The following is a 113133-nucleotide window of genomic DNA, read 5'->3' as shown; positions in this document are numbered from 1 at the left end:
TTAATCATCTCAAGAGAAAGGACCTAATGAAACTGACAATGAAAGCCTTCCAATGAAAGGTCCCCTCCCCACTTCATCCTTCTACAGGAAGTCCTCCAGTCACGAGCTCTTCCCACACAGCAGTTTCCTGGACTTTGTAGTGCTTTATCCTTAAATATAAACAGAAAGTCAAGGATAATCTCACAGGAAGTCTAATTCAAAAGTAGATACCACAATAAAACAAACAGGAGACAGGAGAGAGAAGACAGTCCAGGCATCAGAAAAGAGGGAAAGAAATCCTATAATTAATAATCCCAGAGAGATGAGATGCAAATGCACTCTTGAAATGTTATTTAAAAATGAATATTCAAAAAAAATAAAAACCTCTGGGGAATTAAAAATATAATGTGTGTGGGGGGATCAATAGGTGAGTTGGAAGATAAAGTTGAGGAAATTTCTCAGGAGCTAGAGCAAAAAGACAGATGAAAAATAAAAAAGAATGGTAGAACCAATCAGAAATTAAGAAACAAAAAACGGAGCCAAAGGAATTCTAGGGAGAACCAATAAAAATGGAGGGGAGGAAAATGGCAAAGAAATAACACAGAAAAGTTTCCACCCCTGAAGTACAGGAGTTTCTAGATGGAACGTCTCCTGCTATACGCCCAACACGCAGTTGCTAAGAGTAAGCAATACAGTGTAGTTGCTAAGACTCTTTAAGGAGTCATAGATCTCAGGTTTGTCCAGGGATTTTCAGTGTGTTTGTTAGTCAGAGATTTCCACTATTAAGAGGCAGAAGAAAAGTAGTTTCTCTCTCCCTGAACAAAGATTCCTCCTTCAAAAATTTCCCATTACAAACGAGAGTGAATCACTGGAAATCCTTTGAATCTTAGCATCATGCCGTGGAGAACATCAAACACTCATCCTAAGCACCTCTATTCAACATGTATTCTAGAAGCAGTGGGTTTATGTCCTTCCCTTCCCAAAAAACAGGATGCTAGCACTGTGGTTTAAAAGACTACACTGACTTTCAGATTCTTGGGGAAGTTCCACTGTGCATCAAATAAGCACTTGACTACGCTGCTGATGTTTAGTTGCTAAGTTGTGTCAGGCTCTATTGTGACCCCATAGACTGCAGCCCTCCAGTCTCCTGGGTCGGTGCTTTAAGATAATTCTCTCAGGATCAGCAAAGTAAATGCTTTCACAGATACACACACACAGTGGTTGATCTCAATTGATTTGGTGTGTGTAAGTTCTATTGTTATTATCTACAAGGTAATTCATCACAGTTAAACTGGTCTTTCGGGAATAAATTAATGCATGAAAACTGGGTATCTGATGTGCTTATTTACAACTTACACTTTTCTACCAAGATCACCCATTACAGAAACTGCTAAGATTAAGTGTCTTCATTGGCTAACGGGTTTTGCTTCCAACAGTGCAGCCCAATTTCTGATAATGGAGCTCCAGGTACATAACCCTCTAAAGCTTCTTGCTAACCTCTCTGTTAATCCCTTGTACCACCTGATCACTCGATACTATTATTGTCCACTTATTATGTGTGTGTTTAGTCATAAGTCATGTCCTACTCTTCTCGACCCCATGGACTATAGCCCGCCAGGCTCCTCTGTCCATGGGATTTTCCAGGCAAGAATACTGGAGTGAGTTGACATTTCCTTCTCCAGGGGATTTTCCCGTTCCAGGGATCGAACCTGAGTCTCCTGCATTGCAGATAGATTATTCTTTACTGCTGAGCCACCAGGGAAGCCCTTGTCTGCTTAATAAAAAGCCCTTAAAAAGTGGGTTACTGATCATTACATCTAAGGGGAGAATATTATTCAGATTCTAGAGTTAGTGCTTCAGTGAAGGGAGAAAAAGTTGAAATTAAATCATCATAGAAACATTCTTGAGAAGTTTAATTTTATGTGATTATTTTCCAGGTTGAAAACAAAACAAAGTTTGAGGTCACTGCTTCCAGGAAATCTAAATTCTTGAGTTTTTCTTCTTTACAGAAACAGTTTGAAAAAGTACGTAAACCTCTGCAGTTTTTCTTTAAGGCTGGCTGAGTGTATCACAGGCAGAGAGTCCTAAGCTGTGATAAGTCTTTGTTAAACACACTATGTGGTCATTCCCTGGGCTTCTGTTTAGAGACGCTTTAGTGGTCGGTAGAACTGAATGAGATTCGTGAGGCATCTTAACGCTGGTCTGAATTTCAGCTCTCTGTGTGGTCCTCCTTCCCAGTTAAATCTTGCCTGTTCATCTTCAGCTTCATGCTAAAGAAAACAATGACTAAATAACAATCACTCCGGGACGCCTCTTACTTCCCAAGGGCATCATAATAACCCATGAACACCCATGTGGATAAAATGAGCTTATAGCTTTAGTAGACACCTTTAAACACATGGCTATTTCAGGACATTCTATATAAAATAATGACGGTAAAACTTTGGCTTCCGATTTATTTTTTAATTAACAACAAAGATGCCCCAATTATAATTTTTCAGAGTATTTAAAAATTGTTTTGTAAAGGACTCGTCTAGAGTCGGGACTTACTGAAAGTATGCACTTTTAAACAATAAGATGATGAAAAAGAATCTTCTCTTTTTCACCCACACTATTTGCAAATCCGCTTACAGGACTCACCTCCCCTGATTATAATAAAAATTGGGCAGCCCTGTGTGTACTGGACATGCACGGACTCCATCTGCAGTCACAAAGGAAACCAAACTCCTTTTTATTGGCCTTTTCTATATTTTGTTCATAAAAGAGCTACTGACCCCAGGTCATAGTCAAGCTCACAAAATCCAAACAAGTAGAAAGTTTCTCAAAACCCAATACCTGAGTGTTTGATTGAGGAAGGAAATTGGACCTGTTGGAATGGAACGATGCGGACTGGGGGGTGCAGCTCTGAACCGGTCATGGAAATGACAGTTCTAATCTGCTTTTCTTGTTAACACCCAGATGGAGAGGGAGAGAGAGAGGAAGGACAGGCTGTGACCAGATTCGTGAAAGAGTGGGGGCCAAGGATGGACTGAATTTGTGCTTGTGTGGGGGGAGCAGTGCCATCCTCTCTCGGCCTGGGAGGCGGGTGTCCCAGCAGGACTCGGCACGCCAGCATCTGCAGAGAGGCTGCGTCTCTTAGCATCACTCTCAGCCCTTCGCTTTCTTCAGCAATCGACATCTTTACTTAGAAAGCTGAGTGCCTCGAAGAGTCCTCCACCGGATTGGAGACAGCTGGGAGGCCACAGGTAGAGAAAGAGGCTTCCTACAGCGCTCCCTGCTTCTCCCTGCCTGACTTCGGGGTCATGGTGTTCTCAGAGCAGCTGAGGACCCAGTGGGTGGAGGTCTTCCCCTAACCAGCCCTTAGCCCTTAGGTCAAGGGCCTGCCCTCTCTGTTGGGGTGGGGGTGGGCACAGGTTTATGAGTGGCTATGGGAGGTGCCTGCATGGTCTTTCTGGCCCCGCCCCGATTTCCTCTTTCATCTCATCTCCCCAAGGGGCAGGAAAGTCCAAAATATTTCCTCTCTTCTCTTTCTCATCTTTGTTTGGCAGGAATTCTGTGCTTTGTAGGGCCTCCCCTTCATTTCACAAATCTTTACTGAGCTCCTTCCACGTGCCAGGCTCAGTCCAACTGCCCAAGATATGCTAGCAAATAAAACAGAGAAAGGGCTTCACCTGGTAGGACGTTGTCTCACAGAGCAGCGGTCCCCAACCTTTTTGGCATGAGGGACTGGTTTTGTGGAAGACAATTTTTCTACAGACCAGGGGTGGGAAATGGTTCGGGATGATTCAAGAGCATTACGTTTATTGCGCCCTTTATTTCTATTATTATCGCATCAGCTCCACCTCAGGTCATCAGGCATTAGATCCCAGAGGCTGGGGACCCCTGTCACAGAGGAAAACATATCATGAGCAGCAGGCCCAATGCAGAAGTGCATCATTTAGTGGTTCAGGAGTGTTAAGTGCTGTGAAAGAACAGAGGAAAACCAGAGCGCATAGGGACGGCAGGAGATCTGGGGGCAGAGGTGGAAGACAAGGGACAAGCTGGCACCTTCAATAAGGTCAGGGTGAGCCTCCTTGAGAAGACATCTGAGAAGATGGGAAAGCAGGGAGGGAGGAAGCTAGGTGGATAATTTCCATGGGGAAAGAGTATCAGGCAGAGGAAACACATCAGGCTTGTGCAAAGGCCCTGGGGGGTGCCTGGTGGATTTCAGGAGGACTGAATTTCAGGATTTCAGGAGGACTGGGGAGTAGTGAGGACTTGGAGCAGAGAGGTCTTGCTTTTCCTTGGAGTGTTATGAGAGCCACTGAAGACTCTGAGCAGGAGGTGATAAGATTCGACTTTAATTTTAACATGGCCAGTAGCTCTGCTGTTGAGTTGAGGAGTGACAATAACACGTTAAGGGCTGGAGCTGGGAAACCGATCAGAGCCTTGCAGGAGCTCAGACAGAGATGGTGGGCGCAGTAGAGGTGGGGAGAAACGGTCAGGTTCTGGATGATATTTGAAGGTGGGACTGCCCGGAGCTGTAACTGAGAGGCTATGGGGTGTGAAAGAGCATGAAAGTCCAGGACACCTGCAGTTTCCACTTGGGTCCCTGGAAGAAGGTGATTGTTCTTAGCTGGGCTGGGAAGACTGGGGAATGAAGCAGGATTTTGAAAAGATGAAAACTAAGGTTCCGTTCTGGACATCCTGCATTCCCACTTGAATGTTGGGAACCTAATTTACTTTATTTTTGCTCCCCCTGCTCTAGAATTCTAAGTCTTTTCAAGACCGAATGGACCACAGAGGAGAGGCACTGGGTAGAAAACTCAACAGGTGATATTTGAAGACCTCTGCTTATAGCCTGGGTCATCCCCCTGGAAGCTGAAGATCCTGTTCTCAAAGCCTTTTAATTGCTTGGCTAAAGACTGAACGCCTACCTTGTTCCCCACCAAAGCCGCTGCCTGGCAGAACATTCCAGGGCACAGGCTCTTGCATTCTCCAGTCTGGAAGGTTCTGCTTCCACGGCCTGACAGAGTGAGCCGGACCAGGCCATCATGTTCATGGTTCCAGCCCTACTAAGACTGGGCTCCAACAGCTGGGCCCTGCAGAGAGGGCGATGGAAGAAAGACCCTAGCACAGGCCAGAAGGAGGCCCTGGGCTGTCACGGGTGCCACTGGTCTGGCCCCTGCACTTCCAAAGGAGCTGTTCTTGCCAAACTCCAAGCCCCCTCCCTAGGAGGCATGCTGGCAATGGTGGGCCATGGCTTACAGGTAAGGAGCTGAGGGACCAGACCTTGCCCAGGGGCTCACATTGCTTTTAGATAAAGGAAAGAATCTTCTCCGAAAATGGAATATATGAATGTTTTCCTTCAAGTCCTGCAAACATGTCTGATGGTGCCAGATTTAGACTTTTCTAGTATCTTCTATATTCACAGAAGTTCTAGTAATGGATCAGATCTAACCCATAGAGTACTAGATTTTCCCTGTCTGAGTTCAGTAACCCAGTTCCAACACTTCCTGGTCATGGGACCTTGAGCAAGCCACTTAATTACTCTGGCTTAAGTTTTCTCATCTGTAAAGTAGGGTAATAAAACATAGTAATGAGGTAATGCATGCAAAGGGCATCACCAAGGGCCTTGTGGGCAGTAAATGCTCAATATGTGGTATTCACATTCTGTCTATAGTATAGTTGGATCTCTTTCAAGTGGTTTAGAATTAGCTGAAAATTCTTTTATTTAAGACATCTCAATTTGCCTGTGAGATAATTAGCCTTTGAAATTCTCACAGTTCCTTGCACACAGTAGATGCTGTGTGATACTTAGAGGAAGTTGAGTACCACTGTATGACCTGGTGATAGGATGCTGATTCTGCCCCATACTAGCTGAGTGACTTTGGACAAGTCACAAAATATCCCCTAACCTCAGTTTTTGGACTTAGTAAGGTGGGAATAATGGGCTATCCATCTCTCACTGGGTTGTCATGAGGATTAAAAAAAATGGTAGAGGTGAAGGAATTCAATAAAGGTTCACGTTTTTAGTATTGTTGAACTGTCTTATGGAATTGAATTATGAGATGGAATTGTTGAATTATTGTTGAACTGTTTTACTGTTTATTGCTATTGCTGTTTGTTCTTATTGCTGATAAAATGGTGGAGTCTGGGATGAGGGTTGATTCGTTTTGGGTGATTCTCGATTTGCTGCCCTGAGTCACGTTAATTATTTACAAGTTCGTTATCTAGCTTCCCTTGACTGATTGATTTCTTCACTCGATAAATATGTATTGAATGTTTGCTCAGTACCAGGGCCCATTCCAGGCCGTAAACAGGCTGACTGGATTCTCTGTCTTGGAGCTGGCATTCCTGGTAGGGGAGGCAGACAGGAAACCAGATGATTTCAGACATCGATAAGAGCCATGATGACAATAAAAGATAGCGAGAGGGTGAGTGGTGGGGGGCTAGGGGTGGTCAGAGAAGGCCTCTTGGAGGAAGTGACATCCTTAAGACCTAAGGATGGACAGAAACCAGTCTTGAGAGAAGGGGAAAGGGGCATGAAGTATGTGTGGAGTGGTGGATGGGGTGTCCCAGACAGGGGAGCACCCAGAGGAAAGACCCTGAAATAGGGCAGCACCTGGCTGGCATGGTGACAGACCCGAGAGATGGTGGCTGAAGAACAGAGGGCAGGACTTCCTTTGTGGTCCAGTGGTAAAGAATCTGCCTGCCAATGCAGGGAACACAGGCTCGATCTCTGGTCTGGGAGGATTCTACATGCCATGGGGCAACTAAGCCCGTGCACCACAGCTACTGAGCCCCTGCTCTACAAGAGGAAGCCCTGCAGTCGAAGCCTGCACAGAGTAGACCACACTGTCTGCCACTAGAGAAAGTCTGCGCACAGCAACAAAGATCCAGCACAGCCAAAACTAAATAAATTTCTAAAGGACTGGGGTTCTATTTTGGTGTAATAGGGAACCTTTGAAGGGTTGTAACTCTTCTCCCAGGTGTGGTATGGATAGCTCTCCCACCTCCTTCCGGTCTCATATTCCCCTTTCAGTGAGATTTCCCTGACCACCCTACGTAAAATGGCAACCCTCTGTTTAAAGGACTGGAATGAATTCAGCCAGTCACCACACTCTATGTCCTCCTGCCCCATTGTTATTTTTTGTCCACAGCTCTAACATTCTCTAACACACTGTACGTTTCCCTCTTTAATTTTGTTGGTTCTCCTCTTCCTGATGAGGATGCAATGTCTAGCAAGGTCTAGAAAGTGCTAGAACAGTGCTGGCCCAGAGGTGTGCAGATATTTGTTAAATGCAAGACTGGATAAAGTGCATGGTGTAGGTTCTGCTTTTACTAGGTCCCTCTGGCTGCCTCGTGGAGGGGGATTTGGAGAGCCTGGTGAAATGGTGTTCTTGGCCCCCGGATGAGGGTATGGGAGGTGGTTTGACATTGCCTTTCGGGTAGGGCCCACTGGACTTGCTAATGGCTGGAGTAAGTGTTTGAAGAATGAAAGGACTCACTTTAGGATTTTGACTGGAGCAACTTGGGCCATTTACTGGGACAGGTAGGGGGAGAACAGGAGAGGAAAGGGGACAACTTAGTTGGAAGAGTCAACTTGAGAAGTCTGTTAGACAGCAGAGTGGCATTGTCAATGGCAAAAAGATGGTGATTAAAAACATAGTGCTTAAAATAGTGGAGAAATTTTCAAACTGACAAATATGTGTTGCTCAAGTATTTTGAAATTTTAGATCCAGAAAAAAAAAAATCCAAAACCTAGATCTAAGTTTGGGTAAATAAACTTGATGCTTTGATTACATCCAAGCACAAAGCATCAGATAATAGTATTAGCCAGGGACTTCTCTGGCGGTCCAGTGGTATAGGACTCCATACTTCCACTCCAGGGGGCACCAGTTTGATCCCTGGTTAGGGAATTAAGATCCCACATGCTGTGAGTGCAGCCAATAACAATAATGATAATATTATTAGCCAAAATGCCTATATTTTAAGTCACAAGAAGTGCTCAAAAATAAATTTCAATAGAATTTAAAATGCAATGAAGAGAATTACCATGGGGGAGTCTCCAATATATAGGATTTCTTTTTAGCCTTTCAGTTACAATTAAAAATCGTTTTTAACCAAGTCACCATACCACCTAGGGTTTAGTGCATCTCCTGCAGTGGTGCCTTTTTGTCGTTTGGTTTTCACACACAGAGATGCAAAACTTGTGGTCACTATAAGATGCAGGAGTGGGACTTCCCTGGAGGTCTAGGAGTTAAGACTCTGAGCTCCCAATGCCAGGGACAGGAATTCAACCCCCTACCCCCACCCCCGGTAGAGAACTAAGATCCTGCATGCCGCACAGTGGAGCCTAAAAAAAAAAAAATCAGGAATGGTTCAGGAAGCCAACATGACAATACAAACCTGGGAAGAAATGGATTAAGCAAAGCTATGCTACAGTACAACATTGATGGGCTTTTGAAGGCATTTTGCTTTCTGGAAAATGGAAGCTCTAGCGCATAGCAATTTCAGCTGGTTCTTTCCTCTCGGGGAAATCATAAAAGCAGTATTTTCCACCCAGAGACTTTCCTGCCCCTGCCAAACGATGGGCTGACGGCTCATATTTTCCCACGCGGCGCGGTGCTTTTGGAACACCGTCTTGTCTATGGGTGCTTGGTAACAAACACACGTGAAGCCTCGCCTTTCAGAGAAATTGCTGCAGACAAGCTGGGGCAGGGCTGTAACCAGGTGGCTGCATCCGGAACTCAGGGTGTGTTTAGTATTCCGTACGCGTCGGGGCTTCGAGGACCCAGCCAGGGCTGCCTCTAGGATTGCTGTGCAGCTTGCAAAGCACGGGAGTTCAGAATCTTGAGGCTGCTTGGAGGAGGTTTGTAGCTAAAACATAAGCTGTTTTCAGGTACATCGGAGTTTAATTTCATCCTCGATCACTGAGCCTGGGGATGCTGCCACCCCCATCCCCAACCCCCATTTCTCTGTTCTTTGTCCTCTGGAGGAAGATTCGCTGGCCATGCATGGCTTAGTGCAGAAAACTACTGCTCTTTGAGAAGAGAAAAGATGACCGCGCTCTGTGGGTGGATTTAAGTTGTGCTGTGCTGCTGCCTTGCCTCATTCCCCATCACCACCCCCCTTCCTACTCGACCCTGGTTCAGCAAGTCAGTATGGAACGGCCACCAAGAGTCAGTGGACCTGTGTGTGAGCCGGGCTCTGCCATGGCCGCTCTGAATGACCCTCAGCCTGAGCCCCGTTGTCCCATCTTGCAGTGATGAAGTTTAGGAACATCATCATCTCCACCTCTGTTACACAGTAATGATGCTGTGCGTGGCGTGGATGCTCTGTGCACTGACTGTCCAAGACCCCCATTCCAAGGGTCTTACCTGGGGGGCAGTACCCTTCCCCAGTTGTGAACACTGACAGTGGCAAATGGGCTCACCCTCCTCTCATACATCCCGGAGGACAAGTATCTGCCCATACCTGCCCAGAACAAATGCTGGGAAAATGAAAATGTCAATTAAATGGTTGCTATGGCAACCCCATCTCATGTTTGAGGCTACATTTGCAGCGTTGTGATTATTTTTCTCCCATTGGGTTGATTGAATTCCTCAGTTGTTGCCTCTTGCCCCATCTCTGTCACCCTGTCAACACACCACACTCTCATGCTCACACACTCACAAGTACTCACACACTGTTCACAATGGTTTGTAACAGAGCATATGATGCATTTTAAAGGGCTAAGATAAAAGCCAGGAAAATTATTTTGGAGCAAGCGGGCACATTCCTGTGTTCTTTTTGTGACTTTTGGGGGTAGCTCAAAGAGATAGAATGTCCAGTCTGACACCAGAAAGACTCTCCTGTTATAATTTTCTTTTTGACCTTGCATGAGCTCTTCAACTCCTTGAGCAGGGGGTTTTAGCTCTTGATCAAGAGAACATAATGCTCTTAGCCCTACGAGGGGAGGGGAGAGGAGGGCAGCCTTATAAAGACTAACAAGAAAATGCCTGCAACCTTTGCACTCCCCTGAAGAGTGACCTGCATGCTGGTCATGGCTCAGCTTCACTGTGGAGTCCAGCTCAGCTTGGAGGAGGACCAAGGGCCTGGCGACAGATGCCTGGATTGGATCAAGTTTTATTAGCTACGAAACCCTGAGTTAGTTGTTTAATCCCTCTGTTTGTCTATGAAATGGGGCTGACAAAAGGAGTGCTACCTCATGGGGCTGTTCTGATAATTAAATGAAATGCCATTGAAATTGTTGGCATGGAGTAAGGACCCAATGGGCTTCCCTGGTGACTCAGTGGTAAAGAATCTGCCTGCCAGTGCAGGAGACATGGGTTCAATCCCTGGGTCCAGAATATCTCCTGGAGAAGAGAATAGCAACCCACTCCAGTATTCTTGCCCAGAGAATCCCGTGGACAGAGGAGCCTGGTGGGCTACAGTCGATGGGGTCTCAAAAGAGTCAGACACAACTGAGGGACTAAACCACCACCAAGGACCCATTAGATTAGGCCCATAGTCTATTCATGCCGATTGCTTCCAGAATCCACAAAGGAGAAGCGCATGGTCCAGCTGTCATCATTGGAAGACGTGTGCTTAAACCTTCCGTATGTGTGTCTTTGCTGTTTTTTAGAATACATTCCAGCTTCTTCTTTCAGAGCCAGTTGGGATGCAATAAGCAAACACTCATTTTTTTTCTCCCTCTTGATAAATGATTTGATTTGATTTAATAATTTTAAAATTTTGTTTTTGAAAGGTTTATTTTTTCCCTGATGCCAAAACTTCCTGATGATATAATCTCCTCTCACCAACTCAAATATCTCAAGGGCTGAAGTGCCTTGTGGGGCACAGGCAGTCTTTCTCCCATGACCGTGCCTGGAAAAAGACTGTGTTCGGTCTTACTCAGAGGGTGGAGAGGCCCTGCAGGAATCCAGTCTTAACAAAGAGGAAAGCCAAAGAAGGAAGTTTCTGGTGGTTGCTTTTTTTTTTTTTTTTTTTTTTAACCCTCCTGAACGTCACTATCAGAGGCAGGTATCTAACACCGTTTCCTAGATCTACTTCCTTGGGGAAGGACTGGGCTGCAGGGAGAGAGAAAGCCTGAGCATCACTAATTAACTGCTGCTTCTGCTGAAGGGAGTGAGGTAGAGACACCAAAAGATGCCATTGCAGGTATTTTTCTTTTACAGAAATTTCAAAATTCGAACACTTAAAAGAAAAAAATTCAAGGTGAATATTTTACTGAATAATAAATGAACTGTAGAATGTGTATAACCTTCGCAATATATTTTTTTTTAATTGCTTAAAAAACGTTAAGGGAGCACAGTTTACTCGGGAATGAACTGATGTTCCCTAGGCCTGGAAGAGTTGAAATGAGGAGAGCTCCACTAAGAAACAGCACTAAGATTATTTTAGCAGATGGTAACCTTTAGTGATTTTTAATCAAACAATGTATTTGATCATGTGTGCCTAAACCACCATACGTGTATTACTTTAAAAGTAAAATGGTAAATGCTTTCCTAAATACTGAATATCATTAAACTAAGTATATGCAGTGGGTATGGCATTGCTTTAAAACTTGCTATGGATGTGCTCTGGTGCTATTTCCAGGCTCCCCCGGGGAGCAGGGGGGTGGCCTCAAATTCCTTTTCAATGATGTTCAGTCCTCTTCTCCTCTCAGGTGTCATCATAGAGGCAAACTCAACCAAAGGTGGGGGGAAGGCCCCTGCCCATTGTTGTTCTGGTCTCTGATGCTGACACCAGGGGTGTCCTGGTCTTTGGGTCCTAAAGGGGTATCCCTGGGGGCCATTTCCATTTGGAACATGCTTGGAGCCAGGAGCCCAGGACATAGCTGGAAGTACCACTTTGAGGTCAATCCTGTATGGGTGCCTTAGTGGTTGCACAGTCCAGCTCCCCAGTGCCAGGCTTGTCCCCACTGGTGAGAAAGGCCCAGGGTGCTCGGACCCTCATCCCCAGAGTATCATAGCTAAGTGTCTATGTTCAAGAGTTAGGGGAGGGGGTCCTGGTGGAGCTGATGGGGAGGCTGACAACCCCCAAGCTTCACTATTCCTGCTACCACATCTCACGCAAGATGGGAAGAGGGAGCCACAGTCCCCTCCCCCATCATGGGTCCTTGGGCTGATATTTTTATAAAAGAAAAAGACAGTCCAAGATGATTCTGCAAAAATCTTTTCCATAAACATAAGCAGGGGAGTTCTAAGCAGGGAGGAGTTAGGAGAAGGGGTAATGGCAGAGGATTTGGCTTTATTGGAGCCTTCTGTTTTTAAAAGGAAAGCATCATATGGCTACAATTAACTGTCCTTTAAAATCCCAGTGGCAAGAGAGCGCAAGGTCTTGCTACCTGCCCGAAAAGGGAGTGGGTATGCTGGGAGAAAAGAAAATTAACTTTTCACAAATTATGCTGCCACAGATGCTTACATTTAATTCATTTTGTACCCCCCCCCCATAAAGAAATTGTGAGGGACCTCACTTTTGGTAATGCTACTGGCTCTTTGAATCCCAAGTTCTGGAGTGCAAACTGTTCAGGGCCCTGGTCCACCTGGTGAAGGGAAGCCTCAGGTGTCGATGGGACCAGAGGAACGACTAGGTCCTTCTCCTAGCAATCGCATCAGCATCACCTAGGAGCTTGTCAGAGATGCAGGATCTGAAGCCCCATGGAATCTTAATGTATGCATGTGTGCATGCTCAGTCATGTTTCTTTGCGACCCCATGGACTGTATGCCTGCCAGGCTCCTCTGTCCATGCGATTCTCCAGGCAAGAATACTGGAGTGGGTTGCCATGCCTTCCTCCAGGGGATCTTCCCAACCCAGGGATCGAACCCGCATCTCCTGCGCCTCCTGGCAGATTTATTACCACTGAGCCGCCACTGAATCTTAAGCTGCGTCTTAACATCCCAGGTGATTCGTGTGTGCAGTGCAGTTTGAGAAGTGCTGCTTTGTGGGAGGGGGCTGCCTCCTGCCACGGGTTTCTAGAACCTTGAGAAGCTCCGTGTTGCATTAGCAGGGTTCAGCCTCCCTGCCGTGAACAGCTGTGGTTCTAACTATAGCCCTGAGCCTTCGTGTAAGACAGGCTCACCTGCTAGGCAACAGCACTGCTCACCTGGAGGGAACCCTGGGTCTGCTCATTACTCATGCCTCTGTTCTAATTTCACGGTTTCTGCCTGCGGTTGTGTAATCCTGGGCTTGCAAGGCTCAAATGTGGCGAAAGTCACCAGGCTGATGAATTCCCCGCTCCGGTGACGCCTTCATCAGAGATGACACTCCCCTTTCATGGGTCAGGTTATCGGAGGGACAAGGGGGCCGACCTCATGTTATGTCCTCAGTTATGGTGATTTTGGCGGCTTCTCCAAATTGATCACATCTCAGGCAAGTGCACAGCACTGCAATTACCCAAGACTCTAGGGACGTTGGGATCAATTTTTTTTTTCTTTCCCAAACAAATGAGTATTCTTCTGTCTTTTGCTAATTTAAATGTCTATTTTATAGAAAGCATTTTTTTCCACCAATTCTCACAGCAACCCTATTGGAGGGGTATGAGAAGAGGAAGGGGTGTTGTTATTATTCCACTTTTCAGAAGGGAAAACAAAATCAGAGAAGTAAAGTAACTTTCTTAAGATCACACAGTAAATTAAATGACAGACTGTGGACCCAAATCCAGGCATGTGTGACTCCACCGGGCTCTCTGTCCGCCCGGGCTATAGTGAGTCTATCAAACACAGAATTCCTACAGTCCAGGGTACCTATCTATTCTTTTCTTCAGGTGAGGAGGAAAGCGGGAGTGTTTCTGAATGATCTTTGTCATTCTTCTGCTTCTCCCAGGTGGGCACCTCCAGGGGCTCACATTTTTCCTTAGTTTCTCCCCATGAACCAACCGGCCTCAGAGCTATGACTGCTCTGCTCCAATGGCTTCTTGGAGGCCAGGAATAAAGCCCGGGTGGCCTGCACACCAGCGGTAGCGGCAGGTAGCGTGAGCGCCAAGGCTGAGTGGCCATTCTGTTCTCAGGGACAGGTGCATACTGCAGTTCCCGGGAAGACCCTGGTGCTGTTCCTTTTCTTTTTTTGGCTACACCAGGATCTTAATTCCCTGACCAGGGATGGAACCCGGGGCCCTGGCAGTGAAAGGGTCAAGTCCTAACCACTGGACTGCCAGGGAATTCCTGGGTGGTGCTGTTCCTTTGACACCAGGGGAGAGGCCGGGCAGTTCTTTGACAGCTCTGACCTTCAGAGGGCATGGATCTAGGCTCAAGTTTTAGCATGACAAGTTTCAGAAGCCCTCTCAGCACTTTTGCCTTTGGGAAGCCCTTTCTCTTTTTCTTTAAAAAGAAAACTCTAAAAATATATTTACCACAATGTTGGCATTAAAGATAAATATTTTGTTATGTGTAAAGCCATTTTCTTCATCCTGAATTTTTTTACTTCTGCTTTTAAGTGATATTAAAATATTTTCATGGACCCCCCCCCCAAATACTATAGACCTTGAGCATTGTGTTTACTGTACCTACTGACTTTCCTAAGCCTCAGTTTCCTCATCTGTAAAATGGGTGTAGTGACAGCATCTGCTTTGGTCCATAGCAATCAGCTTGTGTAGAGGTGGCCTCCAGCCTCTGGCATCTAGTTAGTGCTCAGCTGGGAAGGCTGCTGTCACTGCCCTCTGCTGGGGGGTGATGGGCTTGCTGTTAGGGGGACTGGGTGGCTCCCCTGGGGGTGGGCTGCTTCTGAGGCACATAGTCAAAGGCCCGTATGGGTGAGGGTTTATGCCATCAGCTCTGCTTCCCACTCCTGCCTCACAAAGCATCATGGCCAGAAGAGCGAGCAGAGCCCGCCCTCTGCCCAGGCCTGTGGAGAGATTTGATCTGTCAGGGCAAAGCTGGGATGAGAAACCCAAGCTCGGACCCCAGCCCAGAGCCATCAGGCCCCACCCCAGGCTGTCTCTCAGGGAGACAATCACAAGCTCAACTAGACAAAGACGCAGACCAGACTTTGCTGAAAACATTGCTCCTGCCGCCCACGTTGCAAAGGCTTCACCCGCCCGCCACCCCCCACGCCCCGCTGCTGTTCCATTTCTTCAAGGCCACGTCCCCACGTGGGCCACCACAGGCAGCGCCCAGCGAGGGCCTGATCTTTGACGGCCCAGCCTGGGGCCAAATCCCCGCTCTGCCACTGAGTGAAGGGCAGGTTGCGTCACATCGGCTGGCTTACTTGAGAAAGGGATGTAAACACATGTCTTACCTCACGGGGCAATTGTAAAGGCGACACAGGTGACAGTGTGCACACACACACACACACACACACACACACACACACACACACGGGGCTCCATCCTGAGGAGCAGGGGGTCCTGGAGCTGCTCTCTCCTCCCATCTCCTTCAGGAAGCCGCTCATGGGAAAGCCCATGCCTGGGGGCAGGGTGCGGCCCAGGGTAGAGCCACTTGGGCTGCAGATCCAAGTGGAATAATCCTGGAATCACATCAAGGGGCCGCTGAAGGAATAAAAGTGAACACATTTGAAAACACTTACAATGCTACCTGGTCTGCAGTGACTGCTCAGTAGATGTTGGGTAATTTTTTTTCTCAATACACAAGCCACAGATGGCAAAGGGGCTTCCCAGGTGGCACAGTTGGTAAAGAATCCACCTGCAATGCAGGAGACATAAGAGACATGGGTTTGATCCCTAGGTTAGGAAGATTGCTTGGAGAAGGAAATGGCAACTCATTCCAACTGGAAAATTCCATGGACAGATGAATGTGGCAGGCTACAGTCCATGGGAGTCACAAAAAATCAGACACTACTAAGCGTGCTCACACGTCCACACACAAGCCACAGATGGCAAGGTGGTTACAGCCTCCAGGAGAGAACCTTCTAGAACTTACATGGGCTTCCAGAAATGAGAGTCCTCAGTTCCTTCCTCTCCAAATTGCCCACTGGAAGATTTGTCATTCAGGGAGTGTTCAGGAGTTTCCCCTAAATCTGTGGCCTCTTGGTTGCTGAGACCCAAGCTGTTGACTTCTCCACTTCAGGAAATGACCATGTACCGGAGGCGGGGGGGGGGTGGGTGCTGTCACCCTGATAATAACCACAGTGGGTTGTGTGGGCAGCAGGAGGGCCTGGAGAGTTTGAACTCCAGGAACTTTGAAGGAAAGGGAGAAGAAGGGGAGGGATAACAGGTCTTGAGTGCCTCCTCAGAGCCAGGCTCCAGGTGGCTCCTTCGCTCTGCTCCGGATTTGTGGAAACAGTCTTGCATGAAGCTCTGTCAGGGGAGTGGCCTGGGAGACAGTCAGTCAAGGCCCTTGGCTCTCTGGCTTCAGCTCTTTCTCTGTCCTCACTGTGGGCAGGGCCCTCGGTCTCAGGGCCAGCTGGACACCAGGATGGGCCCAAGGGGGGCTTCTGGCTTCTGAGGGCCCCAGACTCAGACTCTGAACTCATTGGTGCCAGACTGACCAGCCACAGGCTGCTCCCAGCTCTGTTTCCTTTTAGCTTTTCTCTAGTGGATTCCCTTTCTTTTCTTTTCTTTGCTATTGTTGTTGGCTGCATATCCCAGCATGTGGAATCCTAGTTCCCCCACCAGGGATCAAACCTGCACCCTCTGCAGTGGAAGGACAGAGCCTTAGCCACTGGACCACCAGGGCAGTCCCTCTTTAGTCCCGCGTGAATCCTGACTGAGAGATGACAAAGTCTGTACTCTCTCTGCATGGTGTTTTCCTGGAGAGACTGTTGTTAACCTGAGTGCTCATTGGCTACCGGCATAAAATATTAATACCTAAGTGAGTGTGCGAGCTCTGGAGCCTTCCAGGGGCAGGGTCTGGTTTCACATCCCGAGTCAAGACGACAGCTGCAGGCAGGGTCTGAGGGGCCTGGGGGCCCTGCGCCTGCCGGGAGGCGCAGCCCTGGCCCAGCGCAGCTGCTCCACAGCCAGGTTCCGGGGAGCCGAGGTCAAGAAGCACGACAGCCATGAGAGGTATGTGCCCTGGTGAACAAAGTGTGATAAGGAATCTGACTTCTGGAATCTGAACTGGAAATTTGCTGGCTGTTTCTGTGACTGTCAGTGCAACAAATTGGTTTCTTCCTATATCGTGATGAAATCTATATACATAGACACACACAGAAGTGATCGTCAGATGCAATTTTCTTACATATATTCTGTTCCCCTATGCAATGACTTCTTAATATGGTTTCTGTGAGTCTCCCTTCAGAAATCTGAATTTCTGTAAATCATTGCATAGGTTTTTTTTTTTTTTTTCTGGAGAGGAGGATTTTTTATTTTGCAGTAGATTCTCAAAGGAGTCGGTGGTCCCTACCCCAGAATTAAAAATGATAATGCTAACCATTCCACTTTTGGGGAATATCTACGACTACTTGTAAGTGACAGCAAAGATCCAGGGACTGAAACATTTCTGGAAGCATTGTTTGTGGTTGCAAAAGACTAAAAATAACTCAATTATCAGCCAACAGAGGTGGTTAATCATTTGGGTGTGTTCACCCTTTACACAACGGTTGGGGGCAAGTCTCTCTGTGATCTGGAGGGCTCTCTGGGAGGGTGAAGTAAGAAAAGCAAGGTGCCGGACAGAGTGTGCTGTGCAGACACTCGTGGGTGAGCCGGGCACTTCTGGTATGCAGGGACTATCTCTCAGAAGGATCCACCAGCCACTGGCCACAGTGATCGTCTCGGAGGAAGTGAATTCTGGGACAGAGTTCAGGCGTGAGAGGAAGGCTTGCTTTCATCCGAGTCTGTACTGTTTGAACTCGTCTGGTGTCAAAACAGTCCAACCAGAGAACAACGCCACAGGGCAATACGCCGACTTGACTTTCAAGAGGACCTGAGAGGAGAGGCCTGTGAATGGCAGAACTGGGGGCTGAGCAAGGAGCGGCTAATTTGGGTGGGCAGCTGCTACTCTTCTAAATTAAGAAGGTGGCCAAGGTCAAAGGCTGACTCACAGCTGGCCCCACAGCGGCCAAGGGAGCTCAGTGGAGGGGCGCCCTCTTTGCAGGGGGTCTGAGAGCCTGCCGCATGCAAGCTGGTATCCTCGTGGTAATCATGATACCTAGGCTTTCTTGACTGGGGCTCAAAGCACATGTGCAAACCCCATTTACTCTCCTCAGAGTCCTTCGAGGCTGGGGGGCTATAGCACAGACCCTCGACGTCTGTTGGGGAGGGATGGGAGGGAGGGAACTGGGCCATGATTCAGGACGTCTGGCAGGGGTGCCTTTGCTCCACCTCACCCGGGAAGGGAGTCCTATCAGGAGGTCATGAGCAGCCTGGACTGCCCATGGGCCTGCCCCAGGCAGCTGCCAACCTGCTAGGCCAGCCAGGCTGTGTGAGCTGTAGGTCACATTCCTCAGCCATGAAGCACCTGGTTGACAAGGCCAGAGGCCTGGTGTCCATCCATCCTTCACACAGATTTCCAATCACAGTGAGAGCTGAGTAGGCCTCAGATGCCGGTTAACTATTTGCCTGAGGCAGAGTGAGCAACCGGTCAAGAGGTGTCAGTGGGGTGGGACTGGCCTCACTAAGCTGCCTCATTCCACTCTTGGGGCCTCACGGCACAGAGCTTTGAAATCTTGTTCTCTGAGAACACCTCACTCGCCTGTAAATCTCTGGCCTGGCTCTTGTTCGGTGAGATGAGGTCTCCAGCCTGCACTCTGCCCACTCATGGCAAACCTGTCCCCCCACTGAAGAGACAACCCGGGGGGGCCTCCACCAAGGCAGGAAAGCTCACTGGACCCACAGGGGCCCACAGTATTCCTCCATACAGTTCACCTGGAAGTGGGTGGCCCACTATGCAAGTTCACATAGGACTGAGGGATTTCCCAGGATGGGTGACTTTCCGCGCTAAAACCAGGACAGTCCCAGGCAAACCCGGATGGCTGATCACCTTCCCTGGAAGTCTGCCACCAGAGGGACATGCCAGGGCTCTCTGCATCCTTTCAAGGGCAGGGATTATGCATTCCTTTCTTTTTTTCCCTTCTATAATTACAGACTTTGGACTTCCCTGGTGGCTCCATGGTAAAGAAACCACCTGCTAGTGTAGGAGACGTGGGTTTGATCCCTGGGTCAGGAAGATCCCCTGGAGAAGGAAATGGCAACCCAGTCCAGTATTCTTGCCTGGGAAATCCCATGGACAAAGAAGTCTGGCGGGCTACAGTCCCAGGGGTTGCAAAGAGTCGGACAGGAGTTAGCCACTAAACAACAGCAACTTGTAACAATGCCGGGATCTTTTCTTTGTATTTCATGATGTTGATGTTTTTGAAAAGGACAGGCCAGGTGTTTTGTAGATTGCAGGGCCCTCCAGCAGTGCCTGGGGTGTAACTGGCTGCGTATAACTGCTACCATGTTGCCCGCCATGTACCAAGATCGTCCCATGCAATATCTCATTCATCTCCTCGACCACCCTTGGAAAGACAAGTGATATAATTATGCTCATTGCGCACTCAAGGAAAATAGACTCAGAGAGGTTAAAGCGCTTGCCTGAAGTGCTTCAGCCAGAGAGAGAGGTAGGCCTGGATTTTAACTCAGGAGTCAAACCTCCTAACTGCTGGGCCATTGTGTCCCGGAGAGTTTTCTTGTTTTATTTGCAAGTGTTGTTTCTTTTAACTTCTGAAACTCTAACATCAGCAAATTGTCGTCAAGGTCACCAGCCATCCTCTACCCAGAGCTGCTCCCCATATACCGACTGAGATAAGGTGGCTGACCTGTGGACTTTCCCTTGTAAGAAAAGAGGAGGCAATTAACCATGAGAGCCTTGAGATTGTGAGCAGATGGGTGCAGAGGGTTATGGGGTGAAAGTTCACCTCTGAGTCTAAAAACCCTTGCCTTCTGATCTGAGTCCCTGTTCTTGGTTCTGATCTGAGTCCATGACATGAGTTCCTGTTCTGAGTTCTGATCTGAGTCACTGTCCTGTGTTCTGATCTGAGTCCCTGTTATGGGTTGGAACAGGATATGAACCAAGGAGCCCTCTCTGGTCTGGTCTCTCTGTGGCTGGAGTTGAAGTGGCAAAGAGTCACCTGGCTCCACTTTCTGCCTTTCCCCCACCCAGTGCCGCAGCCTGAGGTAGAGCATCTTCTCGCAGGGCCTGGTCACCCTCCTCCAGGAAGTCTTCCAGGCTGAAGGCCCAGCAACCCAAGGTAGCCCCTACGTCCTTTACTCTGACCCCATCCCTGACTCTGCCGTCTCCAGAACAGCCTTCCTCACTCACTGCACATGGTAAATATTCAGTACCTGTGAATGAATGAATGGATGTAGGATGCCTTGGGACCTACCTTTTGTTGTCACTCTGACAAATCACCCTTAAGTTCTCACTAGCCTTTCCATTGTGGCATGTGCCAGTTGGTTGGCATGAGTTCTGTCCGCATTGCTCTTAAGAAAACTACCTCTTTTCTGTGCATTTCTGCCCTTGTTTGTGGCCAGGCTGGCTCCTGTGGCTTATACTTCTCTCTTTTCCCAGAATTTCCCCAGCAGCTTCTACTTGGGCCTTGCTCTTTCCCAGGATTTCCCCAGCAGCTTCCACTTGGGCCTTGCTCTTTCCCAGGATTTCCCCAGCAGCTTCCACCTGGGCCTTACTCTTTCCCAGGATTTCCCCAGCAGCTTCCACTTGGGCCTTGCTCTTTCCCAGGATTTCACCAGCAGCTTCCACCTGGGCCTTGCTCTTTCCCAGGATTTCCCCAGCAGCTTCCACTTGGGCCTTGCTCTTTCCCAGGATTTCCCCAGCAGCTTCCACCTGGGCCTTGCTCTTGGGCTGCTCTTCTCATCCCATCACAACTGCAGGCCCAGTCTGTTCCCAGGTCTTTCTCTGGGTGATCCATCTATGACTCCATATTTCTAGTGAATTTATTCATTCAACAAATATCCACTGGGCACCTACTATGGGTGAAGCACTGTACTAGGTGCTGAGGTCAGCGGAGAACAAGAGAAAGTCCTTGGCTTCATGGGAGGAAGATTAAAGGGCAAACAATCAACAAACAGCAATTACAGAATGTAGTATGTGCTAAGAAGGAAAGAAAACAGGAGGGTTACTTGGAGAATAATGGGGGGCTACTGACTTCGGACTGGCGACCACGGAAAGCCACTCTGAAGAGGGGACAGCTGAGCTAAGAATCGAAGGACGAGGAGCCAGCATGCAGAGTACAGGGAACAGCATTCTAGGCAGAGGGAACAGCAAGTACTAAGGCTCAGTGTCATGCTTGGAAAATAAGAAGGAAGCCTGTGCAGCTAGAGCAGGACTGAGCTGGGGGATGCCACAGGGTTAGGGTCATCAGCCACAATAAGGAGTTTGGATTCTGTTGTAAGCTTCACAGGAAGCCACTGGTGTTTTCGTTGTTGTTTGTTTGTTTGTTTGATGTGGACCATTTTTAAAGTCTTTATTGACTTTGTTATAACATTGCCTCTGTTTTATGTTTTGGCTGTGAGGCACAGGGGATCTTAGTTCCTTGATCAGGGATTGAACCTGCACCCCCTGCATTGGAAGGTGAAGTCTTAACCACTGGACCACCAGAGAGGTCCCACCAATGGTGCTTTTAGAGTCAGAAGGTGATGTGGTCTCCTTTTCATGTTAAACCTCTCTGGCTATTGCAGTGGATCAGAGGGCGGTCCCGCAGGGTCCTACCCTCCTGCTTGTGCCTGTTTGCATCCCCTCACACCCTGCATGGCTCCATAGCACACTGGCTTGCTAGGCATTCTGGTCCTCAGGCCTGGCCTTCTTCCCTCAAAACCCCCTCTGGCCCACTCTGTCCCTTGCATGTTCTAAGGTGCTTCTATCACAGTGGTCACGCTTACAGGCTCCGGGCCTCCATGGATGTCCCTCCTTAGAGACCAAGACTGGGGTTCTGGACTCAAGCAGACCTGTGGCCCAGTCCTGGCGTAGCCACTCACCAGCAGAGCATGTACTTCTTCTGAGCCTGTTTCCTCCTCTGGAAAATAGGGGTAGCAATAGCACCTACTTCATGGATATGGCTTTCCAGATGGTGCTAGTGATAGAGAACATGCCTGCCAATGTTGGAGACATAAGAGAAGCGGCTTCAATCCCTGGATTGGGAAGATTCCCTGGAGGAGGGCATGGCAACCCACTCCAGTAATCTTGCCTGGAGAATTCCATGGATAAAGGAGTCTGGCGGGCTACAGTCCATAGGGTCGCACAGAGTTGGACACAGCTGAAGTGACTTAGCATGCACATACGCATGGGTACTTATGTGGCTTAGTGGAAAAAAACTGGATGGTGCTCGGAGCCATGCCTGGCACTGGGCTGATGGGCCTGTGTCTGAGTCTTGCCCTTCTGGGCCAGGAGTGACTGGACAAGCCGTGCCCGTTGGATCTCTTGCTGTGGCCCAAGCTCTGCGGCTCAAATATGAGCTGTGAGAGCCTCGTGGATTCTTGACCTGGTTTTTCTCTGCTTTGTAACCACTGAAACAGCTGGCCTTACTGCTGGCAGAGAACAGTCCTGGGCAACGGGCTGAAACCTGAGGAGGTGAATTTAAGCCACAGATTTAAAATACCTTCTATGAGCTTGGCAGGTGTAGCTGAAGTTGGTATTATCAGTAAACACAGCGCAGCCATTGATCACACCGGGGAGATAGCCTTGACTGACTTGACAAAGCCTTGAAATGTTCCTGTTAACTCCCCATTTGTAGTCTACATTGTGGACAGTGCTGGACCTGGGTTTGAGAGACTGCCACTTTTTGACCTTTGTGTTGCTATTTAGTCATTAAGTCGTGTCTGACTGTTTGCGACCCCAAGGACTGTATCCCGCCAGGCTCCTCTGTCCATGGGATTTCCCAGGCAAGAATACTGGAGTGGGTTGCCATTTCCTTTGCTCTTTCCAGATCAGGGATGGAACCTGCGTCTCCTACATGGGCAGGCGGATTCTTTACTGCTGAGCAACCAGGGAAACCTTGCTGCTGCTAAGTTGCTTCAGTCGTGTCCGACTCTGTGTGATCCCATAGACGGAAGCCCACCAGGCTCTCCCATCCCTGGGATTCTCTAAGCAAGAACACTGGAGTGGGTTGCCATTTCTTTCTCCAATGCGTGAAAGTGAAAAGTGAAAGGGAAGTCGCTCAGTCGTGTCCAACTCTTAGCGACCCCGTGGACTACAGCCTACCAGGCTCCTCCGTCCATGGGATTTTCCAGGCAAGAGTACTGGAGTGGGGTGCCATTGCCTTCTCCATGACCAGGTTAATTAATGGAGTCTCTGTTTCCTTTGTAAACTGAAAACAGGGTCCTTTGAGGTTGTGATGGCAGGAAGATGTAACAACGGCCAGGAAAAGCCTTGTGAACGTTGAACCACTGGGCCCCGGAGGAGGTGGTGATGAACATGATGCTTGGGACACCATAATGTGGGTTCTAGAATCAGTAAAACAGGGTTCTGGTCTCCCGGCTGTGTGACCTCAGGCAAGTTGCTTAACCTCCCTGAACCTCAGTCATGTTATCTGTAAGGTGGGGATAAGAGCAGTGCCAGGGTTATTGGGAGGATTATATGTGATACAGGAGGTAGAACAGTGTCTCCTACAGATTCATGTCCATTTGGCACCTGAGAGCATGACCTTGTTTGGAAATAGGGTCTTTGCAGAGATGGTCAAGTTAAGATGAGCTCATCCTGGATTAGAATGGGCCCTAATCCAATACAACTGATGTCCTTATAAGAGGAGGAAAGTTTGAATAGACACACAGAGAGGAAAGTATGATGTGGAGACAGAGATTGGAAGAATTCGCCTACAAACCAAGGAACACCAAGGACTGCCAGCAACCAGCAAAAGCTGGAAGAGGCAAAGGTTTCTTTCCTGGAGCCTGCAGAGGGAGTGTGGCTCTGCCGCACCTTGAATTCTGACCCCTAACCTCCAGAACTGGGCAACAATAAGCTTCTGTTGTTTAAGCCAGAGGTCCCCAACCCCCAGGTCACAGACTGGTACCCATTGCTCACATGGCCACCTGAGTTCCCCACCCCGACCCTATCCCCTGTCCACAGAAAAGTTGTCTTCCACGAAACCAGTCCCAGATGCCCAAAAGGTTGGGGACCGCTAGTTTAAGCCGTCCAGTCTGTGATCATTTGTTACAGCAGCCACAGGAAACTAATAAGTTTGAAGATCCAGAAAAAGTGCCCAGCGTGATCCCTGGCATGGTGCAAGTGCTTTAGAAAAGTTAGCCACTGTTATCATGCCTGTGCGTGCTCAGTCACTTCCATCGTGCCTGACTCTTTATGACCCTATGCACTATAGGCTGCCAGGCTCCTCTGTCCATGAAATTTTCCAGGCAAGAGTACTGGAGTGGGTTACCATTTCCTTCTCCAGGGGATCTTTCTGACCCAGGGACTGAACCCACATCTGTGTCTCCTGCACTGCAGGTGGATTCTTTTACCACTGAGCCACCGGAGAAACCCACTATTCCTGGAATTATCTTTATTAATGATTCAAGGTAGGTTGTCATGGCTACAGACTTGTTTGGAGGAAAGCCCTGTAGCCTTCCCACCTCAGACCTTGCTAGGAGTCAGGTGGGGTGGGGTGGCTGCCCCAGCTCTGGTCTCCGTGAGCCTTGCCTGGACAAGGTGGCTGCCCCTGGGGGCGATGACTGGCCCCCATGCATCTAGGGGGTCCTGTTGAAGTTTGCGGTGAATCTCCAGGGGCCCCTGTTGTGGGAAGGGTGGCAGCTGCCCCTGTGGCCTTGGCCTCCCAGGAGCCGCCTGGTGTGGCAACAGCCCAGGCCTGGTTTCTGGAGCCCGTCTTGGCAGACGCCTCGTCAACCTGTCTGGCAACAACATTCCTCCGACACTTGGGCAGCCGGCTGTCATTCCGCAGCTCGTTGTGGTTTTTTAACTTGTAGACGAAGAGCATCAGCTGCGATTCACTGGGCAGTTCCGAGCCCAGCGTTTCCCCCGTGGCGCTCAGATCCCTCGCCTTCTGCCTGGCTTCTGTTCAGCTCCTGGAGGCAGATCTTCCGAGGCCCTCCCTCAGCAGGCAGGCAGGGACGCGCGGGCCTCTGGAATCCTTCCGACACCCCAGGACAGACTGACTTCATCTCTTGCCTCCCTCAGGGGCCCATTGCTGCTTCTGGGTTTGTGGTAAGCGGTGTCGATGTATGGGTTCCAGGTAAGAGTGAGCAGTGGAGAGAAGTAGCCACAGAATGCCTGGTTCTGGCACTTTCCTTGGATGGACCACTTGATCTTTTAGAGCTTTGGTTTTCACTTCTGTAAATGGAGATACTGTGAGGGCTTGAGAAATAATCAGAAGTGGAGGTGCCTTCCCTCAAATGGGCCCCACAGTGCGTGACTGTGAGTAGCAGGTCGCATGGTGGGAAGGTTTAAACATGGTGTTTCCTGCTTCTTGTTGTTCAGTCACCCGGTCATGTCCAATTCCTTGTGACCCCATGGACTGCAGCACACCAGGCCTCCCTGTCCTTCACCATCTCCTGAAGTTAGTCCAAATTCATGTCCATTGCATCGATGATGCCATCCAATCTTCTCATCCTCTGACGCCCTCTTCTCCTTCTGCTTATGTCCACAAACTTACATTAGGGCCAAGGAGGCCTCAAGGGGAGAGGGGACAGGACTCCTGACTGCCCCAGCTGAAGGTCAAGGCTGTAAAAGCCTGTCTGTTGGACAGAGGGTAGCCCAGATGAGTCCACTGTATAAATGGATGCTGGGTCCCCTGGAGCAGAGCTTACCACAGGGCACGGATTTAATCGAGGTACCAAGGACTGCATGTGTGTCCAGGTGGAGCAGTGACCAGGAGAGGAGTCTGGTGTCTTAGAGGTGCTGGTGGTGAGTCAGAAGGACTCTGTGATACTACGAACCCAGGCATCTTTGCCATGGGATGAGCATTAGTTAGTGTTAGTCGCTCAGTCATGTCAGACTCTTTGCAACCCCATGGATTGTACACCACTAGGCTCCTTTGTCCATGGGATTCTCCAGGCAAGAGTACTGGAGTGGGTTGCCATTCCCTTTTCCAAGAGATCTTCCCGACCCAGGAATTGAACCTGGGTCTCCCACACAGTGGACAGATTCTTTACCATCTGAGCTGCATGTCTGAGCCTAATCAAGACAGTAGATATTTCTCCGTGAGTGGAGTGTTTCTCAGCTGTTTGCCCCTCACTTTCTCTGAGTCTATGTTTCCAGCATTGGGTGCAGCCTCCTGGGTGCTGTGGGGTCAGGGATCCGCGTTGGTCGTGGAGAGCATCCTGGTTGCACAGTTAGGCCAGATGCTGATGTGGTCCTTGGTCAGTCAGTGGGAGTGATGGGCAGAGACCTTGCAAGCAGCCCCTGAGGCTTTCAGGAAAGTGTGGAGTGGTGGAGAGGGCCCCTAGGAAACACTGCGGCATCTGGAGCTTGGCGCATGGACACACAGGGTACTCTGCACTTTTGGCTTTGAGCTTGGCAAAGTCAACTCTGAAGCTATTCTAGTTATGAATATGCACTAATTCTGCCCTCAGTCAATCACCTGGGACCCCCAGAGCCTCAGTCACCTTTTACCTAGGAGGCTTGTTTGCTGTGTGGGGATGGGTGGGGGCTTCCCAGGTGGCTCAGTGGTAGAGAATCCGCCTGCAATGCAAGACATGGCAGGTTTGATCCCTGGGTGGGAAAGATCCCCTGGAGAAGGAAATGACAATCCACTCCAGTATCCTTGCCTAGGAAATCCCATGGAGAGAGAAGCCTGGCAGGCTACAATCTATGGGGTCGCAAAGAGTCGGACACGACTTAGCAACTAAACAACAACAAAAAACCCCTGTTAACTGTGGGGCTCGGAGCACTGCAGGGCTGGTGTGGGCAGCGTCTTTCTATAGGTAAGGCTAGGCTGATGGGAGAATCCAAAGTGGGCCACCCAGTCCCCGGTCTCCCCTGTCAGCCAGCATCAGGCTCCAGAGATGGCATCATTTCAGCCAGGACAAGGCTAGACCTCAACATTCTGGAGCGTGTGCATGACCATGTTTCTGGAACTCTTTTCCTATCTAAGTCCCCTCCTATTTTTAACCACACTTGACTTTAACAAACAGGATTTGAGTATCTGCTACATGTTAAGCTTTGCGGCAGAAGAAAGAATAGCAATCGTGATAAAGGCAGTCGTCCTAACAAAAGTGATCATTTCTTTATCTGTAACAAGGGATACTAATAACATCCACCTCCTAGAGTGCTGAGAGGATTAAATGAGATCTTCCCCATAAGGTACTTAGCACATAGTGCCTGGCACATAGTAAGTGCACAGTAAATATTACCCATAAGAATAATAGCTATTATAATTAGGACAGCCATTTATGAGGGCATGGAGGCTCAGAGAGGTTGAGTTCCTTGCTTAAGATCACACAGCTTGGGAGCCTGAATGAGGGAGCTCCAGGGTAATGGGAGAGGGTGACTAGTTCTCCAGAAGCTCCAATTCAGTGTCCTGAGTGAGCTAAGGGAAGGGCAGATGGTCCTGGGGGCACTCTGACTAGGCAGTAGCAGGAGGGTCCCACGAGGAGGTGATATTTTTCCAGGGCCTCACTCGGTGAATGGGCTGTCATCATGGAAAGAACAGCGTGTGCGAATGCAGGGAGGCGCGGACGCATAGTAAAGTCAGAACAGGAGAGCGCCTTGGGTGGAACACTGGGAGGGAGGGCTGGGCAGCGAGGCTGCAGGCAGATGGCAAAGAGCCTTGAATGTATGCGGAGGACTGACACGGGGCGACAAGGACCCCACCAACTGTACCCTGGAGAGGCTGTATGGTACAATGCTTTAAGACCAGGCCTCTGGCACTTTCCTGGTGATCCAGTGGCGAGGACTCTGTGCTCCCAATGCAGGAGTCCCGGGTTCAGTCTCTGGTCAGGGAACTAAATCCCAAACACCACAACTATGGAGCCCGCATGCCACAGTGAAGATCGGAGCGCCCACGTGCCACCACAAGACCTAGTACAGCCAAATAAATAAACAAATAAATAAGGGACTCCCCTGGTGGTCCAGTGGTTAAGAATCCACCTGCCAATGCAGGGGGCACGGGTTTGATCCCTGATCTGAGAAGATCCCACATGCCTGTATGCCACAACTCCTGAGCCCACGTGCTGCAACGGAGACCCAGTGCAGCCATAAGAAACCAACCAAACAAACAAAAAAACCTGGGCCCTGGAGCCAGTCTGCCTGGGGTCACCTCCACAGAACAGGGCCAATAGCAGCACATGTACTCCAGGGCTGGAGGAATAAGCCAGGAGCCCCTAGCCTCGGGGTATGTCCCCTCAGCCTTTGTCAGCCTGGCTGCCAGGCACGTGGGTTTGACCCCAGTGCTGAGACGCTCAGAGGCAGTTACAATCTCCAGGATAGAGCTTCCTTTGTTCCCTTATGGCCAGACTGTCCACGGCCAGTTGCCCAAAGAGGTGGGTGCAAGAGGATGTGCCTATGTGGACGGGGGTTTGTCTGGGGGAAGGTGCTTTCTGGGTCGTCTGGCCTTGGAAATCTAGACAGGAAAGCTGTGCCTCTAAGACCCTCTGGGAATCTCCTCTTGCAGCAGTTAAGTTGCCCAAACAGCAGAAGTAGAATGAATTCCTGATTCCTATTGGCCAATTTTGCCTTCATTTTGGGTCGCCCTGAACCTGCACACCTGGCTTGGAGTCAAGTCTGGGTCGATGTTGCCTCTGGAGTGGCTGCATCTGTCTGGGACCCCACTAGTGCCAGACTGTACCAGTTTGAGGGGCCCTCAGCGGCAGAAGGTACTTTCTATGCTCACTTTGTGGGATGCTGCGATGTTTTTAGGCCACCAAGAGAGACCCTGGCCAGCCCAGGCTCTCTGTTTCCTGGGCCTTCCCATCAGAGCCACACTTCTGATGCTCAGGGTCTCCTCCTAGCCACGTGCCCTGACTTGGCCTCCATCTGTCTTCTTCCCCATCCCTTCAGGCCTGCACCTGCTGTTTGATTCATGGCTCCTTCTGCTTCCAAGGAGGTCAGAGGCTCCCATCACTACTGGTTGGAATCTGGAACCATCACCTGCCACTTGGGTGTCTTGGTACATACATTTCCCAGGCTCGGGGTGCTTGCAGGAGGGGGTGACTGGGAGGGGCTGGATGTGAGGCCTCCAGCAGGCAAATCTCAGAGGGAGCTCTGGTCCAACCTCTGTGTGGTCTCCCTCCCTCCCTTCCTACCTTCTTTTCTTCTTTCCTTTCTCTCTTAAACAGCTTTATTGAAATGTAATTAACATAGCATAAAATTTACTCATTTAAAGTGTACAATTCAGTGGTTTTCAGTATACTTGCGGAACTATGCAACCATTCCCCATAACCTAATTTGAGAACATTTCATCACCCCTTCAAAGAAGCCCATTAGCTGCACTCCCCATTTCCCCCTCCCTTCCCAGCCCCTGGCAATCACTCCTCTCCTTTCTTCTCCTGGCGTTCATTTGTCAAGCAACTGTCAACAGTGAGGCCAGAGCCCCAGGTTCGCAGCTGGAATTACCCCTCCCTCAGACCAGGACTTCAGGCAGCAGAACCTCAGAATCCCACAGTCATCCTTTCCAACTTGCCTATTCACTCCCTTGTGGTTTTAGTTCACCCACTCATCCTCCTCATTTATCCAGGGAGGTGACAGGAGACCCAGAGAAGGGAAGAAACCTGCCCAAAGTCATGCAGTGGTTGGGAACACAAACTCCTGGCCTGGAGTACCCCGCTTTCTCAGCTCTCCAAGCTGCCTTCCCCCAGCTGCCCTCTACACATTCCTGGGCCCAGTCACTCTTATAACATTGTACTCCAGTTTCTCCATCTTGTAAAATGAGAATTATAACACCTACCTCACATATCATTGTGAGGATTAAATGAAACCTAAAGCAATCCTGTATGTAGAGTTTAGCCCAGTGCTTGGCACATGGCGATCCCTGGGTAGAAGCAAGTTAAATCACATCGATTTAGCTTGGAATGCCAGGCCCTGGCATTCCAGGCCCTGCACACTCTGGTTGTTTGTGATGGGTGGCGGTCCTCCCCCACCCCGTGAAGATGACGATGGGAGCCACTGAAACTGCCCGGGTCCTAGTCACTGCTTCCCCGTCACCCGGGAGCTGGTGATGTCGGCAGGGCTGGCGGAAGGTTGAGACTTGTTGTGATGACTAACAGCCCAGAGCTGTGGGAGTCTGGTTAATCAGCAGCGTCAAAACTTCCCGTGGCTGTTTGCAAACAAGGGCCACCCCCAGAGGAGGAGGACCAGAGGCAGGGGAGAGGCCATGGGGCTGCTGAAGAAGCTGGGTGAGCCATGCTGGCAGCGCCAAGAGGCTGTCAGGTGGTCAGGAGCCGGGGCTGTGGTTGTCCGGAAAACATAGCTTCCCTCACCCGGCTGCTGCCTCTGTGTACCCACTCCTGCCCCCCGAGAAATGAAAAGTGATTGCAGATACCAGGGTCTCTTGAAGGATTTACTTTCCAGGAGTGACTGATAAGTGCTTCCCAAGTGGCGCAGTGGTAAAGAATCTGTCTGCCAATGCAGGAGATGCAGGAGACATGGGTTGGATCCCTGGGTTGGGAAGATCCCCTGAAGTAGGAAATGACAACCCATTCTAGTATTCTTGCCTGGGAAATCCCATGGACAGGGGAGCCTGGAGGGCTACAGTCCATGGGGTCGCACATGAGTTGGACACGACTGAGCACATCAGTGGCTCTCGAGAGAACACAGGATGAGGTTGCAGGCTGGGGTCAGAGCAGAGACAATCTTAGTAATGCTGATGGCCACCTGAGCAGTCTGCCAAAGTTGTGGGATGTTCCAGAACCCACCTGGGAAGGTGTCTGGGGGCTTGAAGAGCAGACAGGAAGGGGGTGCGCTGACTCAGCTCTCTCAGCCGGGCCTAGGCCAGCCCAGCAAACAGAAACCCAGCAAAGGAACCAGACACTCCCCTCCCTGACAGCCATCGCTCAGGCGTCTAATGTGCCTCTTGCCTCACGGGGGAACCAGCCCAGGCGAGAATTCCAGATCCAAGAGAAAAACTGTAAATTAGTACAAAAAGTAGCTCTTGTCTAAAATGCTGCCAGAGACAGCGTAAAGTGTAAATTTGGTACAGCCCATCTGATGGCAATCTGGAAACATGTTTAGAAAGTGTAAAAAAAAAAAATGATCAGACTCTTAATTCAGATTTTATGAAGTTAACAACCCCACTCCCCCTCTCCTGTCTCCTACCCTGTCCCCAGGGCATGAACAGGCTGCGTGTAGGGAGATGTCACAGCAATGCTGTTTATAAATGTGTAAAAATGGGAGCTACTCACATATCTGATCCCATGGAATGGCCAGCTCAGTGGTGGCAGAGCCGTTCAGAGGTATAGTATGCAGCCATTTAAAATGTTTATTCTTTTCAGTCATTTTTTACAGGGTGCTAGGTGTACCCCACACCGTGCAAGCCCAAGGTCGAATGGGCCCTGGGCCTCATCCTCAGTCTTGGTCCTGCAGTTCAGAAAAGGGGAGACCTTAGTAGGAAAAAGTCACTTGGAAAATCCCTTGTTCTATGATGTAACGTGAGAAAAAGGCAGAGTAGAAAATTGTCTCCAGGGTCTGCCTCCCACTATAACCACAGCTGGTGCACCAGATGCCGGGCTCTGGGTGTAACGTGTTTGCTCTTATTTACTTCTCACACCAGCCCAATGAGTTAGTTACCTTGTCACAGGAGGAAACTGAGGCACAGAGGAAGTGACGGAGCCAGAGTTCAGACCCCCAACCACCTGACCCTCAAACCTAGTTTTAACCATTGCTCTCTACTGTCTCCGTTTACTACAGAAATAATGTCTTTTGAAAGTTAACAGTGTTCTGAGCTTCCCTGGTGGCTCAGACAGTAAAGAATCTGCCTGCAATGTAGGAGACCCAGGTTTGACTCCTGGATCCAGAAGATCCCCTGGAGAAGGGAATGGCTACCCACTCCAGTATTCTTGCCTGGATACAAGAGCCTGGAGGGCTATGGTCCACAGGGTCATATAGAGTCAGACATGACTGAGCGTCTAACACTGTCACACTTTCACTAGAGAGAAAATCTGGGCCAATGACAATAAGTGAAGAGTGGCGGGGTTTGGGGGCACGGGTGATTTGTCCTCTCTTGATTTCTACTACATTTGTGCAGGAAAAAATAAAAATTGAAGTTAAAAAACAAACCCTGACCCCAGCAATCTAGAATTTGCAGCAGATGGGGAAAAATGAATGGGGAAGTTGAAAAAAAGCAGGGATGATGTGAATAATGCATGTCTTGGCTTAGAACAAGGAGAGAGAGAACGATTTAGGAGCAAGAAGAGAGCCAGGGAGGGAGCTTTTTGGGAAAGGAAGTCCAGAGCTTCTGGATGATCCCAGGAAAGGGCTGACTCAGAGGGAAGCCGTGGAGGCAGGGCTCATCTCCCTCGGTCACCCTTCCTCCATCTCTTTATTACCTGGTATACTTAAGTACATATCTCCTTAGTGTCTGCATTCCTCTCATTTTTTAGACTACAGGAAATGATAAGGGGAAAAAACTCTCTGTTTCCTTTCTGCCCTGGAATGCTAGGAGAGGGGTATCTGCCAAATTCTTCCTCAGATCATCAAGAAGCTTCAGGTTCCCCTCACCTAGGAGCTGGGAAGCACTGCTGAGCCCAACTTCCCTGGCAAATGCAGCAGGTCAGTCACTGTCTAAATATTTTAGAGCAAGAGTGGTCTGGGGGGAAGATTGCCTTGACTCCCAGCAGAGACCTTTGGAAGTGGGAGCAAGCTTTTCCTCGTTAATACAGCTTTTAGAAGGAGGGAGGGCCCAGAGGGGAGGGGAGAAGGGAGAGGCGGGGACCATTTGTTCAAATACCTGATGGGCACTGAGTACTAAGCTGAGCCTGTAACAGAGGAGAGTCAGGATTAACAGTCCAGCCCCGGGGTCATCTAAGAGCCCACACCTTCACGTCCACTGAGAAGCGTGACTTCCTCAGAGCTGGGAGGTGTGAATCAAAGGCCAGCACCCCCCTACCCCTGCAAAGGGCCAGCCCCCAAGTATGCTCAGAGATCAAAGGCTTGAGTCCTGCTGCTGGTGAGGAGTCAAACTCGTGCTTGCAGGGCTGGGTGCAGAGCCCTGCCTGTGCCCTCCTGGGATCGTCCAAGCTCTTTCTGCACTGTCCATGACGGGATGTATCAAGTCTACTGGAAAGGCTTCAAAACAGCAGCTAATTGAGTCAGAATTACTTACTGTGTGACTCAGCTCCGGGAGGTACCCTCTGACTTCAAGAAGCTGTTTGTTACAGGAACATGTACTGATCACACTTTTCACAGGGGCAGGGGGCTCCTAACTGACCACATTGGAATGATTCCCTAAGAATCCTTTCACTTACTTCTTTTTTTATTTAAATTTTTTCTTCTGTATTGGGGTGTAGCCAATTAACAAGTAGTGTTGTGACGGTTTCAGGTGAACAGCAAAGGGACCCAGCCATACATATACATGTATCCATTCTCCCCCAAACCCCTCTCCCATCCAGGCTGCCACATAACATTGAGCAGAGCTCCCTGTGCTGTACAGTAGGTCCTTGATTGTGTTGTACGATCACCAAGTCATGTTTAACTCTTCAAGACCCCATGGACTGCAGCATGCCAGGCTTCCCTGTCCCTCACCACCTCCTGGAGTCTGCTCAAACTGATGTCCATTGAATTGGTGATGCCATCCAACCATCTCATCCTCTATCATCCTTTTCTCCTTCTGCCTTCAATCTTTCGATCACTCTTGTTGGTTATCCATTTTTAATATAGCAGTGTACGTCTCATTAAGTCTTTTATGTTATTTACATGGGAAAAAAGTCTGTTCATACATGTTTAGCGCAGCCTGTTCTTTCCCTCTGTGATCCCTGTGTGATCTCGTTCTTTATTTACCTGATGTGATGCCAGGCACCTACTGCCTGTTGGAGCAGAGTCTGTAGCGGAGGCCTTCCCTGTAATCCAGTTAGGAATGAGTCCTGAGCTCAAGGAGCTGATGGTGTAGACAGGAGAGACCTTTACAATCCAGCATGGGGGTTGCTGCAGGGGAGTGAGCAGTCAGGAGACTGTAGTGCCTGGTAGGGTCAAAGAAGGTGAGCTCTAAGCTTGAAGGAGAAACAGGAGCTGCCCAGGTGAAGGTGGGTGGAGGCTGGTAGGAATGAGGTGAGAAGGGGGGCCTCTAGAGAACAGCATTACAAAGGCCTGAAGGTGACTGAGTCTCAACTTCAGTCGTTAGAACTGGAAAATCATGTAAATCTTAGGTGTGCTTAACTCTGATTGCTACAAGAATCAGATCAAACAAAACTGGCTTATTATCACCCCCTTTTTGCTGCCCTCTATGCAGAAGAACCCCTTGAGCCCTTGACTACCTCTCAGATGGGTGCCTGAAGTTAAGGGCTTTCAGACTCTTTGAACAACAATGGTGTTGCCCCCTTTCCTGGAGGATCGGTCAATGTGGATACGAGCCTGCAGCGTTCCATTGTTCAGGCACTCAGTCGTGTCCAACTCTTTGTGACCCCATGGACTCAGTATGCCAGGCTTCCTGTCCTTCACCGTCTCCTGGAGTTTGCTCAAACTCACGTCCCATTGAGTTGGTGATGCCATCCAACCATTTCATCCTCTGCTGCCCCCTTCTCCTTTTGCCTTCAATCATTCCCAGCATCAGGGTCTTTTCCAAAGAGTCAGCTCTTTGCATCAGGTGGCCAAAGTATTGGAGCTTCAGCTTCTGGCCACTGCATTCTTGTGGCCCTCCCAGGGGCATCTATGCCTCTGCCAGGGGGCAGGTAGGCTGAACCCAAGAGTCCTCACTCGTGGGCTCAGGACCTCAGCATCGGAGTGGCCAAGTTTCACTTTCCGTGTGGCTGGGGAGAATTGGCAGCCTCCATATCAAACCATCAGTGAAGTTTCTGGGATAGAAATATACCCCGAAGTCACTGATATGTAGTTTCTGACATTGTGCAACCTTAAACTAAATTCCAGCAATCATAAAGCAATTTGGTTTTGCATTTCAAGTCAGAGTTTTACTGGAATTTGGCAAATGCTTCCTCAACCATCTCAATTTTCTTTTTCCTTCACTGGTGCTTTGAACTTAGTAAACTCCAGCACCTATATACATATAGTTATACTGTATGTTTGTGTATATGTATATATACGCAGGCTTTCCTGGTGGTTCAGTGGTAAAGAATCCACCTGCCAATGCAGGAGACATGGGTTCAATCCCTGGGTCAGGAAGATCTCCTGGAGAAGGAAATGGCAACCCACTCCAGTATTCTTGCCTGGAGAATCCCATGGACAGAGAACCCTGGAAGGCTGCAGTCCGTGGGGTTGCAAAGAGTGAAACACAGCTTGGCGACCGAACAACAACAGCATGTATATACACGCGCGCACACACACACACACACACACACAGACCTATTGGGTTCATATCTCAGCAGTAGCATACACCGGGTTTGTCAATGAACTTTAGGAGGCTCAGTTTCCCCTCCTGAAAATGGGGGCTATGATGGTACCCACCTCATAGGTGCTTGGGGTTAAATGAGATCTTGTTTTTAAAGAGCTCAGCGCAGTGCCTGGCACAGTGATAACTGTGATAAATGGTAGCTATTATGTGCATAGAGGAAAAAAAACTGTACTAAAATGTTGGCAGCACTTATCTCTAGTGGGTGGGATTATGGTTACAATGAACATCTATTACTTTTGTAATCAGAGGAAATGAACAATAAATGTTATTATTAATTTAAAAATCTGGCTTTGGCTTTGTTGAAAGGAACCTGCAGTTAATGTCAACGTGCCGGCTGTAAGTAAGACAAGGCCTCTGGTTCTGTATCAGGACTTGGAAAGACAGATACTCCCACCCGATCCCTCTCCCCAGTCAAACATTAGGGTCTATAATGAAAGGAGATACTTGGTCAAGGATCTAGAGAAAATTTGTCCTCATCTGACCTTGCAGTCCCCCTGACCACTGCTGTCTGCGGGGCAGTCAAAGAGAAAGTGCCTCTCAAATTATGACCGGCTGTCCTATTGGGAGGGTTTTCTGGGGTTCTTAGTTAGAAATCCAATTCTATAGGAAACCATTCCACAAGAGCAACTCGGGACTTCCCTTGTGGTCCAGTGGTTAAGACTCTGCACTGCCAATGCAGGGGACGCTGGTTTGATCCTGGGTCTGGAAACTAGAATCCCCCATGCCTTGTGGCTTGGACAAAAATATAAAAACAAAAACCAGAAGAGTGACAGGCACCCTTTATTGGGCTTGCACTGGGACATCTCAGTGAGAAGATAAAACACATGAACCCATTTTCAGTAGGAGGTTGGGAGTGTCCTGGTCTAGCATCCAGGACCATCTGAGGCCCAGAATCTTGGCTCTGCCTCTGGTTGAGATTCTTGACCGCCAGCCCAGCGCCTGCTCAGCAACACAAGACAGAACCCACCTGGAGCTGCACGTCCCCCTCCAGTCAGTTCATCCTCCCCTCCTGTTAAACAGGAAGAGGCAGAGAGCACCCACCCTCCTGGGATTATCTGCAGGAACCATCAGCCTGCACTGGGCTGGCTCCTGAATTTCTTTGCTCTCTCCTCCTTCCGCACCCTGGAGGGGGAATATTGGTGCTGACTCTGGAATAAAATGCCTCCTCTGTTTGGGAGACAAAGAACAGAGTGGCTCCTCCGGGTCAGCTGGCTCTCCTTGGCTGGCAGGCTCCCTGCCTCCCCCAGGCTGCTTCTGGGATATCCTCTGAGGAAGGCCATCTGGGTCTACACCAGGAGCTGCTGTCTGCTCCGAGCCGGCATTCTGAATGTGTTTTCACTGGAGATTAAAGGAATATTTTACCTTAAAAAATCCCAAACAGCTTCCCTGCTCTGCAAGACATCTATCTCTTGAGGTGGGGTATGAGAGGGGAACAGGGCCAGGGAGGAGCAGGGGGCAGCAGGTGGTGCCCTGGCTAGGGAGGCAACCTGGCCTGTGTACTCCTACTAGAGCTAGTGAGAATGTACGTGTGAAAACGAGTGTGCTGATGTGTGACAGTGCATGCATGTGCACGTGTGCTCACTAAAGTGTATGTTGTTTAGTTGATAAGTCAAGTCCGACTCTTTCGCAACGCTGTGGAGTGTAACCTGCCAGGTTCCTCTGTCCATGGGGTTTCCCAGGCAAGAATACTGGAGTGGGTTGCCATTTCCTCCTCCAGGGGCTCTTCCTGGACCTGGGATCAAACCCAAGTTTCTTGCATTGGCAGGTGGATTCTTCACCAGCTGAGCCACCTGGGAAGCCCATGAAAGTCTGTACTGGGGATAGCAACATAGGAATGTTGCTCTGTGGAATGTGAGGAAGAGTTCAAGAGTATGTGAAGAAGCATGTACAGCATTTGTGGGAAAACAAGGGGGAAAGTCTGAACTCCATACGGAATGTGAGTGCACATTGGAAGTGTGTGAGAATGTGCAAGTGTGCACACATACTAGCTAGAGTGTGTGTGCTAGAAAGTTTAAAAAAAGTGTACTACAGTTTGTGAGAAACTGTGAAAGGTGGCGAAGGAGCACTTGTGAGAATTGTGTGTTAGTAGTAACTAGTGTGTGCAAAAGTGTTGTACTAGGGTATAAGAAGGTGTGGATGAGAATGTCAGTTTAAGTGCAAAAGCATGCACGTAGGAATGAACGTTGGGATGTGTGTGAGAACTGTGAATGTGTTCATGTGGACTCACTAGAGCGTGTGCGCAAACCTGTGAGAGCCGCCTGTATTGTATGTGAGCACGTAGGACGGCTCGTGTGCGTCTGGGGTGAGCGCGCACGTGTGCACGGGCTTGTGCGGAGCGCCGGGAGACCCAGAAGAAAGGTCTGAGCCGAGCGGGCGGCCCCGCGTGAGAGTGTGAGTCTCTGTGTGTGTGCACGCGGGAGCGCGCGCGCGTGCCGCCGCCCCCCGCCGGGGTCTGAGCCGGTTGCCATGGGAACGCGCCGCGGCCCGAGTTAATCATTTCCTGTGGAAAGTGTGCGGGAGGGGCCGGAGCGGGGCGGGAGCGGGGCGGGCCAAGGAGGCGGTGGCGTGGAGCTGCCTCCCGCCGGCGGGCCGGGCCGGGCCGAGCCCCGGGCGCTGCGGCGACGCCGGGATCCTGCCTCCGCCAGGCCGGTGAGTCCGGGGCTCGGGCGGGAAGAGGGAGGGCTGGGCGCTCGGGTTCCGCCCAGCCCGTCGTTCGGGGTGTCGCGTCCGGGATCCCCCTGCCCAATCCCGAGGTGGGGCGCGGGGAGGGCCGGGCCCGGGAGACCCAGACCTGCGCTATCCCGCCCCAACCCCCGCCCCCAGCGCTGTCCAGTCGGAGCCGATCAGAGCATGGGGGCGACACGTCCCCTGGAATGCGAGCAGCCTCGGGACCCCCTTTCCGATTTCAATGGCCCGGGAAAGCCGGAGATTGCCGGGGAACCGCGTGCCGGTCAGCGCCGCCCCCTCCCCGGGCCGAGGTCCCCGGGTCCGCAAGGCTCCCTTGAACGCTGCAGTTTCGAGCCCTCCCACCGCGTAGGTCCCTTGGGCAGTTGACTTTCCCCTTCGCAGGGCCGGGATGGGGTGGGCTAGCCGCAGGTTAGGAAGGAGGGCCTGGGCCGGCGTCCCCCTGGGCAGTGGAGAAATTGAGCCTTTGACAGCTGCAGCCTGGTGGGGAGGGGTTCCCAGCTGGGAGGGCCAGCCCAAGCCACCTCTGTCAGCACCCTGTTGTGAGTTAGAGCGGAACTCTGGCGCAGTGAAGGGCCTGGTCCTGGCAGATTTTAAAGAGGAAGCTGTATTTAAATTCTCAAGTACCATTTGTCACCAGCTCCCCCCCCCCCACACACATTTGTCTCAAGGTTGGGGGTCCTGGCCACACCTGGCCTTTCGCCTTCTCTGGCTTTCTGTCCGCCTGAGGCTGAGTGAGCAACTCTGCTGGCCCAGGCTGTTCCCCATGCCCTTGATAAAAGTAGCCCTCTCCTTGACCAGAGAGTCATTTGCGAGGAATGCAGTCTGAGAATGGGGCCCTGTATTTGCTGTGACTGGACTTGAGGGGATGTGGGGGTAATGAGTTCTGCTTTCCTTCTGGGCACCAAGGAACAGAGGCTTTGAAATCTGGGTTGACCTGCGAAACCCAGGACGTGTGACTGTGTGCAGGGGAGGTCCAGCCCCTGTCCACCCTCCCAGACCTTCTGCCCCCTCTCCCAGGAAGACGGAGACTATGTTTCCTGGGCAGTGGTCTCTGGGCAGTTGTCAAGTCTGTCCCCCAATCATTGCAGCAACCCTGGTCTGGGGGAAGGGGGCTGCACCTCTGCCACCCTGGCCTAAACAAGGAGAGGTCGATGGGGCTCTACTGCAGCCCGCCCCTGCGATCACCCACTGCTGGACATAGGTCACTGAAACATTACATTTGCGGGGGGGAGGGTTCTTTGTATATGTCAGTATTGTTCTTTATGTGTATGTGTATTGTCCAAACTTTACACCAACCCTATTAAGGTAGAGTTCTCCCATTTCAAAGATGGAGATACTGAGGCTTAGAGACAAAGTCATTCTCCCAGGGTTGCACATCTACTAAGTGGCGCAGCCGGGCTCTGAACTAGCTTTTGGTCGTAACCACGCTGTGCCCCCATCACCCCGTCCTATGACCTAGGTCTTTGAGTCTCCAGTCTTGGGCTGTTTGAAAGTCCTTGATGCTTTTGACTCTCACATCCCACAGACTGCTAAATTCAGCTACTTTTTCCTCTTCAGGATCTTGCACACACCCTTCCTCTTTCTTCCTGATATCTTCCGGCCTCCCAACTTCCCTTCCTGAAAGCCAAGAAATAATGTGTCCTTCTGTCCCTGCCGCTCAGGCTTAGCTGATCTCCTTAAAAGTCCTCTCGGGGCTTCCCTGATGGCTCAGCGCATATAGAATCTGCCTGCAATGCAGGAGACACAGGAGACGCAGGTTCGATCCCTGAGTTGGGATGAGCCCTGGGTAGGGTTGATCCCCTGGAGAAGGAAATGGTAACCCACTCCAGTATTCTTCCTTGGAGAATTCCCATGGACAGAGGAGCCTGGTGGGCTACAGTCCAAAGGGTCACAAAGAGTCCAACACAACTAAGCCCAGAGGCATGTGAAAGTCTCCCTCAACCTCGAAATCGACCTTCAGTGCCCTTTGCCATCTCACCTTCCAGCAGCTCAGCATGCATGTGGAGCCTGTCTCACTCCCTCCTTCTTTACCTACTGGACAGCTGATCCTCAGGGCAGATTGTGTGCCCAGCTCTGTACTGAGTAGCCTGGAGAAGGGGATGTCTGACTACGTCTCCACTCCACACTGGTCCATCTCCATTTCCTCAGCGGAGCTGCCCATAGGCAGCATTAACGTCCATTCTGCCCTTTGCGCCTGCAGTCCTGACCCCTGCCAGGGAGAGGGCATCCAGGAGACTCCTCCTCCAAGGTGTCTTCCTTAATCAAGGAAGGCAGAGACCAGGACTCTCTAGCCAAGAGCCTGGCAGTCTTCCAGGGCTCAGCTCTGCAAACCTCAGGCAACCCATCCTTGGGCTCTTCCTTCTCTTGCCTCTCAATGCTTCAGTCATTCCTGTTCCTCTGTTGACCCAGAATGTGCAGATCTCTCCTTTTCTAAATTCCACATCCTCTCTTTCCCGTCCTAGCCAAATTCTCCAAAAAGAAGGAAGTGGCAGCTTCCTCTAGCCACCCTCACCCTACCTTAGACCTTCCCAGGCCTGCCCTCTGCTCTGCTCCATTGACCTTTCTTCCAATTTGATCTACTCGTGGCATGGTTCCCTGGTAATTGACCATCCTCTCCTTCTCACTCCCGGTCACCTCTGAGGACTCTGCACCTGTCTGTTGCTTCTGCCACCTCTGACCTTCATTCTCCAGCTTTCCTTCCCACTCGGAGTCACCTCTGTCCTCCCTGGTTGCCTTTCATCTTGCGCTACCTTTGACGATTGGATCCTCACCTCTAGCACGATGACCCCCATCAGCCTCTCAACTCAGTGATTTCATCTCTAGCCCTGCTGTCTTCCAAGCTTTCAGTTCAGGCTTTCGTGTGCATTCCTATCAAGGCATTCACCCAGCAAGCCTTCACCAGCTGTTTGGTGTGGATGTAGCTGCTGCTCCAGGCTGGGTGCCGTGGGACTCACCCTGGGGAACCGTAGAAGGTCAGGGGGAATGGACACTGTTTAAATAGCTTTAAATAGCCTGGTAGAAGGAGAAGGCAATGGCACCCCACTCCAGTACTCTTGCCTGGAAAATTCCATGGATGGAGGAGCCTGGTAGGCTGCAGTCCATGGGGTCGATAAGAGTAGGACACGACTGAGCGACTTCACTTTCACTTTTCACTTTCATGCATTGGAGAAGGAAATGGCAACCCACTCCAGTGTTCTTGCCTGGAGAATCCCAGGGACGGGGGAGCCTGGTGGCTGCCGTCTATGGGGTCGCACAGAGTCGGACACGACTGAAGTGACTTAGCAGCAGTAGCAGCAGCCTGGTAGAAAGCAATCAGTGCAGTGAGGGATGGGGAGAGTGGTCTCTAGCCCAGGTGGCATCATTAGGAAATCCTTGGGTGCCTCCAATTCCATTTTAAACCCAAAGCAAACTCCACATTACCTCTCCGAGCTGACTTGGCTTCTTTCAAACATGGCATCACTTATTGTCTGAGTCTGGGACTGTAGCTTGATGTATCACCTTAAATGCCTTCAGAGTCGCTTTGCACACAATAGGTGTTCCATAAAGACTTGTAAAGTAAATTATGTCTGTCCTGTTCATTTGCTCAGTGCATAAGGGCCCTATGGGGCTTTCTACCCAGACCAGTGTTCCCCACCCCCAGCCCCATTCTCCATACCACCTGGAGCGTCCTTACCTCCTGTTCTGATTGTGAAGGGTTGTTGAAGTGTTTACCTCCCTCCTGACAGGGAGCTTTGAGGCCATGTCTCTGCTGATCAAAGAGGACCCCAGGCAGGTGCCTGGTACACAGCAGGTACTGGGTAAATAATTATTAAATGAAGAATGAATGAATCTTTGTATTCTAGAGTCCTAGCAGGGTGTCTGCCAGCCGTAGTACAGTGTGAGGGCTAGTTGAATACATGAATGAGCTGATTTAAAGAGAATTTTGATGTATATAAGCCTGACTTGTCAGGGCCACAGTCAGGGTCCCTTCATAATAGATTCATGGAGATGCTGTTGGAGGCCCTGGTGGTGCCTCCATGTGGGGCTGTGCCCTGTCTGTGCACTGCCAGGCTCGAGGGGAGGGCTGAGATGTGGGGTCTCCAACTGTGTTGCAGGTGCACCTGGTGGGCTCCTTGCCCACCTCTGAGCCTCCCTTCTCCTTAATGAGCACCCTGAAATGGTGCTAGGCCCTGTTTCATTGCGTGAGCCCAGGGGGGTCCCTGGGGGACACTGGAATTGGGACTTTGGGTTAACAGGTGACCCTTGGACCCTTGCAGATGGCAGTCTCCGATCTGCTTGGGGTTGAGGCGGGGGAAGGTGCCGGCCAGCGGGCTTCAATCTCGCTTTTCTTGCTCTCTCCGCAGGCTGCCCGGTGCCCGGAGGAGGCTACTAAGCCCCGCCGGGCCATGGTCCCGTCTCGCAGGACGTGGAACCTGGGAGCCACGCCCTCGCTGCGCGGCCTGTGGCGAGTGGGCCGGGCCGGGGAGCCCGACCCGGGGATGGCTCGCCCCGCCCCAGCCAGCCCGGCCGCCCGCCCTTTCCCACACACCGGCCCGGGGAGGTTGAGAACTGGTGAGTCCGCATTTTTAAAATGCCTCTTTATTTCCCTTCCTTCCTCCAGATACCAACGATGAGACTGGGGTTTCTCGCAAGTTCCTAGACTCAGTCAGAGCTGTCAGGTAATTACAGGGTACCGGCAGCCCGCGAGCCGGGCGTGGAGTCAGGGCGTCAATTTCTCTGGGCGCTCCTGCCCCGCGCCCGCCCGTCTGTAAAGACCGGCCCGGGACGCCGAGTTAAACGTTAACGCAGTCTGTAGCGCGGAGCGGGGAACGCGGCGGACAGCCACGCGCTCCCTGACCTGCCGGGTCGCTGTGGCTCTGTGATCCGCCCGTCCTCGGCCGAGCACTCGTGGTCTCGCCCCGGTTTCTGCCCGCAGCTGGTAAACAAGGTAGGTACAGAGCTGCCCGGCGCCCTGCGCGGTGCCGACACTTGATCCCGCCGGGGCTCTCCGGCGGATGGCGCGGAGTGGACGAAAGGCTGTTCCCCATCGTGGCCTGGCAGAGGGTGGGTGCCATGCGCTCCTTTTAGGTGCCAACCAAGGTGGCCCCGACAGCAGGTGGGTAGTGAGGGAGTCCCCGAGTCTGGGCCCTCCCTCCCCCTGGGGGAGCTGTCAACACGGGCTCTCCTTTCTGGGTCATGTCCCCTGGCGCTGCCAACATCAAGAAGTGGGCGGCTTCTGTGATTCCCGGTGGGGGCTAGATCATCAGGCCTGGGGAGCTGCCCTTGGGTGTCTGCCAGCCTTGGCTTGGGCAGGTCCTCCTGGAAGTGTGGGGGCAGAGGGTGTGTCTTCAGGCGGGGGGCCTTCAGGAGTTTGCTGTCTGACTGCTCCTGACCTACTGGGAGAGGGCTGTAGAGGGCCAGCCTGTCTGAGTTAGCAGATCCCTTCTGGGACATAAGGCCAAGCCCCTCCTTGTACAGAAGGGAAAACCAAGGCCCAGAGAGGGCACATAGCAAGCTCCAGTTCCCTGTCTCCCACCTCACTTGTACCATCAGTGGCAGCCAAAGCGCTGCCCTCCACGGTCTCTTCTTCGGGGACAGTGAGGCTGGGGTTCACCCTGGAGTCCTCCTGGGAAAGCTTGGGCTCTTGAATCAGGTGGCCCCAGTTGTCTGGAAGGAGCTGAAGATGGTCTCTACTCTGCAAGATTGTCCAAAGGATTAAGACTGTAATATGAATGAATAGTATTGCTTTTCTGGCTTAAGAAAAAAAAGAAAGCAAGAATTGAAAAACAAAAACATGTTATCTTGGAAAGCCAAAAAAAAAAAAAAAACACAGAAAGGTATAAAAAAGAAGACTCACCTAGAAGCTTGTCACTAAACATTTTATATAGTTCCTTCCAGTCCTGCATGTGCATATTGCTCTCTTAAATTAGTATTATGAAGCTTATATGACCATACAGACTTTTATCCACTTTAAAAATTTAAGACAAAGGTCCAATGAAATCCTGTGTGTGAAATGCCAAGCATGGTGCCTGCCACTGGGTAGAGTTTCAGCCAGTATGGGTGTCCCTAGGCCCCTCTACCCACCCCCCACCCACCCACATACTGCCACTTTGAGAAGGGACAGCAAGCAGAAGGTGGGTTAGCACATGGGATTGGAACACTGGCTTCAGGTGACCCTGGGCATATTATTAACCCTTCCGGGCCTCCGGTTCACACCTCTCTGGGTTGTTGTAAGGAGCTGTCGGTCTGCATTGATGACTACCTTCTGTGTGAGCACTTTGCATGTGTCACCCCATTTAATCCTCATCACATGACTGAAGTTGGGTCTTAATGCCCATGGTATTGACAAGGAAACTGAGGATCAGGAAGGGAAACAAGGCCTGGAAAGCACTTGGTCCAGGGCTGGCAGTCAGGATGTGATAGCACCCCAGGGTGGGGACTCTATAGTTTGCCCCTTGAGGCGAGTCCCCTCTCCCATCCCGTCCAGCTCCACAAGCTGCGGTGGAGGGCTGGGGATTAGGGGTGAATGGGGTATTGAAGCCACAGTCAGCCCTCTCCTGCCATCCGGTGAGGGAGGCGATGTGTCAGAGACTCGAGAGGATGTGCTTTAACTGGTCCTGGATGCACTTTTGAAGGCTGCGAGGACCAGGCCACCCACTGTGGGTTGCTCTTTATGAAGGCAGGGGAGAAATTGCCACCTAGAGGCGGCTTTGGTAATGAGGTCACGGCCCCGGGGTGTATCTCCTGTGAGGATTAGCACAGCTGGGGTGGCGTCGGCTTCCTTCTGCTGCTCTCTGTAGTGGGTTGCTGGTGGGCACGTGCCAGCCCTAAGGCCACCATGGAGGGAGAGGAAGCCGCAACCTCCGGGGGGAGGTCTTGGGTGACCTCCTGCAGAGGATCCCCTGGCGGTTTGTGGTGAAGAAAGAGCGCAGCCCCTGCTCAGCGCCAGGCCTTCTGTGCCCTCTGTGCCAGGCAGGCATGTAAGGGCGTGTGAGTCCCTCCTGGCGGTGCCTGGACAGCCCTGAGTGTGTGAAAGGGGAGCTAAGCCTCAGCCCTGGCCACTGATCCCTGGCCAGCAGCCTCCAACCAGCGTCTTGCATCTCACCTGTCTCCTCTTGTCCTGGGACAGGGCGTGGAAAAGATAGCCCGGCTGGCGGTGACGAGGACTCGGGCACCCGAAGTGCAGCTCGCCCGGCCCTGGCTCAGTGCCGAGCCCTCAGCGTGGACTGGGCTGGCCCCGGGAGCCCCCACAGGCTCTACCTGACCCTGCAGGTAAGTCCAGGGGCTGTCAGAAAAGCCAGGTGTCTAGCCGGGCAGGTGTGCCATGGCCCTTTGAATACCAGCCGCTGGGCTCCTCTGGGGAAGGAGGCCACAAAGGAGACGGGTCTCACACCTCCTGCCAAGCTCCTCATAGCACACCCACTGGGAGCCTGCCTACACGGGACAATTTGCTTTATTAGGTTATCTGGTGGGAAATCTCACAGGAGATGACAGGAGCTTCTCAGCCACGCCCTGACTGAAGTGTTAAAGTGGGAAATGTGGGGCCTTCAGTGAGAAGCTATTAGAAAGATGGGCAGGATTTTAGGGGAGCTGTATATTCCCACTGGGGCATAAGAATCCATGGGGGCAGTGATACTTAAATTTCCTCATTTAAAGTGAGGACTTTACCAAAACTTGATTTCTTTTCTCTTGCAGTCATCACTGCAAGTCAGTTATCATGGGACTTTCAAAACACTGACTTTACATTTATATGTATAGTATTTGGTTGTAGAATGAAGACGTCCTAATAGCAGTAATAATATTTACTGAATCCTGGCTTTATACCAGACATTGTGGCATATATTATATGTCTCACATCAGTCCAAGACATAGTTACTGTTTTATGAGTGAAGTAAAGGAGGCTCAGAGAGGTTAAGTGACTTGCTCCTGGTCACACAGCAAGCTGGGGTCTGAACATGATCAGCTTTAAAAATGGTATAAAGAACTCACACATGTGGCATGTAATATCTAGAAACTGAATGTCTCCTGTGGTCCTGTGTCTTTGAGAAATCCACTCTTAATTTATTTATCTTTTCTTTACAACTACTTGATTGCGTTTATACAGTTTTTATTCTTTATTTTTGCCTTCTATTCTGTGACTAGCTCTTTCCCTCAACAGTAAGTCTTGGTGATTTCTTCATGCCTGTCAATATATAGAGAACTGTGCCGCATAATATTCTACTTCAGGGCTTATCTCACTGATCTTCTGTATTGTTTCTGATTGCAAAGAGCTCCTTAAACAAATACTGATGCATTCGTGCACCTAAAACTTTGAGCAGTTTCAGGATAGCACAGGCTCTGCGGTTTTATTTTTGCTGCACCACACAGCATGTTGGATCTTAGTTCCCCAACCAGGGATTGAACCTGAGGCCTTTGCATTGGAAGTGCAGAGTCTTACCTACTGGACTGCCCGGGAAGTCCTTGTAATTTTTTAAATGGATGCGTCTGTTAACAGATATTTCTGCAAGTGCCTACTCTGTGTTAGAAGACTGCTGGCACACAGCCAAAAAGAAATGGACCCGGCAGCTAGCAGAGAGGCCAGGATGGGCAAACGTTGACATAATGGCTCAGGATGATGGATCAGAGTTATCTGGAGGTGTTGCCGAGGCCCCTCCCCATGAGAAAGATTGTGCGTGACAGGGGCTACCTTGAAGGGACCCATGCAGATGGAAGGCAGGGTGGGTGCGGGAGATGGGTGCCCTTTGAACGTGTGGCTTCAAGTCCTGATCTGAACATGAATCCCTTGCTTGTTGCTTCAGAAATAGTCTTGGGCTTCTTGGTTTTTCTCATCCCCTCTGGTGTGGTTCATCTGAAGATAGAACTGAATGGTCCGTTTTTTTTTTTTTGTTTGTTTGTTTTTTTAACTGTAAGTTCTGCTAGAAATGCAGGTCTGGTGCAGGAACAGTTAAAAAAACTGGAGAATCTTTTTTTTTTTTTTTTTTTTTACTCGAACTCAAGCCATTGGTAGTTAAATCGGGAGGTGGTCAGAAACAGGCAGCCTTGAGTTGGGTGGAGGCTCTGTTCTTGAATTTTGATTATGGGCTGTTGGGTTGTGGTTGCCGCTGAGTCCTGGGGTCAGCAGATCTACTGAGGATGTGAGACGCTGCCTCCAGGCACCAGTTTCCACATGCGTGTTCTTCTGGGCTTGTGAAGCTTCATTATGTTTACAGGAGCTTCGAGATGGGGGTTGTGAGGCTCAAACAGGGACCCAGACCCAGTGAAGTGACCTGGTGGGCGTGGTGACTTCCCCCACCAGCTTCTCAAGCAGTTAAAACCCGAGTCGCTTCGTTTGGAGGCTGCAGAAATTCCCAACCCCCAGGGGCCTGTCTGCCCTTCCTGTGGCTTGGCCAACAGGCCAGAAATAGTGTAACCTTTGCTCTGGACGGCAAATGGAAACTTCCAGCTGCCACTGTTGCCGCTGCCAGTGACAAGGCTGCTCGTGCTGGTGTGGCAGTTGGTCAGAGGGTGGGGATAAAATTAAGTCGGCGGGAATTTTCCTAAATACGAGACATGCTCACGACCATTCCTTCTGGAGTAGAAAGTGGAGTTTCTGTTTTAAGAATGGGACGATGAAGCTTCAGGGAGGATTAAGTAACTTGCCCATGGTCACACAGCTCACCTGAGTCAGGCTTCACACCCAGGCCTTTCCGACTCTAGATTTGGAATATTTTTTAAACATAGCAGTTGTCTTTTTGTTTTGAATAAGGTAGGCACAAAGACACACCAAAAAGTGCCTGTAATCTCCCATTCTGGATAGCTTCTGTTATCAAAGATAACAAAGCAGAACACCACAGATGCTTACAAGGTTAAAAATGCAAATGCCAGAAAGGTTCAGAATGAAACATAAAGCCTTTCCTTTCTCCCCACTTTATCTTGCAACAAGTTTTTTTTGATTTCCCCAGAGTTTGCATGTGTGTACAGTTGCTCAGTCATGTCCGACTCTTTGCTGTCAGGCTCCTCTCTCCATGGGATTCTCCAGGCAAGAATACTGGAGTGGGTTGCCATTTCCTCCTCCAGGGGATCTTCCCAACTCAGGGACTGAGCCCACATCTCCTGCATTGGCAGGTGGATTCTTTACCACTGAGCCGCCAAGGAAGCCCACCCCCCAAATTTAGATGATACCCCTGTAACATCACCCAGCCTCCAGAGGAAACCAGATTTGGAGAGGGAGGGGCAAGCCTCTTTTATTTCTGTTATCCTTAAATGGGATTACGCCTTACCTGTGGTTCTGTTCACACCTTACCTGTCGTCCTGTGTGAGTTGCACGTGATTTTCTCTGGTTGAAAGCCTCTTTCTGCCTCTCGCCTCATCTCCCTGCCAGTTCACTGGTCTCTTCTCCTCCAGCCTTCTTTGCCTTGATTCCTCCTTCCTGGAGACAAGGTCTCATGGTCCCGGATAGCCATGCCTGCACATGGACCATGGCCTTGCCCTGCTCATGTGGACCTGTGTGCCCGCTCCTTGGCAGTCCCAGGCTGGGTGCTATCTGCAGGGGGATGGAGGCAGCTGACGTCACGGGTGGAGGTTGTTGCCCTGAGACTGCCGTGTGCCTGTTGGGGCTGGACAGGCCTGCGAATGGTGGGTCGAGGGTTCACCTGAAGCAAGCAGGCCACTGCACTGGCGGCTCAGGGCTCACAGGCCGGCCAGCTGAACTTCACCTGAGGATTTCTATGTGCCCAAGAACCTTGTTTGCTGGTCCTGAGGGCCAGCTGCCGATGAGGGCCAGGGGAACTCACTGCTCCCTCTCGCTGTGAGATCTGGGCGCGTTTTCTTCCGGACTCCAGGCCTCCTTGTTCCCATCTACCCACACGGTGAGGGGTGGACTGGCTAGGTCTGGGGGCCTCACCAGCTCCGGGAGCATGCGCCATCCTCAGGCTCCACGGGGGTCCCCTCCCCACTGCGATCCCCCCTCTTCACGTGAGGATTCTGATTGTGTCTTGGCAGCAAGCCCTGCAGGACAAGGGGTGCGAGAGCAAGAGTCAGGGGACGAAAGAAGAGAAGCCCCTGAAGAGGCAGGCGCCGGCCCCCAGGAGGGACCGGGAGGCCCAGGAAGCTGGTGGCACCATGAATGTAGAGAAAACAGGTAAAGGAAGTCTGCCCACCCGCCTGGCACAGTCCTGGCTAACACTGGTGTCAGAGGGGAGGCTCTTGTCCCCAGACATTGTCCTCCTCGCCTGGAGTGGCCGCCTTGACATGGAACTTGGAGACCCCAGCCTGCCCATCCTGACTCCAGGGACACCCTCCTCCCGGTGCCGCTGGGCACCAGCCGGTGATAAGCAGCATTGGCCAGCACACGCTGGGGTTGAATTTCCCTGCTTTTTTGTCTTTTCCCCAGCGCCTGTCAAAAGGAGGGCAAGGGTGGCAGCCACGAAGACGCCACTGCCTGCAGAGAGAGGCCTGACCCCCTCCACTTGTGTATCTGTGGGTCCGTCAGGGACCCAGAGGCCCTAGGACGGGAATTCGCTCTGCTGTGTCGAGGCTGGGAAAGAGGAGCTGATGGCTCCAGTCTTTTCTGGCGAGACTGACAGTTCTGGAAGATTCTGTGGGCCCCCTTTGTGGAGTTCCCCAGCAGGAACCCAGAGCCCAGCAGCTCTTGGGGAAGGGCATTCTCAAGAAGCCCGAGGGGAAGGCCAAGAGTGAGTGGGGAAAGGAGCTGGCCTTTCTCTTGTTTGCCGCCTCCTGTCACCAGAGATTGATTTGTGTCTGAACTTGCAAGGTGGAAGGAGCCACCCCCTTCTCTGAGGTTGATCCAGGGCCTCCTTCACCCGTCTGGGCCCAGCACTCATTTGGGGCCGGGTGTTGGGGTCTGGCCAGGCTGTGGAATCGGGGCCATTGTCCAGCCAGTCCAGAGGTCTGACTCTTGTTTGTGGGTCCGGGGCTGAGCTTCCCCGAGCCTGGGTGCCCTTGAGAGGCAGTGTCCAGGCAGGGTCTCAGAGAAAGAAACTGTCTTCTGAGAATGCGGATGGACAGCTGACCTACTATGATGGTGCAGTGGTCCCTCAGCCCCCTTTTAAGTTCTCCTTTAATCGCATCTCTCCCTTCTCTGCTGTTCTCTGTTAGCTTCCTCAAGGTCTTTTCCTCCCCAGTAAATGCTCTCCAGGCCCCTTGCGGCTCCCTTGGCACATGGGCACCATGCCAAGGTTAGGATGAAGCCCCCTGGCTGTGAGCTGAGGGTGAGATGAGCCATGTTCCAGCAAGGAGGGCTATTCCAGTCTTGTTGGGCAACACACCCGCGCACCCCTCATGGGTTCCAGGTGCCTGCCCAAGGTTGCCTCTTTGGACAAGGACCATGGTCCCTGTTTCACAAGGGAAGCCCCAGAGGGATCCTCCCACCCGGCTCTGAAGTGGCAGTGCCAGCTCTTAGACCTAGAGCCGAGAGCGTTTCCTGCCACCCCATGGCAATCTGCAGAGAGCACAGGGCCGTGCTGGTCACATGCTGTCTATGGCAGCTCCGGGTGCTGGCCTGGAAGCATCCATCTGACCTCGCACTCTCTAGAACAGAGAGCAGAAGCCTGGCCAGCTGTGTGTGACATGCATGCTGTGTCACATGCAGGCCGCTTGGCCAGAGCCCCCTAGCCAACCAGTGTTGGCCCCCATTCCGGCTCTCCAGAAGGCCTTGAGTCAGAGCCAACCTTTGGGGTTGGAAGGAAGGGAAAGGGAGTCTGTGTGTGTAGGGCCTGCTCCTTCGAGAGTGGATGTCTTCTCACTGTCCACCCCTCCTGGGCCCAGTGCTGAGCTGTTCTGTCCAGCCTGGAATCAGTGCCATCTGTGCCCCACGTTCCCGCTTAGTCCAAGAGCCAGGCTGCCGTTTCAGCTTCTCTGCCGTCTCATTGAACACACCTGTCACCTTCCCGTGGGTTGAAGCTGGGCTGTGTGACTTCAGGTGCAGATGGCTTTGTTTCTGGAGTCTGGGGTCTCCCCGCCGTCCTGCCCACACAGGGCTGCAGCTTCTGGGACCTCATGTGGGGGAGCCCGGACGCTCTGGTGCTCCATGAGGGTGGAGGCTTGCAGCAACTCTTCACACCTCACTCTTGGACACTTCATCCTGCATTACAGACTTTGGCCAGGACCGGGATTAGGCTGCCCAAGGCGGGAGGCAGATCCCTGCCCTTCCAGCCTCTCCTCTGTCCACTGCCCCACCCCCTTGCCAGCTCCCCACCTGCAGAGACAGTGGTCCTTCTTAGTGCCATCAAAGCAGGCTGTGACGGGCATGCCAGGCCCCATTAGCAGGTCCCAGGCCTTGATTCTGTGTCTCTGTCCTTCTGTCCGTCTGTCTGTGTCTCTTCTGCTGGTGACAGGATGATGGAAGGCGGAGACCCCCTGCCCACCCCAGTATTTATCCCCCCGTTCTTGCCTGTGTTGTCCCTGTACTCAGTCCCACAGGGGTGTGCCTGGGAGCATGCTTGGTGATGTTCCTGCTTGTATGCTGCTGCCTTTGTTCCTGTGTCCTGGTCTGTCTGTCCCTTGTGCACACACACCTCCGCCTGCTCTCTCTCTCTCTGTGCAGTGATCACTCCCTGCGGAGGGCAGGGGCCAGGCTGGCGAGCCCCTACCTCTCTTCTCTACTCTGGAGAAGGTTTGGGGTGTAAAGAAATCATTTTCCACCAAGGATAGTGTTTTCTGGGGAGACAACAGCGGTTGCCAGAGGCCATCTTTCTCAACTGCAGGTCCCTGCAGGCTGGCCATGGAGAGGATATTGCCCATCAAACCTAGAACATAGGCTTTGGGGGAGTAATGAGTGGAAGTTGCTTTCCTGACTCCTGGTCCAGGCAGTTCTACCCACCAGAAGCTTCCCGCTAAAGCGGCTTCCTCCAAGACAGGCCCTGGATGCCCCCCCCCAACTAACCCACCGGCACCCGCTAACTCCTGCTGCTGCCCCAGCCCTTGCCCAGCTCCTTTGTCCCCTCTGCTTGCATCCACTCCCCATCCCCATGGTTCATCCTGCCATGACAGGCCCCCTGTCCTCAGCCAGGCTGGGGCCTCTGCTGCCCTGCTGATCAGCCGCTACTTTGCTCATAGGTGGGCGGCCCTTTGGCAGCGGGAGGTGCTCAAGCCTGTCGGGGTCACCCGGTGCCGCCCCCGTGGTACATAGGATGGTGGAGGCCATGTCCCAGCTGCGGGAGGAGAAAGCCCAGCTGCAGGAGGAGCTGGTGGCCCTGCAGGAGAGGCTGGCTGTCCGCGACAGTGAGCAGCAAGCCACGTCCACGCAGCTGCAGAACCAGGTATCTGGGGAGGGTGGGATGGGCTGAGGCCACTGCCCACTGTGGAACAGTTCGGAGGATGTTGCTCAGGGTACCGGGGCCCTCCAGGCCACCCGCACAATGGACAGATGGGGTCTCCTCCCCTGGCTTGGGAACACATGGAGGCCTGGGCCTCCCGTCCTGGTCTTCCACGTGCCGTTCCTCGTGGTTACCAGGGGGCCAGATCCGCATCTCCATGAGTGACAGGCAACATGTGTAGATGTGGGCAGAGCAGGAAGGCGCAGGGATGTTCCTGCTCTGAGGCTGGTGCTGAGTCCACTCCATCTTCCAAGGTGCCCTGGCTTGGGCAGCCCACATGGACCAAACTCATAGCAGAGGTCGCCCCATGGAAAACTGGCAGGAGAAGAGAGGCTGGGGTGTGTACCAGGGAGAGAAGGGAGCTCGCAAATCTCTGGGAGTCAGAGAAAGCAAAGGTTCATGCTGGCCAGTATTGTCTCCTGCATTAGCTGGCCAGGAGGATGCTGGGGACGCCACAGGCCCTTTGGGCTGACCCCTGGCCTTCCCCCAAGTGCCTGGCCAATTCACTCCTTCTCACCATCACGTGGGCCCCGAGGCCCCTTTCCTGGGGCTCAACTCTCCACTCTAATCATCAGTGTCTCTCAGGCCTGAGTCTGACCTTTCCCACTTCCCCAAGCTCCCCAGCCCTGTCTGCACACCATCTCCGTGTTGGAACCTGTGCCTGTGCTCCCAGGCCTGACTCTCTGTAGAACGCTCTGCCTTCAGGTGGACCAGCTTCTTTCTCTGTGATTGCCCAGCCTGTGGATCTTCTATTCCTCATTACTGGATGCCGTGACTTGTTCTCAGTTCCGGGGGCAGCGGATTATTTTCATGCACTTTTATTTATTTTTTATTTTTGGCCGTGCTAGGTCTTCGTTGCTGCATGTGGGCTTTCTCTAGTTGTGGCCAACGGGGGCTGTTCTTCGTTGCGCTGCACAGGCTTCTCATTGTGGTGGCTTCTCTCGTGGCGGAGCACAGGCTCTAGGTGCGCTGAGGTTCAGTAGTTGTGGCCCACGGGCTTAGTTACTCTGCGGCATGTGGGATCTTTCCCAGGCCAGGGATCGAACCCACGTCCCCTGCATTGGCAGGTGGATTCTTGTCCACTGCGCCACCAGGGAAGTCCTCATGCACTTCCCAGATGCAGCGTTTTGGAAAAATGCTTACAAGTGTATCCTCAGGCTCTCTCTGTCCTGACCACCCATCCTTTGCTGAGTTGGGTGGGCCTCCCTGGGGCCTCCCTGGTGCCCAGTCTGTCTGTCTCCTTGTACATTGACCCCACTGTTTGCTGCCCCTGGGCTGGTCTGCCCCACTCGTGGGAGCTCTTCACGGCAAGTATAACACACCAACTTTGTATCACTGTTGCCTCCTGCCTTCCTGCCTCAGATGGCTGCTGGGTGCCTGGTCTGTACAGGCACTCAGCTGAGCAGTGGGGGTGCCCATGTGGACAGGCATGCCCTGGCCTGTGGCGGCTGCAGTCTAGGGGAGGACAGACATTTGTCACTTGCATTTATGTAAAGTTGGGAGAGTAACAAAGTCTCTGCTGGCGGGTGTACACAGAGGGCATGCAGGCCCTTACCAGATGCCTTTGTCAGGGAGATCAGGACCTGTAGCGGGGAGAGCGCCTCCTTTCCCGACTTCCCTTGGTTTAGTTTGTCTGGGCACTTCACTTTTGAAACAAGTTTTGTTTTGTTTTTTGAAGAAGTTTACTGAGATAGAATTCATATTCCATAGAACTCATCCGTTTAAGGTATACAATGTATGGTCTTAAGTATATTAAGGTGATGATGCAGCCATCCCCACTGTCTAATTTTAGAACATTTTTGTCACCCTTCAAAGACCTATTAAGTCACTCCTCATGTCCCCTTTACCCCAACCCCTGGAAACCACTGCCCAGCTTTCTGGGTTTTTAAAAAATCTTTTGGCCTCATCGCATGGCATGTGGGATCTTAGTTCTCTGACCAGGGATCAAACTTGTGTCCCCTGCATTGGCAACATGGAATCTTAACCACTGGACCACCAGAGAAGTCCTGTGCCCTGCTTTCTGTTTATATGGATTGATATTTTCTGAACATTTCATATAAATGAAATAATATGTGGCCTATTGTGACTTTAAACAAATGTTTGCATGTGTGCATGCTAAGTCCCTTCTGTCATGTCTGATTCTTTGTGACCCCCATGGACTGTAACCCACCAGACTCCTCTGTCCTTGGGATTCTCCAGGCAAGAATACTGGAATGGGTTGCCATGCCCTTCTCCAGGAGATCTTCCCAACCCAGGGATCGAACCCACATCTCCTGTGGCTCCTGCATTGCAAGCAGATTCTTTACCACTGAGCCACCAGGGAAGCCCCTAAACGAATGTTTAAGAAACATTTTTTTTTTCCCTTTAATTAGCAAAATTGACTTACTTTTTAGACGGGAAGCTGAGTGTTAAGCATCTCAGCCTTTTTGGTGTCTTTGAGCTGCAGCTTTCCAGGCAGTCCTGACCCCTTCCCTTATCCCAGCCTCCACTCCTCTGGATGATCTGGAGAATTCAGAATGGTTCCCGGTCTTGGGTCATGTTTTATTCCTGCAAGCTCTTGTCTGAAAAAGTATCTCAGGAGATGCACCTGAAGGTTCAGGTCTCTGAACCACTCTTGGAAGGGTCTGACCCTGAGGAGCTGAGGGGCCCGGAGTCCCATCCACGTCCTGACTTTGGCACTACTCATCAGCTGTGTGACCTTGGGTTAGTTAATTACCACTCTGCACCTCAGTTTCCTCACCTTTAAAATGGACACAACAACAGTATCTGGCGAGAGGACCAGTGTTACTGTGTCACCACCGTCAGGACCCTCACTGTTGCTGGGAGGAGTGTTGGATTTGGAATCACGTGACAGGGTTTGAGTACTGGCTGTGCAGCTGTAGTAAGTCACTTCCTGTCTGAGTCTTCATTTACCCATCTCTAAACTGGGTCTAATAGATGTTGCTTCATGGTTTCTGAGCAGCTCAGTTGTGAAACTGGACAGAAGAGTGGATCATAAACTGTAAAATGCTGTGCCTCGTGAGGTGTCACGTGTGTGTGCTCTGGTTTCCTGTCAGCCTCACTGTGGTTTGACACAGATTGACCTTCTTGATTTTTCTATATGTTGCTTCTCTAAGAAAAGCCCACCATGGGGTACCCTCCACCTCATTCTCAGGATGCCTCCTGGTTCCCATTCTTGTCCAGACTTGTCTTTGAACTCAACTGGCTTTGCCATGTTGCTCTTCCTGAAAAGCCACGTGGCCTAGTAGTTAAGACTGAGGGCTCTGCAGGGGCTCCAATTCTAGCGCCAGCACTTAATAGTCCAGTGACCTTGAGCAAGATTAACCAAGGCTTAATCTCTTGGGACCTCAGTTTTTCCTCCTGTAAAATGGAGGTAATAATAGTATGTACCTCAGAGGATTGAGGGGTTCAAAGTAAAGATCTAATCAAGAAATCATTGCCAAATCTAATGTCATGAAGCTTTCTCCTTGTTTTCTTCTAAGAATTTTATATATAGTTTTAGCTTTTGTGTTTAGATCTTTGATCCATTTGAGTTAATTTTTGTATATGGTGTTAGTAAGTGTCCAGCTTCATTCTTTTGCATGTGGATATCATTTTCCCAGCACCAGTTGTTGAAAAGACTATCCTTTCCTCATTAGAAATCTTAACACCCTTGTCAAAAATCAGTTGACCAGATATATGAGGGTTTATTTCTAGGCTCTCTATCCTACTCTATTGGTCTATATATCTGTCTTTATGCCAATTCCACACTTTTTGGTTTATTGGAGCTTTGTTGTAAGTTTTGAAATCAAGGAGTATGGGTCCTCCAACTTTATTCTTCTTCAAAATTGGTTTTTTTTTTTTTTTTTTGGAATCTTCTGAGATTTCATATGAATTTTGGGATGGACTTTTCTATTTCTGCAAAAAATGTCATTGGGGTTTAAATAGAGATTGCATTGAATCTATAGATTGCTCTGGGTAGTGTTGACGTGTTAGCAATATTGTTTCCAAACTATGAATGCAGGATGTGTTTCCATTACCATTATCATCTTTAATTTCTTCCAGCAACGTTTTATAGTTTTTAGTGAACAAAGTTTTGCCTCCATCGTTGCTTTATTTCTACATATTTTATTCTTTTTAATGCTATTGTAAATGAAATTGTTTTCTTAATTTCCTTTTTGTATTGTCCAGTATTAGTGCATAGAAACACAACTGATCTTTAATGTGTTGTATCCTGCAACTTGGCTGAATTTATTAGTTCCAGTTGGCCTGATTTTTTTAATGCTCAAGTTAGTTGCCACCATTTAAATCTTAGTTAAGTTTGTATAAAAACCTCAGCTTCCTTTTTTTTTGTCATAAAATATTGGAAGATGTGGCACCTCTGGGCTGACATTCCCACATGGTAGCCACTGCCTGGAGCCCAGTAGCCACTCCTGCCTTTGGTGGAAGGGAGCATCCTTCAGTGAGCCCCAGCCTGTGCCACCTTTGCTGCCCCATGCCCTGCCTTACAGCTCACTCAGGCATTCAACACTCTTCCTATATGTGTTTACTGAGCACCTACTGTATACCAGGTGCCATTCTAGGCACTGGGAGTACACCGCTGACACAATAGACAAATATCTCTGCCTATCTGAACTTTCATTCTGTTAATAGAACTCATTACGGTGCTGGGCCCTGTCCTAAGCATTTTGCATATGTTATCTCTTGTAATCTCACTTAATCCTCCAGACCTTCTCGGTAAGGTAGCCTCACTCTACAGCCAAGGATATGGAGAGAGGCATGGTGGACTTGAGACATATCCAAGGTTGTCCGGCACATTAGGGCAATGTCTGTATTAGAAAGCTGGACAAGTCTGGCCTGAGAGTCCATGATCCCAGTGACCCTTGGTGACAGAGATCTCACATGTGGAAACCCAGCAGTAAAGGCAGGGTGGGTGGACGTAGCCAGACAGGCTTGGTCATTGGTCACACATGTGGGCAGCCAGGAGTCAGGTCTCCTGGGATGGGGAGTGTGTTGGGGGCAAGACAGCGTGCTTCCTGGGGCTGCCCCTCGGGCCTCTGGACTGTGTTTCCTTGGAGCTGTCTGGATCCCAGGCCCTCTCATTTTCCCAGCTCAGGAACCCCTTGGTCTCACCATTGGGACAGCCCCCTCCGTTCCTCCAAAGACAGCTGATGATGGAGGGCCAGGCTTGGTGGGAGGTCGAGGGTAGGTAATCAGTAGGTTGTCTGCATTGAGAGGAGCAGACAACTGGGAAAACGCAGACCAGCTTGAGCAGCCCCACCCTCTGCTGAGCCTGCTTCTGCTGGGAGATGTAACTATGGGTTGGCGTCAGGTCAGCAGACGGGCCCCATCTCCTAGGTCTCCCCCGAGGCTGCCGTGCACCAGGCCTGTGACTCAGTTTCTCTGGATGACGAGGAGACTGAGCTCAGGCAGTGTGTGTATGTTAAGTTGCTTCAGTTGTGTTCGACTCTTTGTGACCCATGGACTGTATTTCCTCTGGGATTCTCCAGGCAAGAATACTGGAATGGGTTGCCATACCCTCCTCCAGGGGATCTTCCCAACCCAGGGATCGAACCTGTGTCTTTTATGTCTCCTGCACTGGCAGGCAGGTTCTTTACCACTGGTGCCACCTGGGAAGCCCCAGGGAGAGTGTTGCACAAACTCAGCCTGGTCCCTTCTCAGCCTGGGGTTGCCTGCGTGCTGTTCTGGGAGTCGTCACGGCAGCCTGTTAGGAGCCTGCTTGGCCCTCTGGCTGACTCTTTGAACTCTCTTTGTGTACAGATGCCGGTATGGTCGCTGATTCAGAGCTGTGCTGGGTGGGCAGAGGCGGGGCCTGTGGGGCCCCCTCCAACAGGAAACTCTGCCCTCTGGTCAGGCTCACCCTCAGCTCCCTGTCTCTGCTCTGAGCCTGCCTCCTGTCTCTGTCTCCATTGCCCACTGTTTTCCCTGACTCTGAGGGAGTCACCCGTTCCCCGTCCCAGGCTTGGAGAAAGCTGCCATCTTCCCCGCAGCCCCCCGCCCCCCAAAGCTGAGCCCTGTGTGGGGGGCAGGGGTCCCGCACCTGGGCAGCACGTGTTCTTCACTCCCAGGCCCCTAGTGGAGCTGGCCAGCTGGGGCGCAGCCACCGCACGCCATGGGGTGGTTGCTGCCTGACCAGCGGTGTTGGTGTGTCCCCCACTGCCTGACACAAGCCGGGAGAAGACGAGGGTCTCACATCTCTGACAAGAGGGGCCTTTTACAGCCTCTTCCTCATGCCCCACCTCACCCCTAGCCTGGGTCCCCAGGGCAGCCTCCGCCTTTTGGGGGTACCCCTCTGAAATTCTAGACAGAGGCTTGGCGCTCCTAGAGTTCCGATTGTGATGTAAGAAGAGAATAGGAACTGGGCTGCAGGCAGGTGGCAGGTAAGCATCCTGACCACCCCCCTCAGGTAAACACTGGAAACCCCCACTTTCACTGCACTGGATCTGAGTGCCAGTGGCGTTGGGGACACATGAGGTCTGAGCACCCCCAGCCCGGCGCCAAGGAAGCAGTCTGTCGGGGCACCAACTCTGTGCAAGTGGATCTTACTGGGTGATTTCTGAGGAAGGGGAGGGAGGTGGGAGACCCCAACCTTTCAAAACGAGGTGGACTCCACCTATTTCAGGGTGGGAGGAGTGCAAGAGAAATGTATATTCTTTGAGACTTAAAAATTACTGCAAAGTGTTAAATGTCTGTCAAACATAATCCTGCTATCCAGCACCCTCTGCTTTCTTGTATTGCAAATCCAATTTTGTTTTTGGATTTTTCTTTGACTTAATACATTGAGGAGCCATTCCCTACATCATTTAAAATTCATGATAAGCATATAAGCAACAATTACACAGTAGTGTATGAGTGCATTTACTGTGACCCACCTAAGCAGTCCCCTGATGCTGGGCATCCAGGTTGTTGCCAGTTTCATGACTAAGGAAAGATAGGCTGCTTTATTCAAACTCCCCTCTAGGGCAAAGGGACTGAATGCTCTGTGTGTCAGGCTCTTAACAGAAGGGGGCGTTGGAGTGGGCAGAGAAGTGGCATAGGCTTTGCTGCCTGCCTTGGTCCATGTCCAGTGCATTGCTAGGAAGGAATTTGCTGGTGGAGCAGGTGACAGAGGTGACCTTCTCGGGTGCCTTCCCTTAAGTCACCTGCTTGCCCACCAGCAGGCTTTGGGCAGCCAGGTTGGTCCTCCCAACCCCTCTCTGGGTCTTGGGTCTTGTACTCCACCTCCTCAACTATAAGGGAGCAGCTCGCTGGTGTCACTGGTCTTTTCCTCGGAGGTGGGGTCACGCCTGTTACCCAGTTCCTCCCCCAACCCGCTCAGAGAAGCAGAGACCAACTTCTGAAAGCGGTTCAGCCGCTTTCTCCAGCCCCAGGAGATGGTTGGTTCTGAGCTTGTGCTCAACTGATTGTTGATGACATCTCAGCCATATGTAGTGGGGAGATTTAATATGCACAACCTGAAAATCCCAATGTCTGGCCTCGCTTGAAAGGTCAGAAGTTTGGCAACACTGAGCCTGTGTCCCCACCTCACGCCACACTCCTACCTTCTTCAGCTGGATCTTGGGCGTCTACTCCTGCACTGCCTTTCACCTGCTTTTCTGGCTGGTGGACCCTGTAGGCAGTAGGCTTTGTCTCCTGGTGTTTAGTAATAGCCAGCCCAAGGCTTCATGACCTGCTTGTGTAAACTGCACCTCCTTATCTCCGTGGAGGAAGCCTGACTCTCTCACGGTACCTTTCCCAAGGTTCCCTGTGGTCATCACAAAATGTTCTGCAAGGAAATCCCTACACATGCTCTGATGAATGCTGGTGCCAAAGTCCTCATCTGCATTTTGGGTTATTTCCGAGGGGAGAGTTCCTGGGAGTGGGCTGATGTGGAACCAGGGTCTAGGCCTGTGGGGAGAACAGGCAGCCCCCCTGTAAACCTGCTCTCTGGGGGCTGGTTTCTCCTCCTTGGGCTCTGGCTGAACCAGGTCACCCTCGCCTCCTGATGGAGTGCACACGCCATGGCTCTCCGGCAAGGCAGACTGGAAGCCAGGGTGGACGCAGATCCTAAAGATGTGCTGGTCACTGGTAGGCTGGTGTCTCCACAGACAGACTCCCCAGGAACCACTCAGAGTGGAAAATTCTAGGGGCCGGACAAGGACCAATCCACATTTTGTAGTACCTGGAGTTTATACAATTTGGAGGCCTTTTAAGAAAAAAAAAGATATAAAGTTACAAATACAAAAGTAGGTACAGGCCTGGGCAGGGGTCTGGGCAAGGCAGATGTCCTGAGGGTCAGCCCCTTGAGCCCCCTGTTGAGCTGTCTCTGGAGTGGGCCCAGGGGTCACCTCTCTGCGTTTGCTCCCTGGACTCCTGAGAGCCCAGGCTGGCCGGTCCTGTGATGGGACAGCGTGCTGAGAGCTGTCAGGACCAGGTCAGGTGCATCGCACCTGGAGTTCAGGTGTGGTCTGATGTATGAACACAGGGAAGGCTGGGGCCATGGGGTCGGGCGAAAGGCCTGGGAGTGAGGAACCAGGCTTACCACCCCGGCTTTGTGCTGGCAGGTGGAACACCTAAAGGAGAAGCTCATAAGCCAGGCCCAGGAAGTGAGCCGCCTTCGATCTGAGCTGGTGAGCCCAACAACGCCATCCTAACAGGGCTGAGGGGTGGGGAGAAGCTTCCAGGGTACTTATCACCACGAGGTTGCATGACCCATAATGGGAGGGAGGTTAATACTTGTTTGCTGATGTAAAGCAGGAGTGTGATCTCTGTGTATATAAATATGACTTTCCTTGTTACTTTCACACTCAGGAAAATAGAATGAGAGGGCTGGGGTGTAGCCAGGAGCCATTCCTATCTCACCACCCTCCTCCATCTCTCCTCTCCTCTGCCCTCATCTTTGTCTTTATCTTCTCTGGAGCCCCTTCTCTCTTCTTTCCGTCCATCACTGACCCTTCTTTCTCTTTTCTCCTTCTCTCTTCTTCCCCATCTTGGCCCTCTGCCCACCCCACCCTGTACTGTCTCTGCCTCCCCGCTACCCCGTCCTTCCCCCCACCTGCCCTGGCCACATGCCCCAACCTCGACTCTGGCTCTCTGCAGGGAGGCACTGACTTGGAGAAGCACCGGGACCTGCTGATAGTGGAGAATGAGCGACTGAGGCAGGAGATGCGGCGCTGCGAGGCGGAGCTGCAGGAGCTGAGGGCCAAGCCGGCGGCCCCCTGCACGGGCTGCGAGCACAGCCAGGTGGGCCCAGGCCCAGTGTGGTCGGGAGACAGGGGGCTTGATTCCCAGCAGTCACCCCAGCTCCTCACGCTGACTCTTGCCTGCTGGTCTCACACCTGACCCATCCCCACCTCCCATGCCTCTGTGGCTGTCCGTCTGCAGGAGAGTGCCCAGCTCCGCGACAGGCTGTCTCAGCTACAGCTGGAGGTGGCGGAGAACAAAGGCCTGCTGTCAGAGCTGAACCTGGAGGTGCAGCAGAAGACCGACCGGCTGGCCGAGGTGGAGCTGCGGCTCAAGGACTGCCTGGCCGAGAAGGCGCAGGAGGAGGAGAGGCTCAGCCGGCGCCTGCGAGACAGCCATGAGACCATCGCCAGCCTGCGCGCCCAGTCACCGCCCATCAAGGTGAGCCGGGGCTGGGTGGCTGCCTGCTGTATGCACCTGGGCTGTGCCTTGGCACTGGTCTCTGGAGCCCAGGACGGGCCAGATGTAGAACAGGCTTGTCTTGGTGAATAAGTAGGTGCAAGGGGTTGAAGGAATCCTTCCAGGTCTGCACTCAGCCTGGCCCCTTCCCCCTGTCCAGGGTCAGGCCATGTAGGCGTCCAGCAACCGAGTCTTGGGGTGCCAATGCTTCACTACATTCTGCTCTCGTCTTTGCCCTCCTTGTCTGTTCTGTGCCCAGTCTTGGGCCACAGCCAGGCTCCTCTTGGGTTCGTGAAAATGAGAAGATTCCAGGAGGCCCCTGCAGCATTCTGGAAAGCCAAGACCTCAGGGTTCCTCTAGTTTTTTTCTGCGGGATGTTAGTGGGATGCTCCTGAGGGTCCCCTCAGGGTCCTGGGGTGAGGGCAAGGCACCCACGCACCTCTGTGTACCCGCCCCTCCGCCCCTTCCTCGCAGTATGTCATCAAGACAGTGGAGGTAGAGTCGTCCAAGACCAAGCAGGCCCTCAGCGAGTCACAGGCCCGGAACCAGCACCTGCAGGAGCAGGTGGCCATGCAGAGGCAGGTGCTGAAGGAGATGGAGCAGCAGCTGCAGAGCTCGCACCAGCTGACCACACAGCTCCGGGCGCAGGTGCGTGGGTCATTGTGTGGCTGTCAGGGCGGCATGACGCTGGGGTCGCCCTCCGGCACAGTGCAGAGGCTGAGCACTTGGGGTCCCACAGACCCGTGTTCCAGTCCCCCTCTCCCAGCTGGCCGTCGTGACCAAGGGCAAGTTTCTGCTCATCTGTAAAATGGTCTGATCGCAGAACCCAGCTCCCAATGAGGCTTGACCTCATTGCAAGATTGACTCAGGGCCTGGCATACAATGCTCTTGGAAGGGTACCCTGGTCCATATCATAACTGACAAGAGATCCTCTCCCCTGCTTCCCAGGGCCTATGGGACCTTGGGTGGTGCTGGGCTGATGCTGGGAAGTAGCTACACGGAGCTGGCAGCCCTTTCGGGGAGAGAGATGGCCATCCTATCCCTCCCTTGTGCGTGTGTGTGTGTGAGGGGTGGGGCATCTCGCCTTCCCATGGGGCGTTGCACTGAGCTCCTGACCCTGGCTTCAGATCGCCATGTACGAGTCGGAGCTGGAGAGGGCCCACGGGCAGATGCTGGAAGAGATGCAGTCCCTGGAGGAGGACAAGAACCGGGCCATCGAGGAGGCCTTCGCCAGAGCCCAGGTGGAGATGAAGGCAGTACACGAGAACCTGGCAGGTAAGCCGGCCGGCTGAGCGCTAGCCTGCTCCCCACACCACGGCCCTTCACCCCATCTGCCTCTCACCCCTTTGTGTCCCCACAGGCGTCCGGACCAACCTGCTGACGCTGCAGCCAGCGCTGCGGACCCTGACCAATGACTACAATGGGCTCAAGCGTCAGGTGCGCGGCTTCCCGCTGCTGCTGCAGGAGGCCCTCAAGAGTGTCAAGGCCGAGGTGAGTGCAGGCCCTGGGTGGCGGGGCTGGGAGAGGCTCTGGAGCCCCTGGGTGGACACAGCATCCCCTACCATGCCCTTCTCAAACTCAGACAAACCCGCAGATGACAGCTCCCTTCCCTACCACACACACGGCTGTCCTCAGACCATTGGAAAAACAGTCTGATCAGGGGTAGGTATTTGGATATTTGTCTTGTTATGAGTCTGTAAAGCAAACACGTCACATATATCTTTATATTCCATATGGGCTACGCATATCTTTATATCTCAAACATGCTACACATATCTTTACATCTGTTAGGTTTAATTTAATTTTTTCAAGCTGTACTTGTGCAGTATGAGAATAACCAACGTCTCTAAAGTGCCTCCTACATGCCGAGCCTTTTATAGCCATCAGCTCCTTGAGTCTGTGTGACAGCTCCGCAGGATAGACATATATTTGGGGGCTCAAAAATAGTTCTTCTCCTTTAATAAAAAAAATCATGTCAATAATACATGGACATGTTGCAAGTACAGACTTCACAGATGGGCGTCGGATGAAAAGGAAAGGCCTCTCTCTGCCACCCAGCCCGCTCCCCAAAAGAAACCTCTCCCAGCATGTCCCCTAAAGGGTATCCTGAGCATGTTGAAAACTATTGACATGTATGTGCATGTACACGCACTTCCCTTTCTCCCAATAAAGGGGAACAGGTGTGAGTGTAGCCTGCATCTTGTTTCTTTTCCCTATGAATGGAACTTGAAATCTTTATCACCAGCTCCTATGAATTCCCATTTTACAGATGAGGAAATTGAGGCTCGAAGACATTGAGCCAGTTGCTTCTGGTCTCCCAGCTCTTCAGAGTAGAGCTGAGATTTGGGTCCAACTGAATCCTGTAGTCAAGGGCTGGTGCTGTGGAGTGAGGGCTGAGTCCCAGCTCTTTGCTCATCAGCAGGGCAACATTGAGATTGGCTTAGCTTCTTTGGGGCTCAGTTTCTTGCTCTGTAAAATGGGTCTGGTCACAGTACCTACCCAGAGGGGTTACTGGGAAAATCTGACATGTGACAGCTCAGCTTAGGTGCCCAGTCCAGGGCAGGCAGCGATGAGCAGGCTTTCAGTGGGGGGGGCAGCGGCCGGGCATGTGAGGTGGGTGGAACTGGCCCCCTGATGGCACTGCCCTTCCCCCACCAGATTGGCCAGGCCATCGAGGAGGTCAATAGCAACAACCAGGAGCTGCTTCGCAAGTACCGCCGGGAGCTGCAGCTGCGTAAAAAGTGCCACAATGAGCTAGTGCGGCTGAAAGGTGACTGCCGTGTGGGTTAGGGGGTGCCCAGCAGAGGGGGCCCTGACCTGCCTCAGGGGTGCTCCTGCCCTTCCCTTTGGGCCCCAGTGCCAGTCCTTGGAGCTGTGCCCTGTCATTTTGAGGGACTGTTGTGATGCCCTCTTTGTAAATAAGGGTACGGAGGCACAGAAATGTCACAGGGAATTTGCTCAAAACTTCATGGCGAGTAAACAAACGTTGCACCTTGGATCCATCCAACTCTGAAGCCTTTCCTCATGCCCATGGCAGCCTGCCAGGTGTTGGAGGAGCAGGGCATTGAAGTACTGGGTGGTGGGTGGCTAGAATGTCACTTATTCTGATGTAGGGCTTGGTCAAGCTTGAGAGAGCACTCGTTCACTGCCCAGCAGTCCAGAGAGCACCTGCCCTGTGCCACATGCTGTTCCAGACACTGAGGATATGTCTCTGGACCCCACAGAACCTGCCCTTGCCCTCATGGTGCTCCCTTCAGTGGCAGTGGGGGGGAGCAGACGGTGATCATTAATCACCCTGAGAACCCCATCAGTGCCCCTTTACCTGGGCTGGGGAGGGGTTCTCAGAGCTCCTGAATATCTGACAGTTGAGGGTGTCAAGGGGGCTTCTTGAAGGAGGTGGAACCAGGGTTGAGACCTGGACTGTGAGCTGGAGTGGACAGGTGAAGGGAGGTGGGGCCATGCTAGATGTGATGGGGAGTTTTCTCTTCATTCTCTTCATTCAAGCCTCTGGGATCCCCTCTAAGGGCTTGAAGCAAGGCGGGTGGCGTGATTGAATCTGTGCCCCAGTCAACCCCGGGGCTGCCCTGTTGCCTGTGCCCATCTTCTGCCTGGTCCCGTCAGCCCATCTGATTCCCAGACTCTGTCCTGGCATTCACAGTGCCCTTCTAGAATGAGAGAACAAGCTCCTTGGCTTAGTGGGATCCAAGCCCCTCATTGTGTGTGTGAGGAAACTGAAGTCCAGATGTGTAATGAGCTGTCCATTTTGGTATCCCACTCAAACTGGGTGCAAGGTGCAAAGTCTCAACTCTGAAAACTGACCTTTCCTCTATGTCCCCAAGGTGAGGCTGCCACCCTCAGTTGCTTTACTTAGCAAAAAATGTATTGATACATGAATTCACAGTATAGTGTGAATGACTAAGAACAGCTTTGTGGGCCACCTTGCCCTTGGGGGCCTTACTAAGAAGGTAGGATCTCTTGAGCCACTGGCCTGTTCCAGACACCAGTGGACACCAGTGTGGAGGCAGTCTGGTCTTGACCGGGCCTGTACCCATCTCTCCTGCCCCATCAAATCTAGGGAACATCCGGGTGATTGCCCGTGTCCGGCCAGTCACCAAAGAGGACGGGGAAGGACCTGAGGCGACCAATGCTGTGACCTTTGATCCCGACGACGACTCCATCATTCACTTGCTGCACAAAGGAAAGCCTGTCTCCTTCGAGCTGGACAAGGTCTTCTCCTCACAGGCCTCACAGCAGGACGTGAGTGTGGCCCCTGCCTGGAGAGGGACAGAGAGACACACCTCACATGAAGGGGGAGAGATGGGTGAGGGCTGGACGAAAATAAACGTAAGGGAGGGGAGACAGGATGGAGAAGCCTAGGCTACAAGGTCCCTCTCTTTACCTCTGGAGGAGAGAAGAGGGTGGGAAGGCAAAAAGGGCTTCGGAAGGGCAGATGCATGAATAAGCTAGAGCAACCCCCTCGTGGCTCCGCCCATCTCAGCCACACCCACTCTTGGGCCCATCCTCATAGCCCCTCCCACCCACACCGTCCCCGCCCATAATCAGCCACACCCACTCTCAGCCCCTCCCACTCACATGGCCCCGCCCACCCACTGGACCCTGGCTTGTGTGGAGGCAGGCCTCTCCAGCCAGGAGCACCACCTTTATCAGCCCCACGGGCCTTTCTAGGGATTCCATGCTGCTCGCGCAGACCCCAGGGAGGAGCCTGCAGCCTGTGTTAGCCAGGTGTTTTCAGCATCTGCTCTTCCCTCATCTCTGCCAGGGCCAACCTGAGAGGCCTGTTTTGCTTGTGCCCAGGCTAGGCTTTATCTTTGCCCCCGTCCTTTGTTGCTGACTGGCAGGCAAGCCAGTGGAGGTGCCAGGCACATGCTGCCTCTCCCTTGAGAGGGGGGAAAAGCTGGGGGAGGGCTCCTGAGCTCCTGGCCCAGGCTGCCCCTTCCTCAGGTGCCAGTGGGCAGTAATTACTACCCTGACTTCCTTTCAGTCTTTCGGCAACGAGGTTGCCCACTGCTGCCTAGTGTAAATGACTCATTAGTGACAGATTCCTCCACAGCGAGCTGGTTGCCCATGATAACACGTGCCATGTTGTTGCTGAAGGAGGGAAGTGGTCAGGAGGAGGTGGCTGGGGTGGGGGGCAGCCAGCAGCCTTGGAGGCTTCACATCCTCCATCCTACGTCTTCTCTGCAGGTGTTCCAGGAGGTGCAGGCCCTCATCACCTCCTGCATTGATGGCTTCAATGTCTGCATCTTCGCCTACGGCCAGACGGGTGCTGGCAAGACATACACAATGGAGGTGGGTACCCACTGGGTGGAGCAGGGGTTCAGAGTGAAGACTGCCCCCTTGCTGATTTTGATGGGGGTGCCCCTCATTGGTCTTGAGGTTCTGTGTGGGGCATGTTTTGCCTCACTTGGGCTTCACAGCCTTAGAGCTGAGCCCATAATTATTTGTGTTAACCCTAAGGCACCAGGCCTGAAGAGGGGGTGCCCTGCCTAAGCACACCTGCGTGGTCCCAGTAGGTACGGGGGAGGGGAAGGTGTGCTGACAACAACCTCTGGCCCCAGAGGTGTCTCGGCCTGGGCTAAGAGTCCAGGGCAGATTGCTGTGACGTATCTCAGGATTGCCCTCATTTCAACCACACACATGATTGGGCTCCTGTTGTATGGCTGCTCATGCTGGGCTCTGGGCGTGTCGGGATGAATGAGGGGGGACCTCGACCCTCAAGGAGATCCTTGGGCAGCGGGAGAGACTGGCCTATGGAGGCTGTTGTGGGGTGCCCAGCTCTTACCTGCAGCTTGCAGGGCCTCATCTCCGCACGTGTGCCACCCCTCCCCCCGCCATGCCCCATGCCTCCATGGACTGTGGCCTGGAATAGGGGAGTTGAGAGGAGGAAGAATTTTGACTGTAGACAAAAATGGAAAGCTGGTCCCAGGGCGTGTCTTTGGTTTGTTAGCATTTCCCTGGCTCTTGAGGGTTGCTACGGGATTCTCCAGGTAGAGGAGGAGGGCAGGTGACCTGGTGTCCCAACAAGGGCTGGGAGAGGGCCCTGCTGGCCCAGGCTGTTGGACACCCTTTGGGAAGGCTCCCGTGGTGGGCCTTTCTTCCCCAATCTGGACCTTCTTTTCCCTCAAGAAGGGATTGATTAGACTGTTTAGTGAGAGGCAGGCCAAAAGAAGATGGGAAGGGGGAGGGGGTGGTTGGGGGAGTGTGTGCAACACCCTTAGGCTCCCAGCTCTGTCTGGGGTGCCCAGAGTTGAGGTGACACCAGGGGCACCCATCCTCCAACTCATCCAGGCTGAGGCTCCACGTGCATCAGGCACCCTGCCTGGGGCTCAGCTGTGACCAGAGCGCCTGCCCGCGGAGCTGGCCCACCCACGGGGAGATGGCAGTGCCCACGGCAAGTCACCATGTGTCCTCCAGGTGCTAGAGAGGAAAATTCAGCCAGGAACGAGGAACCAACAGTGAGGGGGGGATCTGGTGTTTGGAGGGAAAGGAAGCTTCCCTGAGGAGGTGACATTGGTGCAGACACCGAAGCCAGTGACAGAGAGGAATGTGGGGCAGAGGGGACAGCGGGGCAGAGGCCACGGGGCTGGAGGGTGTGGGGAGGACACTGAGGCCCCAGTGGCAGAAGTGGAAGTGGGGGTGGAAGGTGCCATCCAAAGGGAGGCCCAGGTGAGGACTCCAGACTTGTTTGTAGAAAGGCCAGCCAGCCCGTCCGGCCCCAGTTCACTTGCCAGCTCTCCCCCAGAACCTGGCTCACGGCCCACCTGACACTGAGCCCCAACTCTGGGCAGCAGCAGGAAAGTCACACATTCCCAGTGGCTCCTCCCAGGGGGCCCAGCAGAGCCAGGTGTCCATCAGCAGCCCCTGTGTGCAGGGCCCAGACCAAGTTCCACCTGGTGCTCTGCTTTAAGTCTCAGGCCCAATCTTGGCAGGGTGGGGCCATTTTAAAGGTGAGAAAACTGAGGCCCAAGGAGGTGAAGCGGCTTGTAGCTGGTGGAGGGTGTTTAGGGGGCAGGCCGGCATGTGACAGTTTAAGTCGGGGAGGCCGGCCTGGGATGGGTAGCCAGCGCAGGTGGGGAGCATCTGCACAGGTCAGCCTTTGTGGGGAAAGGGGAGAGGCCTGGCTCACTGGGGCCTTGATTTTACCCCAGGGGACCCCTGAGAACCCAGGCATCAACCAGCGGGCCCTGCGGCTGCTCTTCTCTGAGGTGCAGGAGAAAGCGTCCGACTGGGAATACACCATCACCGTCAGTGCCGCGGAGATCTACAATGAGGTCCTCAGGTGAGGGGCCCTCAGGTGAAGGGCCCTCAGACGGGGGCCTCAGGTGGGAGTTGAATGCTGTGACTAGGCCCAGAGAATCCACCGGTTCCAGGCACTAGCAGGCGGGAGGGAGGAGGCCCACTGAGCCCACCTGGGACACCCAGACCAAGGCCCTCCTTTCCCTCTGGAAGTGCCCTCACCCTACCTGCAGGCTGCACTGGGTGGTGAAAAGTGAGAGTGGGGTCTTGGGGAACCCTGCCTCCAGGGGTTCAGTGCAGCATGGGGACTGGAGTTAACACCATCCCAGGACTTTTGGGGAACATTCCTGCCTCTGCCCTTCAGCAAACTCAGTGCCCGAGAGGAGCTGGGGCTGGGGAGGGAGAAGGGCTGAGCCCCTTGGTGTCCAGGAAGGCATCCTGAAGTGTGATGGTTGGGAGAACATTCCAGGCTGGTGGGGGGTGGGGGGGAATTGCAAGTGTAAGCAGAAGGCAGACTGGGAGGAGGGCGTGACTGTCCTTCCTGCCCTCAGGGACCTGCTGGGACAGGAGCCCCAGGAGAAACTGGAAATCCGGCTGTGTCCAGATGGCAGCGGGCAGCTATACGTGCCGGGGCTGACCGAGTTCCAGGTGCAGAGCGTGGAGGACATCAACAAGGTGAGGAGCTGGGCGGGCCAACGCTGGGAGGCTTCCGCCCACAGCGGAGCGGCTCTGCCCGAAGGGATAGGGCTCAGATGCAGGCTCTGCTGGGTCCGCAGGCCTCTGGGAGCCTGTTTCCTCCCGCGGAGGAGGTAGCGGGTGACGCCCCCTCATAGGGATGCCCCAGGACTGGGGATTTCGAAGACCCCACTCCAAAGCCGGTGCGTCGGCCTTCCCGCCTCCAGGTGTTCGAGTTCGGCCACACCAACCGCACCACGGAGTTCACCAACCTGAACGAGCACAGCTCGCGCTCGCACGCCCTGCTCATCGTGACGGTGCGCGGCGTGGACTGCAGCACCGGCCTCCGCACCACAGGTGAGCCAGGACCCCCAGCGCCCTGCCTGAGCACCCCCACCTCTGCCTCTCCCAGGGCGGCCCTGACCTGCCCGCGCCCTCCCCGCAGGGAAGCTGAACCTGGTGGACCTGGCCGGCTCAGAGCGCGTGGGCAAGTCGGGGGCGGAGGGCAGCCGCCTGCGGGAGGCGCAGCACATCAACAAGTCGCTGTCGGCCCTGGGCGATGTCATTGCTGCCTTGCGCTCCCGTCAGGGCCACGTGCCCTTCCGCAACTCCAAGCTCACCTACCTGCTGCAGGACTCGCTCAGTGGGGACAGCAAGACCCTCATGGTGGTGCAGGTGAGGGCCTCAGGTGGGCTGGACAGGGTGGCCATTAGTGTGTATGGACTTGGCCAGTTCCAAGAAGAGGGGTTCCCACCCCCTTCCTTCCCCTGCAGCCCAGGTACCCCGCAGGCAGTGCAGAGAAAAGCCTCTTGTCTTCAGCAGCTTCAGAGTCAGTGACATGTGCCCCCCACCCCATAGCCTTCCCAACAGACCTGGCCACAGTCACTCTTTGCTTGCAGCTTCCTCCACTTTAGCCACCTTGGTGAAGTTGCCCCCCCACCCCACCCCAGCTCCCCTCCTTCTCATCTTCTCCAGGGAGCCTTCTAGAATCCCCTGGTTGTGAGCTCCCTCTGATGCCCCTTCCAGTTCTGTGAGGACAGCTGGCCAGCCAGGTGGAGAGTGAGCTCTCGTGTGTCCCCTAGGTGTCCCCTGTGGAGAAGAACACCAGTGAGACGCTCTACTCCCTCAAGTTTGCTGAGAGGGTGCGCTCTGTGGAGCTGGGCCCTGGGTCCCGCAGGACAGAGCTCGGGTCATGGTCCAGCCAGGAGCACCTAGAGGTACAGGGACCCCCGCCGGTGCTGGGTCAAAGACTTCCGGTCATGGGCAGGAGGGAGGGTGTGGCGGGGAGGACAGCCTGGAGTGGGGAAGAGGGGAACATACCAGAGGGGGTGGAGCCAGAACTTGAACCCAAACCCAGTAGTCTCTTCAGTCCAGGCGTTTTTGTTGACCTCAGAGGTACCTAGGGGTCATCAGCTGGTTGGACGTGGGGCAGGGAGGTGCAGGCTGGCACACAGATGCTCAGTAGTAATGTTTACTTCTTTATTAATTCCGTCTTCCCATGGTTATTGTATCATCGTTATGTCCATTTTGCAGATGAGAAAACAGTTTTGGGTGGCTGGGGAGGGGAAACACATGGGTGGCGGGGGACCCACCCACCTGCCCTTCTCTGCCCAGTGGGAGTCAGCTTGCCAGACACCACAGCCCTCAGCGCGAGCCCATTCGGCCCCTGGCTCTGGGACCACTAGCCGCCCAGGCTCCATCAGAAGGAAGCTGCAGCCCTCAGGTGAGTCTTCAGGGAGTGAGCCAGGGTGGGGAGCCTCCCCCATAGGCTGATCACAGCCACTGGGCTGCCCTTATTGGAGTTGGCTTTAAATTTATAAAACTTCTGCAGACTACTTTCACAACCTTCCTTGGCCCTGGGAAGTAGTCAGGGCAGACAGTGCTGGGTCCATTTTATTGATGGGAAACTGAAGGCCCCTTGGATATGCAGTGTCAGGAGGGGAGGCCAGCCCTCTGGACTCCTAGCTAGGCCGCTAATGTGAGGCCCAGGACGCAATTCTCTGAGGCTGGGTTCATGAAAGACATGGCCTCCCAACTAGGCTGTGGATGGGTGATTAGAATCCGGGGCTCCAGTCCCCAGCTTGGCCCACTCACAGAAGGGCCTGGCAAATGTTTTGAGTCTAAAGGGGGTATGGGCAGCAGGGTCCTGGGGGGTGGGTCCCAGCCCAAGGCAAGCCTACCAGTGAGACACCTGTTGCTTTGATTTCAGCCTGACGGCTGGGGCTGCAGAGTCTCCAGGTGAGTGTGGGGGCCAGCAGCCCAGGGCTGCCCGCCCACCCGCCTGCCTGGCCGCCTCGGGTTGCAGGGCTGTGCCGGGAAGCTGGCTGGGTCTGGGGCTCGCTGCCTGCTGTCTGTGTGCTTCTGCCCGGCTGCCTCCTGCTCTAGGACAGAGGCTGACAGTTCTGGTGCTGACAAAACCTATCCCCTCCCATAGGGAAGTCCAGGCCATTGCCTGTGTGATGGACATGCCCACCCTGCCGGACCAGGGACCAGCGACTGGGTCTCCATGCATGGCTGGCCCACCCCTGTTGCAGCATCTGGAGCCTGTGAAGCAGAGGCCAGAGTGGAGGCGCCTCTTTGACCCCATCTCCCCTTAGAGATGAGAAACATGTTCAGAAGGAAACCATGTCTCTTGGCTGTGGCTCTGGGTGCAAGTGGCACAGGCTGGAAGGGCAGGCCCAGGCCATCAGTGTGGGCCCTTGCAGGGAGGGCAAGTGTGTTGTGTGGGAGGGTGGGCCCTCGCCTGGGCTGGCCCAACCCTCCCCAGCCCGCAGGGCCTCTCCAGAAGGCACAACTGTGGGAGCTGGGCGGTTGGTGGGCAGCCCTGTCCTGCTCTTCTCTGGGAGTAGAGCATCTCGCCAGGCGTGTATATAGTGTTCCTAGATGTACACAAGAGGCCCCCTCCCACGGCGGGTCAGGCTTTATTTATGGCCGGCAGGAGGTCAGTGGGTGGGGATCTTGCTGCTCCCCTCTTCTGCCTAGCACCAGGCTGTCTCCCTGCTCACTAGCCTCTTGACATTTTCCTCCCTCTGAAATCCTATTTAAGAACTTTTGGAAGCTTAGCCATTTTTACTTATTAAATAACCTTTTTACATAAGCACTGTCTGGAAGAGTTGGTCTTGTGAGCCCCTGATCAGACGCAGGGAGCAGGGTGTTGGCATGTTGTGGGTGGTTCCCCAGTGCTGGCTTGTCACCCACTAAGTCAGGATCAAGTGTCCTCCCCCCATCCTTATCATGGTTGACCCATACAAGTACTGGCACCTTCACCTAATAAACGGGAAACTCAAGCTCTCCAAAGGCTTGCCAAAAACCTAGCCACAGTGGTCCCTACTCCACTGCCTGCCCTCTGCCCTGGCCTTGCCCCCTTAGGTGAATGGCCATAGGTCAGTGCTACCCGCCTCCTCCCTCTGCCTACAGCGCCCCAACCATGGGTGCCATGCCCACCAGGCTCCCCACCATGGAAGTGGTGCTGCTCTGCACCTGGTCCCAGCCTTGGGGAAACACGTGCAGGGCTCTGTGGGGTCCTTGCACCAAATGAGCTGAAGCGGCCTCAGGAGGAGAAGCAGGGTGACCTCTGGGTCAGGGGAGCTGTTCTGGCCAGCCAGCACCGGGGGCTCCTGCAGGGAGGGGCAGCTGTTCAGAGCATGGGGTAGCTGCCTTTCTGGTCCCATCCCTGGAGGCCTCCGGGGGTGGGGAGAGGGCGGTGAGCTCTGGATCAGCCACCGCAGTAAGTGGCCCCACTGCAAGGCTGGGGTCCCAGCCCCCTGCAGGGTACAGTTGCCGAATGGCCTCAGAGGCATCCACTGGACAGGTGGGAGTGTGGCTGAGACAGAGGGGCTGGGCTGGAGAGCCTGAGCCCACCCCTCACCTGTTTCTTCTAGCCACGAAACAGGGAGTTGCTGTGCCCACCTTCCCCCAGATTAGTCTGAACTGACCCCTTCCCGCCGGCCCATCACTCTGCTGCCCCCTGCTGGCCACCCAGCGTGGCGCACCACCTCTGGGTCTTGGGAGAAGGAGCGGTCTGCTCTCTGAAGAAGCCATCAGGGGCCCAGGAGAACCTTGTGGCTGCTAGAGGATGCACCTCCCAGCAAGGAAAGCAGAGAATAGTTACAAATTTAATAAAATTCACCTTATAAATTACAGCAGCAGCCCCTTACAGCAGCAGCCCCAGGGCTCAGTTCACTGCCCCAGGAAGCAGGAGTTGGACAAAGCTGGGCAGCTGTTGCTGCAGAGAAGTTGTCAGAGTTCAGGGCTGAGGAGTAGCCAGTGGGCCAGCGCTGCCGCCGCCTCCAGGATGGCCACAGGGCAGCAGTGGGGGCCGGGCAGAGGCTCTATGGGCTGGTGGGCGCACAGGGAACAGGAGTGGGGGCCAAGGCCAGGCCTGAGGGTGCCCCCACTCTCTGGGCCCCTCAGTCCAAGCTGGCCATGAGCAGGTGCAGCTCGCGGAAGGCACTGCCGTGGCGGCCACTCAAGCCCGACTTGCTCTTGACGAGGCTGCTGATGCTCTTGAGCTGCTTGTAGCAGAGCCGGCACTTGAGCAGCCTGTGGGCATAGGGTCAGCGCTGGAGGTGGCCAGCCGGCACGGTCCCACGACCCCCGCCCAACCCCAGGGCCTTTCCTACTAACCACACCAGCCCTCCTCCCAGGGAAGGCTGAGGCCCAAAGAGCAGGGCCCAGGCCAGACCAGGCCATGGAGGAGCCCAGGCTCTGGTAACCCCACCCCGTGCCCTGAGCGACTGTCCCAGGCACAGTGATTGCCTCTGTTGGCTGTTTCACCAGGGCCATCAACAAGCAGGCTTGTGTGCTCTTGCCTGACATGGCGTGCACACACAGACACAGACAGACAGACACACCACACACCCCTCCCCACTGCCCGGGTTCCTCACCTCTCCTCCCGGCTGATGTCCACACCCACGGAGGGCGGGGCTGCCAGGATGTCTGTGATGAGGGGCAGAAACCGCTGCAGGATCAGCTTCAGGGAGGTGCAGCCCGTCTGGACGTAGCTGCAAGGGCAGAGGGATGGATAGAATCAAACACACAGAGCGCATGGCTCACGGAGACAAAGAGGGGCAGAGACGGGGCCAGAGGCAGCATGGACTTGTGGTCACTGGCCTTCCAACTTTGGAGGGGACAGCAGTGTGGTGCAGCCACCCCACACGTGCCCCAGCCCTGGGGGTCTTTCCTGTGGTCCACCTCCACCCCGCCCCGCTGTGAGGCGGGTGTGGCTTCCCCACGCGCACCTCTCATACTTGCTCTGCAGAAGCTTCTCGATCTGCGGCAGAACCGTGGTGCACAGATCCAGTTTCCACAGGGAGCTGGGGAGAGGGCCAAGGACACATGCTCTCAGCACCTGGCCCTGCCCACAACCCCCCACCTCCCATCCCCCGTCATGGCCACTCACGCCTTCTGGTTGACAATGTTAAGGAGGTCTACGACCACAGACAGGTCATTGATGGCCACGGCCGAGTCCACCGATGTCTGTGCAAACAGAGCGCCTGTTAGTGGGGACCAGGGACACAGTGGCCCTGCCTGGGTGTGATGTGATCACGGGCTTTACTGGGGTGTGTACATAAAACTGCAAGGTGTGGTGACCGGAGCCGCCTGCCACCCCTTCAACCCCACTCCAGGAAGCTCTATTCTCAGCTCAGCTCCAAGCCCAGGCAGAGGTGGCACTAGCCTTGATATCGCCTGTGGTCCACACGCCCCGCACAGTGTCCAGGTTCTTGTGGCGGCTGGTGAGCACGACACACATGGTGTCATGGCCTTTGCGAATCTGGGACATGGCATCCTCGTCGACCAGCTCTGCCTGCTGGGGGATCTTCACGGCCTGTGTGGGACAGGTGCCCGGATGCTGGCAGCCAAGTTCTGCCCTTGCCCCATGGGCCTCCACCCACTCTCAGCCTGGGCCCCCCACTCACGGGCAGGAAGTCGGAGGCCTTCAGTCCGATGGGCTCATTGCGGGTGGCAGGAAAGATGGCAGGCTCGGCCTTGGGTGCAGGGGTGGAAGTGACAACTGGGGGCCGGGATAGGACCTCAAGCTGGAAGGGTCTGGAGTTAGCAGGCAGCCAGCCAGCCCAAGGCCTCCCCCTCTGCCCCTCTCTCCAGCAAGGGTCACCCCAGCCCTGATTCAGGACACCAGGCCCTCTCTGAGCCTCATACCGTGCCCGCTCCGCCTGGACATATGTTTGGCACCGGGAACTGTGCGTCTGTGGCTGGGCTGGGCTTTGCTGCCTCCTTGGCTGTGGCCATGTCTGGAGATAGAAGGGAAAGATCACTGGGTCAGGTCAGGTCGGGAGAAGGGACAGGTGGGAAGGCAGGGCTCGGGATGAGACTCTGGGTGGCACCTCGCCTCTAACAGGGGAGGTCTGGCGGAGGGGGTGAGCCTGTCCCCTCCCTCTCCACCTACTCAACCACAGGTCTGGCAGAAAGCAGGAACCAAGTACCACATGTGGATGGGACCCAGGGAGTGGTGGCCCCGACACCTCACTAAGAATAGAGTGTGTTTTGCAGGGGGGATTGGTGCTGAGTGGATGGTGAATAGGAGTGTGGGAGAGAGAGGTGCTTCAGGAACCCAGCTTTAGGGGCTCAGGAAGATGGCCCCTTGAGGAGAAAGCTGATGGCGGGGGAGGGGTGAGGCTGGGCTGGAAGATGAGGGTGCCCCGTCTCACCTTCTTCAATCATAAAGCAGATCAGGTTTTTCTCCCTTCTTAAATCCTCCAGCAGCAAAAATCCTCCAGCAGCGAAACCCAACTCCCAGGGCCTGGGGACCTGGCCCCCCAAACCCCCGCCCTCTTCTTAGCTCCCTCCCACCTGAGGCTGTTCCCTCCCATCTCCTCACCTGGTCCCCAGCCCTGCCTGATGCACCGCCTCTGCAGAGTGGGCGGAATGCGCCCAGGCAGCAGAGCTTCACAGTTCCCCATCTACACGGGCCCTAGTGCCTCTCACCACGCCTGGCTCCTCCTCCCACACGGCTGTCTACAACCTGCCTTCTCACTGGGTGTGGGCACCTGCCTGCATTTTCACGCTGTTACCAGGGTCTAGCACAGCACCTGGCACACACTAGGTGCTTTCTGGGTGAATGGAGGGAAAAGACCCAAGGGGAGAGAGAGGCTGGGAACTGTCCTGTGGGAGGAGCAGCCTGGAAGAAGACTGGGGAGCCCAGGAGGCCAGGCTCTGCCCCGACTCACCATCTTCTGGGGGTGCAGGGAAGGGCTCACTTCTTCGGGGTGGCGTCCGACCTGCAGAGGTGAAGGGGGCTGGGGACTCACATGGGCCAGCCCAGGGCTGCTGTCTGAGCCCTCAGGGCCCAGTCGGCGGGGACCCCAGGGCCCCATAGGATGCAGGAGACGGGTAAGTGGTTCCAGGGTACACACACAGCTGTAGACCGTGATCTGTTCCTAGGGTCTGAACCCTCAGGCTTGCCCCTCCTCATGCCCTGGCCCCTGGCAGGCTGAGCACCGAGGGGCTGCTGGGCTTCTGCTGGGGCCTAGAGGACCTGGGGACAGAGCCAGGCCCAGATGTGGGTGAGAAATTAGGCTAAGGGGGGGCGCAGCAACGTGGACACCATCCTGGAAAGGACCATCTGCCTCTGCGTCCCAGAGGGGTATGGTGGGGCTAGGCGGGGATGGGAAGGGAGGGGAGGGGAGAGCCTCACTGATGCTGTTCTTGGGCTGGAAGATCTCATTGTAGTCCTCTGCGTTCTGGATCTCCGCCCGAGACTCCCGCTCGTCCCGGTCGTCCTCGCTGCTGGGGCTGCGGCGCTCGCTCTCCGAGTTCTGTTTCACCCTGGAGGGCCGGCCGAGCAAAGGGAGGCAGGGAGGGGGGGCGGTGAGGGCGGGGGGCTCACCTCTTGCACCCCCCAGTGCCCTCCAAGGCCCCGAGCACCCCACCTCTGAGGCTTGCTGCAGGCGGTGCTGGGCCGCTCGTAGATGCGGCGAAGCGGGGCACTGGGGTGGGGCGGCTGCTGCGTCGGTGGCCGGCTGTCTTGCACGGGGTCCCGGGCCACCGTGCCTGTCCTGGTGACCCGCGTCAGGTCCACGACGTAAGAGGAGACGTTGCTCTGGGAGAAGGCCACGCCTATCTGCAGGAAATGGAGGAGCTGGGGCGGGACCCTTCATGGGGCGCTGAGGGTAGGGTCCCCACAGGGCCAGGAGGGAGTTGGGGACCTGAGCGGGAGGAGGCCGGCGGCCCGGCAGAAAGATGCAAGGTGGGCGGTGGCTCTCTCACCAGCTGGTCGTTGCAGATGGCCAGGTCGGCCACCTTGCCCCAATGGACGAGGACCACATCAAAGCAGCGCTCGGGCTCCCAGCCGTAGACGCGCAGCGAGTCCTGGCAGCCACTGTACAGGCAGCAGCCATCGGGGTTGAAGAGGATGCTCCTGGGCCAGGCGAGAGCGGCCCGTGGGTCAGAAGCCTCTGGAGAGGCTCCGGGGAGCCCAGGACCAGAGCAGAAGTGGAGACAGGAAAGGGCCACCGCAGCCACGCCCCACGGCCAGGAGGAGGTCCCGCCCACCGCCCGCCTACCTGACAGGCCCCGGCTCCCCTTCTATACAGCTCACCACCTGGAATTTCTCCAGGTCCCAGAAACGGATGGTCCTGCAGAGAAAGCCAGGCCCCATGCTGGTTTATCCGCAGGCCGGTGGCTGGGAAAACCCCCTTTTCTGGAGACACTTGCCCACCCCCCCACCAGGTCAGGGCCACTCTTAAGCATGTGGGAGGTGGACATCTGCCTTAGACCCAGACACCCCAGCAAGGCCCAGGACACTGGGGCTGGGGAACTGGAGTCAGGAGAGAGATGTGACTGGGTCCCAGGCTGGCTTGGTTGGCAGTCAGTTCAGTCCAGGTAGGATGTGACACCCAGGACCCAAAGACAGACTGGGACAGAAACACACACAAAGGACAGAGGTGTGGTAGTCACAGGCCACAGGCCCTGTTCCTCCTCCTCACCTGTCAGAGCTGCCAGAAGCCAGGAGGTACTCGTTGGGGTGGAACTCCACCACGTTGACAGGCCCCGTGTGGCCAGGGAACTCGGACATCATCTTGCCAGCAGTCAGATCCCAGAGCTGGGGCAGGGTGGGCTGGAGGTCAGGACCAGCCTGGCCCTCAGCCTCCGGATCACCCTCTCATCCAGCCCGCACTCTTTATCCACGAACCGCCCACTCTGGACAGTCTTGGGGTAGGCGAGCCCAATGGGGAGGGAGGTGAAGACCCAACCTGGGTGTGATGGGCAGACCCCAGTCCCCAACCCTGGGCCCACGTCTGGCCAGGAGCTACCTTCACTGTGTGGTCATCTGCGGCCGATGCCAACCACTTCCCGTCGGGGCTGAACCGGAGACACCGCACAGCCTGGCTGTGCCCCTGAGGACAGGACAGAGCATGAGCGCTGGAGGGGCTGGGCCCTGTGGGCTTCCCTCCCCACCCCCTACTCCTCCCTGCCCTCCACAAGCAAGTGCTTTCCGGAAGCAGGCAGAGAGGTGACAGACGGCCACCTGTGGGAGATGCCACAGAGGAACGCCTCTCCACAGGTGGTCACGGACCCCCAGTCCTGCAGGACACTCCAGGAGATCAAGACCTCGTGGTCTTACAGGTTGAGGAGCAATGTGTCCTGTGCCTCTTTTTGGAGAGTTAAATGCCTCCTCTTATGTTAAAGGGTCTAACAACTTCAAAAAATAATTATTAAACTCAGTGCTTCAAAACTCATATGAACAGGAACCCGCTTCACTTAATAACATCTGTTACCAGCCTACAAACTGTGGAGCACAGTTGGGTGAACACGGTTCTGTGGGGAGGCATGGACAGCTGGGTGTCCAGGTGGACCACCCAGCGCACCCCTGCTCTGCTCCAGACGCACGTTTCTCATCTGGACTTCTTGTTTCTCACGTTCTCGCCCAGGCTGGATGAGCAGCTCTTCCAGCCCCTTCCAGGGTCTGGGCACCGCCCCAGGCTCCATGCCCTCAGGGTGCTTGTGGAATGATGGACAGAGGGGCCTCACTTACCCTGTATCGGAAGACACAGCCTTTCCTCCTGATGTCCCAGAGCTGTGAAGTGGGGAGTAGAAAGGGGCCGGGGTCAGGACAGGTCACAACCAAGTTGGGCTGCGCTGGGGAGGCCTAGCCAAGCTCAGTCCTGGAGCTTGGGTCAGAGGGCAGTAGATGGCCATGAGCAGAGAGGGGCTCTGAGCACCTCCAGGTCACTACACCCCAAAATGACAGGGGTCTGGAAACTGCTCAGTAAAGCTGGGCATTCCGAGTACAAATGTCTGGCCAGTGCTCCCGCATCTCCCTGCCTGGGTGGGGCTGGGGGGACATGGATGCTGCAGCACAAGTGGGAGGTGCCCCCGCGGAGCCGAAGCCCACCCCCTCGGGTGGGACTCAACAGCCTGGTTCCACTGGCGGCCCAGTCCTGGGAGAGCCAGGGTGCTGAGTGGTGTCTCACCTTGATGTTTGTGTCCTGGGAACCCGAGGCTACAAACTCGCCATATGGGTGGAAATCCAGGCTGCAGATGTTGGCTTTGTGTCCCATAAGTGTGCGAAGGACTAACAAGGGAGAGAGCAGAGACAGTGGTGTGAGAGGCGAACAGGACAGCGAGCAGAGAAAGAGCTTCAGTGTTCGTTTTTGTGTGTGCTTTCGTACTGACAGCACAGAAAAACACAACAGTTACACAGACTTTCAAGATGGGGAGGAAGCTCAACTAGAGTCCTACCACCCTAACAACTAACTTTTCTTATTTTCCTCCCGAGAGATGCCAGCCATTTCTGCCATTACATAAGCCCCCAGAAAACTCCCCGCAAGTGCCATGTGGCTTGTGCCACTGGGCTTGTGCCAACGTGTTCTCACAAGAGTGAAGCCCCGAGTCAGCAGAGTCGAGCAGCTGCTGCACTTGGTTTAGGCCCTGTGGACACGGAGCTTATGACCTGCCAGGCATCCCATCATACCCGAGACAGTGTGAGGAGAGGGATGCAGGAGCGGTCCAAGGTGGGGGAGAAGCTGCTAGGTTGAAAAGAGAAATCCAGGGGGGCTTTTTGGAGGAGGTGGTATCTGAGCAGGATGTCAGTGGGTGGTGGATGAGGGAGGCTTGCGTTTCTGTATCAGAGCTTTCTCTGGTACCACTCAAATTTGCCTCTTCTCTCTGGCCTCATATGCCTTGCTTTTTAGAAGATTTATAATTCTGCTGTTTGAATGAAACTGATCATGCCAAGGGTGCTGGCGCAAAGAAGTGTGGCAGTCCAGTGATCCTCAGGTTTGAGCCAAGGTGGAACATGCTGCCTTGTGAGGTAGTGAGCGCTCTGTTGGAGCAGGTGTTCAAGCAGACTCCAGACATAACGCTTTAAGGACAAAATTCGAAGACACTGAAGTCTGAGCAGCTGCCCTCCCCACACTGTAGCTGTCGCACGCCACCGGGCGCCCAGCACTGCCTTTTTGGCCTAAGGGTCTTCGGGCACATGCAGCCCAGTCCAGGCCCTGGAGGGCGCACACTCCTCTCGCACATGCTCCAGTCCACGCCGCCCCTGCCAGCCCACCTGCTTTGCATCCCAGAGCCAGGCTTCCAAAATCCTGCCCCACCCCAGAGGATGCGGCAGGTCCCACCCCTGCGTAGGCCGGCTTCATGAAGCCTGGACCGCCTTCCTGTGGGATCCTGGGCTGACTCGCCCTCGCCCTCTGGCTCTCCATGGAAAGCAGGCAGGACCACATTCTTCTGATGTGATTTCTGCCCTCGCTCTTCGGTCCTGGGAGGACTCTTGGAGCCTCCTGATGCCCCACTTGGTCACGGGATCCAGGAGCTGCAGAGAGGAGGGGCCTCCAGGGCCTGTCTACCCGACATGGGAACTTCCAAACCCTCCAGCCGAGCAGCTGGACCCTACAGTGATGGGCAACTGAAGCCACAGCCAGGCAACCCTTTACCAACCCCTTTCTGCGCGTGAGGTGCCAGTTTGCCTCTGTATCATTCCCACCCACACTGTGATGGGTGGGGGTGGAGGTGGGCCCAAGGTCCTCTTCCTGCCGAGAATGCTGAGGGCAAGTTTCTCTTCTGTCACTGAAACCCACCCACCCCTGCCAAATGGCAGGGCAGACAGCACTGGGATGGGAGTCCTGACACCAGGATTCGAGGTCAGACACCCCAGCCATGGAGTCTTTACCAAGCTCAGGGCCCTCCTTGGGCCTGTCTGCCCATCTGTCAAAAAAGGAGACAGTGCCAACCTGGTTTTGCATCAGAACCAGCTAGAAGCTTATGAAAGCCAGATCCTGGGCCCATCCCTCTCCTGAGTCAGTTTCTCTGGGAGTGGGGTCTGGGATGTGTTACAAGTTGCTTGTAGAACAGCCAGCCCTGGGAGCCCAGGGCTCAGGAATTCCAGACGTCTTTAGTTTCCATTCTTTGCCTACCTCAAGAAATTCCTCACACTCCCTTGTGCATGAAAGTCACGGCTGTGAAATCACAACTCTTGCCTTCTCTTGATGTCTTGCTCCTCTGTGAATGGCGAATGCTGGTACCCTCCACTGGGATCTGGGTCCAGGCAGAGGCTTCCCAGAGGTTAACCACCTGCTGCCTGAGCCTTTCTGCTTTCTTGGCTGGAGCCCAGCCTCCCTGGCCCCTTGTCCAGCGATGCCCCCGCCTTGTGGGTCCTATGTGTGGCCAGGCAGTGGGACTGCATGCTGAGATGCTAAGCTCGCAGCCCCTGTTTATTATCTAAGAGGTCCTGGGGCTCTGTCTTTCTGAAACAGTCTGCCACTGGGTGGGCAAGTATCACCCAAGAGGCTCAAGTGAGGTCCTAACTTGAGGAACACCTATACGAGAGCAGAATGAACCTGGCCACTGGGCATGCGTGGCCACTGGGCATATGTGGCCACTGGCCACCATCCTGCAGCAGAGCATCCTGCAGAGGAGAGGCCAGAATGACCTTTAAGTCTCAGCCAAGCAAAGAGGGCATTGTTTCTGGGAGAGGCAGACTTGGCAAAAAACCATGCAACCCCTTCCTCTCCCATCCTTCAGGGAGCAGATGGCCTCCCACCTGGCATGCTGCAAGGTCCAGACTAGAGGCTGGCAAAAGCAGTGAGCAAACAGGTTTTACTTGGACCTCTGAGTGTCAGCCTGCACAGTGTTCTGAGAAGTATGTTGAGTTAGCTGTCAACCTTTAGAAATGGGAGGATTCCACATAAACGCCCAGATTCCCAGCTTCTCTTAAAAAAATCTGTAGAGCTGGCAACACTGCGCCCACATTCCCGTGTGGCAACAGCCAGTGAGGCTGAGAGGCAGCTCCCATTCTAGGGAAAGTGGGACTCCCTATTTGGCCCAGAACTGAGGGCATGAGTCTACAGACCAAGACCCCAGTGAGGACCCAGTACAGGGACGAGAACATGCCCACGAAGGCCTTCACTGTGAAACCTGAGGACACTGGGAGGAAAATCCTACAAGCCTGCAGAGAGAGAGAGAGGCAAGGGAGGAAAGAAGCAGGTCCCACGTGAGGGATCTAGGATGACCTCCCAAAGCAGCCCTGGAACCTAAAACACACCATCTGGTCACTGAACCAGGAGAGAAGCACCCAACCTAGTCAGCACAGGCCTCCTGGAGAAAGTGGCTGGACGGGAAAGCTGGGGACAAGCACAACCGCAGGCATGCGTTGGGGGAAGCAGGCGTGGACACCTACTTTTGGCAGCTTCCAGGTCCCAGACACGGATGGAGCCCGACTGGGAGCCGGCCACAATGAGCTCCTCAGGGGTGTTGAGACGGACGCTCTCCACGGGGGACGTGTGACCTGTCAGGCTCTGAGGAGAGAAGGTAGCAGCTTTGGTGTGCTGTGTCAACAGACCCTCAGCTGCTGCCCCCAATCCTGGATCCCCGGGAAGCTCATTAAGCAGGGATCCTGTGGCCCCCCCAGGCTTCTCGGCTCCCAGGGCTGAAAGTGGGCCAGACCCCAGCCATGCTCCACCATCACCCGCTGTGCTACTGACAGGAACGTCACCTGCAGGAGTGGCCCTGACCCTTCAGTCCCAAGTCCAAAGCCCTGTCCTCCTGGACTGTGCTCCCATCTCTACTCTGCCTGGCCCAGCCCTCCAGAGGCAGAACTGCTCCCATCTCTACTCTGCCTGGCCCAGCCCTCACGGCAGAACTGAGGTCTGACCCGTCAGCGGCCTCTGGAGCCCCCAGGTCCCCAGGGCCTGACCCCCACCAGAGGACCCAGCCACGCTCTCAGGCAGGGGCTCTGGAAACCAGACGACCCGGGAGTGATTGTGCTGGAAACACGGACACTCTTCCCAATTCAGGCCAGCCTCTGTTGAGTCTTTTTGAATTAGGGTGTGTTACTCTGGACTTTCAGGGAGAGGGAAACACATCTGAACCCCCCAAAACAATTTCAATTCTCTTCTTAACCTGATCTCAGTTCTGACCTTAACCTTGGCCACGGTTTGGGTCAGATCTCAGCTGTCTGCTGGATCTCATAAGAACACTGAGTTGATTATGTTTCTACTAATAAACCTCACCTCCTTTTTATCTTTACTCGGTCGAGTCAAAAGAATACCGCCCTGTGCGGCACGATTGTAGGGGGAGGGGGCAAGCTTCAGTGCCATCGATGAGAATGTAAATTGACTTCTGGAGGGCAGTTTGGCAATATGTTTTGAAAGCTTTATAAGAAGTACACACCCACAGATTCAATCTTATGATTGCAGATCTGTTTGAAGATTTAGGGAGACGAGGATGTGCCCCACTGTGGCTGGGCTGAGCCAAAAACCTGGCGGTGACTTCCACGCTGGGAGCCAGGCTCAACCCTACAATGGGATACCACAAAGCTATTAAAAATCATGTTGTAAAAGGGTATTTGCTGACACAGGAAAACACTGGCACTGTTGCTATATTTAAAAAAACCAGGCTACAGAAGAGTAAGACAGTGTACTGGAAACATACTGTAGTATTTGTGTGCACGTGGGCATGTTTGCACGTGTACACATAGGCACAAGTCTGCACACATGTGCACACACCTGTGTCTGTATCAGGCCCTAGCAGCACATAGACCAAAGCACCAGGTGTAATGGTCCTTGGATAATCAAACTGCATATAACTCATTTCTGTATTTTTTTCCCGTCTGTGTGATTTCCTGTTTTAGAAAATGGTTTTTGGCATTGAATAGTTGTGTAACCAGGGGGACAGTGCTAATGAAATGGGAGCAGAACCCTACAGGGCCTTCCTAGGACAGACGCCACCCACCCCCATGTCCTTTGCCTGCCTTTTGTCTGGAGAAAAACTTTTGTCAGAGAACAAATTTAATCAGAGAAATAAGGAAAATGCAGAAGAAGCAAAGGAAAGCAGTCAAATGGGACCAAATAATAAGAGCTTAGTCATTAAACAAAGTTGAGGAACTTCGGTTCCTTCTCAAGGACTGTGGATACTAATCTGAACCCTGTCTTGTGAGCTGTCTTGTAGATATCGAAACTCCCACCAGATGGAAGAAGCTGACTACATGACGACCAGACTGTCACCATGGCGTAAGATGCCACAGTTCTGAGAACTGGCCTCAAAGAAACAGGAACAAACAGACCGTGAGGCTGAAGATGCCGCTGGGTGGACCACCGTACAACCGACTTCAAGATGACGCCAGAGCTGGCTGTGCGGCTCTGCACGTAGCTCCCTCGCATCAACTACACACCTCTGAAACTCCCCTGTAAAAGTTCTTGCCCTCTGATCAATAGCAGGGATCTGGCTATTGGACACAAGACCGGCTCCCACCAGCTGCCAGCCTCCTGAATAAAGCAACCTTTCCTTTCAACCAACACTTGCCTCTCATGTATTGGCTCCCAAGCCAAGCAGAGTTGAGTTCATTAACACTATTAAAGTACCAGTCCTCTAACCAGCTCCAACCAGGGGCATTCAAATCCCTTTTGTGGAATGAGGTGGGTAATGAATCAAAATAACCCTGCATGTAACTGACAGGCGAGCCGACAGGCCAATGGGCAGGGGAGGCTCAGATTCGGGCCTGTAGGCTTATTTTAGCCTTTTCATACAGGCTCCCCAGAGTTCCTTCCCACAACCAGGTGACTGCCCCCGCTCCCCATTCCTGAGGACTGGCCACTGTCCCAGCCATCTGGGTTGTCCTGGACTTCCCTGAGCAGACAAGTGTGGGGGGAGCACTGATGTGCTGGGTTTCTGCAGAGCTGCCCACTCCCAGCGCCCATCCCTGGCCTGCCCATCTGCCCCACCCCGCCCACCGGCCGAACCTCACCATGATGCAGTTGGGCTTGTTGATGGACCACAGGTTGACGCGGCAGTCATCCCCGCCCGTGGCCAGCAGCCGGCCCGAGGCTTTGCCCAGCACCAGCGAGGACACATTGCTGGCGTGGGCCACGATCTCCTCTATACAGGGAAGAGCAGAGGGAGAAGACAGTCAGGGGCCTGACAGGCCAAGTGGAGGCAGGCTGGGCCTTATCCTGCTCAGCCCCCATCCTTGGCACTGGAAGCCCAGAGGGAGGGCCCTGCTCCCTGTGGTTCCCTTTGGTGCCCAGACACACCCCATGAGCAGTGAAACAGTGCAGGGCTTGGGCCTGAGACAGAAATAATTTCTCAACTTCAGTCCCTCCCATCCTACCCTTAAGCCTCATGAATTTTTTCCTTTTTCTGCATATCAATGGGTACTATTATTAAGTTACTATGATCAGTTTTAAAAACTGACTTGCTACTTTTATTTAGCTCTATCGTTTAAGCAGTAACATGCATGAAAATTACAAGCTTGATATGTTCACTACATTTTTTCTATGATACAAAAAGAAAAATGAAAACAACAATTGAAATAAAAAATATTGACCCACGTACCACCTAAGAGCCTCTCAACTGCCGCTTGGTGTTCCTGCTTGGGGAAACCCGCTTTCAGAACCGTATAGGTCAACGGCAAACACGCTGTCCCCAGGTGAGCTCAGCCAGGGCTTCAGCCCACAGCTTCAAAATCCTGGCCGGGGCTCTGGTCTGCGCTCTGCTATTGCAGGCTGTGTGGCCTTGGACAAGTTGCTTACCCTCTCTGAGTGCTGCACTCGTCCTTGGGTAAATGGGGATAATAATGGTACGTGGCTCACTGGACTGCTGAAGATTCACTAAGGACAATCCTGTGAGCTTCTGTGAGGGGCTGAATACTCATGGCTGCTAGGCAGGCTACAGATCAGACATCATGGAGAGTGGGCACTGCGGCCCAGGAGAAATCCAGGAGGTGGGCTGCGTGAGGAGGGAGCAGGAGGCAGTCAAACTGAGGGGTCGGGTGTGAGGGCCAAATGGACAGAGAAGGAGGTAAGGTCACTGTGGGTGGCCCCAAGGGCCCATGGCTTGGACTTGAGGGGGTGAGGGTGCAGCAGATTTAAGTCTCAGAGGGCATCGCCAGGGAAGGAACAGGCAAGGAACCAAGAGGCAGCTTGGGTCTCCGAGCCAGGGCCTGAGTAGCTTCTCCTAAGAAGGGGGAGGAAAGAAACAGTGTCCCCACACAGACGAGGGAAACATGCTGACGCGCTGAGGCAGCTGGGAGGCCGGCCTGGGCGATGCTGAGGGGGAGGGCGGTGCAGCTGCTCTGCAGAGGCCCGTCCGCGGTGCCTGCTCCAGCCTCTGCCCTGCCTGGGGGTCTCCGCGGTGCCAGCCTCAGACCACAGGGAGGCTGGGCTGGGGAAGGATGCTGGCCATGCGGCATGCCTCACAGGGGCTGTCAGAACTGCCTGGGGGACTAGGCCCCAGGTTCAACCTCACAGATGACACCCCACCTCAAGGGGTGGCGTGGCCAGCCCCAGCTGGGTGAGAGCTCCTGGCAGGCCCAAGCGTGAGCCGGGGCCTTGGGGACCCTGCCCCTGGAGTCGAGGAAGCTGGGCCTCTCTCTGGTCCACACCTCGGCCAAGGAGCCTTCTGTCCCCTGGACACTGTAGCACAGATGTGTGGGTGCCCTGGGGCTTTGGTCACAGAGAGTTATCTGTTCATGAGCTTCTGTTGGGCCAGACTACTGCCCAACCCAGCTAGAGGCCAAACCGCCTGAGCACTGCGACCCCCCAGCCCGCGGCCCCTCCCCTTCTCTGAAGACACTCCTTACATGTGACGCCCTCCACGTGTGACCCACCAGGAGGCCTAGCGGCCCACCCTGCCTCTCAGCCTTCCCTGGGAAAGTTCGGGCTGGGCCCCACCACACTGGATCTCCTGGGCCCACTGTCACCCCTCTCTCCATCTCCGGACCGCTGCCTGCAGAGACAGCCATCAGTACATAGTGTGAATGTTTCCTGCGTGTCCACTAGAGGCCCTGCGCTGAGAGACAGTGGGCAGTGACGGTGATGAGGTCCTCGTCTCCATGCTCCAGGCTGGGCAGGTGGCTCCGGGGACAGGGCATCCAGCCCGAGGAACCACAGATTTTAGGGCAAGCGGAATTTGAAGACTGGGCCCCTCTAGAAGGGCTCAGACTACTCCCCTGCAAGCAGCCTGACCAGGGGATTGGCTGGAACCCCTGGAGCGACCAGCGGGTGGGGTGGGGAAAGGGGGGTCACACCTCGGGCATGAGGCAGAGAAGGCCTCAGCACAGGGCACTGGCCCAAGAGCTCCCAGTCTGGCCTGAAGGATGGTACCCTGCAGTGGCCCGGGCCTGGGTACCGAATTTAAATGCAAACAAATAGAAGTCCTCGTAGCAGGCCAGGCCAATGGCTGCTGCTGTACCGTGGGGCCCAGGCTCACGCTGGTTTCCCAAGCTCAGGGGGCACACTCTGGACCCCACATCCCAGCCAGAGCTAGGGGGACACTGTGTTCTGGTCAGAAGTGCTAAGCACCTGCATGTCAACAGAAGGTGCAAAGAACTAGGCTTCAACAAGCACTTTCTGATCCTCCTCAGACTCTAGAGCCACAAGGAGCCAGAGGTCATTTGGCCTTTGAGCTCTTTAGACAATTTATACCCACGGAAACTGCTGTGCACATGAAATTGTCAGCAGATGCCCAATATGCCTGATCACGTCACCTCCCACCTGAACGCTCCAATGGCTTGGCCTCGCCTTTCAGATAAAGTCAAAGCCTCAGAAGGACTGGGTAAGGTCCCAGAAGACCTTACCAGCCTATGTGACACCACATTCTTCCCCCAGCATGCTGCAGCCCATGGCCTCCTCCAAGACCTTGAAACCCACCAAGCTTCCTGCCTCAGGGCCTTTGCACATGCTGTATAGGCAGCCCACCACACTCCTCTACTCCCACCTCCTCTATCATGTAGTGAACTGATTTAAAGCACAAGTTCCAGCTTGAAATCAGAGAAGGAGAGACAGGTGAGTGTGATTACCTGATTCTCATGTGCTGTGCTCCCCAGACTCTAAACCCCACTGTACTGGGATCTTGCCTATTTTGCCCTCCACTGGCTCCCCAGTGCCTGGTTCTCTCCTGGTTTCTCAGGAAAAACCAGCTGTTAAAGGTATATATACACATAACCCCAATAAATACAGAGCCATTCTGTCCAAAGTCTCCTTGGGAGCCCATAACATGATTTTCCCTAAACCCTGGGACTGAGGAGCAATTTGAACATGGCCCAATCTTCTCATTTACAAATGAGGACACTGAGACACAGCAGAGAGTTTTGCTCAGGTTCTCACAGTTAAAAAGTGGAGGAGCCTGGCCCTGCTTCTGAAAACAGTCCAGGGACAGCTCATAGCAAAGGATGACCAGTTTGGACACACCAGATCTATGCCAACCAGTTATTACTACAGGAGTATGGCCCACAGAGGCACCAGGTGCAAAGCAACAGGTCTCAAAATATGATCCAGGAAACCGTGGGACCCTCAAGATCCTTTCAGGGGATCCAAGAGAACAAAACTACTTCTATCATAATACTAAGATGGAGTTTGACTTTTATACTCTCATCTGCTCACAAGAATATGGTGGAGTTTTCCAGAAGATCCATGACATGTGATGACATCATCACTAACTGTGTGTGTGTGCATTATGTTTTTAAATGTTTCAATGTTCACTTCTGAAGTGGTAAATGTGGGTAGATATGAGTCCCATAAACAAAAATTCTTTGGGATCCTCAATAAGTTTTAAGAATATAAAAGCATCCTAAAATCAAAGAGTTTAGAGTTGTCAGTTTACAGTAATGGTGGGGGTGGGTGGTACCTGGATTCAGATACATTGCAGAGGCTATTAGCAGCCCTCTGCCTACCCTCTCACCTCCACCCCAGTCCCAAGATGTTCTCATCTGATGGGGGAGCTTGACTGGTGAGACGTCTGAAAACACCAAGGACATCTTTGAGAGGCACCACCCCATCTGCCGGCCTAACTGGAAATCCTGCTAAGTGCTTCATTATGTTCATTTTCTCACTTGAATCTCACAGCAGTTCTAGCATGGAAGCATGATGATCTCATCGTACAGACAGGAAACTAAACCTCTAAGAGGTTAAGTCACTGAGCCAATGTCACTCAGTGCCAAAGTCATGATTTGCATGTTGGTCTATTTTATGCCAAAGCCTGGGAGTCTCCCCTTGTGCCAAGAATGGGAGACAAGGTTGAGAGTCCAGGCCACCCACCAACAAACAGCTACCGGGATAAAGCGGGTAAGAAAGCAAGCCACTCACGCAACTTCCAGGCCGTCTTGGTGACCACAGGGGTGGCCATCCTTCAGCTGGCTGGCACCTGAAGCTCCACCCACAATAGACTGTGCTTTCCTTGTGGGGTGGGGGTGGATCCCCCCCAGATCCACCAATCAAGTTGGCAGGGAGTTTCCACACATGCAGGCAGAGGGAATGCCTCGTCTCCGGACCACCTCGTGGTTTTAAATCATCCACAGCAGCAGCCCGTGCGTGCCTTTTGGGATCCTGGGTCATGGAATGTCAGGCTTGAGCCATCTCAGCTCAACACTGGGCTGGAATACAAACAGAGGTGATGACTTGTTAGTAAACACTCAGGGGGAGCTCAGGGGGTCACTGGGTTTACAGAACTGCAGCTGCAGCTCCCTGGATGACCAAGGCCACTTGATAAAAACAGACACCCACCAGACACCAGAGACAAGAGCTCCACTGCAAGCTGGGTTTGAGAATCTGGAGAGGGGCTATGTCAGGCAGGGTGACTGAAGCACAGAGAAAAAGAAGTTTCTCTCAGAGGCCAGGATGATGGGAGGAGGTTCTGTTCCAGGAGGCTGGCTGCCTGAAATGCAGCTAAAATGCTGCAGTGGGGCGGGGAAGAAAGACCACATGTCTGCAGTTCTGATAGATCTCAGAGAGTCAGTTCTGTCTGACGTATGGGAAGGGGGCGGAGTCAGAGACTAAGTTTAGGGGGCCACGAGAGGCACCGGAGAGATAGAGACTTAAGTTTTCTCTAGGGAGAGTCTTGAAGAGGGTCCTGGGAGTCCAGTATGTATCAAGGGAACTACTCCAGGTCCCTGCCATTCCCAAGGACAGCGCTGGGAACTTTAGGCCTCCAGACTGGACATGAGTCGGTATGACTCTTCAGCATTAAAAGGCGACCTCATGGAGCCTCCTATCCGCTCCTCCAAGCCTTTCTCCTGGATTCCCCAGGTCTGCCTCTCTAGTTCTCCATTCTCTCCTTCTCCCTGCCGCCTGTGTGTGCACATCCGGTCTCCAGGGCTCCCTAACTTGGCCCCTGCCTCGCCAGACCCTCTTAAGTCCCCCGTTTTCTCTCTGCTATCAGTATCCCCATTCATTCACTCTCCTGCTTCAAGAGTCCCCATTCATCCCCTCTCCTCCTGCAGACCCCCGGCTCTCCTTCCGGCCTCCCAGGATTTTCCCCTCGGGCCTCCACACCGGTCCCGCCCCTCCCGAAGCTGGAGCTGGTCCCTCGGCCTTGCCTAACCCTCCCACTCCTCTCAGTACTGGCTCCAGCCCCCCTCCGCCCAGGGCCTTCTCCGTCGCATCCTGGCGTGGCCCCGCCTGGCTCGGCCCAGCCCAGGGCTCAACCTCCCCTCGCCGCCTCGCCCCTTCGCCCCCTCGCCCACTCCACCTGCAGCTGCGGTTCGGGAGGCCGAGGCTCCGCTCCAGGCGCGACCCCCACTTGCCTCCATCCCCTGGCCTGATTGGCCGCTGCTTGACAACCGACCCTCACAACAAAACCTCCGGCTCAGAGCCCCTCCTTCCTCACCCCCAGCACCAATCAGCCGCCGCGAGCACTCCGCCGCCCTTCGGGTATGACCAATAGAAGCAGGCGCTTCTGCCGCCTCTCCTAAGTGCCCGCCCTCTTTTCCTGAATTGGACTAATCACGAGGAAGGAGAGTTCAAGAGCCGCCCCTAGGCCTCTAGTGAACCAATGCGAGCTGCCGTTTTCTTGGTTCCTCCTCCGCCTCAAGCTTTCCCTTTCCTCCCCTTTCCATCTCTTACGAAAACTAGTTTGCACTTAAAAATTTTTTTCGAAACGCCCTCCAAGGGCGGTTGCAACCAATCGCTTTAGCAACCGTCCAAAATCGACCAATCAGAAATCGTATTATTGGAAAACCAATTTCAGGATAGCCAACAGGAAGGGGACATCAGGAGCAGCGTGAAGCCGCGGACCTTCCATCTTGGATTGGGGTAAAACGGGGATCTAGGTTTTAGAAAAGGCAGAGGAACCAGAGATCAAATTGCCAACATCCCCTAGATCATCGAAAAAGCAAGAGAGTTCCAGACAAACATCTATTTCTGCTTTATCGACTATGCCAAAGCCTTTGACTATGTGGATCACAATAAACTGTGGAAAATTCTGAAAGAGAGGGGAACACCAGACCGCCTGTCCTGTCTCTTGAGAAACCTATATGCAGGTGAGGAAGCAACAGTTAGAACTGGACATGGAACAACAGACTGGTTCCAAATAGGAAAAGGAGTACGTCAAGGCTGTGTATTGTCACCCTGCTTATTTAACTTCTATGCAGAGTACATCCTGAGAAACGCTGGGCTGGAAGAACCAGATGCCAGGAGAAATATCAATAACCTCAGATATGCAGATGACACCACCTTTATGGCAGAAAGTGAAGAGGAACTAAAGAGCCTCTTAATGAAAGTGAAAGAGGAGAGTGACAAAGTTGGTTTAAAGCTCAACATTCAGAAAACGAAGATCATGGCATCTGGTCCCATCACTTCATGGGAAATAGATGGGGAAACAGTGGAAACAGTGTCACACTTTATTTTTGGGGGCTCCAAAATCACTGCAGATGGTGATTGCAGCCATGAAATTAAAAGACGCTTACTCCTTGAAAGGAAAGTTATGACCAACCTAGATAGCATATTGAAAAGCAGAGACATTACTTTGCCAACAAAGGTCCGTCTAGTCAAGGCTATGGTTTTTCCAGTAGTCATGTATGGATGTGAGAGTTGGACTGTGAAGAAAGCTGGGCACCGAAGAATTGATGCTTTTGAACTGTGGTGTTGGAGAAGACTCTTGAGACTCCCTTGGACTGCAAGGAGATCCAACCAGTCCATTCTAAAGGAGATCAGTCCTGGGTGTCCTTTGGAAGGAATGATGCTAAAGCTGAAACTCCAATACTTTGGCCACCTCATGCGAAGAGTTGACTCACTGGAAAAGACTCCGATGCTGGGAGGTATTGGGGGCAGGAGGAGAAGGGGACGACAGAGGATGAGATAGATGGCTGGATGGCATCACTGACTCAATGGACGTGAGTTTGAGTGAATTCCAGGAGTTGGTGATGGACAAGGAGGCCTGGTGTGCTGCAATTCATGGGATTGCAAAGAGTTGTACACGACTGAGCGACTGAACTGAACTGAGGCCTTGGTCAGCACTTTGCCGAAACTGCTGTTTTTTTCTTTTTCCTCGGGTTCGGTGCTGGTGTGCTCTGAGAACTTTGTCCCTCTTCTCTGGCTTGGACCCCAGCTTGAATCCCACACAGGAGGCTTAGAGGGAAACAGAGTCTGATTCTGGGTCTGAGTCAGTCTTGGAGCCCGGGAATGCTACCCCCACAGCCTCGATTAATGGATGAGTGCACTGCAACTTGAAGGGGACCACCAATTTGGATTTGCAACCCGATAAAGGCCGACTTCATTTGGGACTCGGGTGGGGTGGGCTTTGGGAAGGGCCGCTACCCACAGAAGTCAGAGGAGCAGAGGCAGGGGTCACACACATGTCTTGGGAGAAAGCCACTGGGATATTGTTTAAAGGGATATAATGCTTATGAAGTCAGAGCCGGGGTTAAGGCTGAGACAGCCATGAAACTCTGGATACGGTACATTTCAGAGCTTCCAGTTTCTTGTCTGCAAAATGAGGGTCTTGCACCCCCACCATGGCTGGGGTGGCCCAGCTCACAAAGTGGGAATGGCAAGCCTAAGGTGTGTGCGCCAGAACTTGGGTTCTCAATGCTAGACTGCAAGTGACTGAATTCCAGTGCCTCTTCTTATCAGCCACTAATTAGCCATGTGTGAAATGGGGATGCAGTTGCTGTATTAAATAAGATAAGGCTGTAAAGGTGGTCCCAGGCCACAGATAAAGAAGGGAAGGAGAAAAAGGCTGCTGCTGGAGTCTGTGAAACATGAGGTACACGTGGCAAATGGCAAGTGTTTATTTACAGGTAAATTAGGCAAAGCAGGAAGGTAGTGTGCCTGAGTGGATGGTCATTAGCTGAGCATAGGGAACACGAGGGCCAGGCTTTGGGGGAGGTTTCTTTCTCTGGCAGCTTTGCTGAGGCCTCAGGAGGGACTCAGAGGACCACAGGTGTAGGGGGTGAAGAGCATCAAACAAAGACTTTAAGTAACTCCACCAGGCGTGGGTCCTTGTAGAGCTTTTCCTCCAGAGCCAAGTACTTCAGTGGGGCCAGCTCCTTGTGTCTGAAATCAGAAGTAGGGGTTACAAAGCTGGTACTCCGAGACTTCCCTGGTGGCCCAGTGGTTAAGAATCCTTCTTCCATTGCAGGGGACATGGGTTCAATCTCTGGTCAGGGAACTGAGACCCCACATGCTGCAGGGCAGTTGAGCCTGCATGTCACAACTGGAGAAGCCTATGCACCGCAATGAGGATTCAGCACAACCAAAAAAACAAAAGCTGGTGCTCCAACATCCTTGTGGGTCCGCTCGGCTCCCCCCACCCCTGCCTCCTCACCGACTGAGCCGCTGCTCCAGGATACGGATGCGGAACATGGCCTGAGAGCAGTAACTCAGGTATAAGTCTTCATCCTCAGGCGTCAGGGTCACCTGATTCTCCTGATACCACTGCTGCTTCTTCTGCAGCTCTTGAGTCTCCTGTGGGCATAGGGAAGGAGAGCAGGAGGGCTGACCCAGACTGCATGCTGACCCCGCCCCTGCACAGGGCATCAGACAGCCCTGTAAGGTCAGCCCCGTCACCCCTTCTCCTAGAAGCCAGAGAAGCAGAGGCAGAAATTCTGGGGCCTTGTTTAGAGGGATATATGTCCACAAGGACTTCCCAGGTGGCTCAGTGGTAAAGAATCAGCCTGCCAATAGAGGAGACGAGGGTTAGACCCCTGACTGGGGAAGATCCCTTGGAGAAGGAAATGGCAACCCATTCTAGTATTCTTGCCTGGGAAATCCCATGGACAGAGGACCCTGGTGGGCTACACAGTCCATGGGGTCAGAAAGAGTCGGACACAACTTAGCGACTAAACAACAACATGTCCACGAGGTTAGAGCAGGAGTCAGGACTGAGAGCCACGTGACTCTGGTCAAAGTACATTTTCAGAGCTTCCAATCTGTCGTCTGCAAAATGAAGGTCATTGCACCCACCCCCACCCCCACCACCATAGAGATGTTTGGGAAGATTAAATAAGATAATGCAGGGGAACTACACGGGTGTACCTGACCAACAGACATGGGTCAAAAACTATAGGAGTTGTTATAATGCTCCAGCCAGCCAGCCATCCACCCCTCCATCCACCTTTCCACCCAATAAACAAGGATGAGAAAGGACAGCTTGGTCCTTTGGACACACCAGGCACTGGCCTCCTCCCCCTCTGCCTGATAGTCCCTCACAAGTCTAAGAGATGGTGAGCCAACAGCCCTGGGCCGGTTTTCCGCTGGAGGATGCCGAGGTGCCCACCCCTGCCAGGGCCCTGGCTGCACCTTTTCAAAGCGGGCCTGGATGAGGTTGGCTTTGTCAATGAGCCGCTGCTTGAAGTCATTCAGGCACTCATCCTTGAGGCGCACGGCCTGCCAGCGCGTGAGCTTCTCCCCAGGCGGGAGCTGGGCCAGGAACGGGGCCAGGTAGTCCAGCTGGGCCTCCACCTGTCGCAGGTGCTCCTCGTGTAGCACGCGCTCCTGTAAGAGGGGGCCGGGGGTCAGCTGGACCAGCAGGGGCCGCAGACATCCCCCAACCAGCTCTATCGAGATGTGACCACACAGAACTGGGCCTCAAACCCTCTGTGCTTGAGGCCTCGGAGGGCTCTGCGCTGTCTCCTGAGATCATGGTTATTGGTGACGGCCAACTCTGGTGTCTGTGAGTTCACACGTCTCCACTCAAGCCTCAGTACATACCTATCACTCAGCAGATGCTTGCTCGATAAATGGTAATAAAGCGTGGTTGTTACTGATGTTAAAAACTGCTGGTGAGTCCCTTTTTTCCCTTCCACCCTGGGGCCTTCTTTATGTGCTGTGTTGGCCGCCAGAGCCCAGTGAAGCTAGAGATGTGGGGGCAGACATCCCCACCTCTGGGGGTCTGAGAACCAGACCTCAGGTGCCCAGTCCTGTCTTGCCAACCTCATCTATTTTTTTTTTTAGAAATCTCCACTTGGTTGGTGAAGGGGATTTAGAAGCTGGCCTCAAAAAAACCAAGCTGGGTCTTGCAACCAGAGTGGGTAATGTGAAGGTATGTGCAGGGGCCAGAAAACTCAGGCCCATGGCCAGAGTCCACTCACTGGTGCTACCAGCCCAGGTCACAACCTCCAGGGAAGCCCCCAAGTGGAGGTCTTGGCTTGGCCATAGCTCCTGGAGGTGGTGTGGGGGGACCTGGCCTGTATCCTGAGCATGTGTTGGGGCGTGATCCAGGGAAATGGTCAGCTCACAGCAAAGATGACCACTGTGGTGTCAATAACTTCATCACCTCTAAAGGGCTTCTCCCGAGAATCCCTATCAACCTCAGCACCCTGGAGGTGGGGGTGGGTGGGTGGGGGAGGGGTCGGGGGGAAGCCAAGGAGCAGGGCTCACCATGGCCTCTCGGTACTCCTTGCTCTTCTCGTTGCGCTTGGTGTCATAGATGGAGATGGTCAGCGTGTGTGCCTCCTCCTCCTCCTCCCGAAGCTTCAGGATCTCCAGCACCTGAGTTGGGAAGTGGGGGCAGACATAGTTAAAACACCCCCCACCCCTGCTACCTGCCATCTGCCCACTCCCACAGAACACCCGACCTCCAGCTCCGACTCCCAGGCCTGATGTCTGGACAACTTCTCCTCGTTCTTCAGCTTCATCATGGCCTCATACTGGTAGAGAAGCTTCTTGGTGTGCTCCATCGGCTCCACCTGGAACAATGGCCACAGTGACTCAGAGAAGCAGCAGCAACGGCTGGGGTTGTGGGCAGATTCTGGAGCCAGATCTCTTGGGTTCAAATCTTTCCCTGCCATTTTCTAGCTGTGTGACCTCCAGCCAGTTGCTTCACCTCTCTGGATCTGTTGCATCTCTAAAAGCACAACTAGCAACAGAAGAGAAACTGGAGACTCAGAGGGGCCAAGGAATGTGCCAGCAAAGTCAGGATTGGAACTAGGAAAGCCAGCCCTGTGGAGGTGCTGAGATCTGTCACAGCCTTGGTCGCAGGATGGAAAAGGAGACGATTTTCAGAGGAGCTCAAAGAGTATTATTCCCAGATGGGAGGTCTTGATTTTCCCAGGGGCGAAGATGAATTTCCAGGCTGGGTGCCAGGGCCTTCCACCCCAGGGCTCTCTCTTCACTCCACCCCATCCTGCCCCTGCCCACCAGACTCCCAAGCCCACCTCGAAGCTGATACACATGTCGGGGGTCATGATGATCTTGTTGCCCTTGCTGTCCACCTCCGTGCGCCGCAGGAACTCGCGCTTGTTGGCCGTGATGTGGTCGGAGCGGCAGTGGTAGCGCAGCTGAATGCGCTCCTCGGGGATCAGAAACACTCGCTCGGCCACGTCCTCGTCCGCAGGCTTCGCAGGGTTGCGGAAGAATCTCTCTGTGATTTTCTGGGACACCAGAACATGCGGAGGAGGCAGGGTGGAAAAGGGGGACTTCTGTGCTTGCCCTGAGGACAGGCGCAAAGGACCCTCAGGGACGCTGGTGTCTGGAGTTATTTGGGGGGTGGGGGGTTATGTAGAACAGCCCCTCCCAGCTTGACAGTGGCTCTCAAGGCCCCAGGGTTCTCAGTGCCCAGCGCTCCAGCCCTGTGTGGTGCGCCATTTCTTCTCTAGCTCCTTCTGCCAGACTCTGCTTGCCCACCTCCAGAGATGGGGAGCTCACCACCTCTCCAGGCAGCCTGCTCTATCACTTGACAATGCTTACTGCTAAAAAGAGCTTCTTTGGTGTGCAGAGGTTAAATATAGGTGCAAAATAACTTGTGATGATATGGAGGAAAAAGCTGCACAATTTAAGTGAAGAGAGTGATACAGGAATTCTGCACACATGCACACACACACATCTTTGAAAAGACTCTCAAAATCCAATCTATTAATATGTGATAATAGCTGAGAGATGAAATTCTGAGATGTTTTTTACTTTTTATAATTTTACATATTTTCTAAGTGTTTAGTCAAGAGTGCGTATACACACACAAAGACAATACCTCGGTGGCCCAGTGGCTGATGTCCGGCATCAGACAGACCCAAGATGGTGTGTTTGGTAAAACAGGAAAGGTCACTCAGTAAAGAAGACTCCCTGGAGTCGGGGCTCCTCCCCTTCAGGGTAACCTTGGCCCACCAGAGTAGGCAGGCACCCCATCCCCAAGTCCAGCAAGTACTTACCACCATGGGCCGGGGGTTTGACTCTGCGCTGTTCAAAGCCAGCTTCTTCATCCGGGGCCCGAAATTGACATGGCGGTAGGAGAGGAAGTCCGGCCGACCTTGGTAGTGCTCTGTCATCGTCTTGGGTGTCTCCTCCCGCTTGATCAGGCCGTCCACGCGGGCCGTTTCATAAAACTCCATGACACGGTCCATCTCAGGTTGCATGGACTTGTACGAGTGCACTGCGGGGGAGGTGGGGGCCGGGCGACGCCTAGGTGAGCACCCGGGGCCCCTAGCTTCATAACCCGACCCCAGGCCTTGGGGAGAAGCCTCATCTGTGATGTCACCAATGCCCTAGCGCTAGGTGTTTAGGCTGCTTCCAGCTTTTTTTGTTATTATAATCAACACCGTGATGAACATCTGTTTGATGTATGTTTTCTTCTTGCCTGCTCTTTGTGCAACAGAACTGCTGGTCAAAAAACGTACATAATTGAAAGCTATCATTGATTATTTTGCCCAACCGCTCCCCAGAAAAGTTGTGCCAATTTGCCGTCCTACCAGGAATGAAGGGGAGTCTCTTGCTTACACGTGGTAGGGCCATTTTTAAATTTTTGCCAACTGAAGGGTTGTAGGTTGGTCCCTTATTGATTTTCTTTCTTTCTTTCCCCTTCCCTTCCCTACCCTGCCCTCCCCTTCCTGTCTCAACCAAGTGAGATTGGTCCTGTTTTTAGATGTATATTGAGCCTATGTTTTTCTTTTGTGAATTCTTGGATTGGGTTGTTAATTCTCTCCCAGGATATGTCCTTCCCTGCTTCCCAGTCTACTGGGCTTGCCGCCACATCCGCACTGCCACACTTCTGCCCCCTGCATTGCCCTTGTGGGGGTGCTTGTTGGTTTTCTTGTAGGCATCCTAACCCCTGTAAACGTGGCCCGAATGGGTACCTGATCCCAACCACAGCATGGGCTGCAACCCTGCTTTACCTTTCCTGGAGGAACACTTGTCACATTTCCTTAGATTTTCTGTGCTTCCTCTGACCTCCCACACATCTGCTTTGCTTGGGGAGGCAGGGGCTATTTCGATTGCTTGCCACCCAAGAACCCTGGCAATAAGGATGCTGGTTCCTCCCACCACGCATCAGCTGCCATGGAGGCTGCTCTAAGGAGCACATGAGGCCCCCACCCTGGGCTCCCACCCTGGCCTAGTGACGGGGTCCACGCACCGCGCAGCGCCTGGGGGTGGCCCGGCTTGAAGTAGTCGACATTCAGGCCCGTGATCTTGTTTATGTGCTTCAGCTCCAACATGTCCTCCCTGTTCTGGTACCACTCCTTCATCTCCAAAGTCTTGGTACCTGTGGGGTCCGATCGGTGTCTGAAGCAGCCAGGCCAGGTCCCCCAGCTGCTGTCCCACCACTCCCAGCACACAGAGCACACCAGCAGGGCCCACACTCACACAGATAGGGGTGGTGACATGACCGAGGTCACGTAACATGTCGGGGACCCACCTCTTCTGCCCCCTTCCCCCCCTACCCCGCAGCTAGAGCTGCCCCCTTACACTCCAGGTCCTCGTAGGTGGTGAGGCGGCACACGAGGCCGTTGTTGTTGAGGTACGGGGCCCACTTCTCCAGCTTCGCCCTCTTGTACTGTATCACCTTCTTCCCGTTTGGGCAGCGGGTCTCGAAAGCTGAGGACACAGAGTGGGCTGGGGTCCTTCCTCCCCAGACTGGGGGAAGGGAAGGCCAGCCTCACCAGCCACTCGTCAACCTCTGTTCACTGTGCTGTTTGCTCAGCTCCTCCAGCCCCCAAGCCCACTCCAGGAAGGCAGAGGGGACAAGTCACCAGGGCGGCTCCTGCCCTGGAGGACATCTCAGCTTGAGCCTGACCACACCACACTCTTCCAGACCTCGGCTGGAAACACCATCCCCTCCTGCCCTTACTGTGCTGACTTCTTCCGATCCCTTAAAACTTAGCTTAGATGAGCCTTCCTCCCAGAAGCCCTTTCTGCCCACCCACTCCCCAGCCTCCAACCCCCAGGTTCCCATGACACCCTCTCCAGCCCTTCCCACCCTGATGGGACAGCCTAGGTCTTCCCCGTGGGTCCAGGCACTCCCAGATGGAAATCTCAGCAATCAGCAGAGGTTGGCACAGGGCACAAGCATGCCCCGCCCCCCTGCTTTCCCTGCCCGCCCCTTTTTGGTCCTGAGACCCCTGCCCCCACTGGCCACTGTGCGTAGTCTCCTCCTGGCAGAGTGGGCTGAGGGAGGGAACAGCTGTGTCCCGGTCCCCAGTCCTCCAGCACCTGCCATACTCCATCACTCTGGGTCTGGTAACTGAGCCCTGTCCTGTGTGCCAGACTAGGGTCAGGCCGCCGGCTGCAGAGCTGAGCGTGTATGGTGGGAAGGAAGAGATGAAGAGGGTGCAGCAGGAAACATGGAGCCAGGGTTTGGAAATGAGGGGCCGAGGCAGCCTCTGCAGGCATCCCGCCACCACAGATGCCCCCAAAGGCCCAGAGATGCTGTACCTTCGGGGGAGATCTCAATCTGCTCCACCCATGAGGGCGGCATGTCGAAGCTCTTATCCTCATCCTCCTTGCCCTGTTGGGAGAGGTGGGGGTGGGGTGGGTAGTTCTGATCAGGACTGGGCCTTCTGATCAGGGCTGACTTATGGGCAGGTCAGAGCTGCTCTCTAAACCCCCAGGGCCAAGCCCCCCAAGGTGGCTTGTCAGCTCCCCCAGCGGTGCTGGAGATCTGACCTGGTGTGACCTGAGACGGGGGGAGGAGGAGGAGCAGCTCTACCCCTCTACCCACCTGGTGCCTGGCGAGGACAGCCACGCCCTGTCTTGTGTGACCCCCTCCCCCCACTTCCCGCAGAGGCAGGAGACAAAGCCACAGGCCTTTGGTTAAAAGAGGGGCTTCTGGAGTCAGGTGGGCCCAAGCCCCACCCTCCATCCAACACCAGCTCAGGTAAAGTCCCTTAACGGTTCTGAGTCTCAGTTTTCTAACTGCTTGGGAGGATTGACTGATAAATGCACATAAGGGTTTGGGACACTGCCTGGTTGCCCTTATTGTTTTTCTTTCTTTCTGAGCCTAGTTTCCCCATCTGGCAAATAAGGCCTAGTCTAGACAAATGAACTCTCTGATGATACCAAAGGCCACAGCTAGCAGGAAAAGATTTCCCACGTTCACTGCACTCATGAAGCCTTTCTCCACTGTGAATTCTCTGATGATACCAAAGGCCAGAGTTAGCAGTAAAAGATTTCCCACATTCACTGCACTCCTAAGACTTTCTCCAGTGTGGATTTTCCTACCAGAACTGAGGAGGTGCATTTGATTAAAGGAGGTCACATAGTCACTGCCCTTATATGGCACTTCCCTGCTGTGAACTTTCTGATGAGAACAAATGTCAGCCAGAGTTATAAAAGATTTTCCACATACATTACAGGCATAAGGGCTTTCTCCTGTGTGAATTCTCTGATGTCTATGGAAATTGGAGTTGTTGATAAAAGATTTCTGACATCCATTGCACATAGAAGGCTTTTCTCCAGTGTGAATTCTTTGATGTACATAGAAAAAGGATTTATGGGTAAAACATTTTTCACATTGAATGCATTCACTTATAAGGCCTTGCTCCAGTATGACTTCTCTGATGTTCAATTTAAAAACAATACAAATGAATACACATGCAAAACAGAAACAAACTCAGGTTTAAGGGCTTCACTCATGGCTCACTGATAAAGAACCTGCCTGCCAATGCAGGAGATGTGGGTTCGATCCTGGGTCAGGATGATCCCCTGGAGGAGGAAATGGCAACCCACTCCAGTATTCTTGCCTGGAGAATCCCATGGACAGAGGACCCTAGCAGGCTACAGTCCATGGGGTCGCAAAGAGTCAGACACGACTTGGCAACTACATTGGACAAATGATCTTCAGGTTAGGTAACCACAGAAACTTGCATAAGATTTTCCCAGTTTGAAACTTCTCCATGAATAGATACATGTAAATGCATGGCTGAGTCCCTTTGCTGTCCACCTGAAACTATCACAACGTTGTTAATCGTCTATACTCCAATATAAAATAAAAAATTAAAAAAAGAAAAGTCTTCTTGCCAAATTGCTCAGACTTCTGACACCCGCTTGGCTTGTCTGTTCTCATTTTGAGGCCAGCAGGGGGCGCCAGTGGTCCAGGATTTACTGCACAGCAGAGGAGGCTCTCTGGTCTCCAGGGAGAAGAGGCTGCGCCCACTCAACACCATTTCCAGGTGGGTCTACACGTCTTTCCAAGCACATCACACCAGTGGTCTCACTTGTCCTCATGCAGCCCCAGGAGGCTGAACAGAACTGCCTTTGAGAACCCGGACTTGGGAGCCGGACTGTCAAATCCCAAGTCAAATCCCAGCTGTCACTTATTGGCTGTGTAACTTTGGGTCATTTATTTCACCCCTCTGTGTGTAAACCTTCCTGTCAGTAAAATGGGGCAATAATAATCATGGATGACAATACTAGTACCCATCACACCGGGTAGCTGTGAAGATATTGGCAAGTTAAAGGGCTTCCCTGGTGGCTTAGATGATAAAGAATCTGCCTGCAATGCAGGAGACCCAGGTTCGATCTCTGGGTCGGGAAGATCCCAACCCACTCCAGTATTCTTGCCTGGAAAATCCCGTGGACAGAGAAGTCTGGCGGGCTGCAGCCCACGGGGTGGCAGAATCAGGCACGACTGAGCCGCTCCCACTTTCACAGCACTTAGAAAGGGCCATGTGAGTGCTACCTGGGGGCTGAATTGTATCCCCCCAAAACTCATATGTCCTAGAACCCAGAACCCCAGAATGTGACTATGTTTGGAGACAGGATCTTTAAAGAGGTATCGAAGTTAAACTGAGGTCATTCAGGTGAGCCCTAATCCAATACTACTGGTGTCCTTATAGGGAGAAATTAGGACACAGACGCACACAGAGGAAAGAGTGTGAGGACCTGGGGGTGGGCACCCCTAAGGAGAATCCAACCCTGCTGACAGCTCGACTTCCAGTCTCCAGGGCTGTGAGAAAAGAAATTTCTACTGTTTAAGCCACCCAGTCTGTGTTATGGCAACTTTAGCAAACGAATACCCCAGTTATTACTACCGTGATGTAACTGACCCCATTCCCCCATTTTACATGCAGATGATGAAACTGAAGTTTCCAACAGTTAGGAAGTTTGCTCAAGATGTTGGAACCAGTGGCGAAGGCATCTGGGCCTCTGACTTCCACTCACAGGGCCTCATGCAGACCTGCCTGGATTGCCCCTGAGTAGGAGATCAGAGATGACCAGGCCAATGACCTTCAGAAGGGCTGATAGGAGGGACAAGAAAGGCCTGGAAGCGTGTGTGGAGGATCATGGCGATCATGCAGGAGAGGCCTGGATGTGAGGGATGGGTTCTGGGGCTTGAAAGGGATGGGTTGTGGAGAGGGTCTTATTGCCCTACTCCAAAGGACAGGGCAACCCCTGAACAGGAAGTGGGCTGTGTGTGTGTGTATAGAGGGGGCCGAGTGGGGGATGGGCATGAGGCCTGAATGCACAGACTTTCCCTGCACCATTTGGGGGCCCCGGGCAAGTTGCTGGACCTGTCTGGGCCACAGTCTGCCCATCTGCAAAACGAGGGCATGGTCCAGGCCCTTCTGCTTCAAGGAATCTATAAGTGGTCTATCTGAACTGCCCCGCCCTAGACACATACCTGTGGGGGAAGTGTGTCAGGCTGGCCTGAAGCAAGACAGGGTGTCAAGTCCCCCCACTCCATGGAGGCTCACCAGGTTTTCCACGTCGTCATCATCATTCATCCCCTCGTCCTCCTCCTCAGTCAGGGACAGGAAAGGCTTGTCGGTCCCCAAGAGCAGGTACTCCCACCTCACGGGGTCTCCCAGGTCGAAGACCAAATCCTGATGGAGAAGGGGGTCGCTGAGCACACCCCACAGCCAGTGTACCCCCCTCCTACTCCACAGGGGCAGGGAGGGGGCGGGGAACAGCCAAGCCCAGGGTGAGAAGAGACCCAGCTGGGTCTCAAAGGGGCCAGAACGTGGCTCCAGGCTGCCTCTGAGAGACCTCGCCCGCCCTCCACATCCCCACAGGGGGACGGAGGCCCTGAGGGGGCTGGGACTCCCTTCCCGTGTTGGTCTCTGGGTGAGAGACTCGGAAACTCTCTGGCCTGGGATAGGCCTGAATGTGGAGCTCATTTGGCATTGTCCTTACAGGAAGAGATGAGGTGTTGCTGTATGGCAAAGACTGGTTCAAGAAATAGAACATTATCCACACTCCCAGAAAGTCCCCTGGTATCCAGTTACCACCTCCCTCCAAACATGTGCACATCTTTTTTAACTTCTGTAAACGGCACTGAGGTTTTGGGTTTTGTTTCCGCTGCACTAGGTCTTCATTGCCCCAGGGCATAAGGGATCTTAGTTTCCCCATCAGAGACCGACCCCGTGTCCCCTGCATTTGAAAGGGATTCTCAACCACGGGACCACCAGCGAAGTCCTGGCACTGAGTTTTTATACATAAATATGTATGGAAGTTCATTGAGCTGGACGTGTAGGATAAGTGCATTTTTCTGCATGTATATTGCACTTCAATACAATGTTTTTAAAAAATCAATTGAACTAACAATCCACATTTTATAAGGATACAGAAACTAACAGAGTGACAATAATCATACTGGAATGATTATGTATGGGTAAAGCAGTAGGCCCTGGGTACTCCAGGAAAAGCTCAAAGCCTCCTTGGCTGGTGGCCAGCTCTCCCCACTGGCCCACATCCACCCTCCCCCACTGTGCCTGCCACACCCGCCCAGGCCTGCCCAGCACCTTGCAGCAGTTCCAGCAGTCCTGCATGTTGACCCAGTAGTTCTTGTGGTTCCAAAGGCTCTCAATTCCCAGGAAGTGATCGTCCTGGGTGCTGTAGCTGCGTGCAGTGAATGGGTCAATGAAAAAACTCTCAGGCACCTCGCGTTTCCCCGACAACACCAGGACCCAGGAATGCACACGAAGGCCGTGCAGGGGGTCGGTCTTTGCGTTCTCCTGCTCCTGCATGGGAAAGGTGGGTGACCTCGAGGCAAATGGATGGGAAGGGGATCATCAGGGGTCCAAACATCTCCCTGAGGCTGAGGAACTGGCAAAATAACCGAATTTTGATCCACACTGCATCTCTGGTTGACTTCGTGACCTTGAGGACATCACCCCACTTCTGAACCTGTTTTCTTATACATAAAATGGGAGAATCTAGCTCGATCTGTGGTTTATAAACTTAATCTTTTGGCGCTCTAGGGTATCTGGGATTTATTGGCTTTCTGTGTTGTGATTCTGGGTGAGATTTCATCCAAAGAAAGATAGAGGGACACCATATGACTTCCCTATCTGCACCCCTCTGGAAAAAGGGTCACTGTGCCATGTTCATTATTGCATCACCAGGGTCTACTGCATCCCACAGTAGACCCTCAATAAATACTATATGGAAGGAAAGACAAGAAGGGAGGGAAGCAAAGTAGATGAAAGGGATGATGAGAGTGTGGGTGGGTAGGAGGAGAGATGGGAGGATGGTGGGAGGGTGATGGGCGGGTGGTGGGTGGGTGGTGGACGGGTGGTGGGAGGGTGATGGGAGGGTTTTGGAAGGATGGTGGGAGGGTGGTGGGTGGATGGTGGAAGGGTTTTGGAAGGGTGGTGGGCAGGTGGTGGGAGGATGGTGGGAGGGTGGTGAGTGGGTGGTGGGAGGGTGGTCAGAGGGTTTTGGGAGGGTGGTGGGTGGGTGGTGGGAGGGTTTTGGAAGGGTGGTGGGTAGGTGGTGGGAGGATGGTGGGAGGGTGGTGGAAGGGTTTTGGAAGGGTGGTGGGCAGGTGGTGGGAGGATGGTGGGAGCGTGGTGGGCGGATGGTGGGTGGATGGTGGGAGGGTGGTGGGCGGGAGGTGGGAGGATGGTGGGGGGGTGGTGGGTGGGTGGTGGGAGGGTGATGGGAGAGTGGTGGGAGGGTTTTGGAAGGGTGGTGGGCAGGTGGTGGGAGGATGGTGGGAGCGTGGTGGGCGGATGGTGGGTGGATGGTGGGAGGGTGGTGGGCGGGAGGTGGGAGGATGGTGGGAGGGGGATGGGCGGGTGGTGGGAGGATGGTGGGAGGGGGATGGGCGGGTGGTGGGAGGGTTTTGGAAGGGTGGTGGGCAGGTGGTGGGAGGATGGTGGGAGCGTGGTGGGCGGATGGTGGGTGGATGGTGGGAGGGTGGTGGGAGGATGGTGGGAGGGTGGTGGGAGGATAGTGGGAGCGTGGTGGGCGGATGGTGGGAGGATGGTGGGAGGGTGGTGGGCGGGAGGTGAGAGGATGGTGGGAGGGTGGTAGGCGGGAGGTGAGAGGATGGTGGGAGGGGGATGGGCAGGTGGTGGGTGGGTGGTGGGAGGGCGGTGGGCGGGCGGTGGGAGGGTTTTGGGAGGGTAGGTGGGAGGGTGGTGGGCGGGCAGTGGGAGGATGGTGGGAGGGGGATGGGCGGGTGGTGGGAGGGTTTTGGGAGGGTGGTTGGAGGGTGGTGGGAAGGTGGATGAGGGATGGATGTAGAGTGTATGCAGGTATATCTTCAGTGAGCTCCTGGTCTGGATCAAGGAGGACACCAGAACTGCACAGCACACAATGAATTGGCCCAGGCAGCACAGCTCTGTAGTATTAGCATCTGGCTGACCACCACTGGGATGGAGGTGGGGTTTTTGGAAGAGGGAGGAGGGGATTTGAACCTGGGGGCCATAAACACATGGCCTGTGGCCTGCGTCTTTTTCCCCATTCCAAGCAGCCCCTTCTCTGGAGCCGAGTTCATGGCTTGAGGGCTGAGGATGGTGGACCCACCAAGAGGCGTGCCTCCTCCTGCTTCCGCCGATTCTCCTCCTCAGCCTTGATCGCCTCCTGCCTCTTCATCTCCTGTTCCTGCTCAAACCTGCTGGTCAGGTCCCTGGGAGGTTTGATGGCATACTTCTTAGGGGGTGCCTTTTCCTCCTCCTTGACACTCTGTCACGAGATGAGAGGAAAAGGATCGGCAGCCACCCACACTCTTGCTCCTGGAGTCTGCAGGTTCTCTGACCCCAAACACAGAAAGAGCCTCAGCTCCAGACCTGTGACTGTGGGTATGTCCTCCCATTTCCCTAACTGCAGCATCTTCTGCAAAATTCAGTGAGAACCTTTTCCCCAGGCTTGATCTGTCAAATGCAGACAGGACAATGTCTGTATGAGTTGCCCATCCAGGCCGGAGCTCAGGAGGTGTGACTTCTGTTCTTCATCCCCCATGGCCTAGACTAGCTATGATCTGGTCTGATTTAGAAAATGGGGCAAATTGTCGGGAATCAGATTTTCAGGTTTTACCACTGCAGGGCTTCACATTTTGACTTGAAGTGAGTGTTTCCTGGGCTCAGAAAAAGAACAAAGCCTGTGTGTGTGTGTGTGTGTGCATGTGCACATGAGCGTGTGTACACAAATGTGTGCTAGGTGGCCAGAAAATGTCCAGGAAAAGACACCACAGAAGCTGCAGAATGGGGACCTGGTATGAGGGAGAAATAGCGAATCTCCACCATTCATAGTCAGACAGACTGGGCCTCAGCCCCCAGGGACCCATTTACCAGCTGTGTGACTTTGGTCACAAAAGCTATTTGATCTCAACACACTCACATGTAAAACACAAGAGCAATCATTCCTACCACGCAGTGCTCTTGAGAGGCGCAACCAAGTCAAGAAACACGTAAGTGGTTTATAGACCGGAATGTTCTCAGCACCCATTAGCTATTGATATCAATTTCATAATTAAAATTTTGGCTGAGCTAAGAGGCCTGTATGTGAGTTCATAGGCCTTTGGAGCCAAAAGCAGTGATGGAGCTTTTTTTGTTCCATCTTTCCCGGGGAGCTGGGCCTGAGAGAGCAGGCTGGGCTCTCACCAGGTGCCTCCCTCTCCTTCTCCACCAGAGAACAGCCCCAGGGGCCCCAGTTGCTCACACAGGTATAACACAGGTGCATGATGCTGGTTGCCCCAGGCCCCTGGATCCCCTGCCCCAAGCTGCAGATACTCATGGGGCCTTGACCCTGGATCACAAAGTCCTAGAATCAATCCAGTTCATGAAAAGCATTATCTGCCTGTGCATGCATGCTAAGTCGCTTCAATCATGTCTGACTCTTTGCGACCCTATGGACCGTAGCCTGCCAGGCTCCTCTGTCTGTGGGATTCTCCAGGCAAGAATACTGGAGTGGGTTGCCATGCCCTCCTCCAGGGGATCTTTCCAACCCAGGGACTGAACCCACATCTCTTACATCTCCTGCATTGGCAGGTGGGTTCTTACTAGAGCCACCTGGGAAGTCCTTTCTGCCTGTAGCGTGGCTATTTTCCAAATGCACAGAGATGCTTTAATGATTCCTACAATTAAATTCACTAAGAAGTGTTTTGAGTGTTCACAGCTGCCTCGGGTCATTATGGTGTACTCAGTCAGCATATATACAAGCACAACCACTGCCTGCTGTGGTTTGGTGGAGGTTTGGTGAAATTTTGTGCTGTTAAAAAAGGGATCTTTTTACATGAGAGGGGGGAAAAAAAAGACAGAACTACATGTCTGTCCATTTGTCTGCTTTTTCCTTATATGAAAATGACTGGATGGCTTTTTATCATGTGCACAGGATAAATTTGGAAGAATTTGGCTGAAGATAGTCACCATGTGGCATTCACTACTGTGGGGAACACAGTAGCTGCAACTGAGTGACAACAAGTGGAGAGGAGCAGCCAGTTTGGAGGAATGGGCTGTGTGCATGAAGATGCCAAGGGGAGAGAAATCATCAGTGGTTTGATTTCATTGGGCACGGGTGTCCCAGTTGTAGAGCTCAGCGGCAGGGACAGGCTGCCATAAGGATGGCGTGTCTCATGTGATGCTGAGGGCAGCAGGGGCCCGGCCGTACCTCCTTGGGCTTCATGGTGAGTGGGCACACCTCCCGAGTTAGGTCCATGTGGCACAGGTCCTGGGAGCCGTAGCCGTTGACACAGTAGGCGTCGTAGCCAGCGCCGATGAGCATGGAGCAGAGCAGTGTGCTGAAGTCGAAGCAGTTCCCCTTCTGGTACTTGAGCACAGTGGTCGAGGAGTACAGGTACAAGGGCTGGGCACAGCAGGCTGGTCAGTACAGCTGCCCCCTGCCCCTCGCCAGTCTCCCCAGGGCTGGGCGCCAGGGCCAGTGTGCAGGCTCAACCCCAATGGGGCTCCTCCCCTTTGCTGGGTTAGGGAGCCTGCTAAGAATGGGGTGAAAACCACAGCCCCCATGTCCAGAAAGTGCAATCCACATTTGCCTGTAATTCCAAAGGGCCATGGACTTCTTCCTGGTGGGAAAGACCGTCTAGATGTTGAGGCTTCTGGCCTGAGGATCTTTGATTGGATGTTTTATGGTTTTATTCCAAAGTTACCCTTACCTTCTACCTCTGTCTCTCTCTTCTCTTTCTCCACTGTGTACATATTCCCTTTTCTCTCCCTCCTTCCCACCCTCCATTCTTAAAGAGATTAAGCTGGTCAGAACCCCAAAAATGTGGCCTTGAAACGTGGGTAGCAGGTCCCCCTCTTTCCTTTTCCACCTCCTAAAGTCCTGAAAAGAAGACTCTGAAAGCCGAAGGAGGCAAAGGAGTCAAAGAGGTGGGAGTCCAGAGATCAAGCATGCTGTGTGACCTCAGGCAAGTGGCTGTCTCTTTCTAGGCCTGTTCCCATCCTCCCTCCCAGCCAGGGGGTCGGTGAGGGGTTCGGCCCCGACAGACTCATAGACTGTGGCCCGAGGCTGGCCAAGCCTCCTTCTCCCAACCTGCCTGGTTTCCCATCTCTGGCTTCGTGGCCTAAGGATGCAGCCCCAGGTGATACTTACAGGTTTGAGGGGGTCGGGCAAGGGCACCATGGACAGGAAGTCGGAGATGAACTGGGCACAGGTGTCCCAGTTGTAGAGCTCAGGGTAGGGCATCAGTGTGGGCCGGATGGTTGTGCTCACGAACTTCTGCAAAGGGAGAGACCACAGGCCCTGGGGCAATGTGCCACTTGGGAGGAAACCACGGTGCTCCGAGGAAGCTGGAGACCTCAGCATGGGATTGGGGGCCACTCTCTAGGCCTCTCTGGGCTGCAGGTTCCTACTCAGGGCCTTGGGAGTTGGAGGAAGGGATTCCCTCAAGGCCCTTCTTGCCCAGATCTAGCATAATCCTGTGCTAGTGATGTGATCACTACCGCATCATCACCACTACCCCACTCAGCGCCGCTCAGTCCCGCATCACCTCCCTGACCCCCAGCAACTCTGTGAGGCAGGTCCCACTGACGGGTGAGGAAGCCGAGGCTCTGAGAGGTGAGCTGACTTGCTCAGGTTCACAGTCAGTAGCAGAGTCGGGTCTGTCTGGCTCTATACTGCTGCCCAGCGTGGGGGACCTAGTGCTTCTATGGCCTTTGAGGGGTTGCTCTGCTGCCCTGGGGCCAGGAGCCAGGCCTCTGGGGTCTCCCTCCCTGTGAATTCGAGGAAGGTTTCACCAGCACCAGATCACACATGGCCCCACCTAAGGGGCAGCCCCCACTGATGGCTGTAGCAGAAATGCAAGTCCAGGGTTACCAGATCCAGGAAAGAGGGGACTAGGGATCTGGTTGGGAACAGCTGAGTTCCAAGTGCTGGCAGCTAACACAAGGGTTACATCACCAGGTGGGCCAGATCAAACGGTCTGCAAGCCCTTGTCAACCTATGTATGGGCTGCGGCATTGTAACTTCGCATTCATCTCCTGCCATTGGGCCTACAGGTGGGGAAACTGAGGCCCAGTGAGAATCAGGGACGTGCCCTGGGTCCCAGGGTGGGAAGGAAGGAGGCCAGCACTCGGGTTCTGCCTTTGTCTGCACAGGGCTGGCCTTGGGGGCTGGAGATCGCACTGGCTGTCCGACTGCCCCTTAGGTGGGGCATGGGGGCTCCAAGCCACCACAGACCCCAGGGGTGATGCACACCGGGCCTGCTGGGGCCTGTGGGCATTTGAGTTTATATGCTGCCCCCCACCATCCTCCAGGAGAGGTCTGTGCTTGGCCCGCCTCCCTCCGCCCTCTGTGCTCCGGCCCCGGCCTTGCCCTCTACCACCCGGTCTTACAGGCACTTCACACTCGTTCAGTGGGTGCAGGAAGAGGGGCACGCGGTCCGGGCACAGGTGGCTGTACTGGCGGGAGAAGTTGTCCGCCACCTGCAGCAGGTGCTCCTCCTTGAGCGTGTTGCTTTGGTAGGAAAGGGGCAGCTTGGAGGTGTCGATAGTGTCCTTAGTAAAGGTCCTGTGCCCACAAGAGGGTGGTATTAGCCTGTGTGGGGTTGGGCCTGGCACACAGGGAACCCTCCATCTACCTTAGCTGCCACCGGCTCTACTCCGTCCTCATTTAATCCTCATAACTACTTAGGAGGGAAGTGTCGTTCTTATCAGCTGCTCTTTTATTTTTTTAATCTATTCTTAATTGGAGGATAATCGCTTTACTATGTTGTGTTGATTTCTGCTGTACAACAACCATAAGGATACATATGTCCCCTCCCTCTTGAACCTCCCTCCCCTGTCCATCATCCAACCCCTCTAGGTTGTCACTGAGCACTGGGTTGATCAGATGCCCCTTTAAACAGATGAGGGAAATGATGCACAGAGAGGCTGAGTGGCTTGCACAAGGTTACGCAGTTAGGGAGGGTTAACTCCCTAGAAGTTAGAGACTTGGACCAGACAGCCTGAAAGCATGGTCCTCACTCTTAACCATCTCCTTCTAGGTCCCCGTGCTGCCTCCCAGCCCAGGCATCACCATTCTGACCTGCTCTCTCTCTGCCCAGCCCTGGTCTGACCCCCGCCAGGGTGGCTGGGCCAAGGTCCCCTCCCTCCCTATCCCTGACACTCACAAGAGCTTCTCCGGGACAGAGACCTCAATCTCTGACAGCTTCCTCTCCAGGTCTCTGAGCATCTCCTGCGTCATGGTGGTCTCCTCCCTCCGCACCTCCATCGGCCTCTTTGTTTTCTCTCCCCTCTCGGCCCGCTCAGCTGCTTCTTCTCGCTCCGCCGCCTCTTCCTCCTCCACTTTCTCCTTCAGGACCTCCATTCTGGCGTGTCTCTGACTGTCTAGAGAGGAGGTCGCTGCAGGAGGATTAAATGCACTCAGAATGGCCAATTTCAGGCCAGAATGGAGTCAACAACACCAGCTGTGTCCCTGGATGGTGCTTTGATGTGCTTTAGAATTCAGGGGTCCCCAGCCTCCGGGATCTAATGTCTGATGGTCTGAGGTGGAGCTGATGTCATAATAATAGAGATAAATTGCACAATAAATGTATGTGCTTGAATCATCCTAAACCATTTCCCTCCACCCCTGGTCCATGAAAAAATTATCCTCCATGAAACTGGTCCCTGGTGCCAGAAAGGTTGGGGACCGCTGGTTTAGATCACAAAGGGAGGAGGCAAGACCCTCTTAAACGTCCTTTCCATCAGAGAGAAAGTCTCCACGTGGTGTGAGCACACCTGTAACACCTTTCT

General features: G+C 53.4%; 3 protein-coding genes and 1 long non-coding RNA gene across 8 annotated transcripts; 2 read left to right on the top strand and 2 right to left on the bottom strand.

The window, feature by feature from the left end:
• Nucleotides 1–37860: 37860 nt before the first annotated feature.
• Nucleotides 37861–72930, top strand: KIFC3 (kinesin family member C3). 4 transcript variants are annotated; one of them, XM_055552234.1, is made up of 22 exons: nt 37869–37947; nt 42330–42537; nt 45095–45237; nt 48946–49084; nt 52021–52223; nt 60824–60889; nt 61359–61502; nt 61644–61883; nt 62376–62549; nt 63029–63176; nt 63262–63392; nt 64560–64671; nt 65977–66158; nt 67107–67211; nt 69071–69201; nt 69710–69833; nt 70061–70190; nt 70279–70508; nt 70916–71050; nt 71448–71556; nt 72043–72071; nt 72268–72930. In XM_055552234.1, the coding sequence occupies exons 2-21, from the start codon at nt 42372–42374 to the stop codon at nt 72045–72047; spliced, it is 2817 nt and encodes a 938-aa protein (XP_055408209.1). In that variant the 5' UTR covers nt 37869–37947; nt 42330–42371; the 3' UTR covers nt 72048–72071; nt 72268–72930. The 4 variants fall into 4 exon arrangements, with proteins under 4 accessions (XP_055408211.1, XP_055408209.1, XP_055408208.1 ...); XM_055552233.1 differs by lacking the exon at nt 72043–72071; XM_055552236.1 differs by lacking the exons at nt 48946–49084; nt 52021–52223; nt 72043–72071 and having other exon boundaries at nt 37861–37947.
• A 1005-nt stretch (nt 72931–73935) lies between these two features.
• Nucleotides 73936–91878, bottom strand: KATNB1 (katanin regulatory subunit B1). Of its 2 annotated transcripts, none has more exons than XM_055552237.1 (20): nt 91758–91878; nt 90377–90663; nt 86041–86171; nt 83476–83593; nt 80267–80367; nt 79828–79869; nt 79106–79189; nt 78779–78894; nt 78356–78427; nt 78060–78210; nt 77723–77913; nt 77488–77618; nt 77021–77071; nt 75993–76084; nt 75752–75871; nt 75511–75660; nt 75235–75311; nt 75074–75148; nt 74720–74836; nt 73936–74375 (listed from the first exon to the last, which is right to left on the bottom strand). In XM_055552237.1, exons 2-20 carry the CDS (start codon nt 90414–90416, stop codon nt 74243–74245), a joined length of 1992 nt encoding a protein of 663 aa, XP_055408212.1. In that variant the 5' UTR covers nt 90417–90663; nt 91758–91878; the 3' UTR covers nt 73936–74242. The 2 variants fall into 2 exon arrangements, with proteins under 2 accessions (XP_055408212.1, XP_055408213.1); XM_055552238.1 differs by lacking the exon at nt 91758–91878 and adding an exon at nt 90794–90946.
• A 2404-nt stretch (nt 91879–94282) lies between these two features.
• DRC7 (dynein regulatory complex subunit 7) lies at nt 94283–112720 on the bottom strand. Its single transcript, XM_055552365.1, has 17 exons — nt 112509–112720; nt 111733–111907; nt 110492–110617; nt 109550–109744; nt 107468–107626; nt 105457–105675; nt 104410–104538; nt 101150–101222; nt 100184–100312; nt 99852–99980; nt 98653–98873; nt 97663–97878; nt 97084–97194; nt 96887–96997; nt 95807–96001; nt 94833–94972; nt 94283–94561 (listed from the first exon to the last, which is right to left on the bottom strand). The coding sequence occupies exons 1-17, from the start codon at nt 112703–112705 to the stop codon at nt 94468–94470; spliced, it is 2619 nt and encodes an 872-aa protein (XP_055408340.1). The 5' UTR covers nt 112706–112720; the 3' UTR covers nt 94283–94467.
• On the top strand, nt 96015–99611 carry LOC129631393 (uncharacterized). The gene is made up of 3 exons (XR_008704019.1): nt 96015–96288; nt 96461–96548; nt 96936–99611. It is a non-coding gene; the product is annotated as an uncharacterized LOC129631393 (long non-coding RNA).
• Nucleotides 112721–113133: the final 413 nt, after the last annotated feature.

This window comes from Bubalus kerabau, chromosome 17 (genome assembly GCF_029407905.1).
Source record: "Bubalus kerabau isolate K-KA32 ecotype Philippines breed swamp buffalo chromosome 17, PCC_UOA_SB_1v2, whole genome shotgun sequence".
NCBI lineage: Eukaryota > Metazoa > Chordata > Mammalia > Artiodactyla > Bovidae > Bubalus > Bubalus kerabau.
The sequence above is the reverse complement of the archived record's forward strand: the minus strand, read 5'-3'. Positions and strand labels throughout refer to the sequence as shown.

Excerpts from the sequence above, each read along its gene's own strand:
- KIFC3 (XM_055552233.1), top strand. The coding sequence starts at position 42,372 with ATGGTCCCGTCTCGCAGGACGTGGAACCTGGGAGCCACGCCCTCGCTG. Across the intron at positions 67,212-69,070 it reads GCAAGACATACACAATGGAG|GGGACCCCTGAGAACCCAGG; the intron begins GTGGGTACCCAC and ends ATTTTACCCCAG. Across the intron at positions 69,834-70,060 it reads GCGTGGAGGACATCAACAAG|GTGTTCGAGTTCGGCCACAC; the intron begins GTGAGGAGCTGG and ends TCCCGCCTCCAG.
- DRC7 (XM_055552365.1), bottom strand. The coding sequence starts at position 112,705 with ATGGAGGTCCTGAAGGAGAAAGTGGAGGAGGAAGAGGCGGCGGAGCGA. Across the intron at positions 111,908-112,508 it reads TCTGTCCCGGAGAAGCTCTT|GACCTTTACTAAGGACACTA; the intron begins GTGAGTGTCAGG and ends TTGTGGGCACAG. Across the intron at positions 96,998-97,083 it reads CCTGGGAGTCGGAGCTGGAG|GTGCTGGAGATCCTGAAGCT; the intron begins GTCGGGTGTTCT and ends TTCCCAACTCAG.
- KATNB1 (XM_055552237.1), bottom strand. The coding sequence starts at position 90,416 with ATGGCCACCCCTGTGGTCACCAAGACGGCCTGGAAGTTGC. Across the intron at positions 79,190-79,827 it reads GCTGTGTCTTCCGATACAGG|GGGCACAGCCAGGCTGTGCG; the intron begins GTAAGTGAGGCC and ends TCCTGTCCTCAG. Across the intron at positions 75,312-75,510 it reads GGACCACAGGCGATATCAAG|ACATCGGTGGACTCGGCCGT; the intron begins GCTAGTGCCACC and ends CTGTTTGCACAG.